At 40.8% G+C, this 140,987-nt stretch overlaps 3 protein-coding genes and 59 non-coding genes across 62 annotated transcripts in view; 3 read left to right on the forward strand and 59 right to left on the reverse strand.

The window, feature by feature from the left end:
- Positions 1-8,538: 8,538 nt before the first annotated feature.
- daam1a (dishevelled associated activator of morphogenesis 1a) lies at positions 8,539-78,682 on the forward strand. The gene is made up of 26 exons (XM_058615269.1): positions 8,539-9,136; positions 19,506-19,716; positions 19,835-19,924; positions 20,036-20,107; positions 20,580-20,674; positions 20,782-21,001; positions 23,274-23,387; positions 24,625-24,735; positions 26,081-26,184; positions 26,298-26,364; positions 28,603-28,720; positions 28,813-28,951; positions 30,741-30,799; positions 65,458-65,645; positions 65,820-66,065; positions 67,028-67,135; positions 67,847-67,944; positions 70,746-70,830; positions 71,454-71,560; positions 73,447-73,535; positions 74,756-74,924; positions 75,103-75,210; positions 75,765-75,825; positions 75,917-76,051; positions 76,930-77,100; positions 77,630-78,682. Exons 2-26 carry the CDS (start codon positions 19,537-19,539, stop codon positions 77,822-77,824), a joined length of 3,129 nt encoding a protein of 1,042 aa, XP_058471252.1. The 5' UTR covers positions 8,539-9,136; positions 19,506-19,536; the 3' UTR covers positions 77,825-78,682.
- On the reverse strand, positions 32,052-32,124 carry trnaf-gaa (transfer RNA phenylalanine (anticodon GAA)). Its single transcript has one exon. It is a non-coding gene; the product is annotated as a tRNA-Phe (tRNA).
- On the reverse strand, positions 32,570-32,642 carry trnaf-gaa (transfer RNA phenylalanine (anticodon GAA)). Its single transcript has one exon. It is a non-coding gene; the product is annotated as a tRNA-Phe (tRNA).
- Positions 33,121-33,193, reverse strand: trnaf-gaa (transfer RNA phenylalanine (anticodon GAA)). Its single transcript has one exon. It is a non-coding gene; the product is annotated as a tRNA-Phe (tRNA).
- trnaf-gaa (transfer RNA phenylalanine (anticodon GAA)) lies at positions 33,666-33,738 on the reverse strand. Its single transcript has one exon. It is a non-coding gene; the product is annotated as a tRNA-Phe (tRNA).
- Positions 34,217-34,289, reverse strand: trnaf-gaa (transfer RNA phenylalanine (anticodon GAA)). The gene has a single exon. It is a non-coding gene; the product is annotated as a tRNA-Phe (tRNA).
- trnaf-gaa (transfer RNA phenylalanine (anticodon GAA)) lies at positions 34,762-34,834 on the reverse strand. The gene has a single exon. It is a non-coding gene; the product is annotated as a tRNA-Phe (tRNA).
- On the reverse strand, positions 35,313-35,385 carry trnaf-gaa (transfer RNA phenylalanine (anticodon GAA)). Its single transcript has one exon. It is a non-coding gene; the product is annotated as a tRNA-Phe (tRNA).
- On the reverse strand, positions 35,858-35,930 carry trnaf-gaa (transfer RNA phenylalanine (anticodon GAA)). Its single transcript has one exon. It is a non-coding gene; the product is annotated as a tRNA-Phe (tRNA).
- On the reverse strand, positions 36,403-36,475 carry trnaf-gaa (transfer RNA phenylalanine (anticodon GAA)). The gene has a single exon. It is a non-coding gene; the product is annotated as a tRNA-Phe (tRNA).
- Positions 36,948-37,020, reverse strand: trnaf-gaa (transfer RNA phenylalanine (anticodon GAA)). The gene has a single exon. It is a non-coding gene; the product is annotated as a tRNA-Phe (tRNA).
- trnaf-gaa (transfer RNA phenylalanine (anticodon GAA)) lies at positions 37,499-37,571 on the reverse strand. The gene has a single exon. It is a non-coding gene; the product is annotated as a tRNA-Phe (tRNA).
- On the reverse strand, positions 38,044-38,116 carry trnaf-gaa (transfer RNA phenylalanine (anticodon GAA)). The gene has a single exon. It is a non-coding gene; the product is annotated as a tRNA-Phe (tRNA).
- trnaf-gaa (transfer RNA phenylalanine (anticodon GAA)) lies at positions 38,595-38,667 on the reverse strand. The gene has a single exon. It is a non-coding gene; the product is annotated as a tRNA-Phe (tRNA).
- Positions 39,140-39,212, reverse strand: trnaf-gaa (transfer RNA phenylalanine (anticodon GAA)). Its single transcript has one exon. It is a non-coding gene; the product is annotated as a tRNA-Phe (tRNA).
- Positions 40,102-40,174, reverse strand: trnaf-gaa (transfer RNA phenylalanine (anticodon GAA)). The gene has a single exon. It is a non-coding gene; the product is annotated as a tRNA-Phe (tRNA).
- Positions 40,647-40,719, reverse strand: trnaf-gaa (transfer RNA phenylalanine (anticodon GAA)). Its single transcript has one exon. It is a non-coding gene; the product is annotated as a tRNA-Phe (tRNA).
- On the reverse strand, positions 41,198-41,270 carry trnaf-gaa (transfer RNA phenylalanine (anticodon GAA)). The gene has a single exon. It is a non-coding gene; the product is annotated as a tRNA-Phe (tRNA).
- trnaf-gaa (transfer RNA phenylalanine (anticodon GAA)) lies at positions 41,749-41,821 on the reverse strand. The gene has a single exon. It is a non-coding gene; the product is annotated as a tRNA-Phe (tRNA).
- Positions 42,304-42,376, reverse strand: trnaf-gaa (transfer RNA phenylalanine (anticodon GAA)). The gene has a single exon. It is a non-coding gene; the product is annotated as a tRNA-Phe (tRNA).
- trnaf-gaa (transfer RNA phenylalanine (anticodon GAA)) lies at positions 42,855-42,927 on the reverse strand. Its single transcript has one exon. It is a non-coding gene; the product is annotated as a tRNA-Phe (tRNA).
- trnaf-gaa (transfer RNA phenylalanine (anticodon GAA)) lies at positions 43,406-43,478 on the reverse strand. Its single transcript has one exon. It is a non-coding gene; the product is annotated as a tRNA-Phe (tRNA).
- trnaf-gaa (transfer RNA phenylalanine (anticodon GAA)) lies at positions 44,029-44,101 on the reverse strand. Its single transcript has one exon. It is a non-coding gene; the product is annotated as a tRNA-Phe (tRNA).
- Positions 44,583-44,655, reverse strand: trnaf-gaa (transfer RNA phenylalanine (anticodon GAA)). The gene has a single exon. It is a non-coding gene; the product is annotated as a tRNA-Phe (tRNA).
- On the reverse strand, positions 45,134-45,206 carry trnaf-gaa (transfer RNA phenylalanine (anticodon GAA)). Its single transcript has one exon. It is a non-coding gene; the product is annotated as a tRNA-Phe (tRNA).
- trnaf-gaa (transfer RNA phenylalanine (anticodon GAA)) lies at positions 45,685-45,757 on the reverse strand. Its single transcript has one exon. It is a non-coding gene; the product is annotated as a tRNA-Phe (tRNA).
- trnaf-gaa (transfer RNA phenylalanine (anticodon GAA)) lies at positions 46,236-46,308 on the reverse strand. The gene has a single exon. It is a non-coding gene; the product is annotated as a tRNA-Phe (tRNA).
- Positions 46,769-46,841, reverse strand: trnaf-gaa (transfer RNA phenylalanine (anticodon GAA)). The gene has a single exon. It is a non-coding gene; the product is annotated as a tRNA-Phe (tRNA).
- trnaf-gaa (transfer RNA phenylalanine (anticodon GAA)) lies at positions 47,309-47,381 on the reverse strand. The gene has a single exon. It is a non-coding gene; the product is annotated as a tRNA-Phe (tRNA).
- Positions 47,863-47,935, reverse strand: trnaf-gaa (transfer RNA phenylalanine (anticodon GAA)). The gene has a single exon. It is a non-coding gene; the product is annotated as a tRNA-Phe (tRNA).
- trnaf-gaa (transfer RNA phenylalanine (anticodon GAA)) lies at positions 48,414-48,486 on the reverse strand. Its single transcript has one exon. It is a non-coding gene; the product is annotated as a tRNA-Phe (tRNA).
- On the reverse strand, positions 48,996-49,068 carry trnaf-gaa (transfer RNA phenylalanine (anticodon GAA)). Its single transcript has one exon. It is a non-coding gene; the product is annotated as a tRNA-Phe (tRNA).
- On the reverse strand, positions 49,547-49,619 carry trnaf-gaa (transfer RNA phenylalanine (anticodon GAA)). Its single transcript has one exon. It is a non-coding gene; the product is annotated as a tRNA-Phe (tRNA).
- trnaf-gaa (transfer RNA phenylalanine (anticodon GAA)) lies at positions 50,093-50,165 on the reverse strand. The gene has a single exon. It is a non-coding gene; the product is annotated as a tRNA-Phe (tRNA).
- On the reverse strand, positions 50,644-50,716 carry trnaf-gaa (transfer RNA phenylalanine (anticodon GAA)). Its single transcript has one exon. It is a non-coding gene; the product is annotated as a tRNA-Phe (tRNA).
- On the reverse strand, positions 51,184-51,256 carry trnaf-gaa (transfer RNA phenylalanine (anticodon GAA)). The gene has a single exon. It is a non-coding gene; the product is annotated as a tRNA-Phe (tRNA).
- trnaf-gaa (transfer RNA phenylalanine (anticodon GAA)) lies at positions 51,724-51,796 on the reverse strand. Its single transcript has one exon. It is a non-coding gene; the product is annotated as a tRNA-Phe (tRNA).
- Positions 52,278-52,350, reverse strand: trnaf-gaa (transfer RNA phenylalanine (anticodon GAA)). Its single transcript has one exon. It is a non-coding gene; the product is annotated as a tRNA-Phe (tRNA).
- On the reverse strand, positions 52,829-52,901 carry trnaf-gaa (transfer RNA phenylalanine (anticodon GAA)). The gene has a single exon. It is a non-coding gene; the product is annotated as a tRNA-Phe (tRNA).
- trnaf-gaa (transfer RNA phenylalanine (anticodon GAA)) lies at positions 53,369-53,441 on the reverse strand. The gene has a single exon. It is a non-coding gene; the product is annotated as a tRNA-Phe (tRNA).
- On the reverse strand, positions 53,909-53,981 carry trnaf-gaa (transfer RNA phenylalanine (anticodon GAA)). The gene has a single exon. It is a non-coding gene; the product is annotated as a tRNA-Phe (tRNA).
- trnaf-gaa (transfer RNA phenylalanine (anticodon GAA)) lies at positions 54,463-54,535 on the reverse strand. The gene has a single exon. It is a non-coding gene; the product is annotated as a tRNA-Phe (tRNA).
- On the reverse strand, positions 55,014-55,086 carry trnaf-gaa (transfer RNA phenylalanine (anticodon GAA)). Its single transcript has one exon. It is a non-coding gene; the product is annotated as a tRNA-Phe (tRNA).
- Positions 55,554-55,626, reverse strand: trnaf-gaa (transfer RNA phenylalanine (anticodon GAA)). Its single transcript has one exon. It is a non-coding gene; the product is annotated as a tRNA-Phe (tRNA).
- Positions 56,173-56,245, reverse strand: trnaf-gaa (transfer RNA phenylalanine (anticodon GAA)). Its single transcript has one exon. It is a non-coding gene; the product is annotated as a tRNA-Phe (tRNA).
- On the reverse strand, positions 56,796-56,868 carry trnaf-gaa (transfer RNA phenylalanine (anticodon GAA)). Its single transcript has one exon. It is a non-coding gene; the product is annotated as a tRNA-Phe (tRNA).
- trnaf-gaa (transfer RNA phenylalanine (anticodon GAA)) lies at positions 57,342-57,414 on the reverse strand. Its single transcript has one exon. It is a non-coding gene; the product is annotated as a tRNA-Phe (tRNA).
- trnaf-gaa (transfer RNA phenylalanine (anticodon GAA)) lies at positions 57,882-57,954 on the reverse strand. Its single transcript has one exon. It is a non-coding gene; the product is annotated as a tRNA-Phe (tRNA).
- Positions 58,433-58,505, reverse strand: trnaf-gaa (transfer RNA phenylalanine (anticodon GAA)). The gene has a single exon. It is a non-coding gene; the product is annotated as a tRNA-Phe (tRNA).
- Positions 58,984-59,056, reverse strand: trnaf-gaa (transfer RNA phenylalanine (anticodon GAA)). The gene has a single exon. It is a non-coding gene; the product is annotated as a tRNA-Phe (tRNA).
- On the reverse strand, positions 59,524-59,596 carry trnaf-gaa (transfer RNA phenylalanine (anticodon GAA)). Its single transcript has one exon. It is a non-coding gene; the product is annotated as a tRNA-Phe (tRNA).
- On the reverse strand, positions 60,075-60,147 carry trnaf-gaa (transfer RNA phenylalanine (anticodon GAA)). The gene has a single exon. It is a non-coding gene; the product is annotated as a tRNA-Phe (tRNA).
- trnaf-gaa (transfer RNA phenylalanine (anticodon GAA)) lies at positions 60,626-60,698 on the reverse strand. The gene has a single exon. It is a non-coding gene; the product is annotated as a tRNA-Phe (tRNA).
- On the reverse strand, positions 61,177-61,249 carry trnaf-gaa (transfer RNA phenylalanine (anticodon GAA)). Its single transcript has one exon. It is a non-coding gene; the product is annotated as a tRNA-Phe (tRNA).
- On the reverse strand, positions 61,732-61,804 carry trnaf-gaa (transfer RNA phenylalanine (anticodon GAA)). Its single transcript has one exon. It is a non-coding gene; the product is annotated as a tRNA-Phe (tRNA).
- trnaf-gaa (transfer RNA phenylalanine (anticodon GAA)) lies at positions 62,283-62,355 on the reverse strand. The gene has a single exon. It is a non-coding gene; the product is annotated as a tRNA-Phe (tRNA).
- On the reverse strand, positions 62,837-62,909 carry trnaf-gaa (transfer RNA phenylalanine (anticodon GAA)). The gene has a single exon. It is a non-coding gene; the product is annotated as a tRNA-Phe (tRNA).
- Positions 63,533-63,605, reverse strand: trnaf-gaa (transfer RNA phenylalanine (anticodon GAA)). The gene has a single exon. It is a non-coding gene; the product is annotated as a tRNA-Phe (tRNA).
- trnaf-gaa (transfer RNA phenylalanine (anticodon GAA)) lies at positions 64,055-64,127 on the reverse strand. Its single transcript has one exon. It is a non-coding gene; the product is annotated as a tRNA-Phe (tRNA).
- A 3,547-nt stretch (positions 78,683-82,229) lies between the features above and the next one.
- LOC131444696 (mitogen-activated protein kinase kinase kinase 7-like) lies at positions 82,230-101,867 on the forward strand. The gene is made up of 14 exons (XM_058615272.1): positions 82,230-82,614; positions 82,895-83,005; positions 86,867-86,932; positions 90,595-90,640; positions 92,110-92,248; positions 92,547-92,671; positions 93,037-93,165; positions 95,447-95,577; positions 95,762-95,846; positions 95,944-96,071; positions 96,157-96,292; positions 97,255-97,316; positions 98,803-98,918; positions 99,548-101,867. The coding sequence occupies exons 1-14, from the start codon at positions 82,549-82,551 to the stop codon at positions 99,717-99,719; spliced, it is 1,512 nt and encodes a 503-aa protein (XP_058471255.1). The 5' UTR covers positions 82,230-82,548; the 3' UTR covers positions 99,720-101,867.
- A 2,935-nt stretch (positions 101,868-104,802) lies between these two features.
- On the reverse strand, positions 104,803-104,875 carry trnaf-gaa (transfer RNA phenylalanine (anticodon GAA)). Its single transcript has one exon. It is a non-coding gene; the product is annotated as a tRNA-Phe (tRNA).
- Positions 104,876-112,271: 7,396 nt separating this feature from the next.
- LOC131444694 (transcription regulator protein BACH2-like) overlaps positions 112,272-140,987 on the forward strand; it is a 37,377-nt gene continuing 8,661 nt past the window's right edge. Inside the window, exons 1-3 of the mRNA XM_058615270.1 lie at positions 112,272-112,416; positions 129,915-130,197; positions 133,629-135,029. Coding sequence (XP_058471253.1) covers positions 129,931-130,197; positions 133,629-135,029 — 1,668 coding nt within the window. The 5' untranslated portion in view covers positions 112,272-112,416; positions 129,915-129,930. The remainder of the gene's footprint in view (positions 112,417-129,914; positions 130,198-133,628; positions 135,030-140,987) is intronic.

The following is a 140,987-nucleotide window of genomic DNA, read 5'->3' on the forward strand; positions in this document are numbered from 1 at the left end:
TGCTAGCCCCCATATCGATATCTAAAGACAAAATTACCATAAAGAATGATTGCCTTGCCCATAACGGTAAATTATTCTCTCTTGTATCTACTCCATTATCTCTGATAAAAAGATCAATTACATTTTGTAATCACTTTTTTGTTTTGTGTGATTTCAAATTTAAATATCTAGATGTATATAATGAAAGGTGTTAATTGAAAAAGACAATCTTTAAATATACTTTGACATATATTTTTTAGTAGTATTTTGTATGTGTATTATTAGTATTTTTTATGTACAATAGATCATTCTAATTTAAGAGATACTTGTATGTGTGTTTTTGTAACATCAAAGCAACCTTAGGTAAGTTGAACATCGAAAGCCAGAAACAACAGTTGTTTGAATTCCTTGTTACTCCACAGGCACCAGCACTCAACAAGTCGCTGTCACTAGCAAGACAAGGGCCGTTTCTCAATATCCATACTTGTGCGTACTTGTGCGTACTTGCGTACTTGCGTACTCCCGTACGAAAACGTCATCAGCCTCAGTGCAAGTGCTGTTCCAATTCTCAAGTTAGCGAACAGCGAGGACGGTTCTCAAACCCGGAAGTGTTCTCGCTCCGCCCATTTTTACCAAGTATGCATCGGAGGTGACTTAAGCGTACTTGGGATGGCCATGTATCCCAGAATACATTTCGGCGATTCACGATGGAACACAGAACGCACAATTGTAAGTAAAAAACCTTAAATAAAACTGTTCTTGTACCGCAGAACGCAGTTTTAAGATCATTACTGGCGAGAAAGTAGTCATTTAGAATTCAAACATGTGGTTTGTGTATTAAAATTTCAAGTATTTATAGTTTGTCAGCGATGTTTTCAGAGGTGAAGAGCTCCACTGTGCAGACGCTCAGTGCTCACAGAGCAGCGCTACCTCGGCCTGAAATGATGAATTATCCGCTTTCTCAGACGCTGGTGTGATCAAGAGATTTGTTGTTGAAGCATTATTCTCCTTCTAAAATGAAGTTATTGATATGAGCCGAACGTTTGGATATATTTACATGTAAATGCAGATTGATATTAATGAATGTACTCTTTTTAATGATTATTCTAAATATAAGCATTTGTTGTATTACTAATACTACCACTGCTGTTACTTTTGCACATACTATTATATCTTACATACATGTATATGTTACACATATATATATATACACACGTGGACAAAATTGTTGGTACCCTTCGGTTAATGAAAGAAAAACTCACAATGGTCACAGAAATAACTTGAATCTGACAATTGAATAATAAATAAAAATTCTATGAAATTTAACCAATGAAAGTCAGACATTGCTTTTCAACCATGCTTCAACAGAATTATTTAAAAAAATAAACTCATGAAACAGGCCTGGACAAAAATGATGGTACCCCTAGAAAAGACTGAAATAGTGTGACTAAAGGGACATGTTAATTCAAGGCGTGTCCACTAATTAGCATCACAGGTGTCTACAATCTTGTAATACTGGGGCTACTGTGCTGTTTGGTGACATGGTGTGTACCACACTCAACATGGACCAAAGAAAGCGAAGGAAAGAGTTGTCTCAGGAGATTAGAAAGAAAATTATAGACAAGCATGTTAAAGGTAAAGGCTCTAAGACCATCTCCAAGCAGCTTGATGTTCCTGTGACTACAGTTGCACATATTATTCAGAAATTTAAGATCCATGGGACTGTAGCCAACCTCCCTGGACGTGGCCGCAGGAGGAAAATTGATGACAAATCAAAGAGACGGATAATGCGAATGGTAACAAAAGAGCCCAGAAAACTTTTAAAGGGATTAAAGGTGAACTTCAAGCTCAAAGAACATCAGTGTCAGATCGTACCATCTGTTGTTGTTGTTTGAGCCAAAGTGGACTTAATGGGAGACGACCAAGGAGGACACCATTGTTGACAACAAATCATAAAAAAGCCAGACTGGAATTTGCCAAACTACATGTTGACAAGCCACAAAGCTTCTAGGAGAATGTCCTATGGACAGATGAGACAAAAATTTAACTTTTTGCCAAGGCACATCAGCTCTATGTTTACAGACGAAAAAATGAAGCATATAAAGAAAAGAACACTGTCCCTACTGTGAAACATGGAGGAGGCTCTGTTATGTTCTGGGGCTGCTTTGCTGCATCTGGCACAGGGTGTCTCGAAATCTGTGCAGGGAACAATGAAATCTCAAGACTATCAAGGGATTCTAGAGAGAAATGTGTTGGCCAGTGTCAGAAAAGCTTGGTCTCAGTCGCAGGTCATAGGTCTTGCAACAGGACAATGACCCAAAACACACAGCTAAAACACCCAAGAATGGCGAGGAAAAGAGGAAAAGAGGAAAACACTGGACTATTCTAAAGGGGCCTTCTATAAGCCCTGACCTAAATCCTATTGAGCATCTTTGGAAGGAGCTGAAACATGTTGTCTGGAAAAGGCACCCTTCAAACCTGAGACAACTGGAGCAGTTTGCTCATGAGGAGTGGGCCAAAATACCTGCTGAGAGGTGCAGAAGTCTCATTGACAGTTACAGGAATCGTTTGATTGCAGTGATTGCCTCAGAAGGTTGTGCAACAAAATATTAAGTTAAGGGTAACCATCATTTTTGTCCAGGCCTGTTTCATGAGTTTATTTTTTTAAATAATTCTGTTGAAGCATGGTTGAAAAGCAATGTCTGACTTTCATTGGTTAAATTTCATAGAATTTTTATTTATTATTGCTTTTGTCAGATTCAAGTTATTTCTGTGACCATTGTGAGTTTTTCTTTCATTAACTGAAGGGTACCAACAATTTTGTCCACGTCTGTGTGTGTATATATATATATATATATATAGAGAGAGAGAGAGAGAGAGAATAGTATATACATGTATAATACTTTACACTGTTGTAATGAACTTATTGTCAACATGGTTCTGTGTATTTTAATTTAGGGACAAATGAAGAAACCCAGGCTCTCATTGAGTGGCGGGTGGCCAATGAGAGCCTGTTCACAGGGAGGCGAAATGCGTCCCAGACTGGATGGGAGTGAGTAATGATCAGTGGTCATGTTATCTGTCTGTGAAAGTGATTGACAATCATTTCGCCATTCAACCTATATATCTTCATGAAAGTAACAGTGCATCACTCTGTGTGCTTATTTTGCTCAGTGTCTTTGTTGCCACTTCTGGCCTGCACATCACTGCGAAGCAGGCCAACAAGAAGTGGAACAATCTAAAAGACAGATACAAGGTAATCTGTTTTACTTTTTTTTCTCTCAAAGGATACTTCTTATTTTTACAGTCTGTATTTATAATAATTCATCACAGACAAGCACTGGTCGTTATCTTCTGGTTTTACTATTTAATAGTTACACACTTTTCAGGAGCTCAGACATCCTCCCACTGGTAAAGGGGTTGATGCTGGTAGTGTGACCCCTGCCACTTGGCAGTGGTACAGTGCCATGGATGCTGCACTCCAGGGGCAGCATCCAATTACTCCACCCCTGGTTGTTGCAGCAAACACCACTCCCACCACGGGTGGTGTGCTGACCACACCACCTGAAACAGGCACGACCAGTGGTGTGGTCAGCGCATCAGCATCTGCTCCCCCTGTGGAGGAAGCTAGAGCCAGTCAGCCATCCAGAAAAAGGTCCAGAGATGGTGAGGACATTCTGGACTTCTTGAAGGACCAGGCAGAGAGGGAGCGAGAGGCACTGGCAAGACAGGAGGAAGCAGAGAGAGCAGCAGCAGCCAGAGCTGACCGCTTCCTCTCTCTATTTGAGAAACTGGTTGAAAAATTGTAAAATAAATTGCATGAAAAAAATTCATTGCAGTCCATTATTTCTATTAAGTGTAATATTAGAACAGATACAACAGAATTTGAGCCAAACATAATATATGTAAACATATTGTTCACTACAACATTAGCTTTTATATATACACACACACAGGTAATGGAAAAACATGATAAAAGACAGCAGTGGAGACAGATACCATTTATATGTTTTGTTTTATTCAATTATAATCATGTTCATGTAAAAAATGTGGCAACTCAGTGGGTGAGGAAACCTGTGCGGCAATCCTTTCCCTGGTGCCATTTCCTGACAGGTCCTCACCAGGGGCTTCATCCTCACTGTTGCCCCCGTCCTCACTGCCATCATCGTCCTCCTCCTCCTCCACGATGTCTCCTACACCCATGCAGATGTTATGGAGGATGCAGCAGGCACCGATCACTTTCGGGGTGAAGAGAGGTCGGACTTCAAGAGCCCGCAGAAAGATATTGCGCCAGCGGGTCTTGAGTATCCCAAAGGTGCGTTCGATTATAATGCGGGCCTTGGCATGGTGGTAATTAAATCTGGATTCAACTCTGGCTGTTAAAACAGAAAAAAAACGAAGAAATATTCACACAAAAAACCCCACAATGAACTACATTTCTAAGTCACCAAAGTATTAACCGACATTCTCTTTTGTGTTATTTGTGTGTTCCATGACTCTTACTGGCTACGGGCTGGCGGTATGGTGTCATGATAGCCACCGGATGCTGCAGACACGGGTACCCTCCATCTCCCAGCAAAAAGTATCCAGCTAGTGGATACAGGGCCTGTCGGAACATGGGGGATCTGCGGAGAACCATCAAGTCATGGACCGATCCTGGATTCCCTATGTAGACATCTAGGAACTTTCCCCCAGCATCACAGACACATTGCAAAATAACTGATGGGAAGAGTTTTCTGTTCATGTAACACCTCTTCTGTGGGTCTTTAGGGGGAAGAACACGGATGTGGCACCCATCAATGGCTCCAACAGCCCGACCAAATGCCTCATGATCAGCCAGACGGGCAAAGCCAGACCCCACCACCTCCAGTTGCCCTGTTTGGGGAAATGGATGACCTGGTGAATGATCGTCATCATGTTGTCTACAGTCTTGTGGACGATCCTGCAAATGGTCGACAAAGGCATATCGAAAATATCCACTGTCCCCCTGTAGGAAGCTCCACAAGCAAGCCAGTACACAGTCACCAGCACCTCAACCTCATGACTCCAGCCATGGGACTTGTTATGGGACAGCCTTTGAAAAAATATATCCAAGCTGTCCCTGGATAGTCTCAGGGCCGGCTTTGTGTCTGCTCCAGACAGAAACATGCTGATGATTGGCACATTTATATTCATCTGTGCATATCTCTGCATGTGTTGTTTCTTCTGTGGAGAAACAAAACATATTTAAAGTGGTTGTAATATAATATGTACACATATATATATGTATATATATATATATTGCTTGCAATGGTTCAGTAAGTGGTTTCTTCAGTTCTGAAGAAGCCTGAGAGGGGTTCCCAAAGTTTTTCATATGGCTGTATATATATGCCATATGAGGCGATAGATGTGATTATTAGTTAAAGTGATGAGTTGTTCTTACCTTGTTCACAAGATATGCTAGAAGGGCAAGCCTCCTCTCCCTCCTCTGCAATCTGGCTCTTCTTTCCCAGATCCTCCTCCTCAGGTCAGCAGCCTCCTCTGCGGCCTGCCGGTAAAGCATCCCGACGGCGAGAACAGCAACACATCTTGCATCCATTTTAGTTAGTATTTATTTTCGTACTCCAGCTCACCTATACTCAACCTAACCTCCTCAACTCCAGTGCCTCTTAATCTAGCCCGGCATTTTATAGCCATTGCCCTGCTACAACACACCTGATTCAAATGAACATATGGCTTCTGCAGAGATTGAAGACAAGCTGACCATTTAATCCAGGTGTGTTAGAGCAGGGTAACATCTAAGTCATGCAGGACAGTGGTCCCTGAGGACCAGATTGTACAACACCATCAACCTCCCACCAATGGTCTGTTATCTCTCTCTCTCTGGTGGTCTGCCGCAAGACAGGTCTGGACCCTCAAAGCATCCTTCCCTCCGCCTGTCTCTTAACTCGCTCGTAGGAGCCCTCCACCCGCTTTACATCGTCGAGAATACCACATCTTCTTCTATCCGGGGGCCTCTTGCCCTCCACTCTTCCTTCGAGCATTAGAACAAGCATATCTCCGTGCCGGAGTGTGTGTCCGAGCCATGCTTTCTGTCTTCTTCGAATAGTATCAACCTGCGATCTTTCTTCCCCAATCCGCCTTAAAACTACTTCATTCGATACTTTGTTGCCCAAAATGTGTTGAATATAAAAAACGACATGAGTTGAGGTTGTTTTTTTATATATTATAGCTTTATTGTAAGTGATTTAATGTTATATATATGATTACATATGTTTATATGTGCATAGCATATATACAGTCTATGCATTAGGTGGCGGTAATGAGGCTGCAGCACTTGGCGCCAGCCACCATTCGAACAGCAGAACAATACATACATACTTGCTTACTTGAGTAGTGACACACGGCCACATACTTGTGTACTCCCGTACTAGGCAAGTATATACTCCCAGCGTACTTCTCAAGTATATACTTCCCAAGTAAGCAAGTAAGTACTTGTTTACTTGAGTATTGAGAAACGGCCAATGTCTTGCCCTCCTCCTCATTGCCAACTTTCTTGCCACAAATCCAGCTCAATGTGAAAGTGATAAACTACTACTTCAGCAGTATGAGTCATGGGCCCTTTCTCAATACTCAAATATACAAGGATGTACTTGCGTACTTGGGAAGTACGTACTTGGGAAGTACGTACTTGAGAAGTACGCCTGGAGTACATACTTGCCAAGTATGGGAGTACACAGGTATGATTCTTCAATTGGAACAGCGTACTTCCTTGTTCTACTGTTTGAATGACGGGTGGCGCCAAGTGCTTAAGCCTCATTACCACCACCTACAGTGTTGATAAATTAACATGAAATACTTTAAATAAATGCATATATTATTAATTTCACATTTTAAATATTTAACTTAATGTATTAATATATTTTTATTGAAATATACAGTACCATGTGGAAAATAGATATATTACAGCAGTGTAGAGTAATATATATATATATATGTATATGTATAAATACATACATATATGTACATATTATATTTAAATACAGATGCAATGACTGTGCGACTAATATAAATCTAAAAGTCAAAGTTAAAATGAATAAAACAATAATAATATACAAACTTTCTAACATCAAACAGGTCAAAACATTTACATTAAATACAAATCACATCAACAACAAATCTATCGATCACACCAAGCATCTAATAACAGGGACATTGAGAAACGGCCATGGACTACTTATGGAAAATAAGTTTTTTATTCCACATCAAATCTTGCCCTCTGGTCAGGATTTTGACAGAGGATTATTTAAAAAGTACACAGTAAAAGTACTTCATATTATGCATGCAGGTAGTCTAGGAAGTACTTAGTTCAGTGGTATATGTATCTTGAACTACTCAACTTCACCACCAGCAGCTCTTCAGTGCGGTGTCATTACGATTACTGTAAATGCTGGTATTCACGCACTAGAAACGCACTGATTTGACCAGGTAAACGCGAACCAAGACTGGCTTGACCGCAGTAGGACAGGCATGGTCCACAATCAAAAGTCAGTCCAGAAATAAATGCTGGAGAGTCTTGCATGGGAGCTCAGAACAACCTGGCGAAGGAGTGAGTGAGGAGTTGGAGTACATAAGGAGAGCTGATGAGTAGATGAGGAGCAGCTGTGATCACAGGTGAGTGGTGTTTGCTTGATGAGTGTGTCTTGGCAGGTAGAGTGGGGTGGAGTCAGGTGAGTGGAAACTGCTGATTGAACTGTGACAAAAGGTGCTTTTGGAGTAAATCAGGAAATGAGGCTGATAATAAACTTGGTTCCTAGTTAAAAACACACTAGGACATCCTCATTACGTCAAAAAATAACAGAGAGTATGGAAGAAATGAATGAAATGTTGCAGCTCCAAAACAGGTTTTGAAGACTCAAGATAAGTGATTTGTACAGATTGTAACAAATCTAAGTACTAACTAAGAACAGTCACAGCATGTCATTCACAAATGTACCTGTGGTATTTGTGGAGGAGAAAAAAAGGCCTGATGGATTGTGATAACACAATCTGTATTGCAAATGATCCAGCTTGTCAAAAAAAAAACGACAACAAAATAAAACCTGTGCATGCAGGCACATACAGTAATTAGTGTCACTGCTGCTGTTACCTAGCAGCAGAGTTCTGACAACTTAATCACCAGGATGTGTCTGCAACTTGTGAAATTATAACCATAAGCAGCAACAATCAGGAAGGTGACAGATGCTTCATGCATTGTCTGCCGATCCTTTCTTCTAATCACTGGCAATGTGCTAATTATAGAGCATGTTTATGTGACTTCAGTTGCTGTAGCACCAATGCTAGTTAGGGAAGTCAAAGTTAGTAAGACTAGTTGTGATGGGCTTTGGAGCGGTGAATAACCTGCTGAATAATCTGCTGATCATCTAATCAGACACAGTGTAGCTACTACCGCATGCACACACACACACGCACACACACACACACACAGTGGGTGGGCGAGGCTTGGGTGTGACTGTCCTCCAGCAGGAATGCAGTCATGTGTGTTTTGAACTTTCTACATACTGTACAGTCTCGCTCAGGCTGATCTGTCAGATATGCACATTCTGCCTGACAGACACTGAAGACACTGATCAACCCTCATGATCTTGGCAGAAAGGAAAACTGATAAACAGAAAAAAATGAAGAAGACTAGAAGAAGAATACAAAAGTAGAGATACCAGATCAGTGTGGAACTATGTGAGGATTGGCATTCCTTTGGACACCTGGCACATTTTTGCTTGACTTTCAGGAAATCCCGCTCTGAATCTCCTTTCTCTCGTGGATTTTCTATTTATCTAGTTTTAACTTCAAACCTCCCGTGGGTTAAGACTGTGGATTTATTCAGGATTCATCAGCTGAAAGTGCCACAAGCTGATTTAACTGTCGCTTGTTTGCTCTTCCAGTTAAATCTGTGTCTCTGGAGTTGGATCATTTCTCGTCTGCTTCTTTCCCTTTCATGTTATATAAAACAGTTAACTGAAACTGGTTCTCATTGATTGCCATCTGGTACAATGTCGGAGTGACGTTGGAGCTGTGGTGACAGCAGAATGAATGATGTTCTTCTGACACCTGACTGATGCTTCACTCCCTGCCGCTCAACATGTAATCTCACTGGATCACATAGACGTGGATCCCAAAGGTAAGAAATCTATGATCCGCTGCACACTCACAGCAACATAACACCTTTCTGTTCTTATTTATACATGCATTTTTGTCATGGGGTGTCATTCACTTGCGAAATGCAGGAAACAGACATACAGTAATAATGATAATTTTCACTTACAACTTGTTCTTTCGTATATGTAACAGTGAGGAAAACCTTATTTTGTTAAAGAAATGTCAAGGGTTAAAATTGAAAACATGTAAAGACATAAAGACATAAATAAATGACCCAGCAATACATTAATAAATGAATAATTAAATTAAATAAATAAATAAATAGAAATAAATACACAAATAAATGAATAGATAATACATAATAAACACAATTTATTATCAATTGATAATGAAATATGCTACTTCTGCATTGCATGTATTTGTACATTCATATATTTTACATGTACTCATTTATTACTACATTATTTTTGCAATTATGTAAAATTATACATACACAGTTACAGTAATAACCAATGCAATAAATAAAATAGAAATCCACAGAAAGAAGAGGAAGAAGAAAAAAGGCAACCCTTCTTGAATTTTCTTACTCCAGACAATCCATACACAAATAAGCTGATTGGGTTTTATTATGTTTTTTATATTTACTTCTGTGTCGATTATCAGGCTTTTATCTCGATTAAATCTAAACTCAGAAAATGTGTAAAAACGGTTGTTCTGTATACACAACATCTATTGCATGTCTGCCCTGGAAGAGCAATCCCTCCTTTGTATCTATTTGTGAAAATGATTAATTTTTTCCCTTTTAATCTTCCTAATTTTTTTTTTTTTTGATCAGACTGAGGAAGCCACTATATGTAGTTACTGTAACTCTGATCTGGGAGTTTTGGCTGCACTTTAACCTGGAGAACAAATACAAGAATGACACTATCTGGCAGCATTCTGGCAAGTCCCCTACACATGATTGTAGGTCTCTTGCTCGACTTAAGTGGCTCATTATTCCCAGATTTGTAGCTTTTATTTCACCCTGCTGTTCTCCAGCATTTGAAGTTACATCTGAAGTCCATGTGAGTGTGCAGATATTTCCCCTACAGCCTCTCTGTGCCACAGTATTTTACCGACCTGTGTTTGGATTCTCAAGAGTCGAATGTTCAGTTTCAGAACATGTATCTAAAACAGTCTTTATGAAAAGGCGGGTTGTGATCCAAATGTATTTAGATTTTGAAGGACATGGATTTTCTTATTCTAACAGCAAAGACAACTGTCATGACCCCTGGATTAATATAGCCCTTTTCAGTTTATTCAGTTTGTACTTTTTGTTTTCTTTACCTGGGGTTTACCTTTTGCTTTGTTTCTGGTACCTTTTGTTTAACTTCCTGTCCTTGTCTGTCCAGTCCTAATGTGATTCACTGGTGCCCTATTTGTCTCACCTGTGTCTGATCATCCTCCCTCATTTTATTCCCCTTGTTCCCAGTGTCCGTGTTTTGTTAATTTCAGTGCACTTGTTCTGTTTCCTGTTCCTCGTTCCTTCATGCTTTTTGATAAGTTTCTATTTATTGAAGACTTCTTGTTTGTTTCCATGTTTGTAGCAACCTTGACAACAGTAGTGTCAGTCATGAGACTGAGTCAAGCATTTGTAAACATGGTACAAGTTTTTGGGGATTTTTTTACAATGAGCACAGCAGAGCCACAGACAAAACCTCATTGTGTGGTGTGCAGTGCAGTGATTGCAAGTCACTGAAGCCATTGAAAATTAAACACCAAAACACTTAGGAGCACAGTTGTTAAACACTATTGTTTACAAAATGTCATAAAATATATGTGGCAGATAACATCTTGGTAATGTGTATTTGTTGAAAATGTCGGTGAACTCTTAAGACTTCTAATGAACAAACAACCATGTCTTCAGACCAGGTACAGTCGTATGTTATGGCATTTTATATTTTATTGTTTTATTTTTATAGACATTATAAAGAAAAACTAACCCCCCAAAAAAACAAAAACGAAATGACAATGCTTTATTTTACGTAGCCTGCGTTTTCAACCCGGTTTATACAGTATAACCTATTGCTCAGTAACAGGACGAGGTCTTCCTTGGTCAAATTTCTCTCCACTAGCAGAATGAGACTTTTTTTACCGAAAGTCTTACACCATTAGACGATATGCAGCGTTGCGTTCAGGTGCAACTCCAAAAAGGAGGACAAGGCATTTAAATTCCGGACTGTCCGGCCTAAAATCGAACGTATGGCCACCATAGTTGCTGGTCTTTCAAACAGGGTTAGCTCATTTCAGGCTAGGCTACATTATGTTCAATGTAGAAAGAGAACAAAACCAACTAACATATTTCTCAGAAACATGCTTTGATAACATTTTTACTAAAGACAGTATTTTTGTTCATCGCAGATGCTCGCGTTTAGCCCATGGAAAGTGGGGCGAGGGGTAGCCATGCGATTCCACTACTTTACGGCGTACAGCCATATGGTACACACATGTTATTAAGTTAAAACGTATTAAAATTTGTATTACAAATTTGAATATAATTTGAATATTAAAAATAACGAGGAATAGATTTCGAATGGGATTATAGTGTTACCATTTACCACTGAGCTAAATAATCAAATTTAATAGAATATAAGATGTAGAATAATATAAAGAAATAAAACAGAGTGTGAGATCAGGTATATGGGTATAGAACACCAGAGTGGCATAGTCCCTAATTTTAAAGAGAATGGAACTGAGGACATGTACTGTACGTGTAGCTATGGTTGTATTGGTTTAAGTGGTGGTCACCCTGTAGCCTGGAGTGCTATATGACAGGACTACTGTTCTGTTGCTAACTCTGACCTTTGACTGCTGTGTGGAAGAGGGTCAAGAGAAACTGCACTTTCCCCTTAGTGATCAATTATATATTGATTCAGCCCTGCAAACTCTGAGCTTAGTGGTTAACCAGAGCATCGGCAGAAATTACAACACTGTCATCAATCTATATACAAACATGCACACAGTGCTGATCATTGGTTCAGTCCTGCAGCAAATGTTATGTAAAACCATGTGCGACTGCTAGGATACAAAATGGCTAGGATATTGGATGGATGGTTGGGGGAAAGATAGGTATGTAGGCAACATAGTTAGCAGTTATTGGATGCAATATTTTTATATAATTATTAAGTACTGTTCCCTCATTTCAAAACATAACCAGACTTAGTTTGTTTGTATCATGTAAGTGTTATCACATTGTCTTTTGAAACCAAGCAATGGATGGATGTCTCATTCAAGATGAAAAGTAAGGAACATTTTGACATCATCTGCACCTGCAGAAAATTACATTCAGATCTACACTACCAGTCAAAGGTTTGGACACACCTTTCCATTTGCTTGAACGAGGAAACTTTTGACTGGTAGTGTACATCCAATTTCCTTCTTCGACCTTCACATAACCATCCATCCAAAAGTTTAATAACTTTTGTGGTTATAAAAACTTAAAAATAGCAAGTATAATAAACTTGATCTTTCTAAGTGGTACCAACATAAGTTAGCAAGTTAGTCAGACTTACGTGAACAGTTGTGTTTACTTAGTGGAATCTAGGAAACCAATTGCACTAAGCAAGCAGAACAAAGAATGATAAGTTTGCAGGCTTATTTTATTGGAACAAAATGTAATTTTGTGCATATTAAGCCAAGGCCACTCAGTTTGTGGAAACAAATCAAATGACACAATAAAACAAATATGTAAGCCTTGTAAAATAATCTTTTATAAGCAAATCTTTCTAAACAAATGTAGGAACATATATTTTTCTCTGACGTTACTTAAGACTTCAACAAGGCTCCTTTTATCACAATACCATTTAATTAAGTTTCAGCCAGCTTTCAAGTTAAATGAAACACAAACAATCCATATGCTTTGAACTGTAACAAACAAAACAAAATGCAAAAATGGGTGGATTTATACAGGCAATCTGGGTATTTGAATTTCCCAAAACTAACAACTTGCAGTAGAAGTATCCCTAAAGATTTTGCAAGCACTATCCAGCATTTAAAACTGGGTGTATTAAAGCTTGGTTATATTAAAGTATGGTCTGCATTCTAAAGAAAAGGCTGCCAAATTATGCTCAAGTTGCCTCTCCAACGCATCAGTATTATCTGCCGTCAAATCCTCTTCTTGAAAATCAGTTGCGTCTTCAACGACACTTTCATTTTCAGTTTGGACAACTCCACCCAAAGTTTCTGTATGTGTTAAAATTTCCGGTTTAAGCTGCAACTGGCTATGTATCTGTCTGCCATCATGGTTCCAGCTTTTGTGGGCATTAAATGTAGTGTAGGCGCAGGTTTCAAAATTACAGTCCTTGTAAGGGCACTGTAGTTTTTGGTGCATCTGGATATGTGTGAAAAAAAATCTTTTTCTACACATGGCTCATTGAAGTCACAAAGCTGACATCGGAACACATATTTTGTCGCATCACAATTATCATCAATCTGGGAGTGTGCTCTTGATAGGACTTGAATGTGCAGGGGCACTCTTTATGAACACATGGTAATGGTGATATTCTTGTGTAACCACCATTTTTCAATCTATAATGTTTAAGTAGTTGCCCTCTCTTTTCACATATGAAGTTGCAAAACGGACACGTCCACTGCATCAGTGTTGGTTGTCTGTGTTCAAGCTGTAAAAAAAAAAAAAGTCACAAAAGTTGCAGCAACTACTTTAAGTGAAGACACTTGAGGTCAATGAATTTGTAATATCGTGTGAATGGCATGATAATGGCGGTTTTAGTTAGCTTGCTTGGCTAATGTTAGCTAAGAATAGCATTAGCCTATCTCCAGAGATATATGCTATGTTCAGAACAAAATTTCCTGCCAAATTGTTAGTTGTACGTTAAGTAATGAAATTATAGCTGACAATTTAAAGACTTTCAATAACTTACCAAGAGACCCAGAAAATGTGGTGTTCTTCCAAAGCTTTTGTCCACGGCTTCTGGAAACTTCCCTTGTGCTGCTCTACTGCGCATGTGCACTGCCGAACCTCTGTGTGAACTCCAGGAACAGAATGTTACAAGTCCAGTTTACTCAGATGAACTTAGTTTTAAACCTCTTTAAGGAAAAATGAGGACATACTTATATTCCATGAGTTAAATCAACAGGATAGGGACAGATAAGTAAAGTACACTATTATGATTCAAGTAAGCATAGTTATTACTTACTGAATAATCTACTAACCAAACATGAGTATCTCAAACTTACATTTTAGAAGTACTGAACAATGTCCGGTCTCCTTTGTGTGGCTCTCAGATGTGGCCACAGTGGACGGGGCTGTGTGGGCAAAGGCTTGTCTGGCTGCGCTTTATTTCTTGTTCATATATTTTATTGAATTTCACTTGCCGAAATGATGTCACACACCTTTTCAGGTGTTTAAAGCAGGGTTCTCCCTGCTGCTCACAGGCACATCCCTCTGCTCTTCAGCAGTCTGATGCAGCCCCACAGTCGCCCGCATGTAATTGGTTTTAATTATGTCACCTGTATTCTGGCAACAAAAGAAAAAAAAAAACATTCACCATATCATATGTATTTTAATGTGCTGAATGTTTAAATGGAGATTGCTTTATTCAACTTTGGATGAAAGTTGAATAAAAATTATGTAATGGTTTCTAAAGGTACAGTTTGTAACATTTAGCAACATTTATTAATGAAGTTGCATGTAACAGCAGAAAATCCCTCACCTCAACCTTCTCTTCCAGGTGTGTTGGAGAACCTACTTAGCCTTCAGTTAGGATCGAAACTCAAAAGATGTTTTGTTTGTCCATTGTGGGCTATTGTAAAAAACGAGATGGTACAAAAGAATAAATCTGGGGTAATTATAATAATAATTCATACAATCGGGTGATTGCACAACAATTAAAAATAATTATTTATCTTCAATTTCTGTAAAATAAAAAAATATTTCACCTAAATTTTACACACTGGGCCTTTAAATGATACAAGCATGTATCCTTATGGATACATTTGTTCAGCAAATAATAAAGTACATATAAACGTTCATTCTCATTTGAAATTATTTATAGGTCTATGTAACCAGTGAAGCGTTAGTTATCATTGGGTATCTATGTTTTTATAACTACAACTTTCCTGCTATAGTGGTGGGTGTGCCCCTGCCTGCCTGTTTCAGCATTCTTCATGCTACACGTGTGCTGCTCTTGAACCACTTGTTGGCCCAGTCTGTCATTTATACTAACCTGTTTTGTAGTGTTTTAATTACTGACACTCATTAATCAGAATAATCTGGACATTTCTAGGCTAGACTGGCATCATTGTCACAAGGAGAAAGCAAAATAAGGTATGTTAGTAAATAGGGGAAGATTTATCATTCTTTACAGACAAGCTTTTATATTAAATGATACTTATACAGTATTCATTTCAGCTTTCTACGTTTTTGTGGAAAACAAAAGACAAAAGTTCCCCTTACATTACATTTCATTTACATTAGTCAATGAGTGGATATGTTTAACAGAAGGAGGCCTTAAACCAAACCAAGTATGGTGTAAACATTACATCGTTGAAATAAACCAAGAAATCAAGTTAGGTATAACCTCAGGAGTTAAGGCAGTAAGTGCTAAAATAGCATGTTAGTGTTAGAAGAGGAAGGGTGTGCTTTCAGAGAGACGAGTCTTCAAAAGGCTGGGGTGTTTCAATTGATACCCAGCCATTGATAGCCATGAGGTGGAACATGTGCCCGTTTGAAAGAATGCCAACCAGAAAGGCATTGCAGTGTTCAATGCAAGAGATGAACATGACAGGAACCTAAAAATCGCTTATATACTGAGTCATTTAAGTCTTTGGTGTTGGGATGAGAGATGAAGAGATTATTTTGATGTCCATGTCATGCTGGAGGTTGATTGGCTGTGGTGACCAAGACTTGAATCTAGAAGAGGTCTAGTGGAGGTACTATAGATGTGGATAAAGCTGAGCAAGACGCCAATATTTATAGTGTTACTGTGGGGTCATTGTGGAGGAATGACAGGTGAAGTTGGATGTCATCTGCATAGCAGTGATATAAGAAGTAATACTGTAAGAGAACTGGATCCAAGGAAGTTGTGCATGTAGCAAAGAGAAGGGGCCACAGCAAAGAGCTTTGTGGGTGTATATAACCTGTTTCATGTCATGAAACATTAGAGGAATGTTTAGTGAGAAAAGATTCAAATTAATAAACCACTTTGCCTAGGATTCCTATATTGGAAGGAGAGCAGACCAAACCTTGATGTTTCATAACCATAAATAGACTCCACATCACTGCAGGAAACAGACAAAATGGCAGATTAAGTTAATGGTACATATGGGATCCTGCAGACAATATCTAAGAATTCCCACTTACATTTAGTTATTTTTGACCATACACTCACAAAGGGACACACCTTTAAAGCCTGTTCTGGACGTGCACAAATAAATACATTATCAATCTTTGAACACCATATATGCTTAGTATGAGGTCAAAGAATTGCTTGACATTCCTCAAACCTAAAGTTCAATGGTGAGTGGACCTCCTCTGCAAGCACTCACTTTGTGGGACAACCAACCTGAGGAAATCTTCATTTAAATTCAAAGACACTTTGTGTAAGAATTGTAGTATTTAAAACATGTATTGCTTTTATAATGTTTGTTTGTTATTGAGATTTTGATCTTTTTTGATCCTTATTGTGTGCTTTAATTGTTTTATTCAGTTTAGTGTCTGTTTAATGTTTGTCTTAAATTGTTTATGTTTCCCTTTTATTATGTGTCCTGTAAAACACTTTGTAATTATCTTTTGTTTGAAAGGTCCTTCACAATATTATGATTATTATTAATACTACTACTAATATTTGACATACTTTTCAGGTTACCAGGTTAGGTGTAGATTGTCACAACACAGAAAGAAAAACACACACAACCCCAAGATACCACAAAACAAATCACATAGTAAATTGTGTAGAAATATACTTGAAAAAACATATTCAGTGACTATGAAATACTATTGGTACCACGACTCAGATCAAATAGCAAGTACTAATATAAAGCTGTTTAGCCAATACAATGAAACTATTATGTAGTGCAACAAGCTAGTGCTGTGCTGTTTCTATCATCAATCTACTTCCTAATTAAATAGCCAAACACAGGGCTGTGTTGTCAGTGCACTGAACCACACCTCATGACTAAGATGTACGAGCAAGGGCTGTTCCAGTTGAGGCTTGTTCATCACACCCAATTGGAGTGGTGTGTCTCTTTGTGTGTGTGGTTTTTCTTTTCTTTCTTGTATTTGTTACCTCAGGACCTTTTCTGGCATAACCACTGACCTTTTCAGAACCAGTAGCCCTAATGGAGACCAAACCTTGTCGTTCTGAGGAACAAGTTTAGGGATATGTCTTAAATTGTGGTTATGTTAAAGTTAAGATTTGGTATTCAGTGGCAATGTTTGAAAGGCCAAGAGAACAAGAGACATGATTATTAGTATTAAATGCTTTGATTTGTTTTTACTTACAAATTAAATTCTTACCAAGTGGAACAACATAAAATATTACATTAACTACACTAATTTGTAATGTTTATTGAAAACTTGAATAACCCAAATTTGTTCTAAGATCAATATATTGTCAATCAGATTCTGATTCTAATCCAGAGTTCATGTTTTAAAATGGCTTTAAAATCTGTCCAATTTCGACTGCCTATATGTTTTCACATACTTGGGTTTTTCAGTTGTGCACTTTGATTAGTTTGTTCTTTTTTTCCTCTGTAGTTTCTTTCCTTGTGTATTGTATTGTTTTTCTTTTCCTTTGTAGTTTCTCACTTCTTGAGTTACTTCCTTGTCTCTCTCTCTATCCTGCCCGTGTATTTAGAGTCTCTTTGTTGAAAGGTCTGTTCTCTGTACTCTGTGTTTGGTGTTTCCTCCAATTTTGTTTCCCCACTGCATTCCCAGTGTTCCTGCATTGATGAATCTTTATCTACCCGCCTTCTTCATTTGGACTGTAATTAAATGATATACTTGCTGTATTTCCTTGTTCCTGGATCTGTATTTGTATCCTGACAGAGGATACCCCATTTCAATGGAAATGTTAAAATGCTCAGTATATTCCACTGTATCATGTGTCAAAGTGAAAATTATAGTCCAATGGCAGTCTGATGATAACAGACTTGATGTAGGGAATCAGTTCAATGGTTTATTCAAAAAGCAGGTGGAAGACTGGAAACCAGTCCAAAGCAACAAGCTAATCCAAAGTTGGCAGGTCAAAAGTCAAAACAGACAATAGTTAAAAGCATTTGAAAAATGCTTAAAATCTATGCACTGAACCATAGGTCTCAAAACTTGCAGCCTGGGGAACACATGTGGCCCCCAATCAAATTAATGCAGACTGCCACTTGCCATGGTTACAGGTTACAAGGTTATCAGGTTACAAGGAGTCATTTATATATGTTTTTGTTATTTCTAGATTCATTTTGCATCAAAAATATATTTTGTGTATGTATTGTTTCTTAGCAAAACAAGCTCTTTTTCACAAATTTTACTGCAATATTTTTGATGGAAGTGTGAGAGTGGGTGGTTGTTTGTCTCTGTATGTGGCCCTTTGATGGACTGGTGAACTGTCCAGGGTGTACCCCACCTATCGCCCTATGTCAGCTGAGATTGGCACAGCTGGAGGATAAAGTGGTAGAAGATGGATGGATGGATTTAAATGGAATATTATAATGTAAATCACACCCACTGAACAGTTGTTTTTTGCCAAACAGTTTGCCTTTTTCACTTGACAGGCCCTCTCCAAATCAGACTAGACACTTATTGGTCCTCAGGCCATTTGAGTTTGAGACCCCATGCAATAAACAAAGAAGATCTGACAAAGAAAGAGGAAGATATACAAAGAGAGAAGGGAAGACAACAAGGCACAGGGGATACACATTAGAGAGGAGGAGACCATCACATAAGCGGGAAACTTCAAAATAAATGATAAGAAACAAATCAAGGGTTTCAAAGAAAGCGCTAATAACAATCAACATGAATTCAGGAAGATTGGTGAGTCATGTCACTAGGAGGGTCAAGCGTTCATCAAAAATACTAACTAATAACTACTAAATAATAACTACTATAGCCTAAAAAAGTCATGAACATATCCATGCCACTTAGAAAAAAACATCCTTCCATTATCTACTGTTTAAACTATGAGGGTTGCAGGCACAGTTTGTGGTAATCCCAGTTTAAAGTGGGTTGTAGGGTTTACCCTGTACAGGTCACCAGCCTATTAAAACAAATGTGCTAAAACTGTTTTCCAGTTAGTTTTGAAACCTAATCACATTTGTGTTATCTTATTTTTCAATTCATGAAAACATAATAATGGATATGATGTGCATCGATAACAGTTCCTGCTTTTAAATCCTAACAGCTAATACTTCTGTGGAGGTCCTCCTGTAACCATGGCGTCCCGAGTGAAGCAGCCACAAGGGCGTGGCCTGTCCTCTTTCTTTCCTTGCTGCTTCAAAGGAGATGATCAACCAGAGATCACCTACTGCCATGATAATGTTGTGTCAGCACTGGAGCCCACCCTGCCCATGCCTCCTCTTCAAGAACTGGACTCTATGTTCACTGAGCTGGTGGTGAGTATAAAACCAAAAGTCAATGGTCCTACTCTCTAGAATTTCATGACTATTTATTGGCTTTCTTCTTCTTTTTCACATCCTTCCTTTCCAACCTCACTGTCTTCTTCTGCCCCAGGATGAACTGGACCTCACAGAGGAGAACAGGGCTGCCATGTTTTCTTTACCAGCAGAGAAGAAATGGAACCTCTACTGCAGTAAGAAAATGGTAAGAAACTGTTTGGGTAACCAAAAGAGATACTGTATATCCCGCCACAGTCAGCAGGTTCATCTTCTTAAGCTCACTGCTCATAGACTTCTGTGTCTATGTTGTTTTCAGGAGGCCGAGGAAAATAAAGGAGCAACCACCTGGCCAGAGTATTATATTGATCAGCTCAGGTCCATGGCTGCGGTGAGTCACACACAATACTGTGTCTTTGTCATGGTGTTGTGATGTCTAACATGAATACTGCCAAGCTTTTTAGTGGGGTTACTAAAGCTTTTAGACAAGCTTCTTGTTTATCTGAAAAGCAAATATTTTCAGTGATCAGTCTTCTTAGCATTAATTTGACATTAATTTGATTGTATTGTACATATATATATATATATTATCATATTTCTGGATAATGGACGTTTTGGTGTTTTATACTAAAATTGGTACCACACTAGCACGACTGGTCCTCAAGGGGACCAAAACCTGTTCCTAATAAGGCGGTCATATTTAGGGCTAAGCGTTAAGGTGTGTTTGGAGGTGTTTCGAGTTAAGCATCAGCTGGTTAGGGCCAATTAAGCCAAACTATTAATTATTAATTAATTATTTAGCCAAATCATTTCTATCACTTGCCCTGAGTGACTATGTAACCTATTTGCAATTCTGTTTCCAGAGGAAATCACTGCTGACACTGGAAAATGAGGATGAGCAGGGAAGACTTAAAATCGTTGATGGTCTTAAAACGGCCCTGAGGACACAACCGATGAGGTACAATGTACAAGTGAATATTTCCTGAAAGCTCTCTTTCATTTTCTCCTGTGCTCAACTGACCTCAGGAATAACTGCCACCTTCCACCCTGACTGATGTTCCTCAGGTTTGTGACACGATTCATCGACTTGGATGGCCTGTCTTGTATCCTGAATTTCCTCAAAACAATGGATTACGAGACTACAGAGTCTCACATCCACACCTCACTGATTGGCTGCATCAAGGCTCTGATGAACAATTCTCAGGGTAGAGCTCACGTCCTGGGTCACTGTGAGAGCATTAACATCATTGCACAAAGTCTTGCCACTGAAAACATCAAGACAAAGGTAGGAATTACATTTTCTGGAACTATGGGAATTAGTAAATGCAGTTTTTGTGTGTGTATGCTTGCTTGAGAATGTTCACTGAATGGACCTATGGGTCAATGGGGCCATGGTGGCCTGTGTTTCAAATGATAGTTCAGGTTTGTGCTGAGAACCAGGCTGAGACCAGTGTTGCCAATTTAGCAACTTTGTTGCTACTTTTTAGACCCTTACCTCTTTTATAGGGGAGGATAAACTCAGTAGAATTAGCATGATCCATGTTCATAGATCAAAGCAGTCAGGAGGTTTGCCTGTTAGTTTGTTTCGAGATGAAAGAAGAACCAGAAACGCCACAATCGACACCTTCTTTGAATGATCATGGTGTTGAGGAAGGAGACCACCCCTGGCCCTACTTAGAGTCTGTGTTTTCATTTGTGGGCGTAAAAGACCATTCATATCGAATGAAATGCCTACTCGGCCTCTCAAAAGATTGTGAAATAATGGCCTTCAAAAATTCACCTTCGAATTTGAAGAAACATATCAAGGTAACTTAAAAAAAAAAACTACATAACACAATACTTCTACTACTAGTACATTTTAAGAGTAGTAGATTTTAAAATGGACTACTTGCAATAAATACAAAAAACATTGAATCCTTTAGTACTTCCACTTAAGTGTGGTGCTTAAAGAACAAAAGAACAACAACAGTCCCTTTTTCTATAAAAGGCTTTTATAGATCTTTAGGTAACCCTTTATTTTACAGTCCACTAATTACCTGGTATTTACTGAGAAACTAGATGGTAACAAAACATAGTTAATAGGAAAGTTCCAAAATCATTTTATGTAATTACTAAGTTAGTACCTATTAAGTACATGGAAACATACTAGATAGATACTAGAAACTAGATTGTAATACAATCTATGTATTAAAAGTACCCATACAGAAAAGATAGTAAGTACTATGTTATTACTTAGTAAGAACATGAAAAACTACCAAGAAACTAGATGTAATACAATCTATTTACTAAGAAAGTACCCATACGGAACGGATGTAAGTACAAAGTTCTAACATACTAAGTACATGGAAACATACTAGAAAAGTAGATGGTATTTCAATATACATATTAACAAAGTACCAGAAAGAAAGATTACAAAGTTATTACCAAATAAGTACATGGAAACGTACTAGGAAATTAGATGGTAATACAATACACATATTAAGAAAGTATCATAGTAAAGGACAGTTAGTACTAAGTTATTACCTAGTAAGTATCTACAATACAATATGACTCCTAACAGGAACCTCTTGACAACGAGTGAGATGTTGTAGCTGTAACTAAACCCCATGTTGCTCCTGATGGCTGTGCTGGCAGCATATAAATGGGTATGAAAGATTGGTAAATGGGTTAATAACAAAACTGTAGTGTCAAGCAACTTTTAGTGGTCATCAAGACCAGAAAGGCACTGTATAAATGCAGACTATTAACCATTGTTCATTAAATTAAAATAGTATCTGTGAAGATAGGTTTTGTTTTCTCATCCCTTTATTTATATCAATCGCTTTACTAAAGGCACTAACTAATTGAAATAAAAAAAACATGCTTATTAGACCATGGTGTGTTCTGATGACATCTTGCAAAATTTCAGCGAGTCCTGTGTCCCAGGAAGCACAGAAGTATTACACAATTTCAGTTTTCAGTAAGAAATGTCCAATGCTGAGATAAAGCAGCAAACATATTCTTAAGATATTGTACACTGGAGCTGGCAAAGATTTTATAAGGTGAGTTTTTTGTTAAATGGCATTAATCTGTTTTCCCTTGTGTTACTGCTGGCAGCCATGTTTTCCGAGTGGGTAATCATTTCTCAAGCTTGTTTTCAGCACTCAGCACTATCGTTTTTTTTGTAACTTCAAAAATGGCCTACACACTTACTCCATTTCCACAAAAGAACATTATGAGTGGACCTGTCTAAGGTGAGAAGGAATGTTCAACAACCAGTAAAACAGGTAGCCTACAATGTTTTGCAAAAAAACAAACGCAAACATAAAACACCACAAAATGGTATGCGAGGTCAGTAGGTATTAAGAGATTCTGAAGTCCGCCAAAATGGCGTCCTTGCCAGAGCAAAATCAATTCACTGGTAGTCTCGGCTGGGTTCACCCACTTAAAACATTCAAACGCCCTATAGGCTTTATCAAAACCTGAATAGATTTACCACCCACTTATGGCAACATTCCTCATCAGTAATCACTGTTGTCATCTTATTATGTGTAACTGAAATTGGTCTCTCTTCACAGGTTGCAGTGTTAGAGATCCTCGGAGCAGTTTGTTTGGTGCCAGGAGGCCATAAGAAAGTACTAGAAGCTATGATACACTACCAGAAGTTTGCCTCTGAGAGAACACGTTTTCAGGTCTGCTGCTGTTTATTTAATATGTGGGCTTCTTTAACATGTTTATGGAGACATAATTACAATAGGACAAAATTTGAATAAGGAAGGATCTGATATCTTGACACGATGGACCCAATGTCCAAACAGAAAGCAATAGATTTCTTGAGAAGTCACTTGAGTTTCCATAAAAATCCTGAACCTGATAAAAATGTTAAGTGCATGTCAAAGCATGGTATTCAAAGCTTTCTTTGGTCATTAATTATTTAAAGAGAAAGTTTCAGACTTATACTGCAGCAATGACGATAAATGTGGTACAGGATTACCACATTAGTCATTTGACCAACGAAAGAAAACAGGATTACATGACATCACTGCTTGGGAAACTTAGTGACTGAGGTTTAAAATGTCACAGTGATGAATTCTAAACTAAAGTGTTGATGTATAGCTGTAACATGTTGCCAGAAGGAGGAAATCAAATGCATTGCATTTTCTTTGGTAAAACATAACTGATCAGAATGTGAATGGCTGTACACACAGTAGATTTCCAAATCCTTTGACAGTCACACTAAGCACTAGTCTACTGTCAGTTAGTTAATGAAATTAAATTATCCTTTATTTTCATTTCAACAAAATTTCTAGGTTCAATAAGTGTCAACTGATTATCTGTTGACATTACTGTATACTGAATACATTGTTGATTACTGCAGGGGTCTCAAAGTGGCGGCCCGGGGGCCACATGTGGCCCTCCAATCGATTTCATGTGGCCCTCCAAACAATATGAAGTTGTAATGAGTCATTTCTATATGTTTTTATTTTTAAATGAATAGATCAATTTTGCATCATAAATATGTTTTTTTAATGGTTGCATATTAAAACAACCACTTATATTTTGAAATTATCCAATCCAATCCAACTTTATTTGTAAAGCACTTTAAAACAAACACAGTGGACCAAAGTGCTGTACAGAATAATGGATAAAAGACAGAAGAAGTAAAAGACGGAAAAGCTCACACGAGGCAATAGAGTACATATATAAAAAAAGGAATTAATATGCAACTGTTGCTTTTCCCAAAAAAGTTGGGCTTTTTTTTTACTTGACTGGCCCCCGACGGACCAGACGAGACCGTCAGTTGGCCACAGGTCATTTGATTTGATTTGGTCGTTTGAGACCCCTGTGGTAGAGAGTCAACAAAGGACTATCAAAATAAAGTGATACTAATTCATTCTAAAACCTTGAGGTTTTCTGGTTTGTGGGCAGACCCTGCTGACAGACTTGGACAGATCCACAGGCCGCTACAGAGATGAAGTCAATCTGAAGACTGCCATCATGTCCTTCATCAATGCTGTGCTCAGCCAGGGAGCAGGAGAGGTAAAAAAACCCAATCCATCTCTTTTTTTCTTTTAAATGGATCTCTGTATTTTCAGAACGATCAGTTTCTCATGTTACTCTGATATCAGTTGGATAGTGATGCAGTGTAAGGATTCTTTTGGTGTCTTCCCTTCCTTTCATGTGCATTCTTCACAAACTCAAAAACCCAACAGAAAACCAGACAGCACTGCTGAAAGTGGCGATCACGAGTGGGATCACAACCCATTCCGCCTTATTTTTGTTCAGTGTCTGTGTCAGACGGAGTCTGTGCTCTGGTCATGCAAGAAATACTGAACGATTCTGTGAAGAAATCAATTTAATTAACTGACTTTAATGATTAGGTACACTGAAAACAACTGCACTAAGTCACTAGTTTGTGTGTGTGACATATAAAACAAGGCAATCAGGCATTCACGCAACAAGCCCTTTTTTAGAATAAAAAAGGGTTATTCTAAATTCTAACAAGCCTTTTTCGGCCTCTGTTGCTCATATTACAAGCAAATGCGGAAGCGCACACACATAAAAACAGACACAGAGCCACCAGAAAGCCAAGCTATGATGACTCCACCCATGTTGAGGAGGTACTATAGCAATGGAAAACCATCCAAAACCGTGTCTGACGTGCCGTGCTGGAACTGTATAGTGGGAAAAAATATATATATATTAAAACTAGTGAGTGATATGAAGTGATCATTACATTTCCATCGCTCCATTTTTCTACATTCGCTTTGAGCTCGTTTTATGGCAATGACCCAAATCTGCTTTGGGGATGGGGTAAGATGCTCCCTCCTTTGCTTGTCTTCAACTGTTGTAATATTTTGGGGCACATCAGCTTTTCATTATATTCACTTGACCTTTTGTAGAAAATGCTCTGTCTGAAATGAGGAACCTGGTACTAAACTAGTTGTATAGTTGATCGTGTTATATGTCTATGTTTTGATTCAAACTGGTATGTAAAAATGAAGGGCTTGACCATTTATATTTGGACTTCTTACATCAGTTTGAAGCAATAGAGTTTATGCCCTTCATCCAGTTCATCAGGCTTTTATAGCACATGACCATGTCCCCAAGGACTTAAAAATAAGAAGAGTCAGCAACTTTTCAAAATTACCATCCCCCTTTCCATACAACACAGAGGAGAAACACAAATGGACTGTATGACACTTTTTTAACATACAGTATATTAACTTGTTTATCGTTATTGTTTTAAATGATAAGCTAAGATAAAATGTTCTACTTGATGTTTATCCTGCTGATGTTTGAGAACGCTATCCTTCCATTTTGTTTTGTTAAACATAAACTATATGTATCGTAACATTGAGTTCGTGTGCGTGTTTTTCCTTAGACCAGTCTGGAGTTCCGTGTCCATTTACGCTACGAGTTCCTGATGTTGGGCATCCAGCCAATCATCGACAAACTACGTTCCCATGAAAATGCCACGCTGGACAGGTATGTCAGCTGCACCGAAAGCTGAAACTCTGAAATATAATTGACAAATAAATTGCAAGACAATTTTATCCGTGTCCTGAGGTCACTTGTTACAGAATATTGTTGTCTTCCAGACACCTGGACTTTTTCGAGATGTTGAGGAATGAAGATGAGCTAATGATCTCCAAACAATTTGATGCTGTAAGTAATCATAACCTTTTTTAGATTTCATGATCTAGTACACACTCTGCCTGGGCCACACAGGATAAATGAGCAGCGAGTCACAGACCAACTTGCTTTTCCTATATCTGAGTATCAGAAAACACTTGCTGCATAATGTAGGCCAATGAAATGTGTTGCTCTTAGATGAAGGTATTTTTGGTAGCAAAACTCCTGCCAATAAATTGTGTACTTGTATACAATTGTCATACATGTGTATCATAAAATTTGAATTTTTTTTCTACCCTGTAAATACAACACAGAAGTCACAAGTTCACAAAAAATTAATTAAAGCTACACAAATCCTGTTCTGTGCATCACAAGTTAAAAAAAGAGTTTTACGCTTACAGTTTTGCTCATACCACCTCAGTATATTTGGAGCAAATCACATTTGCACTCAATTTCTACCTTTTTTTCTGTCTTACGTACAGTACAGTACAGTACAGCATATGAAAGTAAGACACTTTTTGAACATATAAACAGATAGATAAACTAAAAACATTGAAAAAGACAAAGAAAACAATATATATATATATACATATATATATATATGTGTGTGTGTATACAAAAATAACCCAAATGATAATATATATAAAAAAATGATATCCAATCAAAAGGTTTTGCAGTTTCTAACTGCAGTGCTGGAAGTCCATTAACAAGTAGAGTCGACCAAACAACATCTTTAGCTAACTACTTGGTTCTAAAGGTTTATTCCAGCCAAATACATGCAATTATTATTATTACTATTATTGTTATTGTTATTATTATTATCATAAGATTTGCATGTATTTGGCTGGAATACAAGTGTTGCATGTGGGTAATTAGCTTGTTAACAGGTAAAATGTAGAATCATAGGCTATGAAATTTGCAATTACTAGATCTCAACTCGACATTTAAACAGTTGTAGAGAGGAAAGGCGCATGCCTTTTATTTTTTTTTATAGTCACACATAAACAAACATGTAATAGACCCTGGGTCTGGCAATACAACTGAACAGAACTGAAACAAGCAAACAAATGAACAAAGAATGCAACAAAATGCCTTAAACATTGGGTTTCTACAGTGCCTTGAGATAATGTTTATTATGAGTTGGCGCTATACAAATAAAATAAAATTTAATTGAATTGAATGATGTTGCTGCAGCACTGAGCCTAGGCATTCTAGTAAGCACAGCCTATGGGCAACGAAAGGTAAAGATATAATTATTTTGTGGTGTTTCTAATGTGTTGTGTATGAGATGTTAGTCATTTAACATCTCATACAGCTATGTTGCATCAATTCACATGAAGGTTTACAAGTGTACAAAATGTGATTTGCACCAAATATACAGCATTGGTATGAGCAAAAAAAAGTGTATAACTATTTAAACTTTAGGATTTGTGTTGTTGTAACTGCTGTGTTGTACTTTTCTCTCCCCCCACAAGACACAGTTTCCCACTTTCTTATACAGGTGTTTTTCACCAAATATACTGCGATGACAGTAGTAAAACTTTGAACTTTGAAGATTTTCATTTGTGAGGTGTAGCATGGATTTGTGTAGCTATAATAAAGGATTTGTGAAATTGTAACTTTTGTGTTGTATTTCCAGGGCAGAAAAAAAAATTCTGTGACTTCAAATGTTATGATACATATTTATGACTTTTGTATACAAGTACACAGTTTACTGACATGAGTATGCAGGAGTTGTGCTACCAAAATACCTTCATACTCTTATGTTTTGCTCACATTTGATGTGTGTCTCCATAAAAAAAAAAATATGCATGTATTTGTGCATGCATATTATGTCGCATGTAAATAGCCCCTTTTTGTAAAATCTCCCCATTGTTCTCTATGTTTCTGTTGCCTGAATCCATTATTTTTTTCTCAACAGGGCTTTTATAGTGAAGTTGAATACTGATTTAAAAAATCAGTCAGTTTTTAAAGGCAAGCCTATGCAAAACATGGCCGCAGCTTGAGGTGCGTGAGATGCATCAGATCAGTAACATAGCCCTCACACACTGCATAAGCATCCAGTGTGGCCCAGCAGGCATAAGGGGAAACCAAAATTACTAAATAATAAATGTTACATGTTATTGTTGTATCAGTATTATTATAAGTTTCATCTTATTACACAACCAAGGAGTAGAGTTGTTTTCAGTTTCTGAAGCAGCATATTTACATTTCTCACTTGACATTAAATAATAGTATTAACTGTTTTTTGTTTTTGATATATTGCCTCAGGTCCATATAGAAACTAAAAGTGCCAGCCAGATGTTTGAGCTGATCAAGAAGAAGCTGAACCACACTGAAGCTTACCCTCACCTCCTGTCCGCGCTACAGCACTGTCTCATGATTCCATGTGAGACTTCCTTTCTGTCTGTTAGCCTTCTCGTTTACTAAAAGAGCTATGACTGTGACACTGTCTTGATACCCCTGTCTATGTATCTGCAGATAAGCAGAACAACAACACACTTCAGTACTGGGTATTGTTGGACCGGATAATTCAGCAGCTGGTGCTGCAGACGGACAAAGGTGAAAACCCTGATGCTGCTCCATTAGAGGACTTCAATGTTAAGAATATAATTCGCATGTAAGTGTACAGGCTTCCATCAGCCCATTAATGTCTGGTGATGTAATGAATGAATGAATGACTTAATGGAGTAATACTCTATACTAGACGGGCCTGGAAATTACAACCTGACCCGACCTGGCCCGCAGGTCTTTAAGCCCAAACTTTACAGACCACCGGTGACTTTTCTTTCTTCGAAAAAGCGAATAATGACAAATCTATTAACTTTCTTTCATAAACCTAAATACCATTCTGCTGCGCAAGTGAGATCCATCTAACTGTATTTACTGCAGGCAGAGAGTTGGACATACATAACCACCCAGAGAAGCGCTGTGTAAACCCTGTTAGCCCATTATAAAACTCTTAAATATTGTATTCAGCATGTCCACATTCTGCAACCCCTGGGCCAATAAATTAGCCTTGGCCCAAGAACTTCTAATTACAGTTTATTATTAGGATTGTTGTACTTGATTTTCAATTTAAAAAACGCTCAGCTCAGTATGGGCTTTACAAGGTACCAGTATTCTATCGCGGTCTGAAATAAAAGGATCAGTCAATAACCGCCATATACGGCCGTGTATGTGGAGCCGACACAAGCACTTCCGTATGATGGTGACATCACGGACCAATCCTTGGGCTGATGCCTACAACAGAGATTAGCTTGAGTTACGTTTTACTTGATGGAAAGATAGCAGAGGGTGAGGAGGACGAATGAATCAGCTTCTTGGTAATTGCCTATGAAAGCACAATGTTAAATGACATGAGAAAGGCTATAGTAGCCATAAACAAACAGATACAAACGTTGAACTTGATTCCCAAAAGCCTTACATATACTGTAAGTATAAAAACATGTCATGATTTAATTAAGCTGATGAGAGTTGATCCAGTGTCATAGGCATAGTTCAAAAATAAATATAAAAGAGCAGTTTGGAGCAGGTCTTTATTCTTTTGATACTGTGGTTTGAGTTAAGTTATTGAGTTAAATTGCAGTTTGTCCTGCAAATGTGCCCAAGTTATTGAGCATACCCATGAAAATACAGGTGTGTGCATGCACACAGACACACACACAAAGTTTGCGGCTACACGTTGCAGCTTCTTCTTCCATAGTATTTCCATAGCATAGTAGAAGTGAGATCAGCTTCGGCATTACCAGTAGCATCTGTCTTTGTTAAGAAGTACAGCCAAAGATCGGCACTGTAACAGCCACGATTCAGTTCTCCTGTAAAGCGTTTTTCCTTGTCCATCTTCATTCAACTGAGAAAACACACGCAGTGTCTCGAAATAGCAGTAGCAGTAATGAGCCTTTGCAGGGGTGGCTGCATATTAAGTAGCCATGTGTTATGTCTTTGACGTGCAGCTGATTGGCCAAAAAAACAACAAAAGCACTGGAATGTGATATCACCACACCCCAACTAGGAATTGGTTTACAGCAATCAAACAACCCAAATTAAAATACAAAGTCTATGGTTTTAAGACCCCCAATGAAAATGGTCTCCCAACCTACAAACAACAAATCTTCATAATGTCCAAATGTCTTCTGACTGAAGATTATGCTTTAATATTATGAATAATTTCCATGTTGTTTCTATTAGGCCAAAAAGCATATAGTCTAGCTTTAACCAATGGGTTAACATATTGAAAAAATGAAGGCCGAGTGAGATGCACAGGTTCTTTTAATGCCCAGGGGTAGATGGATTAAGTCAGCACAGATATTATGTTCTTTATTAATGAAACACTTCATAGTTGTGAGATAAAGTCAATTGTGTTGCTAATCTAATATTGCACTGTTTGTGTGTAACTTTGCTTTTAGGCTCATCAAGGAGAATGAGGTCAAACAATGGAAAGATCAAGCAGATAAAATGAGAAAAGGTAAACACACACCCATGACAAGCATGAACATAGACAAATTTAATCTAAGCTATAACTAGCCTTACTTTAGGTAATATAATTTATGTGATGTTTCCTAATTCAACTGGCATTGAAGTAGTGAAAAAGGTGTGTGAACCATAAAACACATTATATCAACAGAAGATGACTCGAGTCAGCAATGTGTGATGCTGGAGACCAATATGATCAGAGCTACTTTGATTCATAAGAGGGCTTGACGGCAGTTCAGTGGCTAGCATTGTTGCCTCACAGCAACTGAATGCCGGTTCAGCCAGATCTTTCTGTGAAGAGTTTGCATGTTCTCCCCATGTGCGTGTATGAGCTCTCTTCCGGTACTTTGGTTTCCTCCCATAGTCCAAAATATGCAGAAGGTTAACTGGACACTCTAAATTGACCATAGATGAGAGTGAATGCTTGTTCATCACTGTGTGTTGGCCCTGCGCAGGACTGGTGATCTGTCCAGGGTGTGACCCCACCTTTTCCACATGTGGAGGATAAAGTAGTAGATGGATGGATGGTTGAGTCATAACATCCATCCATCCAACTTGCCACAGAATATGGGGAAAGAGCGGCAGACTGCTGACGTGATTGAAGCCTGACCTGAAATCTTCAGGTGTGAGGATTTGCTGCTGTACCTCATTCCTGAAATGTGGGCTTCACTACTGTCATTCTGGCTCCACTCTGTTCTGCACCTCGGATGGGCCTTGATCGTTCCACCTTGTTGACAGCACCAGGTGTGGATGCCATTCTTCTGCTTCACTCATGGTGCTGTATGAATGTAGCCCATCTCTGACCACTATGCTCCACCTCACAAGGCAGTGCAATGTGACGTATTATGGAATGGGGTGGATTGTTGATCGGTATCTTGAGGCCAATGGCTGACAAAAACCAGGTGACAGTCAATGGCACCATATTTTCATGCTAGTTTAAAAGGTGCATGTACTCTCTGCCTGTAACCCAGGAAAAAGCTCCAGGAGTCCTCCTCCTAAAGCATGTTTACAGTCCTCCTAAATGGTGTTGACAATGGGGCGCACATCACCCACATCAACCATTGTTAGGCAGCAGACGAATGAAACGTTTTACTGTTATTTTACATCAACCGCTATACAGATGACCGTAGTAATGGTTGTGAGTATGCAGAGCGAAACCAAGATCCGCCATAGGTAGACTGTCGATGATTGAGATGTTTCACTGTGACTTTAGGTCAACAGGGGCCAAGATAAACCCTTGTAAATGCCGAAACCCCGGATTGAACCAGGGACCTTCAGATCTTCAGTCTGACGCTCTCCCAACTGAGCTATTTCGGCACTTTAATGAGCACCTGTGAGCTTGTGGGTGGAAAAAGCACAGCATTATCACCCAAAAAGGCTGTATTTCAATTTTTCATCCTATTAGGACAATAAGAAAAAAGCCTGCAACCCTCTGTACCCGATGATCACGTTTGGCAAATGCAAACATGTTCAACTTTGACTATGTGAGATAGGGAAGTCTTGGGCTAATGGCCAAGGCTCTCTTTTGACATATGGGGCTTTATGTTGCTCCCAGACCAAAAAGTGCACTGTGCAGCACAGATAGTTTCCAAACAACACACATGTCTTGTTTGTGTTGAGTGCCCAACTGGTGTACAGATGACCGTAGTAATGGTTGTGAGTGTGCAGAGCGAAACCAAGATCCACCATAGGTAGACTGTCGATGACTGAGATGTTTCTCTGTGACGTTAGGTCAACAGGGGTCACGATAAACCCTTGTAAATGCCGAAACCCGGGATTGAACCAGGGACCTTCAGATCTTCAGTCTGACGCTCTCCCAACTGAGCTATTTCGGCACTTTTGTGAGCACCCCGTGAGCTTGTGGGTGGAAAAAGCACAGCATTATCACCCTGTGCTGTATGGGCTGTATTTCAATTTTCATCCTATTAGGACAATAAGAAAAAAGCCTGCAACCCTCTGTACCCGATGATCACGTTTGGCAAATGCAAACAACATGTTCAACTTTGACTATGTGAGATAGGGAAGTCTTGGGCTAATGGCCAAGGCAAGTCTTGGGCTGATGGCCAAGGCTCTCTTTTGACATATGGGGCTTTATGTTGCTCCCAGACCAAAAAGTGCACTGTGCAGCACAGATAGTTTCCAAACAACACACTTGTCATGTTTGTGTTGAGTGCCCAACTGGTGTACAGATGACCGTAGTAATAGTTGTAAGTGTGCAGAGCGAAACCAAGATCCACCATACGTAAACTGTCGATTAATGAGATGTTTCTCTGTGACGTTAGGTCAACAGGGGTCACGATAAACCCTTGTAAATGCCGAAACCCGGGATTGAACCAGGGACCTTCAGATCTTCAGTCTGACGCTCTCCCAACTGAGCTATTTCGGCACTTTTGTGAGCACCCCGTGAGCTTGTGGGTGGAAAAAGCACAGCATTATCACCCAAAAAGGCTGTATTTCAATTTTCATCCTATTAGGACAATAAGAACAAAGGCTGCAAACCTCTGTACCCGATGATAACGTTTGGCAAATGCAAACAACATGTTCAACTTTGACTATGTGAGATAGGGAAGTCTTGGGCTAATGGCCAAGGCAAATCTTGGGCTGATGGCCAAGGCTCTCTTTTGACATATGGGGCTTTATGTTGCTCCCAGACCAAAAAGTGCACTGTGCAGCACAGATAGTTTCCAAACAACACACTTGTCTTGTTTGTGTTGAGTGCCCAACTGGTGTACAGATGACCGTAGTAATGGTTGTGAGTGTGCAGAGCGAAACCAAGATCCACCATAGGTAGACTGTCGATGACTGAGATGTTTCTCTGTGACGTTAGGTCAACAGGGGTCACGATAAACCCTTGTAAATGCCGAAACCCGGGATTGAACCAGGGACCTTCAGATCTTCAGTCTGACGCTCTCCCAACTGAGCTATTTCGGCACTTTTGTGAGCACCCCGTGAGCTTGTGGGTGGAAAAAGCACAGCATTATCACCCTGTGCTGTATGGGCTGTATTTCAATTTTCATCCTATTAGGACAATAAGAAAAAAGCCTGCAACCCTCTGTACCCGATGATCACGTTTGGCAAATGCAAACAACATGTTCAACTTTGACTATGTGAGATAGGGAAGTCTTGGGCTAATGGCCAAGGCAAGTCTTGGGCTGATGGCCAAGGCTCTCTTTTGACATATGGGGCTTTATGTTGCTCCCAGACCAAAAAGTGCACTGTGCAGCACAGATAGTTTCCAAACAACACACTTGTCATGTTTGTGTTGAGTGCCCAACTGGTGTACAGATGACCGTAGTAATAGTTGTAAGTGTGCAGAGCGAAACCAAGATCCACCATACGTAAACTGTCGATTAATGAGATGTTTCTCTGTGACTTTAGGTCAACAGGGGTCACGATAAACCCTTGTAAATGCCGAAACCCGGGATTGAACCAGGGACCTTCAGATCTTCAGTCTGACGCTCTCCCAACTGAGCTATTTCGGCACTTTTGTGAGCACCCCGTGAGCTTGTGGGTGGAAAAAGCACAGCATTATCACCCAAAAAGGCTGTATTTCAATTTTCATCCTATTAGGACAATAAGAACAAAGGCTGCAAACCTCTGTACCCGATGATAACGTTTGGCAAATGCAAACAACATGTTCAACTTTGACTATGTGAGATAGGGAAGTCTTGGGCTAATGGCCAAGGCAAGTCTTGGGCTGATGGCCAAGGCTCTCTTTTGACATATGGGGCTTTATGTTGCTCCCAGACCAAAAAGTGCACTGTGCAGCACAGATAGTTTCCAAACAACACACTTGTCTTGTTTGTGTTGAGTGCCCAACTGGTGTACAGATGACCGTAGTAATGGTTGTGAGTGTGCAGAGCGAAACCAAGATCCACCATAGGTAGACTGTCGATGACTGAGATGTTTCTCTGTGACGTTAGGTCAACAGGGGTCACGATAAACCCTTGTAAATGCCGAAACCCGGGATTGAACCAGGGACCTTCAGATCTTCAGTCTGACGCTCTCCCAACTGAGCTATTTCGGCACTTTTGTGAGCACCCCGTGAGCTTGTGGGTGGAAAAAGCACAGCATTATCACCCTGTGCTGTATGGGCTGTATTTCAATTTTCATCCTATTAGGACAATAAGAAAAAAGCCTGCAACCCTCTGTACCCGATGATCACGTTTGGCAAATGCAAACAACATGTTCAACTTTGACTATGTGAGATAGGGAAGTCTTGGGCTAATGGCCAAGGCAAGTCTTGGGCTGATGGCCAAGGCTCTCTTTTGACATATGGGGCTTTATGTTGCTCCCAGACCAAAAAGTGCACTGTGCAGCACAGATAGTTTCCAAACAACACACTTGTCATGTTTGTGTTGAGTGCCCAACTGGTGTACAGATGACCGTAGTAATAGTTGTAAGTGTGCAGAGCGAAACCAAGATCCACCATACGTAAACTGTCGATTAATGAGATGTTTCTCTGTGACGTTAGGTCAACAGGGGTCACGATAAACCCTTGTAAATGCCGAAACCCGGGATTGAACCAGGGACCTTCAGATCTTCAGTCTGACGCTCTCCCAACTGAGCTATTTCGGCACTTTTGTGAGCACCCCGTGAGCTTGTGGGTGGAAAAAGCACAGCATTATCACCCAAAAAGGCTGTATTTCAATTTTCATCCTATTAGGACAATAAGAACAAAGGCTGCAAACCTCTGTACCCGATGATAACGTTTGGCAAATGCAAACAACATGTTCAACTTTGACTATGTGAGATAGGGAAGTCTTGGGCTAATGGCCAAGGCAAGTCTTGGGCTGATGGCCAAGGCTCTCTTTTGACATATGGGGCTTTATGTTGCTCCCAGACCAAAAAGTGCACTGTGCAGCACAGATAGTTTCCAAACAACACACTTGTCATGTTTGTGTTGAGTGCCCAACTGGTGTACAGATGACCGTAGTAATAGTTGTAAGTGTGCAGAGCGAAACCAAGATCCACCATACGTAAACTGTCGATGACTGAGATGTTTCTCTGTGACGTTAGGTCAACAGGGGTCACGATAAACCCTTGTAAATGCCGAAACCCGGGATTGAACCAGGGACCTTCAGATCTTCAGTCTGACGCTCTCCCAACTGAGCTATTTCGGCACTTTTGTGAGCACCCCGTGAGCTTGTGGGTGGAAAAAGCACAGCATTATCACCCAAAAAGGCTGTATTTCAATTTTCATCCTATTAGGACAATAAGAACAAAGGCTGCAAACCTCTGTACCCGATGATAACGTTTGGCAAATGCAAACAACATGTTCAACTTTGACTATGTGAGATAGGGAAGTCTTGGGCTAATGGCCAAGGCAAGTCTTGGGCTGATGGCCAAGGCTCTCTTTTGACATATGGGGCTTTATGTTGCTCCCAGACCAAAAAGTGCACTGTGCAGCACAGATAGTTTCCAAACAACACACTTGTCATGTTTGTGTTGAGTGCCCAACTGGTGTACAGATGACTGTAGTAATAGTTGTAAGTGTGCAGAGCGAAACCAAGATCCACCATACGTAAACTGTCGATTAATGAGATGTTTCTCTGTGACGTTAGGTCAACTGGGGTCACGATAAACCCTTGTAAAGGCCAAAACCCGGGATTGAACCAGGGACCTTCAGATCTTCAGTCTGACGCTCTCCCAACTGAGCTATTTCGGCACTTTTGTGAGCACCCCGTGAGCTTGTGGGTGGAAAAAGCACAGCATTATCACCCAAAAAGGCTGTATTTCAATTTTCATCCTATTAGGACAATAAGAACAAAGGCTGCAAACCTCTATACCCGATGATAACGTTTGGCAAATGCAAACAACATGTTCAACTTTGACTATGTGAGATAGGGAAGTCTTGGGCTAATGGCCAAGGCAAGTCTTGGGCTGATGGCCAAGGCTCTCTTTTGACATATGGGGCTTTATGTTGCTCCCAGACCAAAAAGTGCACTGTGCAGCACAGATAGTTTCCAAACAACACACTTGTCTTGTTTGTGTTGAGTGCCCAACTGGTGTACAGATGACCGTAGTAATGGTTGTGAGTGTGCAGAGCGAAACCAAGATCCACCATAGGTAGACTGTCGATGACTGAGATGTTTCTCTGTGACGTTAGGTCAACAGGGGTCACGATAAACCCTTGTAAATGCCAAAACCCGGGATTGAACCAGGGACCTTCAGATCTTCAGTCTGACGCTCTCCCAACTGAGCTATTTCGGCACTTTTGTGAGCACCCCGTGAGCTTGTGGGTGGAAAAAGCACAGCATTATCACCCTGTGCTGTATGGGCTGTATTTCAATTTTCATCCTATTAGGACAATAAGAAAAAAGCCTGCAACCCTCTGTACCCGATGATCACGTTTGGCAAATGCAAACAACATGTTCAACTTTGACTATGTGAGATAGGGAAGTCTTGGGCTAATGGCCAAGGCAAGTCTTGGGCTGATGGCCAAGGCTCTCTTTTGACATATGGGGCTTTATGTTGCTCCCAGACCAAAAAGTGCACTGTGCAGCACAGATAGTTTCCAAACAACACACTTGTCATGTTTGTGTTGAGTGCCCAACTGGTGTACAGATGACCGTAGTAATAGTTGTAAGTGTGCAGAGCGAAACCAAGATCCACCATACGTAAACTGTCGATTAATGAGATGTTTCTCTGTGACGTTAGGTCAACAGGGGTCACGATAAACCCTTGTAAATGCCGAAACCCGGGATTGAACCAGGGACCTTCAGATCTTCAGTCTGACGCTCTCCCAACTGAGCTATTTCGGCACTTTTGTGAGCACCCCGTGAGCTTGTGGGTGGAAAAAGCACAGCATTATCACCCAAAAAGGCTGTATTTCAATTTTCATCCTATTAGGACAATAAGAACAAAGGCTGCAAACCTCTGTACCCGATGATAACGTTTGGCAAATGCAAACAACATGTTCAACTTTGACTATGTGAGATAGGGAAGTCTTGGGCTAATGGCCAAGGCAAGTCTTGGGCTGATGGCCAAGGCTCTCTTTTGACATATGGGGCTTTATGTTGCTCCCAGACCAAAAAGTGCACTGTGCAGCACAGATAGTTTCCAAACAACACACTTGTCTTGTTTGTGTTGAGTGCCCAACTGGTGTACAGATGACCGTAGTAATGGTTGTGAGTGTGCAGAGCGAAACCAAGATCCACCATAGGTAGACTGTCGATGACTGAGATGTTTCTCTGTGACGTTAGGTCAACAGGGGTCACGATAAACCCTTGTAAATGCCGAAACCCGGGATTGAACCAGGGACCTTCAGATCTTCAGTCTGACGCTCTCCCAACTGAGCTATTTCGGCACTTTTGTGAGCACCCCGTGAGCTTGTGGGTGGAAAAAGCACAGCATTATCACCCTGTGCTGTATGGGCTGTATTTCAATTTTCATCCTATTAGGACAATAAGAAAAAAGCCTGCAACCCTCTGTACCCGATGATCACGTTTGGCAAATGCAAACAACATGTTCAACTTTGACTATGTGAGATAGGGAAGTCTTGGGCTAATGGCCAAGGCAAGTCTTGGGCTGATGGCCAAGGCTCTCTTTTGACATATGGGGCTTTATGTTGCTCCCAGAACAAAAAGTGCACTGTGCAGCACAGATAGTTTCCAAACAACACACTTGTCATGTTTGTGTTGAGTGCCCAACTAGTGTACAGATGACCGTAGTAATAGTTGTAAGTGTGCAGAGCGAAACCAAGATCCACCATACGTAAACTGTCGATTAATGAGATGTTTCTCTGTGACGTTAGATCAACAGGGGTCACGATAAACCCTTGTAAATGCCGAAACCCGGGATTGAACCAGGGACCTTCAGATCTTCAGTCTGACGCTCTCCCAACTGAGCTATTTCGGCACTTTTGTGAGCACCCCGTGAGCTTGTGGGTGGAAAAGGCACAGCATTATCACCCAAAAAGGCTGTATTTCAATTTTCATCCTATTAGGACAATAAGAACAAAGGCTGCAAACCTCTGTACCCGATGATAACGTTTGGCAAATGCAAACAACATGTTCAACTTTGACTATGTGAGATAGGGAAGTCTTGGGCTAATGGCCAAGGCAAGTCTTGGGCTGATGGCCAAGGCTCTCTTTTGACATATGGGGCTTTATGTTGCTCCCAGACCAAAAAGTGCACTCGGAAGCACAGATAGTTTCCAAGCAACACACTTGTCATGTTTGTGTTGAGTGCCCAACTGGTGTACAGATGACCGTAGTAATGGTTGTGAGTGTGCAGAGCGAAACCAAGATCCACCATAGGTAGACTGTCGATGACTGAGATGTTTCTCTGTGACGCTAGGTCAACATGGGTCACGATAAACCGTTGTAAATGCCGAAACCCGGGATTGAACCAGGGACCTTCAGATCTTCAGTCTGACGCTCTCCCAACTGAGCTATTTCGGCACTTTTGTGAGCACCCCGTGAGCTTGTGGGTGGAAAAAGCACAGCATTATCACCCTGTGCTGTATGGGCTGTATTTCAATTTTCATCCTATTAGGACAATAAGAAAAAAGCCTGCAACCCTCTGTACCCGATGATCACGTTTGGCAAATGCAAACAACATGTTCAACTTTGACTATGTGAGATAGGGAAGTCTTGGGCTGATGGCCAAGGCTCTCTTTTGACATATGGGGCTTTATGTTGCTCCCAGACCAAAAAGTGCACTGTGCAGCACAGATAGTTTCCAAACAACACACTTGTCATGTTTGTGTTGAGTGCCCAACTGGTGTACAGATGACTGTAGTAATAGTTGTAAGTGTGCAGAGCGACCTTCAGATCTTCAGTCTGACGCTCTCCCAACTGAGCTATTTCGGCACTTTTGTGAGCACCCCGTGAGCTTGTGGGTGGAAAAAGCACAGCATTATCACCCTGTGCTGTATGGGCTGTATTTCAATTTTCATCCTATTAGGACAATAAGAAAAAAGCCTGCAACCCTCTGTACCCGATGATCACGTTTGGCAAATGCAAACAACATGTTCAACTTTGACTATGTGAGATAGGGAAGTCTTGGGCTAATGGCCAAGGCAAGTCTTGGGCTGATGGCCAAGGCTCTCTTTTGACATATGGGGCTTTATGTTGCTCCCAGACCAAAAAGTGCACTGTGCAGCACAGATAGTTTCCAAACAACACACTTGTCATGTTTGTGTTGAGTGCCCAACTGGTGTACAGATGACTGTAGTAATAGTTGTAAGTGTGCAGAGCGAAACCAAGATCCACCATACGTAAACTGTCGATTAATGAGATGTTTCTCTGTGACGTTAGGTCAACAGGGGTCACGATAAACCCTTGTAAATGCCAAAACCCGGGATTGAACCAGGGACCTTCAGATCTTCAGTCTGACGCTCTCCCAACTGAGCTATTTCGGCACTTTTGTGAGCACCCCGTGAGCTTGTGGGTGGAAAAAGCACAGCATTATCACCCAAAAAGGCTGTATTTCAATTTTCATCCTATTAGGACAATAAGAACAAAGGCTGCAAACCTCTATACCCGATGATAACGTTTGGCAAATGCAAACAACATGTTCAACTTTGACTATGTGAGATAGGGAAGTCTTGGGCTAATGGCCAAGGCAAGTCTTGGGCTGATGGCCAAGGCTCTCTTTTGACATATGGGGCTTTATGTTGCTCCCAGACCAAAAAGTGCACTGTGCAGCACAGATAGTTTCCAAACAACACACTTGTCTTGTTTGTGTTGAGTGCCCAACTGGTGTACAGATGACCGTAGTAATGGTTGTGAGTGTGCAGAGCGAAACCAAGATCCACCATAGGTAGACTGTCGATGACTGAGATGTTTCTCTGTGACGTTAGGTCAACAGGGGTCACGATAAACCCTTGTAAATGCCGAAACCCGGGATTGAACCAGGGACCTTCAGATCTTCAGTCTGACGCTCTCCCAACTGAGCTATTTCGGCACTTTTGTGAGCACCCCGTGAGCTTGTGGGTGGAAAAAGCACAGCATTATCACCCTGTGCTGTATGGGCTGTATTTCAATTTTCATCCTATTAGGACAATAAGAAAAAAGCCTGCAACCCTCTGTACCCGATGATCACGTTTGGCAAATGCAAACAACATGTTCAACTTTGACTATGTGAGATAGGGAAGTCTTGGGCTAATGGCCAAGGCAAGTCTTGGGCTGATGGCCAAGGCTCTCTTTTGACATATGGGGCTTTATGTTGCTCCCAGACCAAAAAGTGCACTGTGCAGCACAGATAGTTTCCAAACAACACACTTGTCATGTTTGTGTTGAGTGCCCAACTGGTGTACAGATGACCGTAGTAGTAGTTGTAAGTGTGTAGAGCGAAACCAAGATCCACCATACGTAGACTGTCGATTATTGAGATGTTTCTCTGTGGCGTTAGGTCGACAGGGGCCACGATAAACCCTTGTAAATGCCGAAACCCGGGATTGAACCAGGGACCTTCAGATCTTCAGTCTGACGCTCTCCCAACTGAGCTATTTCGGCACTTTTGTGAGCACCCCGTGAGCTTGTGGGTGGAAAAAGCACAGCATTATCACCCAAAAAGGCTGTATTTCAATTTTCATCCTATTAGGACAATAAGAACAAAGGCTGCAAAACTCTGTACCTGATGTACCTGATGATAACGTTTGGCAAATGCAAACAACATGTTCAACTTTGACTATGTGAGAGAGGGAAGTCTTGGGCTAATGGCCAAGGCAAGTCTTGGGCTGATGGCCAAGGCTCTCTTTTGACATATGGGGCTTTATGTTGCTCCCAGACCAAAAAGGTCTGGGAGCACAGATAGTTTCCAAGCAACACACTTGTCATGTTTGTGTTGAGTGCCCAACTGGTGTACAGATGACCGTAGTAATAGTTGTAAGTGTGCAGAGCGAAACCAAGATCCACCATACGTAAACTGTCGATTATTGAGATGTTTCTCTGTGAGGTTAGGTCAACAGGGGTAACGATAAACCCTTGCAAATGCCGAAACCCGGGATTGAACCAGGGACCTTCAGATCTTCAGTCTGACGCTCTCCCAACTGAGCTATTTCGGCACTTTTGTGAGCACCCCGTGAGCTTGTGGGTGGAAAAAGCACAGCATTATCACCTAAAAAAGGCTGTATTTCAATTTTCATCCTATTAGGACAATAAGAACAAAGGCTGCAAAACTCTGTACCTGATGTACCTGATGATAACGTTTGGCAAATGCAAACAACATGTTCAACTTTGACTATGTGAGAGAGGGAAGTCTTGGGCTAATGGCCAAGGCAAGTCTTGGGCTGATGGCCAAGGCTCTCTTTTGACATATGGGGCTTTATGTTGCTCCCAGACCAAAAAGTGCACTCTGCAGCACAGACAGTTCCCAAGCAACACACTTGTCATGTTTGTGTTGAGTGCCCAACTGGTGTACAGATGACCGTAGTAATGGTTGTGAGTGTGCAGAGTGAAACCAAGATCCACCATAGGTAGACTGTCGATGACTGAGATGTTTCTCTGTGACGTTAGGTCAACAGGGGTCACGATAAACCCTTGTAAATGCCGAAACCCGGGATTGAACAAGGGACCTTAAGATCTTCAGTCTGACGCTCTCCCAACTGAGCTATTTCGGCACTTTTGTGAGCACCCCGTGAGCTTGTGGGTGGAAAAAGCACAGCATTATCACCCTGTGCTGTATGGGCTGTATTTCAATTTTCATCCTATTAGGACAGTAAGAAAAAAGCCTGCAACCCTCTGTACCCGATGATCATGTTTGGCAAATGCAAACAACATGTTCAACTTTGACTATGTGAGATAGGGAAGTCTTGGGCTAATGGCCAAGGCAAGTCTTGGGCTGATGGCCAAGGCTCTCTTTTGACATATGGGGCTTTATGTTGCTCCCAGACCAAAAAGTGCACTGTGCAGCACAGATAGTTTCCAAACAACACACTTGTCATGTTTGTGTTGAGTGCCCAACTGGTGTACAGATGACCGTAGTAATAGTTGTGAGTGTGCAGAGCGAAACCAAGATCCACCATAGGTAGACTGTCGATGACTGAGATGTTTCTCTGTGACGTTAGGTCAACAGGGGTCACGATAAACCCTTGTAAATGCCGAAACCCGGGATTGAACCAGGGACCTTCAGATCTTCAGTCTGACGCTCTCCCAACTGAGCTATTTCGGCACTCTTGTGAGCGTCCCGTGAGCTTGTGGGTGCAAAAAGCACAGCATTATCACCCTGTGCTGTATGGGCTGTATTTCAATTTTCATCCTATTAGGACAATAAGAAAAAAGGCTGCAACCCTCTGTACCCGATGATAACGTTTGGCAAATGCAAACAACATGTTCAACTTTGACTATGTGAGAGAGGGAAGTCTTGGGCTAATGGCCAAGGCAAGTCTTGGGCTGATGGCCAAGGCTCTCTTTTGACATATGGGGCTTTATGTTGCTCCCAGACCAAAAAGTGCACTCGGAAGCACAGATAGTTTCCAAGCAACACACTTGTCATGTTTGTGTTGAGTGCCCAACTGGTGTACAGATGACCGTAGTAATGGTTGTGAGTGTGCAGAGTGAAACCAAGATCCACCATAGGTAGACTGTCGATGACTGAGATGTTTCTCTGTGACGTTAGGTCAACAGGGGTCACGATAAACCCTTGTAAATGCCGAAACCCGGGATTGAACCAGGGACCTTCAGATCTTCAGTCTGACGCTCTCCCAACTGAGCTATTTCGGCACTCTTGTGAGCGTCCCGTGAGCTTGTGGGTGCAAAAAGCACAGCATTATCACCCTGTGCTGTATGGGCTGTATTTCAATTTTCATCCTATTAGGACAATAAGAAAAAAGGCTGCAACCCTCTGTACCCGATGATAACGTTTGGCAAATGCAAACAACATGTTCAACTTTGACTATGTGAGAGAGGGAAGTCTTGGGCTAATGGCCAAGGCAAGTCTTGGGCTGATGGCCAAGGCTCTCTTTTGACATATGGGGCTTTATGTTGCTCCCAGACCAAAAAGTGCACTGTGCAGCACAGATAGTTTCCAAGCAACACACTTGTCTTGTTTGTGTTGAGTGCCCAACTGGTGTGCAGCACAGTGCAGCACAGATAGTTTCCAAACAACACACTTGTCATGTTTGTGTTGAGTGCCCAACTGGTGTACAGATGACCGTAGTAATAGTTGTGAGTGTGCAGAGCGAAACCAAGATCCACCATACGTAAACTGTCGATTATTGAGATGTTTCTCTGTGACGTTAGGTCAACAGGGGTCACGATAAACCCTTGTAAATGCCGAAACCCGGGATTGAACCAGGGACCTTCAGATCTTCAGTCTGACGCTCTCCCAACTGAGCTATTTCGGCACTTTTGTGAGCACCCCGTGAGCTTGTGGGTGGAAAAAGCACAGCATTATCACCCAAAAAGGCTGTATTTCAATTTTCATCCTATTAGGACAATAAGAACAAAGGCTCCAAAACTCTGTACCTGATGTACCTGATGATAACGTTTGGCAAATGCAAACAACATGTTCAACTTTGACTATGTGAGAGAGGGAAGTCTTGGGCTAATGGCCAAGGCAAGTCTTGGGCTGATGGCCAAGGCTCTCTTTTGACATATGGGGCTTTATGTTGCTCCCAGACCAAAAAGTGCACTCGGAAGCACAGATAGTTTCCAAGCAACACACTTGTCATGTTTGTGTTGAGTGCCCAACTGGTGTACAGATGACCGTAGTAATGGTTGTGAGTGTGCAGAGTGAAACCAAGATCCACCATAGGTAGACTGTCGATGACTGAGATGTTTCTCTGTGACGTTAGGTCAACAGGGGTCACGATAAACCCTTGTAAATGCCGAAACCCGGGATTGAACCAGGGACCTTCAGATCTTCAGTCTGACGCTCTCCCAACTGAGCTATTTCGGCACTTTTGTGAGCACCCCGTGAGCTTGTGGGTGGAAAAAGCACAGCATTATCACCCAAAAAGGCTGTATTTCAATTTTCATCCTATTAGGACAATAAGAAAAAAGTCTGCAAACCTCTGTACCTGATGTACCTGATGATAACGTTTGGCAAATGCAAACAACATGTTCAACTTTGACTATGTGAGAGAGGGAAGTCTTGGGCTAATGGCCAAGGCAAGTCTTGGGCTGATGGCCAAGGCTCTCTTTTGACATATGGGGCTTTATGTTTCTCCCAGACCAAAAAGGTCTGGGAGCACAGATAGTTTCCAAGCAACACACTTGTCATGTTTGTGTTGAGTGCCCAACTGGTGTACAGATGACCGTAGTAATGGTTGTGAGTGTGCAGAGTGAAACCAAGATCCACCATAGGTAGACTGTCGATGACTGATATGTTTCTCTGTGACGTTAGGTCAACATGGGTCACGATAAACCCTTGTAAATGCCGAAACCCGGGATTGAACCAGGGACCTTCAGATCTTCAGTCTGACGCTCTCCCAACTGAGCTATTTCGGCACTTTTGTGAGCACCCCGTGAGCTTGTAGGTGGAAAAAGCAAAGCATTATCACCCTGTGCTGTATGGGCTGTTTTTCAATTTTCATCCTATTAGGACAATAAGAAAAAAGGCTGCAACCCTCTGTACCCGATGATAACGTTTGGCAAATGCAAACAACATGTTCAACTTTGACTATGTGAGAGAGGGAAGTCTTGGGCTAATGGCCAAGGCAAGTCTTGGGCTGATGGCCAAGGCTCTCTTTTGACATATGGGGCTTAATGTTGCTCCCAGACCAAAAAGTGCACTCGGAAGCACAGATAGTTTCCAAGCAACACACTTGTCATGTTTGTGTTGAGTGCCCAACTGGTGTACAGATGACCGTAGTAATGGTTGTGAGTGTGCAGAGTGAAACCAAGATCCACCATAGGTAGACTGTCGATGACTGAGATGTTTCTCTGTGACGTTAGGTCAACAGGGGTCACGATAAACCCTTGTAAATGCCGAAACCCGGGATTGAACAAGGGACCTTCAGATCTTCAGTCTGACGCTCTCCCAACTGAGCTATTTCGGCACTTTTGTGAGCACCCCGTGAGCTTGTGGGTGGAAAAAGCACAGCATTATCACCCTGTGCTGTATGGGCTGTATTTCAATTTTCATCCTATTAAGACAATAAGAAAAAAGCCTGCAACCCTCTGTACCCGATGATCACGTTTGGCAAATGCAAACAACATGTTCAACTTTGACTATGTGAGATAGGGAAGTCTTGGGCTAATGGCCAAGGCAAGTCTTGGGCTGATGGCCAAGGCTCTCTTTTGACATATGGGGCTTTATGTTGCTCCCAGACCAAAAAGTGCACTGTGCAGCACAGATAGTTTCCAAACAACACACTTGTCATGTTTGTGTTGAGTGCACAACTGGTGTACAGATGACCGTAGTAATAGTTGAAAGTGTGCAGAGCGAAACCAAGATCCACCATACGTAAACTGTCGATTATTGAGATGTTTCTCTGTGAGGTTAGGTCAACAGGGGTAACGATAAACCCTTGCAAATGCCGAAACCCGGGATTGAACCAGGGACCTTCAGATCTTCAGTCTGACGCTCTCCCAACTGAGCTATTTCGGCACTTTTGTGAGCACCCCGTGAGCTTGTGGGTGGAAAAAGCACAGCATTATCACCCAAAAAGGCTGTATTTCAATTTTCATCCTATTAGGACAATAAGAACAAAGGCTGCAAAACTCTGTACCTGATGTACCTGATGATAACGTTTGGCAAATGCAAACAACATGTTCAACTTTGACTATGTGAGAGAGGGAAGTCTTGGGCTAATGGCCAAGGCAAGTCTTGGGCTGATGGCCAAGGCTCTCTTTTGACATATGGGGCTTTATGTTGCTCCCAGACCTTTTTGGTCTGGGATAGTTTCCAAGCAACACACTTGTCATGTTTGTGTTGAGTGCCCAACTGACCGTAGTAATGGTTGTGAGTGTGCAGAGTGAAACCAAGATCCACCATAGGTAGACTGTCGATGACTGATATGTTTCTCTGTGACGTTAGGTCAACATGGGTCACGATAAACCCTTGTAAATGCCGAAACCCGGGATTGAACCAGGGACCTTCAGATCTTCAGTCTGACGCTCTCCCAACTGAGCTATTTCGGCACTTTTGTGAGCACCCCGTGAGCTTGTGGGTGGAAAAAGCACAGCATTATCACCCAAAAAGGCTGTATTTCAATTTTCATCCTATTAGGACAATAAGAAAAAAGGCTGCAAACCTCTGTACCTGATGTACCTGATGATAACGTTTGGCAAATGCAAACAACATGTTCAACTTTGACTATGTGAGAGAGGGAAGTCTTGGGCTAATGGCCAAGGCAAGTCTTGGGCTGATGGCCAAGGCTCTCTTTTGACATATGGGGCTTTATGTTGCTCCCAGACCAAAAAGGTCTGGGAGCACAGATAGTTTCCAAGCAACACACTTGTCATGTTTGTGTTGAGTGCCCAACTGACCGTAGTAATGGTTGTGAGTGTGCAGAGTGAAACCAAGATCCACCATAGGTAGACTGTCGATGACTGATATGTTTCTCTGTGACGTTAGGTCAACATGGGTCACGATAAACCCTTGTAAATGCCGAAACCCGGGATTGAACCAGGGACCTTCAGATCTTCAGTCTGACGCTCTCCCAACTGAGCTATTTCGGCACTTTTGTGAGCACCCCGTGAGCTTGTGGGTGGAAAAAGCACAGCATTATCACCCAAAAAGGCTGTATTTCAATTTTCATCCTATTAGGACAATAAGAAAAAAGGCTGCAAACCTCTGTACCTGATGTACCTGATGATAACGTTTGGCAAATGCAAACAACATGTTCAACTTTGACTATGTGAGAGAGGGAAGTCTTGGGCTAATGGCCAAGGCAAGTCTTGGGCTGATGGCCAAGGCTCTCTTTTGACATATGGGGCTTTATGTTGCTCCCAGACCAAAAAGTGCACTCGGAAGCACAGATAGTTTCCAAGCAACACACTTGTCATGTTTGTGTTGAGTGCCCAACTGGTGTACAGATGACCGTAGTAATGGTTGTGAGTGTGCAGAGTGAAACCAAGATCCACCATAGGTAGACTGTCGATGACTGAGATGTTTCTCTGTGACGTTAGGTCAACAGGGGTCACGATAAACCCTTGTAAATGCCGAAACCCGGGATTGAACAAGGGACCTTCAGATCTTCAGTCTGACGCTCTCCCAACTGAGCTATTTCGGCACTTTTGTGAGCACCCCGTGAGCTTGTGGGTGGAAAAAGCACAGCATTATCACCCTGTGCTGTATGGGCTGTATTTCAATTTTCATCCTATTAAGACAATAAGAAAAAAGCCTGCAACCCTCTGTACCCGATGATCACGTTTGGCAAATGCAAACAACATGTTCAACTTTGACTATGTGAGATAGGGAAGTCTTGGGCTAATGGCCAAGGCAAGTCTTGGGCTGATGGCCAAGGCTCTCTTTTGACATATGGGGCTTTATGTTGCTCCCAGACCAAAAAGTGCACTGTGCAGCACAGATAGTTTCCAAACAACACACTTGTCATGTTTGTGTTGAGTGCCCAACTGGTGTACAGATGACCGTAGTAATAGTTGTGAGTGTGCAGAGCGAAACCAAGATCCACCATACGTAAACTGTCGATTATTGAGATGTTTCTCTGTGACGTTAGGTCAACAGGGGTCACGATAAACCCTTGTAAATGCCGAAACCCGGGATTGAACCAGGGACCTTCAGATCTTCAGTCTGACGCTCTCCCAACTGAGCTATTTCGGCACTTTTGTGAGCACCCCGTGAGCTTGTGGGTGGAAAAAGCACAGCATTATCACCCAAAAAGGCTGTATTTCAATTTTCATCCTATTAGGACAATAAGAAAAAAGTCTGCAAACCTCTGTACCTGATGTACCTGATGATAACGTTTGGCAAATGCAAACAACATGTTCAACTTTGACTATGTGAGAGAGGGAAGTCTTGGGCTAATGGCCAAGGCAAGTCTTGGGCTGATGGCCAAGGCTCTCTTTTGACATATGGGGCTTTATGTTGCTCCCAGGCTCCCAGATGGGGCTTTATGTTGCTCCCAGACCAAAAAGGTCTGGGAGCACAGATAGTTTCCAAGCAACACACTTGTCATGTTTGTGTTGAGTGCCCAACTGGTGTACAGATGACCGTAGTAATGGTTGTGAGTGTGCAGAGTGAAACCAAGATCCACCATAGGTAGACTGTCGATGACTGATATGTTTCTCTGTGACGTTAGGTCAACATGGGTCACGATAAACCCTTGTAAATGCCGAAACCCGGGATTGAACCAGGGACCTTCAGATCTTCAGTCTGACGCTCTCCCAACTGAGCTATTTCGGCACTTTTGTGAGCACCCCGTGAGCTTGTGGGTGGAAAAAGCAAAGCATTATCACCCTGTGCTGTATGGGCTGTTTTTCAATTTTCATCCTATTAGGACAATAAGAAAAAAGGCTGCAACCCTCTGTACCCGATGATAACGTTTGGCAAATGCAAACAACATGTTCAACTTTGACTATGTGAGATAGGGAAGTCTTGGGCTAATGGCCAAGGCAAGTCTTGGGCTGATGGCCAAGGCTCTCTTTTGACATATGGGGCTTTATGTTGCTCCCAGACCAAAAAGTGCACTGTGCAGCACAGATAGTTTCCAAACAACACACTTGTCATGTTTGTGTTGAGTGCACAACTGGTGTACAGATGACCGTAGTAATAGTTGTAAGTGTGCAGAGCGAAACCAAGATCCACCATACGTAAACTGTCGATTATTGAGATGTTTCTCTGTGACGTTAGGTCAACAGGGGTAACGATAAACCCTTGCAAATGCCGAAACCCGGGATTGAACCAGGGACCTTCAGATCTTCAGTCTGACGCTCTCCCAACTGAGCTATTTCGGCACTTTTGTGAGCACCCCGTGAGCTTGTGGGTGGAAAAAGCATAGCATTATCACCTAAAAAAGGCTGTATTTCAATTTTCATCCTATTAGGACAATAAGAACAAAGGCTGCAAACCTCTGTACCCGATGATAACGTTTGGCAAATGCAAACAACATGTTCAACTTTGACTATGTGAGAGAGGGAAGTCTTGGGCTAATGGCCAAGGCAAGTCTTGGGCTGATGGCCAAGGCTCTCTTTTGACATATGGGGCTTTATGTTGCTCCCAGACCAAAAAGTGGACTCTGCAGCACAGATAGTTTCCAAGCAACACACTTGTCATGTTTGTGTTGAGTGCCCAACTGGTGTACAGATGACCGTAGTAATGGTTGTGAGTGTGCAGAGTGAAACCAAGATCCACCATAGGCAGACTGTCGATGACTGAGATGTTTCTCTGTGACGTTAGGTCAACAGGGGTCACGATAAACCCTTGTAAATGCCGAAACCCGGGATTGAACAAGTGACCTTAAGATCTTCAGTCTGACGCTCTCCCAACTGAGCTATTTCGGCACTTTTGTGAGCACCCCGTGAGCTTGTGGGTGGAAAAAGCACAGCATTATCACCCTGTGCTGTATGGGCTGTATTTCAATTTTCATCCTATTAGGACAATAAGAAAAAAGCCTGCAACCCTCTGTACCCGATGATCATGTTTGGCAAATGCAAACAACATGTTCAACTTTGACTATGTGAGATAGGGAAGTCTTGGGCTAATGGCCAAGGCAAGTCTTGGGCTGATGGCCAAGGCTCTCTTTTGACATATGGGGCTTTATGTTGCTCCCAGACCAAAAAGTGCACTGTGCAGCACAGATAGTTTCCAAACAACACACTTGTCATGTTTGTGTTGAGTGCCCAACTGGTGTACAGATGACCGTAGTAATAGTTGTGAGTGTGCAGAGCGAAACCAAGATCCACCATACGTAAACTGTCGATTATTGAGATGTTTCTCTGTGACGTTAGGTCAACAGGGGTCACGATAAACCCTTGTAAATGCCGAAACCCGGGATTGAACCAGGGACCTTCAGATCTTCAGTCTGACGCTCTCCCAACTGAGCTATTTCGGCACTTTTGTGAGCACCCCGTGAGCTTGTGGGTGGAAAAAGCACAGCATTATCACCCAAAAAGGCTGTATTTCAATTTTCATCCTATTAGGACAATAAGAAAAAAGGCTGCAAACCTCTGTACCTGATGTACCTGATGATAACGTTTGGCAAATGCAAGCAACATGTTCAACTTTGACTATGTGAGAGAGGGAAGTCTTGGGCTAATGGCCAAGGCAAGTCTTGGGCTGATGGCCAAGGCTCTCTTTTGACATATGGGGCTTTATGTTGCTCCCAGACCAAAAAGGTCTGGGAGCACAGATAGTTTCCAAGCAACACACTTGTCATGTTTGTGTTGAGTGCCCAACTGACCGTAGTAATGGTTGTGAGTGTGCAGAGTGAAACCAAGATCCACCATAGGTAGACTGTCGATGACTGATATGTTTCTCTGTGACGTTAGGTCAACATGGGTCACGATAAACCCTTGTAAATGCCGAAACCCGGGATTGAACCAGGGACCTTCAGATCTTCAGTCTGACGCTCTCCCAACTGAGCTATTTCGGCACTTTTGTGAGCACCCCGTGAGCTTGTGGGTGGAAAAAGCACAGCATTATCACCCAAAAAGGCTGTATTTCAATTTTCATCCTATTAGGACAATAAGAAAAAAGGCTGCAAACCTCTGTACCTGATGTACCTGATGATAACGTTTGGCAAATGCAAACAACATGTTCAACTTTGACTATGTGAGAGAGGGAAGTCTTGGGCTAATGGCCAAGGCAAGTCTTGGGCTGATGGCCAAGGCTCTCTTTTGACATATGGGGCTTTATGTTGCTCCCAGACCAAAAAGGTCTGGGAGCACAGATAGTTTCCAAGCAACACACTTGTCATGTTTGTGTTGAGTGCCCAACTGACCGTAGTAATGGTTGTGAGTGTGCAGAGTGAAACCAAGATCCACCATAGGTAGACTGTCGATGACTGATATGTTTCTCTGTGACGTTAGGTCAACATGGGTCACGATAAACCCTTGTAAATGCCGAAACCCGGGATTGAACCAGGGACCTTCAGATCTTCAGTCTGACGCTCTCCCAACTGAGCTATTTCGGCACTTTTGTGAGCACCCCGTGAGCTTGTGCGTGGAAAAAGCACAGCATTATCACCCAAAAAGGCTGTATTTCAATTTTCATCCTATTAGGACAATAAGAAAAAAGGCTGCAAACCTCTGTACCTGATGTACCTGATGATAACGTTTGGCAAATGCAAACAACATGTTCAACTTTGACTATGTGAGAGAGGGAAGTCTTGGGCTAATGGCCAAGGCAAGTCTTGGGCTGATGGCCAAGGCTCTCTTTTGACATATGGGGCTTTATGTTGCTCCCAGACCAAAAAGTGCACTCGGAAGCACAGATAGTTTCCAAGCAACACACTTGTCATGTTTGTGTTGAGTGCCCAACTGGTGTACAGATGACCGTAGTAATGGTTGTGAGTGTGCAGAGTGAAACCAAGATCCACCATAGGTAGACTGTCGATGACTGAGATGTTTCTCTGTGACGTTAGGTCAACAGGGGTCACGATAAACCCTTGTAAATGCCGAAACCCGGGATTGAACAAGGGACCTTCAGATCTTCAGTCTGACGCTCTCCCAACTGAGCTATTTCGGCACTTTTGTGAGCACCCCGTGAGCTTGTGGGTGGAAAAAGCACAGCATTATCACCCTGTGCTGTATGGGCTGTATTTCAATTTTCATCCTATTAAGACAATAAGAAAAAAGCCTGCAACCCTCTGTACCCGATGATCACGTTTGGCAAATGCAAACAACATGTTCAACTTTGACTATGTGAGATAGGGAAGTCTTGGGCTAATGGCCAAGGCAAGTCTTGGGCTGATGGCCAAGGCTCTCTTTTGCCATATGGGGCTTTATGTTGCTCCCAGACCAAAAAGTGCACTGTGCAGCACAGATAGTTTCCAAACAACACACTTGTCATGTTTGTGTTGAGTGCCCAACTGGTGTACAGATGACCGTAGTAATAGTTGTGAGTGTGCAGAGCGAAACCAAGATCCACCATACGTAAACTGTCGATTATTGAGATGTTTCTCTGTGACGTTAGGTCAACAGGGGTCACGATAAACCCTTGTAAATGCCGAAACCCGGGATTGAACCAGGGACCTTCAGATCTTCAGTCTGACGCTCTCCCAACTGAGCTATTTCGGCACTTTTGTGAGCACCCCGTGAGCTTGTGGGTGGAAAAAGCACAGCATTATCACCCAAAAAGGCTGTATTTCAATTTTCATCCTATTAGGACAATAAGAAAAAAGTCTGCAAACCTCTGTACCTGATGTACCTGATGATAACGTTTGGCAAATGCAAACAACATGTTCAACTTTGACTATGTGAGAGAGGGAAGTCTTGGGCTAATGGCCAAGGCAAGTCTTGGGCTGATGGCCAAGGCTCTCTTTTGACATATGGGGCTTTATGTTGCTCCCAGACCAAAAAGGTCTGGGAGCACAGATAGTTTCCAAGCAACACACTTGTCATGTTTGTGTTGAGTGCCCAACTGACCGTAGTAATGGTTGTGAGTGTGCAGAGTGAAACCAAGATCCACCATAGGTAGACTGTCGATGACTGATATGTTTCTCTGTGACGTTAGGTCAACATGGGTCACGATAAACCCTTGTAAATGCCGAAACCCGGGATTGAACCAGGGACCTTCAGATCTTCAGTCTGACGCTCTCCCAACTGAGCTATTTCGGCACTTTTGTGAGCACCCCGTGAGCTTGTGGGTGGAAAAAGCACAGCATTATCACCCAAAAAGGCTGTATTTCAATTTTCATCCTATTAGGACAATAAGAAAAAAGGCTGCAAACCTCTGTACCTGATGTACCTGATGATAACGTTTGGCAAATGCAAACAACATGTTCAACTTTGACTATGTGAGAGAGGGAAGTCTTGGGCTAATGGCCAAGGCAAGTCTTGGGCTGATGGCCAAGGCTCTCTTTTGACATATGGGGCTTTATGTTGCTCCCAGACCAAAAAGGTCTGGGAGCACAGATAGTTTCCAAGCAACACACTTGTCATGTTTGTGTTGAGTGCCCAACTGACCGTAGTAATGGTTGTGAGTGTGCAGAGTGAAACCAAGATCCACCATAGGTAGACTGTCGATGACTGATATGTTTCTCTGTGACGTTAGGTCAACATGGGTCACGATAAACCCTTGTAAATGCCGAAACCCGGGATTGAACCAGGGACCTTCAGATCTTCAGTCTGACGCTCTCCCAACTGAGCTATTTCGGCACTTTTGTGAGCACCCCGTGAGCTTGTGCGTGGAAAAAGCACAGCATTATCACCCAAAAAGGCTGTATTTCAATTTTCATCCTATTAGGACAATAAGAAAAAAGGCTGCAAACCTCTGTACCTGATGTACCTGATGATAACGTTTGGCAAATGCAAACAACATGTTCAACTTTGACTATGTGAGAGAGGGAAGTCTTGGGCTAATGGCCAAGGCAAGTCTTGGGCTGATGGCCAAGGCTCTCTTTTGACATATGGGGCTTTATGTTGCTCCCAGACCAAAAAGTGCACTCGGAAGCACAGATAGTTTCCAAGCAACACACTTGTCATGTTTGTGTTGAGTGCCCAACTGGTGTACAGATGACCGTAGTAATGGTTGTGAGTGTGCAGAGTGAAACCAAGATCCACCATAGGTAGACTGTCGATGACTGAGATGTTTCTCTGTGACGTTAGGTCAACAGGGGTCACGATAAACCCTTGTAAATGCCGAAACCCGGGATTGAACAAGGGACCTTCAGATCTTCAGTCTGACGCTCTCCCAACTGAGCTATTTCGGCACTTTTGTGAGCACCCCGTGAGCTTGTGGGTGGAAAAAGCACAGCATTATCACCCTGTGCTGTATGGGCTGTATTTCAATTTTCATCCTATTAAGACAATAAGAAAAAAGCCTGCAACCCTCTGTACCCGATGATCACGTTTGGCAAATGCAAACAACATGTTCAACTTTGACTATGTGAGATAGGGAAGTCTTGGGCTAATGGCCAAGGCAAGTCTTGGGCTGATGGCCAAGGCTCTCTTTTGACATATGGGGCTTTATGTTGCTCCCAGACCAAAAAGTGCACTGTGCAGCACAGATAGTTTCCAAACAACACACTTGTCATGTTTGTGTTGAGTGCCCAACTGGTGTACAGATGACCGTAGTAATAGTTGTGAGTGTGCAGAGCGAAACCAAGATCCACCATACGTAAACTGTCGATTATTGAGATGTTTCTCTGTGACGTTAGGTCAACAGGGGTCACGATAAACCCTTGTAAATGCCGAAACCCGGGATTGAACCAGGGACCTTCAGATCTTCAGTCTGACGCTCTCCCAACTGAGCTATTTCGGCACTTTTGTGAGCACCCCGTGAGCTTGTGGGTGGAAAAAGCACAGCATTATCACCCAAAAAGGCTGTATTTCAATTTTCATCCTATTAGGACAATAAGAAAAAAGTCTGCAAACCTCTGTACCTGATGTACCTGATGATAACGTTTGGCAAATGCAAACAACATGTTCAACTTTGACTATGTGAGAGAGGGAAGTCTTGGGCTAATGGCCAAGGCAAGTCTTGGGCTGATGGCCAAGGCTCTCTTTTGACATATGGGGCTTTATGTTGCTCCCAGACCAAAAAGGTCTGGGAGCACAGATAGTTTCCAAGCAACACACTTGTCATGTTTGTGTTGAGTGCCCAACTGACCGTAGTAATGGTTGTGAGTGTGCAGAGTGAAACCAAGATCCACCATAGGTAGACTGTCGATGACTGATATGTTTCTCTGTGACGTTAGGTCAACATGGGTCACGATAAACCCTTGTAAATGCCGAAACCCGGGATTGAACCAGGGACCTTCAGATCTTCAGTCTGACGCTCTCCCAACTGAGCTATTTCGGCACTTTTGTGAGCACCCCGTGAGCTTGTGGGTGGAAAAAGCACAGCATTATCACCCTGTGCTGTATGGGCTGTTTTTCAATTTTCATCCTATTAGGACAATAAGAAAAAAGGCTGCAACCCTCTGTACCCGATGATAACGTTTGGCAAATGCAAACAACATGTTCAACTTTGACTATGTGAGAGAGGGAAGTCTTGGGCTAATGGCCAAGGCAAGTCTTGGGCTGATGGCCAAGGCTCTCTTTTGACATATGGGGCTTTATGTTGCTCCCAGACCAAAAAGTGCACTGTGCAGCACAGATAGTTTCCAAGCAACACACTTGTCTTGTTTGTGTTGAGTGCCCAACTGGTGTACAGATGACCGTAGTAATGGTTGTGAGTGTGCAGAGCGAAACCAAGATCCACCATAGGTAGACTGTCGATGACTGAGATGTTTCTCTGTGACGTTAGGTCAACAGGGGTCACGATAAACCCCCTGTAATTTCCCCGAGGGAACCTCCCAAAGGGATTAATAAAGTCGTCTGTCTGTCTGTCTGTCTGTCTTGTAAATGCCGAAACCCAGGATTGAACCAGGGACCTTCAGATCTTCAGTCTGACGCTCTCCCAACTGAGCTATTTCGGCACTTTTGTGAGCACCCCGTGAGCTTGTGGGTGGAAAAAGCACAGCATTATCACCCTGTGCTGTATGGGCTGTATTTCAATTTTCATCCTATTAGGACAATAAGAAAAAAGACTGCAACCCTCTGTACCCGATGATAACGTTTGGCAAATGCAAACAACATGTTCAACTTTGACTATGTGAGAGAGGGAAGTCTTGGGCTAATGGCCAAGGCAAGTCTTGGGCTGACGGCCAAGGCTCTCTTTTGACATATGGGGCTTTATGTTGCTCCCAGACCAAAAAGTGCACTGTGCAGCACAGATAGTTTCCAAGCAACACACTTGTCTTGTTTGTGTTGAGTGCCCAACTGGTGTGCAGCACAGTGCAGCACAGATAGTTTCCAAACAACACACTTGTCATGTTTGTGTTGAGTGCCCAACTGGTGTACAGATGACCGTAGTAATAGTTGTAAGTGTGCAGAGCGAAACCAAGATCCACCATAGGTAGACTGTCGATGACTGAGATGTTTCTCTGTGACGTTAGGTCAACAGGGGTCACGATAAACCCTTGTAAATGCCGAAACCCGGGATTGAACCAGGGACCTTCAGATCTTCTGTCTGACGCTCTCCCAACTGAGCTATTTCGGCACTTTTGTGAGCACCCCGTGAGCTTGTGGGTGGAAAAAGCACAGCATTATCACCTAAAAAAGGCTGTATTTCAATTTTCATCCTATTAGGACAATAAGAACAAAGGCTGCAAACCTCTGTACCCGATGATAACGTTTGGCAAATGCAAACAACATGTTCAACTTTGACTATGTGAGAGAGGGAAGTCTTCGGCTAATGGCCAAGGCAAGTCTTGGGCTGATGGCCAAGGCTCTCTTTTGACATATGGGGCTTTATGTTGCTCCCAGACCAAAAAGTGCACTCTGCAGCACAGATAGTTTCCAAGCAACACACTTGTCATGTTTGTGTTGAGTGCCCAACTGGTGTACAGGTGACCGTAGTAATGGTTGTGAGTGTGCAGAGTGAAACCAAGATCCACCATAGGTAGACTGTCGATGACTGAGATGTTTCTCTGTGACGTTAGGTCAACAGGGGTCACGATAAACCCTTGTAAATGCCGAAACCCGGGATTGAACAAGGGACCTTCAGATCTTCAGTCTGACGCTCTCCCAACTGAGCTATTTCGGCACTTTTGTGAGCACCCCGTGAGCTTGTGGGTGGAAAAAGCACAGCATTATCACCCAAAAAGGCTGTATTTCAATTTTCATCCTATTAGGACAATAAGAAAAAAGTCTGCAAACCTCTGTACCTGATGTACCTGATGATAACGTTTGGCAAATGCAAACAACATGTTCAACTTTGACTATGTGAGAGAGGGAAGTCTTGGGCTAATGGCCAAGGCAAGTCTTGGGCTGATGGCCAAGGCTCTCTTTTGACATATGGGGCTTTATGTTGCTCCCAGACCAAAAAGGTCTGGGAGCACAGATAGTTTCCAAGCAACACACTTGTCATGTTTGTGTTGAGTGCCCAACTGACCGTAGTAATGGTTGTGAGTGTGCAGAGTGAAACCAAGATCCACCATAGGTAGACTGTCGATGACTGATATGTTTCTCTGTGACGTTAGGTCAACATTGGTCACGATAAACCCTTGTAAATGCCGAAACCCGGGATTGAACCAGGGACCTTCAGATCTTCAGTCTGACGCTCTCCCAAATGAGCTATTTCGGCACTTTTGTGAGCACCCCGTGAGCTTGTGGGTGGAAAAAGCACAGCATTATCACCCTGTGCTGTATGGGCTGTATTTCAATTTTCATCCTATTAGGACAATAAGAAAAAAGGCTGCAACCCTCTGTACCCGTTGATAACGTTTGGCAAATGCAAACAACATGTTCAACTTTGACTATGTGAGAGAGGGAAGTCTTGGGCTAATGGCCAAGGCAAGTCTTGGGCTGACGGCGAAGGCTCTCTTTTGACATATGGGGCTTTATGTTGCTCCCAGACCAAAAAGTGCACTGTGCAGCACAGATAGTTTCCAAGCAACACACTTGTCTTGTTTGTGTTGAGTGCCCAACTGGTGTACAGATGACCGTAGTAATGGTTGTGAGTGTGCAGAGCGAAACCAAGATCCACCATAGGTAGACTGTCGATGACTGAGATGTTTCTCTGTGACGTTAGGTCAACAGGGGTCACGATAAACCCTTGTAAATGCCGAAACCCGGGATTGAACCAGGGACCTTCAGATCTTCAGTCTGACGCTCTCCCAACTGAGCTATTTCGGCACTTCTGTGAGCACCCCGTGAGCTTGTGGGTGGAAAAAGCACAGCATTATCACCCTGTGCTGTATGGGCTGTATTTCAATTTTCATCCTATTAGGACAATAAGAAAAAAGGCTGCAACCCTCTGTACCCGATGATAACGTTTGGCAAATGCAAACAACATGTTCAACTTTGACTATGTGAGAGAGGGAAGTCTTGGGCTAATGGCCAAGGCAAGTCTTGGGCTGATGGCCAAGGCTCTCTTTTGACATATGGGGCTTTATGTTGCTCCCAGACCAAAAAGTGCACTGTGCAGCACAGATAGTTTCCAAGCAACACACTTGTCTTGTTTGTGTTGAGTGCCCAACTGGTGTACAGATGACTGTAGTAATGGTTGTGAGTGTGCAGAGTGAAACCAAGATCCACCATAGGTAGACTGTCGATGACTGAGATGTTTCTCTGTGACGTTAGGTCAACAGGGGTCACGATAAACCCTTGTAAATGCCGAAACCCGGGATTGAACAAGGGACCTTCAGATCTTCAGTCTGACGCTCTCCCAACTGAGCTATTTCGGCACTTTTGTGAGCACCCCGTGAGCTTGTGGGTGGAAAAAGCACAGCATTATCACCCAAAAAGGCTGTATTTCAATTTTCATCCTATTAGGACAATAAGAAAAAAGTCTGCAAACCTCTGTACCTGATGTACCTGATGATAACGTTTGGCAAATGCAAACAACATGTTCAACTTTGACTATGTGAGAGAGGGAAGTCTTGGGCTAATGGCCAAGGCAAGTCTTGGGCTGATGGCCAAGGCTCTCTTTTGACATATGGGGCTTTATGTTGCTCCCAGACCAAAAAGGTCTGGGAGCACAGATAGTTTCCAAGCAACACACTTGTCATGTTTGTGTTGAGTGCCCAACTGACCGTAGTAATGGTTGTGAGTGTGCAGAGTGAAACCAAGATCCACCATAGGTAGACTGTCGATGACTGATATGTTTCTCTGTGACGTTAGGTCAACATGGGTCACGATAAACCCTTGTAAATGCCGAAACCCGGGATTGAACCAGGGACCTTCAGATCTTCAGTCTGACGCTCTCCCAAATGAGCTATTTCGGCACTTTTGTGAGCACCCCGTGAGCTTGTGGGTGGAAAAAGCACAGCATTATCACCCTGTGCTGTATGGGCTGTATTTCAATTTTCATCCTATTAGGACAATAAGAAAAAAGGCTGCAACCCTCTGTACCCGTTGATAACGTTTGGCAAATGCAAACAACATGTTCAACTTTGACTATGTGAGAGAGGGAAGTCTTGGGCTAATGGCCAAGGCAAGTCTTGGGCTGACGGCGAAGGCTCTCTTTTGACATATGGGGCTTTATGTTGCTCCCAGACCAAAAAGTGCACTGTGCAGCACAGATAGTTTCCAAGCAACACACTTGTCTTGTTTGTGTTGAGTGCCCAACTGGTGTACAGATGACCGTAGTAATGGTTGTGAGTGTGCAGAGCGAAACCAAGATCCACCATAGGTAGACTGTCGATGACTGAGATGTTTCTCTGTGACGTTAGGTCAACAGGGGTCACGATAAACCCTTGTAAATGCCGAAACCCGGGATTGAACCAGGGACCTTCAGATCTTCAGTCTGACGCTCTCCCAAATGAGCTATTTCGGCACTTTTGTGAGCACCCCGTGAGCTTGTGGGTGGAAAAAGCACAGCATTATCACCCTGTGCTGTATGGGCTGTATTTCAATTTTCATCCTATTAGGACAATAAGAAAAAAGGCTGCAACCCTCTGTACCCGTTGATAACGTTTGGCAAATGCAAACAACATGTTCAACTTTGACTATGTGAGAGAGGGAAGTCTTGGGCTAATGGCCAAGGCAAGTCTTGGGCTGACGGCGAAGGCTCTCTTTTGACATATGGGGCTTTATGTTGCTCCCAGACCAAAAAGTGCACTGTGCAGCACAGATAGTTTCCAAGCAACACACTTGTCTTGTTTGTGTTGAGTGCCCAACTGGTGTACAGATGACCGTAGTAGTAGTTGTAAGTGTGTAGAGCGAAACCAAGATCCACCATACGTAGACTGTCGATTATTGAGATGTTTCTCTGTGACGTTAGGTCGACAGGGGCCACGATAAACCCTTGTAAATGCCGAAACCCGGGATTGAACTAGGGACCTTCAGATCTTCAGTCTGACGCTCTCCCAACTGAGCTATTTCGGCACTTTTGTGAGCACCCCGTGAGCTTGTGGGTGGAAAAAGCACAGCATTATCACCCTGTGCTATATGGGCTGTATTTCAATTTTCATCCTATTAAGACAATAAGAAAAAAGCCTGCAACCCTCTGTACCCGATGATCACGTTTGGCAAATGCAAACAACATGTTCAACTTTGACTATGTGAGATAGGGAAGTCTTGGGCTAATGGCCAAGGCAAGTCTTGGGCTGATGGCCAAGGCTCTCTTTTGACATATGGGGCTTTATGTTGCTCCCAGACCAAAAAGTGCACTGTGCAGCACAGATAGTTTCCAAACAACACACTTGTCATGTTTGTGTTGAGTGCCCAACTGGTGTACAGATGACCGTAGTAATAGTTGTAAGTGTGCAGAGCGAAACCAAGATCCACCATACGTAAACTGTCGATTATTGAGATGTTTCTCTGTGACGTTAGGTCAACAGGGGTAACGATAAACCCTTGTAAATGCCGAAACCCGGGATTGAACCAGGGACCTTCAGATCTTCAGTCTGACGCTCTCCCAACTGAGCTATTTCGGCACTTTTGTGAGCACCCCGTGAGCTTGTGGGTGGAAAAAGCACAGCATTATCACCTAAAAAAGGCTGTATTTCAATTTTCATCCTATTAGGACAATAAGAACAAAGGCTGCAAACCTCTGTACCTGATGTACCTGATGATAACGTTTGGCAAATGCAAACAACATGTTCAACTTTGACTATGTGAGAGAGGGAAGTCTTGGGCTAATGGCCAAGGCAAGTCTTGGGCTGATGGCCAAGGCTCTCTTTTGACATATGGGGCTTTATGTTGCTCCCAGACCAAAAAGTGCACTCGGAAGCACAGATAGTTTCCAAGCAACACACTTGTCATGTTTGTGTTGAGTGCCCAACTGGTGTACAGATGACCGTAGTAATGGTTGTGAGTGTGCAGAGTGAAACCAAGATCCACCATAGGTAGACTGTCGATGACTGAGATGTTTCTCTGTGACGTTAGGTCAACAGGGATCACGATAAACCCTTGTAAATGCCGAAACCCGGGATTGAACAAGGGACCTTCAGATATTCAGTCTGACGCTCTCCCAACTGAGCTATTTCGGCACTTTTGTGAGCACCCCGTGAGCTTGTGGGTGGAAAAAGCACAGCATTATCACCCTGTGCTGTATGGGCTGTATTTCAATTTTCATCCTATTAAGACAATAAGAAAAAAGCCTGCAACCCTCTGTACCCGATGATCACGTTTGGCAAATGCAAACAACATGTTCAACTTTGACTATGTGAGATAGGGAAGTCTTGGGCTAATGGCCAAGGCAAGTCTTGGGCTGATGGCCAAGGCTCTCTTTTGACATATGGGGCTTTATGTTGCTCCCAGACCAAAAAGTGCACTGTGCAGCACAGATAGTTTCCAAACAACACACTTGTCATGTTTGTGTTGAGTGCCCAACTGGTGTGCAGATGACCGTAGTAGTAGTTGTAAGTGTGTAGAGCGAAACCAAGATCCACCATACGTAGACTGTCGATTATTGAGATGTTTCTCTGTGACGTTAGGTCGACAGGGGCCACGATAAACCCTTGTAAATGCCGAAACCCGGGATTGAACCAGGGACCTTCAGATCTTCAGTCTGACGCTCTCCCAACTGAGCTATTTCGGCACTTTTGTGAGCACCCCGTGAGCTTGTGGGTGGAAAAAGCACAGCATTATCACCCAAAAAGGCTGTATTTCAATTTTCCTCCTATTAGGACAATAAGAAAAAAGGCTGCAAACCTCTGTACCTGATGTACCTGATGATAACGTTTGGCAAATGCAAACAACATGTTCAACTTTGACTATGTGAGAGAGGGAAGTCTTGGGCTAATGGCCAAGGCAAGTCTTGGGCTGATGGCCAAGGCTCTCTTTTGACATATGGGGCTTTATGTTGCTCCCAGACCAAAAAGTGCACTCGGAAGCACAGATAGTTTCCAAGCAACACACTTGTCATGTTTGTGTTGAGTGCCCAACTGGTGTACAGATGACCGTAGTAATGGTTGTGAGTGTGCAGAGTGAAACCAAGATCCACCATAGGTAGACTGTCGATGACTGAGATGTTTCTCTGTGACGTTAGGTCAACAGGGGTCACGATAAACCCTTGTAAATGCCGAAACCCGGGATTGAACAAGGGACCTTCAGATCTTCAGTCTGACGCTCTCCCAACTGAGCTATTTGGGCACTTTTGTGAGCACCCCGTGAGCTTGTGGGTGGAAAAAGCACAGCATTATCACCCTGTGCTGTATGGGCTGTATTTCAATTTTCATCCTATTAAGACAATAAGAAAAAAGCCTGCAACCCTCTGTACCCGATGATCACGTTTGGCAAATGCAAACAACATGTTCAACTTTGACTATGTGAGATAGGGTAGTCTTGGGCTAATGGCCAAGGGAAGTCTTGGGCTGATGGCCAAGGCTCTCTTTTGACATATGGGGCTTTATGTTGCTCCCAGACCAAAAAGTGCACTGTGCAGCACAGATAGTTTCCAAACAACACACTTGTCATGTTTGTGTTGAGTGCCCAACTGGTGTGCAGCACAGTGCAGCACAGATAGTTTCCAAACAACACACTTGTCATGTTTGTGTTGATTGCCCAACTGGTGTACAGATGACCGTAGTAGTAGTTGTAAGTGTGTAGAGCGAAACCAAGATCCACCATACGTAGACTGTCGATTATTGAGATGTTTCTCTGTGACGTTAGGTCGACAGGGGCCACGATAAAGATCCACCATAGGTAGACTGTCGATGACTGAGATGTTTCTCTGTGACGTTAGGTCAACAGGGGTCACGATAAACCCTTGTAAATGCCGAAACCCGGGATTGAACCAGGGACCTTCAGATCTTCAGTCTGACGCTCTCCCAACTGAGCTATTTCGGCACTTTTGTGAGCACCCCGTGAGCTTGTGGGTGGAAAAAGCACAGCATTATCACCCAAAAAGGCTGTATTTCAATTTTCATCCTATTAGGACAATAAGAAAAAAGGCTGCAAACCTCTGTACCCGATGATAACGTTTGGCAAATGCAAACAACATGTTCAACTTTGCCTTATGTGAGATAGGGAAGTCTTGGGCTAATGGCCAAGGCTCTCTTTTGACATATGGGGCTTTATGTTGCTCCCAGACCAAAAAGGTCAATGTGCAGCACAGATAGTTTCCAAGCAACACACTTGTCATGTTTGTGTTGAGTGCCCAACTGGTGTACAGATGACCGTAGTAATGGTTGTGAGTGTGCAGAGCGAAACCAAGATCCACCATAGGTAGACTGTCGATGATTGAGATGTTTCTCTGTGACGTTAGGTCGACAGGGGCCACGATAAACCCTTGTAAATGCCGAAACCCGGGATTGAACCAGGGACCTTCAGATCTTCAGTCTGACGCTCTCCCAACTGAGCTATTTCGGCACTTTTGTGAGCACCCCGTGAGCTTGTGGGTGGAAAAAGCACAGCATTATCACCCTGTGCTGTATGGGCTGTATTTCAATTTTCATCCTATTAGGACAATAAGAAAAAAGGCTGCAACCCTCTGTACCCGATGATAACGTTTGGCAAATGCAAACAACATGTTCAACTTTGACTATGTGAGAGAGAGGGAAGTCTTGGGCTAATGGCCAAGGCAAGTCTTGGGCTGATGGCCAAGGCTCTCTTTTGACATATGGGGCTTTATGTTGCTCCCAGACCAAAAAGTGCACTGTGCAGCACAGATAGTTTCCAAGCAACACACTTGTCATGTTTGTGTTGAGTGCCCAACTGGTGTACAGATGACTGTAGTAATGGTTGTGAGTGTGCAGAGCGAAACCAAGATCCACCATAGGTAGACTGTCGATGATTGAGATGTTTCTCTGTGACGTTAGGTCAACAGGGGCAGGTCAATAGTGAGTACATATTTGAGAATTGCACAATTTCTGGGTATTTGCTTCGTGGTATTAGCAAATCCACTTGCGCCCACTATTGTGCTCATGGGTGTGTTGGCCCTAAAATGAAGAATTAGCGGCACATTTCTCTCTTGAGACCAATGGCTAACAAAAACCAGGTCACAGTCAATGGTACCATATTTTCATGCTTGTTTAAAAAGTGCATTGCGACTTACAATAAGTGCATTTAAACATTTGGGTACAAACAAGCGCTAGAAGTAAGTAAGTGCTTCAAGTAAGCCAAACTTTAAAGTACTAGTCAAAAATGCTTTTTTTTTTTTTTTGTAAGTAGGAGGTAGATGCAGATAGCTGCACGGAACAGATTATATATACAAGGTAAAGGGTGTTGACAACTGGGAGCAGAGTACCACCTACATTAACCGTTGTTTCACTGTTATTTTACATCAATAGCTGTACAGACGACCCTAGTAATGGTCATGAGTATGCAGAGCTCTACCAAGATCAACCATTGGTAGACTATAAACAAATTAGTTTAGCTCAACAGCCATAAAGATTACCAGTAAATGGCACCGTATTTTAGTGCTTGTTTAAAAGGTGCATTACATTGGTTTGCATGAGGAAACAGTTACTTACTTTGGTGGTCCTTTGCCAACAATAAATGCTTTGCTCACATAGTTCAAGCACCTGATGCATCTCATATCCGAAGATGGACAATATGTCAATATGCAGAAAGACTGCTGATTTGTTGTCTTATACTATCTGTTCTCATCTGTTGTAGGAACTCATCATCTGTTGCAGGAACTCTGTCTTAAAAGTTTTTACTTCACAAAATGTACACTAAACTTTTTTTTTACCTGCAGATCACCAGAACTTACAGCAGCGTTTGGAAAAGAAAGAGAGGGAGTGTGATGCCAAAAATAAGGAGAAAGAAGACATGATGGCAATGCTGAACAAGATGAAAGACAAACTGGAGCGAGAGACCAATGACCACAAGCAAGCCAAACTTCAAGTGGCAGAATTGTCAGCTCGGCTGCAGCATGGAAGCTCTGTACGATCACCAACACAAAGCAAACAAATGCCATCACTTTTAGATTTTGTATTCTGACTATTTTTAAAATGTTCTATCATGCTTTTGCGTGATCCATCATAGCAATGATATTTCCTCAAAAATAATAATACTCATTATTCATATATGTGTTTTTTGCTTGTGCTGTCCTCATAGACTTCTAGTGTTCCAGGGGGACCTCCTGACACTTCTGGTATTATAGCTCCATCCATTTCCTTTCCTCCTCCTCCTCCACCACCACCACCTCCTCCTCCTCCTCCTCCACCAGATGGTCCACCTGCTTTTGGCAAAGTTCCTTTAGCTCCTCCTCCTCCAGGAGCACCACTGGTTACTGCACACAAGAGGAACATTCCTCAGCCATCTAATCCAATGAAGTCATTCAACTGGAGCAAACTGCCTCAGGTAACCGTCACTTTTACTGCCAGGTCTATTGGTACTAGTCATGCTGTGGCTTTACAACTACTGCTGCTCCTACTCTTACTGCTACGTCTTCTATAGAACATTCCCTTTACTTACAACAGTTTGCTCGTAGTGATGGCTATCTAGAATGGCAGAAACTGCTAGATGTCACTTCTCTGTTGTCACTTCATTAAGCCTGCTTCTAGCATGCCTGGGGTTTATGATTGGTTTCCTTTTTTAGGAGATTCTGTAGATGTCCAAAACGGCTCCTTTGCCAGATCCCTGGCAGGCTCGGCTGTTTGGTACAAGTGAATGAGACCAAAAATTCTGTATGAATATGTTTCCTGATGAGCAGCAGAAATTTTTACATGAGAGATAAGATATGGTGATGAAAATGGACTGCAACAACCATAAGTATCCCTGTACGACATTTTCACCAAGGGGATGAGTGGCAGTCTTCTTTCAGTTGGAAGGTTGTGGTTTGTGGGTTTGATTCCCGGCTCTGCTAGACTACGTGTGTAATTGTAAACTTTACCCAATGTCGCTCCTGGTAGTGTGTGAATGGGTATAAATGTGTGATAGGAAATGCACTGTATGAATTTGTGAGTGAAAAAAAAAACCTGTAGTGTAAAGCAGCTTTGAGTGCTCATCAACACTAAATATAAATCTGATGACAGTTTGTGGTCATTATATGACTGAATATAACACATATGTGTACTTTTCTTTCGTAATTTACCTTAACAATAACTCGATTGATCAGCATTAACATAAATAATATTTAGCTAAATGTATCTAAAGAGAAGCTCTTGTACTATCAAGTCAAAAATAAAAAAATAATAAGTAAATTAGAACAGCCAGCAGCATGGAACGTGCAGCTGACAGAACCTGAATTGATGTTTGATGCAGTTTAAATCTAAGGTTATTGAGATGAATTCAAATGATCTCCACACACTGTCTTGTTTCAGAGCAAGACAGATGGAACCATATGGACAGAGATGGATGATCTGAAAGTGTTTAAAAATCTAGATCTAGAGGAGTTCCAGAGGACCTTCTCAGCTTACCAAAGGCCACAGGTAAAGTGTAATGTTTTTTATTATTATTATTTGTATCATTAGCACAGACATGCAGTCATATACAGTATATTACTGTTTATGTTTGTTTGACTTTACCAGTCAAAGTCTTGTAACAATGTTTTATTATTTAATAGTCAAGAGCAGTGATTCCCAAAGTGTACTGCAGGTGGGCCATGAAAGGAAAAACATTTTTTTATTTGAAGTTTGATTTGATTTGAAGTTTTGTAATTACGTTTTGAATTTCAGTGAAATATGTATGATAGATCTTAATGAATACTTAGAAGGAATAAAGCAAAGCCATGGTGTTTATAAATGATATAGCTATAGACTATAGCAGATAGCTCTTCTTTGTGTAAGTATCAGTGTCAGCTGATCTGCATACAGGCCTAACATTTCAGTATTTGAACTCAATGTTATAACCACATGCATGTGTTGAAAGATATGCAAGTTCAGAAAGTTAAGTGGACTGATTATTTATGTGCAATTAATTTTTGTATCCAATGCGCACATAAAAACAATAACATATATATAGGAATTATTGAACCTAGTCTTGTGTGTTGATCAGAGTCATGATTTAATGTTTGGGTGGAACTCAGAGGATGTGGGCCTCGGCACTTTGGGAGTTTGGGAATGGCTGGTCTAGAGTATGATATTTTCATGATTTACCTGCCAAGTGTTGTTGGATTGTGACTCTTTGCTTTGTTTAAATAGAAAGATACTGAAGATGATCGTACTGTTGCTAAGAAGGTGAAGGAGCTGTCAGTAATCGATGGACGGCGGGCACAGAACTGCAATATCCTGCTCTCGAGGTCAGTGTGTGTTCGGATTGCAGAATGAGAGAAAACTCAAACTATAAATATAATGGAAATCACGGTACTCAGATTTTAACTACAGGGATACCTTGAACATTAACCTAGCATTTTATTGTAAAACATTATACCATTTGTAAATTTGTGAAAAGTCAGCTTTTCTCAGGTCCTGTTCAATCGCAGTACAAAGTTTAAGCATTAGCAGCACATTATAAACATGAATTGTATGTAAAGAATAAAAAACACTAATAATAGCCTAATAAAACATCAATTCGGGCCAATAGCCTTGTTGCCTCACAGCATGAAGGTCACCAGTTCAGATTAGGTTGATTGATGATCATTGATGATGTAACACATGATGGCAGCAGCAGAATGAACTCGACTGAAACATTTTGTCTGCCAATTTAAAGAAAAATGCAACCAAACTGATTCAGAGATCCTGATCATGCAGCAAGATAACGACCCCGAACGCACAAAGGAGTTTTGCAACTAAATACTTTTGCTCACATGAAAAATGGGTGGGTTCAAACAAAAGGTGCTATCCCATATGTTTTGTATCAGATCCAGATGTAAATACCTGGAAGTAAAAGCTGAAATGTTCATCTTTTGATATATATTTTTTAAATGTTTACAGTCTATGGCAAAAATAAAGGAATTGGCCTCCCTGTTCCAATACTTTTGGAGGGCATTATACATGTGCTTTACTGTGTGCAGCTTTACAGAAAAATAAGTGTTTACAAATTTGTAATAATAATGAGAATAAATATTAAGACAATGTTTGAATCAGTCAAAGGTACAGAACAATGTTTGAATCTTTGACTGATTCAAACATTGTCTTATTATTTATTCTCATTAAGAAAATGTTGGCAGCATTTCCTGATTTCCTGAAGGTATGATTATCCCATATTGGACTATATTGTGATAGAGAATATGGCTCTTTTGAAGATATCAAACCATATGTGTGAAAAAAGAGTCATTTTAGACCATGTCCTTGCATTTTAGTCCAAAGAGGATGATTATGACAGACCTCAGTTAGACAGCCTAATTGTTTATAAAAGCTCTGGATGATTTAAACCCCCATTTATTAAATGTTACATAAAGTAGAGATATATGTATTTAAGGTCTCTCCCTCCTGTTGTTCCATACAACTTCCAAACAAATCTGCAGATGGTGGGAGAAGAATATTTTGGAAATATATATTGTATTTTGCTGTAGTACATTATCTGAGTTACAAATATTACTAGACATAATCATTAGTGATGTGACGTTCCGTTTCGAGGCTTCGAAGCGTGTGCCGAGTAGGGGAGGGGGCGTTTCCGCGATGCGCGTATCAAGGCTTGCTTCATTTAGGGGAGGAGCCAAAAATGATGACGTCCGAAGCCTCGCTGCCCGGCTGTACCACGTGATTACTTCGTGAAGTGGTTCAGATTTAGCGCGAGGTTTTACAGCTATATAGACCCCTATATAGGCTCCATTCAAAATGTGGGTTTTTGAAGGAGAGTTGCGGTCAGTTGAGAGTTTGGATAGTTTGGAGAGTTTGGATACTAGAGTTTGGACAGCGTTTATATAGTTTGGAGATAGTTTGGAGAGTTTAGGGAGAGATAGAGATTTAGGAGAGGGAGGAGAGTAGGATAGGTGATATAGGATGGAGCCAGCGAGGCTCATCATTGTCCAAGTTTCACAAGCATCATCTGTGCCCTTTTCCTAGTTCCACAAGCACTTTCACTGTCCTCTGCCTGATTACACCCATGCCATTTTCAGAAAAACATTGCACAACCTGCCATATTATGATATTACCATTTTGGGAAGACTTACACACACAGAATACATTCAAAAAATTTATTAAACACATATGTACAGAAATTATTTGGTCATACATTTTTTGTAATTCATAGTCATTTCTAACAGACACAAAAATTCAATTCATCACACATTATGTGGTTCAGATACAGCTGCCTGTGATTATACACTTGGCCAGTAGGTGGTTTCGTGTGCACATGAAGCTTCGAGAAATGAACCCTTTCTCGAACCAATTGGCTCAAGTGGTTCAATGCCTCATGAGGCTTCATCTCACCATCACTAATAATCATATATCCATAGACTCAATTTACAGCAATACAGGCTCATAAATATGTCATTAACTATGGCAAAGCAGAAGGGACTCAAAATGCAGGATTCTGGACACGATTCAGTCAGTAACAGAGTTTTATTCCAGGCAGAGGTTCGGTACACGGAAGGTCAAAGAGATCAAGCAGAGGTACAAAAATGTCAGGCAAAAAGGCAAGGTCGAAAAAGGCAGGCAAGGTTCAAAAACACGAGAAGACTAAACTATGGCTGTGAAACAAGAGTGCTGGAACGTGAGCTATGAACTACAACAAACTGGCAACGAGACAAGCCCCAGAGGGGAATATAAGCAGTGCTTGATTAGGGAGTGATTGGATGCAGGTGTGGTAGACACAATCAGGGATCAGGTGCACACAGACGAGGAAGTGGGTGGACAGGAACCTGAAACAGAGACAAGGGTGAGTGATTTCAAAATAAAACAGGAAGACAAGACATGGAACATGAAGGGAGAAACAAAACAAGATACTTAGAAGTGACAGATCATGACAAAATAGCTATAACAATATTTTAGGAGTAGAACTAGAACTTAAACTAGAAATCTTGACAAAACACCCTTTCTTTCTTTCTTTTACCAAAGATATAGTTTTCATTAGGACCAAGTCATCAATTGCATCCATATCAGCTTGTACTTTAAAAAATAATGTGTAAAACATAACTGACAGTTGTTTGTGTGACAGGCTGAAGCTGACCAATGAGGAGATCCGCCATGCCATCCTGAACATGGATGAACAGGAGGATTTACCTAAAGACATGCTGGAGCAGGTACCATTAAAATTCACACTTGCTGGAAATCTTTCTTTGTCACCATATTGATATGATAATATGAAGTTACATAAAACTAAATATGACTTTAGGAGCTTTTTTTTATTACTTTAGTTAGACAACACACTGAGCAATTATGACACATTTCAGCTCATGTCTGATAATAAGATAATGATCTGACATTCATTAATGAAAATAACAACATCTCACATCTCGACTGTTTTTATATCTGATGTGTCATTTTTATGGGACAAATATTTTCAGTCAGTGGCCAAGTAGGCCAAGTAGAAAGTAATTGGGCTTGCAACCAAAGGGTCACTGGTTCAAATCTGGGGACTGGTCTAGGGCTTGGATGCTCCTGAACAAGGTACCCAAGCCCTATTCATGTGTGTTTACTACATGAATGGGATGGATTAAAAGCAGCTATATCTGGCTGTGTAAGGAAATATTTAACCTGAAAACATGGTAGAGACAGGAGGCTTCTGCTCTAAGGGACCACCAAGCCTGGTTTTACTTCAAATTTAAAAACTACAAAGACAGATAAGATCATTCAGGAAGTCAGTAGTTACTGATCATTTATTAGAGGCAAATTGATTTACACATGTGTGCCTTTGCTTTTGAAGCTTTTAAAGTATGTTCCTGAGAAGAGTGACATTGAACTGTTGGAAGAACACAAGCATGAGCTGGACCGTATGGCCAGATCTGACCGCTTCCTGTATGACATGAGCAGGTAAGTACCAATTGAGCTTGGTTCACACTGCATGATTTTCCACTGACAAGTTTTTCAGCTAATTCCAACAAGCTGCAGACACCTGACACAGTATGCTGAAAATATGATCTGAGTCTTTGATGACTCAAGCCATCCTCTACAACAGAGAGAATAGACAGAGACAAAGATAACACAGCACCGCTAAAGATGCTAAAGATCAAAATTTTACCTGGTTTCACACATCATTCTGTGTCACTTCTCAAGTGTGTTTTTGTGACAAAGCATAGTTGGGCCTACGTCTTGTGAAAAATGGTGCTGTGTGTGACATCCTGTGACAACAGCAAAAACGTGTTTAAGAAGCTGGAAACAGAAGATGTTTGATGTCTAGCTGGTCGGGTTGAAGTTATTTAACGCTTACTCTCCCTATCGCTCTCCCTCCCTCTTTCTCTCAACGAGGCTCCTCCAGCATTTCCGTGTGCTTTGGTGTCTCATGCAATTTAAAGGGGACATATTATACCCTATTTCCCAAGTTAAAATAGTTCCCTGGTGTCCTAATGAACATGTCTGTGACATGCTTTGGTCAAAATACCATAAGGATGAAGCACCATAGCAGTTCAATAACCCTGCCAAAACCGCCCCTTTCAGAACGCTCGGTTTTGTGCATGGTCCCTTTATATGCAAATGAGACACGTGCAAACACACACCCACTTCTTCCAGGGGGTTTCTGATTTGTCCTTTATACGGTGCTCACTCAGCTCCTGTTCCCTCCGCTCCATTCCTCTCCCCCTCCCTCCACTAGTTCTCTGACAATATCAACAACGGCGAGAGTGCCGTCACATGAAGAGACGTCCGACACAAGGATCAAGGATTCGACACAAGGATCAAGCCGAACACTGCTGAACTGTAAATCAGTTAAAAACACTTAGGGACAGCACCGCTGATCGCCACTGCTGATCGCCAGCAGCGAGCTGCATAAGCTGCCGCTGTATGTGACTGTATCAGACTGAGTCTGTGCTCCGGTCATGGAGGACGTATTGAACAAATATTATTAAATAGGACGTGTCAGAATGGTCAGTTATGAGCTCTATTTGACCTTTTCTTAAAAATGTGTGTGTTTGTACGTCAGTGAAATACGGTCGCTGACTAAATACGGCGACCGCGGTGTGAACACACAAACACACGTTTGCTGACTTTATCCGGCACATTAGCTTCATATATAAAATCCTCTGAGGCTGGAAGTTTGTGTAAAACACTGTGCTCCACTGTGCAGCCACCAACAGCACACTTGTCCCTCCGCGTTGACATAATACCGCTCTTCCTCCTTGCCTGCACTCTTGCATTTTATAGGGACAAGGTGGAGCTAAGGTGGAGCTCTCAAAGTAAACTTACTGGTGGGGTGGTAACATTCGCGGTGAAATGCGCATGCTGCCGTCATAAGCGCAGGGAATTCAACATCGAGTGTTTTATCGCCTTAACTTAAACTAAGGGGGACCACGAAAAAAGGACTGAGTATACTTTTTCCACACTTTGGCGACTGGTAGTGCCTCCAGAGTCCCAAATATAAGTATTAAAATGATTAAAAAGTTGATTTTGCATAATATGTCCCCTTTAACATAAAAATGGTTTGGTGCACAGGAAATAAATACACTGTGAATTCCTAACTCTATGATCGCCCCACAGAGAAAGTCCATCACCTCTCAGCAACTTCAGACAGTGTAGAACATCTGAAATCTACTACTCTGCTTAACAATATGTCATCATAAAACTCCATTGCATAATATTGTATGATGTTCTGAATTGACACTTGACAATTCTCAAACACTGACCTGCACGAATACAACAACAGCAGCAACATCTAAAAGAGTTTTTGATTTTTTTGTGTGTGTTTTTGTGTCTGTTGTGTCCAGAATCAACCACTATCAGCAGAGACTGCATACTCTCTACTTCAAGAAGAAGTTTGCAGAAAGAGTGGCTGAGGTCAAGCCAAAAATAAAAGGTAACTTCTTCCACTCTGAAGGTTATCACTTTATATTGAAGACTGTTTGACAACAGGGCTACATTTGAACCCATAAGGTCTGACACACTGATGTGTTTGAAGACATCTGTTTTCTCTTATACTGTATCTTCAAAGCTGTTGTCAGAGACGTCTTTTTTCCAACTTTAGGGGGGACATTTATTCACCAACAAACTTCCCTACCTCACTAGCAGAGATGACCACCTCCTCGTGGAATACTGGTGGATGAACTGTTGTGGGATTAGGACTAGTTATTGATTCAATATTCTTTATACCGACTAAGTCATGCTCAATCTAATTTGTATCACGAATAAAATGCACAGCAGGTACAAAACATACAGGACCACAGCTCTATCCATCTTACTGTCCCTCTCATCGTTCACTGTTTATATTTCTGTAACGTAAAGGTCAAAAAGGAAACTGATTCAATACACACTAGCCAATAAATTGATTTTCTCCTCCACGTCTTTGGCAAGTTGTCTGAATGCCTGTTGTAGTCGGACTGTTGCTGTAGTTCAATTAAAGTGTGCAAGAAAATGTCCAGAATGGGAAAATCTCAAAACACCACATTTTGGTTTTTGTGGATACAACCACGATGCTACTTTGGGAAAATGCCATTTCTGCCAGTACAGTCAATAGTTAGGTTAGCTTTAACAACGTAACATAACAATATGCAATGTTACTTAATAAAACTGACCAAGTTCCTTGTGAGTGCGGTCACACTGAAAGTGACCAATCATATGAGGGCCGGTGCCCTCCTTGGTCTCCACCCCCAAACTGTCAAAAGTCTGGTCGACCAAAGAACTCCTCTTAAATAGATGCCCTCTGGAAGGCAAACACATTTCGTTCAACAATAAAGGCTATTCTATTCCTGTGCATGCAGATTTCAACTTTGAGAGCAGACTTCGCTTGCATAAGCAGAAGCAGTGCACTATGCACGCACACACATTCACTAAAAACATGGCTGCCAGTGGAAATGTAAGAAAAAAAACTGGTCTTAGCCACTTAACAAAAGACTCACCAAGTTAAATCTGTGTCTGCTTAAGTTTGCGATATTTTAAGAATACGTTCACTGCTTTATGTCATTGTTTTCAACAGGAAACTGCTCTAGTGAATCATAGTCATTGTTGATCGGCATCAGACTATTAACACAAATGACTGTCTTGATTAGTGAGCCTCTCGTTCTTCCTCTACTGTTTCAGCTCTGTGCCTGGCATCCAGAGAGGTGTTGCAGAGTGAGCGACTACGTCAACTCCTCGAGGTGGTTCTGGCCTTTGGGAACTACATGAACAAAGGACAACGAGGAAATGCCTATGGATTTAAAGTCTCCAGTCTGAACAAATTAGCTGACACCAAGTCAAGCATAGACAGGTAGAGAAACAATGCATTGTCTTTGTGTGACTGGCCTTTTTCATAAAGGACATACACGTATATGCTGACTTACATTCACATAGTCATGTCCAAATTGTCTCCTGGAGTAAAGAAAATGGCTTAAAAGTGCAAAGTGATGAATGACGGACTTTTAACTGTGTGCTGTGTGTCTTTGTAGAAACGTCAGTCTGCTTCACTACATGATCTCCGTACTGGAGAAGAAGTTTCCAAAGCTAGTGACCTTCAGTGACGAGCTACAGAATGTGCCAGAAGCTGCTAAAGTCAAGTAGGAATGAAGTGGCAAACATACACACACACACAGAACCTGGTTTCCATAACTTCACAGGACATAACATCGACATATATTATTATAATTTCATTGAGACTCACTCTAACATTAACCTTAACTACTAGTAACCTTACCATACAACACGTTTTCACCTTAAAATGTAATAATTTATGTTACGGGGACTTGATTTTTGTCTCCATAAGGAAGACCTCGGAATTAGTAAGTATTGTGAAAGGGTTGTTAAATGTGAAATAAAGTGGCAAACATGCTATTAAAAAACAAACAAAAACTGAACTATCCTTTAAGTACAAAGAGTTAATATCCTCTGTGCACACGAAAGGCCTGTTTCTCTCAAATGTTGTCCCCAAATCTATTATTATGCTAAAAGTAGAGCTTGGTTATTTCACAAATGTGTATTTATTGGTCACATTAAACAGCATCAAAGGTCAAATATCAGTATCTAGTAAAACCAGTGAGTGCCAGAGTTTAAAAATGTTTAAAAGCTTATTTATTCTGACTACCATGTGTTTTGTGTAACTTTGTCTTCCCAGTATGACAGAGTTGGAGAAGGACATTGGAAATCTGAGGTCTGGCCTAAAGAGTATTGAGGCAGTAAGTGACATAATACATTTAAAAAGTTTTCAGTTTTCAGTGTCCATATGTCTTGTCTTGTGTGTGTGTGACATCTTGCTGCCATCTCCAGGAGCTGCAGTTCCAGCAGGCTCAGTCCTCTCACTCTCCTGCTGATAGGTTTGTCCCTGTGGTCAGTCAGTTCATCACTGTGGCCTCATTCAGCTTCTCTGAGGTAGAGGAGTCACTCACTGAGGCCAAGGAATTGGTAAGTGGGCAACAGTATCTGTTCTTTGTGTGTGTGTATGTGTGTTCTTGTAGTTTTAGCTCTTTAGGAGCTAAATCTGAACAAAGGATTTCAAAAGCCAAAGTCACAAAATAACACATTTGGACTTAGCTTGCACATAGCATTGCTTTTTATTTAGAAAACGACGAGGAAGATGTCATTTTGTTGTATGTTTGTGCGGCAACGGATGAGCTGCATACATATTTTACATCACTTCCTGTGTCTACAGAGTCACAGTATTGACATGTACGTACAGTAGGTGTCTTCAGGCCAGGATTCTGTTCCAACATGCAAAGTTTGGGGCAGACCGGACAATTTATACTCCCTGTCCCATGACCAAACACTGCTGTCAAGGCAATGCTGTTTGGTGAAAACCCAGTTTTCAAAATATACGAGATAGCACTATCAAGTTCTAAAGCATAGGTTACTAATAGGGTGGAATGCAGTCCGGATCCGGAGTGTGTGTGTGTGTTTTATTTTTCAGCATTTTTTTTATTACATAACGATATTAAAGTTTTGGCTAATCTCTATTAACTGATATGCATATGGATACAGATAATTAAAAAGCAGAATGGCATTGTATTTCTGTAAATTCATCCCAGCTCTTTTGCTCTTTACACAGAGCATTTACCAGTTAGCTCAAATGTGATTAGTCAAGCCAGAAATGGCTTAACTTGCCGGCAGATTCTGTATATTCACATTTAGTATCGATTTATGAAGATGAATGGGTTGCTGATTAATACTCCAATTTGCCCTAAACATTATGTTTCTCCCATGTGATGAGAGCCGTGTTTTCTCCTTATGTAGAACAAAACCAACTTTACAACTTAAATGTGTATCTTTTGTGTCTCCTGTTGAAGTTTGGGAAAGCACTGAGACACTTCGGAGAGGACTCCTCCAAGCTGCTGCCAGACGAGTTCTTTAGGATCTTCGACACTTTCCTTACAGCTTTCTCCGAGGCCAAACATGACAACCAGAACATGGCCAGGTCCAAGGAGGAGGAGGAGAAAAGGGCACTCATGGAGGCACAGGTTAGCAAACCTTAACAGATAAGAGAGGGCCATACACTAGGTATGCATTAGTGGGTGTGTGGAATACACTTGTGTTGTATTTGAATTATGCTGCATTCCATTTATATCAAAACTCAGAGGTCAGAAGTGCGAATTTTCACCGCATTCCAGTTGAACATTTTCGGAAATAAACGCAAATGTATCTCAGGCTAGCCATTGTTAGCAATACCAGTCGCTCTTTGTGGTATTTTGCCCACAAAAACAGTAGCAACATGTCTACTGTTGAAAATGAAACAGTACTACTGAGGTTGCTCCATTTCCAAACCCAAGGTCAGCGGGCAGTCCCTCTTCAGAAATGCTCCATGACCATGAGTTCCAACTACAAATGTAATGCAGCATTACCCTACCAATCGTGGTGATGCACTTTGGATGTGTTCATTTAAAAAAAAAAAAAAAAAAAACATAATGAAACCTGTTCTACTTATAACATCCACCTCATTAATTCACTGATAAAATGTAAAACATCCACTCTTTCTCTTGCATGTTCTAGCTGAAGAGAGACAGAGAGCAGAAGGCCAAGAAATCTGAAGCAAACAAAGAAGAGGGCGAGTTTGACGACTTGGTGTCAGCTCTGCGCTCTGGAGAGGTGTTTGACAGGGACATGTCCAAAATGAACCGCAGGAAACAGCGCACGCACAACTTGTTCGAAAACAGCCGGGAGAGGCCTATCGGCAAACTGAACTAATACCAGGAAACAATTGTTTTAACTTCAAACGTATGAGGCACTGACTATGCTGAGCATAGTCGCTGTTCAGCTTCAGACACAGAGGCTCACACTCAGTGAAAACATGGCTACTAGTGGTGACACAAAGAAAAACAGATTTTAACCTCTTAAAAAAAGAGGCCTAGCCTAGCTTAAGGGGCTGTACGCACAAAAACAAGTTAAGGTTAACCCACTTAAGTTGTTTTTATTGTATCAGCATTTTATCCATTTGAAAACTGGTCAGAGAGTGGGAAAATCTCTACAATAACAAACACACAGCATGCATGCGTGCTTTATGCACACGCTCCACATAACATGTTCTCTGTTTTTGGTGTAGCGGTGTTACGCCACATAGAGGCCTGGCATATGTACTATACATATACTATGAACTAACCACTACACCAACTGTGTGTTCCCACAGATATAATAACTTATACCATAACAGAAACGGAGACAGACAAAACAATCACTGATCTGTTTTGTTTATTCAAGTAAAAATGTTTGTTTTTTGTTTCTGTTTTCTCCTCTTTTTATGTTACGATTCAACACATTTTTCACCCCCGTTTGTGAAATCTCTAAAGACAGACGTGTTCTAGTGATATCTTGCGTCTTCTCAGGCTGACTTTTGTTTTCATTGACAGTAGTTGGTAAAACTGTCAAAGTAAGTGAAAGTAAGTAGTAGTGTGATGTTGTTTTCAACATTCATTTTGGTATCTCACCATAGTGAGATGCCTCACTCATGTTTCACAAAAGTGGGGTAAAGTCCTGAACCTAAAGTTCAATGTCTCACATTACTAGTATAGCTGTAAAGCTGCACGGTAAGTTAACATATAAAGTCAATGCACAGACGGTAGTTGATGAGCATTTGAGACTAGGATGCTCATTCTTGCTCAAAACATGGCTGTCAGCAGGGGCACAAGGTAAAACAGATTTTATTGAATTGAATTGAATTGAATTGAACTTTATTCCTCCCCCAGGGGGAAACACACATTCACAACAGCTCAGTTAAGAAATGAGAATAGAATAAAAATAAAATAAAAATAAAAAATAAAAAAAAATAAAAAAATAAAAAAATTAAAATTAAAATTAAAATTAAAATTAAAAATAAAATAAAATAAAATAAAATAAAATAAAATAAAATAAAATAAAATGAAATAAAATAAATTAAAATACAAAGTCACTTAACAAAGGCTCACCAGTTGTGTTTTTGCAGCATTCACTCCATTTATTTGAGTTGAAAATGTTCAACTTTGACAGAAAGTGTGCATATGATATGATCTGTGCTGAGATTCTCTTACTGATGTCAAATCTCTGACATGATTTCACGTCCATATCCGGCGCCAGCCAGCCAGACATGGGTGGTTCATAATGGAGGGAAAACTTATCATCTCTTTGTATACACCTAGAGCTCTATTACATGAAAGGTTTTATCTACAGAGACCATTTAAAAAAGAAAAGGCTTGGAATAATCAGCAAAGTAGTAATCAGTAAGTAAACTTGCTGCTTTAAAAGTTACATACTACATCTTAAATCTATGATAACTTGCACACCTCCCTGCACCAGTACAGTCTGAACTATTATTTTAAATCCACACCAGTGGTACATGGTTCTTGATTGTATATACAGTATGTAAAGTATGCATATGTTCAAGCATTTTACACTACCATACAAGCACTGAGGCTAAGGCCCTGTTCAAACCTGGTATTTTTCTGTCCTGACAGTTGACTGTGATCACTTAGATTTTCCCTGTAACTATGCAAACACACACCTGATTTCTGTTTTACCGTTCATTCTACACTTTGGCATTCAACTTTTATTTCTGCATAATAGTATCCTGCAATATTTATATGCATACTTCTTGTTTTTAGTTGAAGATATTTAAAAAAAAAAAAAAAAAGTTTGGGGTATATTGCATTGATTAGATGGATAATAATTATTGTATCTAATAATCAGGTGTTTAAAATAATAACAGCCTTGCAAAAAAGGCTTATTTATCAGCTGCTATAGTTTGTCAATGTTTTCACGGATGTGTTACAGCAATATTTGCAAGTTTTTGTTATTATTTAAAGGTCTATTTTGTAGGATATGGGGAGCTCTCTTCATGTAAATGGCATATAATTGTAATAATATGTTTATAAGTGTAAAGAGTAGGCCCTCCATCTTTTTATGCCATTTAGGGAAACAATAGTCTCCTACATGCTAAGGAGGATGATGTGAAGGGTCATTTACAAGCTGACCACTAGTAGCGACTATAGCCTCCACACTGAACCTTTAAGTTACTGTTTAGTGTTAGATATGTTGAAGGGAGTCCCCTGGACCAGTATTAATCTGGCTGTGTTTGTACTTCCATCGTTAATAATGTTTAGTAATCTGTCACCGTTTACATAACAACATGGCTTCTCTGTTCCATTAGGATGCTTGTTTCTGATGAGTCATTTTTGTAGGGACTTAAGAGTTCATTGATTTTTGTTAAAATGTAAATATATATATATGTATATATACATATATATATTAATAATAATTTATCCTTTGTGTGTATGTCTGTAGAGAGGCCTCTGCTGTTGCCATTGGGTAAAATAAAAAAAGTGTGCATTTTAATGTGTCAGTTTCTTTTGTTTTTCAAGCATTTAAGGTACAATACGCAAAATGTATCATCATTTATTGAGATTCAGTTACCATCAAAAGATGTTTAGTTTGTAAATTGTGGTCTGTTGTAAAAACATGGTGGTCCAAAATGGCTGCATTCATAGAGCTGACCAGGCTAATTTTGGATTAATGGATAACTACAATTCATAACAATCCGGGGAGTGCACTATTATGGTTAAGGTTAGAAAAAAATGTTGTTTAGGGCTGTCTAAATGTGTGGTAGTCAATGAGAGTCCTTAAAAAAACCTCTGTGTGTGTGTGTCAGAAGATCTATAAAAGGGTCGTATTGAGAAGGCCTTTCATCTGAGAAGTTTCTAGCTGCTCCAAATTAACCTGCTCCAGAGGACTCCAGAAGATTCCTGACATTCTCCTCAAGGATCTTCTCTGGGTTGGAGGTGAGTTTTAGCAGGTTTTGAAAGTGTTGGCATTTACATTCCTCAACCAGCTCTACAGGCTACTTTCAGTGTATTATGGTGGTGGACGAAGCAGCCAGTTCCCTCTGTTTGATGGAAAACATCACCACCATCTACATGTTAGGTTTTTTATGATTTGTCAGATTTTTATGGATGATGAATCTTTTAGCACCACCAATGCCACTATCTGGATGACATGCAAATTTGGATAAGGTCATCTTTATATATATCGATTAAGTTCTTATTCTGAGATGCTGGGACATCCATGTTTTCTGCCATGTTGACGCCACATCATTGTTAAAAGTGTATGTAGACTGGGAGATAACAATATCACACGTGGGAACGAGAAACTTCACTCATGGCCATGCATAATAATGTGTGTTATTGTTAGGATTTTTCCTGCTAAAGTGAGGCAGAAAATCAGCTACAACCTCATTTTCATCTACAAAGTGGACCACCTACATCTTTAATTATTTTATTGGCACTACGTCGTATGGAAGTGAATTTAGCTAATATATTCTGAATAAAAATTCCCAGAAATGATTAAATGTATGTTTTTTGTCTCCCAAATAGATGTCATAGTATAATGTCCAGAAAATATGTCTTGAGTGATTTTATAGGTACTAAATGGTATAATAGTAATGATATTAATTAATGTTCTGAATAAAAATGGCCAAAAATTATGCAAAAGTGTGTTTTTTCGTGAGTAGTATAAGAAAGTGTATAGTGTATAGTAATTCACTACAATGAATTACGATGAAGATATTGAACGTTTGCTTTGTCAGTATTGCAATTTGAAGACAGGCCTTGCGTGATGTCATCACAGCAAGCTATACTATACTAAAAAAAAAAACAATAACATTAGCAAACATAAGTCATTAATATGTGGCGAAGAGATATTTTTTTCCCACAGACGTCACCTCCTGGACTCCATAGAAATATGTTGTAACAATGTAAACACATCTAGTATTTTATGTCATACTGATTTATTTTTATATTTTCATGTCATGAAAGCAACATGCTTTCGTAACCCTGTGCCTCATACTATTGTCAATTTATAGAGATAGTAAAAATATACTACATAACTCCATAGCTACACAAGAATAAGGAATAAAATATTGAAATACAACATGAAATAATCCAGCCGAATTTCAGGGGTTATCGTGAAATACTGAACAACAAAGAAAGTCCTGCATTCTATAAAAAAAATAGTGACTCTTTATGGCCCACAAGAGGGCTGTGGCCCATTATTGAAGAACATTATTTCATACTATGGAAGCTCAGTGCTTTGTCGCCCCTAGTGGAGACTCTGGTGCGTGCAGAAACAAAACAAAGCTGCATTCAAGATCACGAATCAGTCAGCGCGGTGTGCTTGTGACATTGTTATCAAACAAATAACTTACTTCACCATCGCCAAACAACATTAAATTAGATCGTTGTTACGTCTCTTCCGGTTTACTTCCTGCTGTGTAGTGAGACGTTCGCAAGCCGTGATTAGCCAACAACCACAGCGTCGTGGCTACGGCTGCTACTGCTGCTACCGCTGCTGCTTTTTTTACTTCCTGAATCCACAACAACAGTGTAAAAAGCGTCTGTTTGTAGGAGCCGTAGCTCATACACTTTTTGTCGTCGCCCTGTGCTGCTGTGATGGTGGAGGCTTCGGCTGCCTGCCTGTTCGAGGACATCCAGTATGAGGACATTGAAGTGGAAGCGGTAAAGTTAGAGTGAAGCTGGAACCGTTAGCTCTGCAGTTGTTCATGATCAACATCTGTTTAACTGTCATGTAGTGTGAAAAACACAAAGAGCTAAAAACGCCGATGTTCTAACACACAATTAAACTCAACAGCGTAACAACCAGTGTAGAAGGAGTCTACGCATTGTTGACTGTTATGGAAGTGCAGTGTCCTGTATGGTTTACCTGTTGGTGCTGGATAGTTAGTCCAGCCGTCCTCTGTCCTTCTCTGGACACTCATGTTGTGTTGTCTGTCCGCAGGCTGTGGGCAGAGGGACATTTGGAGTCGTATTCAAGGCCGTGTGGAAAGGAAAGGATGTAGCAATCAAGACCATAGAGAGTGAGAATGAGAGGAACGCTTTCCTTGTTGAGGTAAGGCCATCATCAAACCCACTTTCAACTAGTTGTTGAAACTCAAGTTGTTGTTAGGGCCCATGAAAGTGGGATTAAGGCTACTAATTACCTTTCTTCTGATTATTTCCATAAAGAATGGCCTTTGTTGAAGCTTGATTAAGCACACAACTTTCCCAGAATTAAGCAAAATCATTTGTACACCTTATTCAACTGCAACTATTTTCTAACTTATTTTCTTGAGTAATCGTTTGGTTCATAAATTGTCATGTTATTGTTATGGGAAAGGTTAAAAAATGTTGGTTTTCAAACCACAAGATGAGACATTTTCATGTTCTCAAATGCCTCCCACCCTACAGACTTATGCTGTGTTTTATCGAAACACCCGCAAGTTCACTACGTTCCAGTTGAGAAATCAGGAACACAAATTTATCTTGGGGTAGCCGTTGCTGATGACAATGCTCAACATTGTATTGTGTGCACACAAACAGCAGCATCAGGTCTAAGGTTGAAAATGAAACCCTACTATGTGTACGACTGACTTACTATAATTAACAAGTACAACAGAAGTGCTATTAATGATTAAGTAAGATAATAAAATGTTTTTTATTTATTTAACCTTTATTAAACCAGATAAAAGACCCATTGCGATTAAGAGCTCTTGAGAATGCAGCATTAGCCCACACATTAGGTGGTCCTGCAGTGCTTTATGAAAGGACGACTAGCTCCATATTCTACCACACTCATATTTCAGAGAACTGGGGTTAATTCCTCAGCCAAAAGTTCTTTTTCAACTTTTTTTCTCCACCTACCAGGTGTAATTCCTTTACCTAAAGTTTGTAGCCGTCTCATTTTAGGAAAGGCAGAAGATCCATAACAGCTACTACTTCCCTCTTTCAGTAAAATGCATTCCTCTGTGTCTCCACAGACACAACACAAAACACTGCTACGCTGACAAAACATGGTTGTATGGGGCTGATGGATTTAATTATCATTGTGTAAACACATTTGAATTTAACAGATATGAATTAATGTTATAAAGTTACACACTACGAAAATAAATATGGATGTTTTCACGTTCTTATAATCTCGATTCAAATGGGAATTCATAGGTATTTTTGTCTTGTTTAGTTTGCGACAGAAGTTACAGCACAGGCTGGTATAGGGGACGACATAATTATTAATGGATTCAAAGAGTGTTTGTTTACCAAGAGATTTTCCCAAATACGAAAGCATAAAACAAAATCAGCAACAACAAAAAAAATGTGGGTTTCAAAATAAAACACCAGCATGATGAAAAACTAGTATACTCTCCAAGCTCCACAGCTTCAACTAAAGTCTCTCAACAGGCACAGGCAGCATGATAATTATCCAACCACTCAGCAGCTTGCGCTGGCTCCAATCGATAATAAACAAATGAAGTGTCAAGCTGTCAGAAATACCTTGCATCAGCAACTTAAACTAGTCATAATACATTCAAAATTAAAATCATTTCACAAATGGCTCCAACAGGCATGGTTCACACTGGATGCGTGTGAGGAGACGTTCCTATTCTTGAGCTCAGGAGTGCAATATTTCATAAAATCAGTATTTTACTGTCTAGGCTAAATCAGAATACATGAAAAACGTATGCGACAAAGTGATGCTTTCTGTCAGAGATAAATCAGAAAATGAATTAGGGAGACAAGTGAAATGCCACCGACACACTGCCAATGTGAAAACACACATCCGAGCTAGACGTAGCACCGCAACAATGTACAGGCTCACAATGTGAACTATCTTATCAGTCTGATAATCACTGGGGTGGGTGGTGGGCAGATAAAAAGGTAAAATCCTTAACAATCCAAAATTCCTGTATATGGCATACTTCACTATGTGTGTAAAATTGTAAACAGAAATCAGCAGCAGCATTTTTTCTGTGTCATGTTGGCTGTGTATTTCTTCTTATTTGTTACACAGTTGGAAAACTATGTCTTTGAAATAGCTTGGCTGTCAGTGGTAAATGCATCACTACACATGTGTTGTTAAAACCTTCATAGTTTAAAAGGTCTATAAACTGTCTAAAAAACATAAAACATGGTGTAAAGAGTTACAAGTAAAATTACTTATTTAAAATAAAATACCAGTTTGGTGACAACAAAGGCGGGCAAAACCACAACAGAAAGGACCAATGGGTGCTGTCAAATAAAACAAAAGTCTACACCAAAGAAAAATTTAACTAACCAAATGAGAATAGTTCTCGACAACATTACAAAGTAACACAAAGCGTGAGCGACAGTGGAAGAAGCCTCCTTCCAGTCGGTGCGTTCTGATTGGTCCAGGGAGTCTTCAGGCCAAGTCTCGAATCAGCATTGATGGTCAGGTGGACACAGCTGATGTCTAATGCCTGAGGCAGTAACATATGGTTATTTCCATTTTTAAAGCATCCATCAAAAAGTAAAATGAAACTTGCAGCTTTATCAATGAATTCGATATGGTCAACTATTTTCTACTATTATAATAATAATATCTCTAAAGAAATCCTTTATGTAGTAGGTACATAACCCCTTTCACTGGAAAAGGTCGTCAGTTTATTAATGATATCCTTAATTTCCTACTGTGAAATATTCAATAAAATCCCTGTAAGGTGACAAAGAACGTTCAGTGGAGTTCTGTTCCTGACCTTCACCCTATTATTCATGTGAAAATAGTTTAATGTAAAATTAGAAAAAGTTGAGGATTTTTCTTGAACTATAAAAAATCATGTCCCTGGCTTCAATCACATTGTTTATGTCAAGTTTCAAGCAAATATGCTTTAGAATGTATGTAAGTTAAAATATCCATGTTTCCGCCATAAAATATTAAATAAAACATGGCAAATTCTAAGTGATTCGACTGTAGGACTTTTGAGGGAAAATGAAGGTGAAGACTGCCCAAATTTTCATGAACAATGTGTTTCTGTAAATGTTTATGAAAGTCTTACTGTGGAATTTGTTGAGACCATTAAATTTAAAGCCAGCTCATTGATCATTAATAATGTTCTATTATGATATACCTTCAGAAGTAATGTAGAACTTTCTATAGGTGTATTTCTATTTAGTGTATTTAAGTTAAAAGTGTTCGTAGTTATTCATAATTCTCAAAACTTCAATTGAAGAAATATTTGAAAGGTGAAAAACAACACTTGGCTGGATTCTGTTTTTGTCCTCCCCACATTCCTTGTGTTAAAGACAAAGTATGCTAAATTATTTTACTGGTAGATCATTGTTCAAATTAACTCTTTTGGAAATTTTCATGGATATATAGGGAATACAATACTATAGGACAAAACATATATAGGACTGTGCAAAGTTTTTATAGTGAGAAATAAGGCTGCAACTAATGATCATTTTCATAATTGATTAACCTGTCGATTCATCAATTAGTTCTCAAAATATCAGACAATGTTGAGTAGTGTTTCTCAATAATGTTCTCAACTGTCTTGTTTAGTTCACAAACTCAAATTATTAATTTTAAAGTCTTTGTCATGAGCATGGAGCAAAGACACTAGAAATTATTCACATTTTAGAAGCTGAAAAATTAGATAGCTTGTTTTAATTATTCAAAACAGCTCAAATCCATTAACTAGATCACTTAAAATAGTTGATGATTAGTTTTGTAATTCAGTCAGTCATCAGTCATCATCTACCGCTTTATCCTCAACCAGAGGGTCGCGGGGGTGCTGTGCCAATCTCAGCTACATCGGGCGATAGGCGGGGTACACCCTGGACAGTTAGTTTTGTAATTGATGAATAAAAATCTGAACACCTTAGGTACCTGTATGTTTTTCCTGGTGCTGTACATATGCTGCAGACTGACTGTAAATCATACTCTCTAACGGCTGTTTTTTCCATCTGTGTACAGCTCCGCCAACTCTCCCGGGTGAATCACCCCAACATTGTTAAGCTGTATGGCTCTTGTGATAATCCAGTAAGTAAACCAGCACTCAACACGGGTCAGTAGCTCTTGTACACACACCTATTCCTATGCCTTATGGTACCGTGCCTAAATTATGGGTGCAAGTTCTGGCGCATCCTGTCACTGAAACTAGGAATGGGACGATAAAAACTTCTTTGTGTCCAATACCGATACTGTTCAAAAACTCAAGTATCTACTGATATCGATATTATTCCGATACATTCATTTTAGACCATTTATGAACTATGAAGCTGTTAACAACACATTTGTGCTGAGTCATTTCAAAGATATAATTCTCCAACTGTGTAACAAATAAACAGCCCAAAACATGACTCAGCTAAAATGGTTTTGCTGATTTTAATTTACATTTTTACAGTCAGTGCATAGTGAAGCATGCGATAGATAGGATTTTTGGATTGTATCGGATTCTACATTTTTATCTGTCCAATGCAGTGTTTTTGACCAATATCCCAGATTCCCACCCCTATCTGAAATAGAACCAGTGTCATCCATGGTAAGGCAATGAAATAATGAATTGAAACATTATACGTCTTATACCTCAAAATGGATGATGGGCTCATACCTGTTGATGTCATGTTCTGGTGCAGAGCGCATAAAGCATGTGTGGCTTGTTGTTATCTTTGGCTGTGGAGAGTAAGAATAAAGGAGACTTCAAGTTGGGTAGAAAACATTCATTGATTATGTACAGTAACTTTGTCATATTCTCCACAGTCAATTTTAAAAAATGTCAATTTACCACAATTTCTGATCAGGATTTGTGTTCAATTTAACTTTAAGTGTTAAATATAAAGGCTTAAATAGACTCTTTTATTGTTACGTTAACACTGCTAGACTGCATATGCTATGTATATAAATCATGTTAGAACTAGGGATGGTCATGCCTATTCAATTATTCCATTATTCACTTGGTTATAAAAAGTCAATGCATTATTTTTTTCTACCACTCATGCACTGGAGTTTAGAATATTCAAATTGAAATCATTTCAACAGTTACACTTCCTGTTGGTGGATTAAGATTAGGATGGATAGCCAATGTATATAGGTGCTCTTATTTTCTCATGTGTGTGGTAAAAGATACACACCTGAACAAACTCAGACTTCAACCCTGTGGTTTGAGATAATAGTTTAGTATTTTTGTAACATTACAATTATTCATTTATACCTTGTAATATAAAGATATGTTTCTCCATCAGTATCTATCCAAGCACTGTCATATGCATCACCTTTAAGTCAGATGTATATACTTTTAATGATTACAGCCAACATATTCTCAACAAAGACAAAGGCCAGTTTGCAAAGGTCCACCGTTTGCACTAGACTTTTTAGCTGTCCCTCATTTTGACAATTTTATTTTAAATGATGATGACACATTGTCTTTCTAATAGTATTTCATGTTCAAAAATAACCACCTGACCATAAAGCCATTTACAGGGCTCACCGTTTTCAGGCACAGAATGTTATTGAATGCTTTAATTTTTTCCACTGATACAACGGAGGGAGATCACTAAAACACCAGGCCACAAACGACTCCACTCCTCCACACTTTGTTTACATCTGTCAACCCCATGGCTCAGGTCACGGAGGAGGTTTTGCGATAATTCCCAATGAGAAGTGGAAAGTCCTGCCATGTCCGTGCCTGCCCTCAGCTCACTGGAATGCATACAAACTGTCTGGACCCTCTCCCACCATCGTCGCTACAGTTTACCGTCCCCCAAAACCACACAGTGACTTCATCAATGACATTTCTGCCCTGCTCTCTCATTTGTCCACACTCTCACCTAATGAAGTCTCAACACACACATAGTCATCTTCCTCTCACCAGAGACTTCTCATACTGCCTCGAGAGTTTCGGTTTCCATCACATCTCCAATTTTTCCACTCATAAAAATGGACACCCTCTGGATTTAATCTGCTGCCCTGGTCTCTCCGTCTCTCCTCAACCAGGCCACCCGGACTATTCTTCCACCCCAGATGAACATGTTGCTCAATATAACAACAATTTGAACATCATTCTCAACTCTCTTGCTCCAGTGAAAACCTTGTCTGTTTCCTTCACTCACACTGCCCCCTGGTTTACCCCTGAGCTCCGCTCAATGGAAGCCAAAAGTCAACAGCTTGAGCGTCTGCAAAAGAAAACCGGTCTCTTCAATCTTACACTATATGGACTCAATTTCACAAACCAAATCCAACATCTCCAGTCCAGTGGACACCACCACCATCCCCTGACCATCTTCACCTTCCTCCACACAACTCAACACCAGCCCACCAGAGCTCCCCATTCCCTCCTGCTATCCACCTCTGATCCCCCCCCCCCCCCCTCACCCCCAGTTGTGGAAAGATAAAAGTAATGTCATCACAATGTGCAATGACGCAAAATAGAGAACAGTCAGATCTACAGATCAGTGATGATGAATGAATGGTGAACCGGTTCCGACTTCGACACACTGTCCTGTCCACTGTAAGGAACACTCGTACAGTGGCTAACGCCTCTAACCATTCACTAACCTTCAGGTGACCGTGGATACCTATATAAACAGTGGATAGCCTATATATACCCCAAGCCCACATCACTTCCAATCAATGAATATTAATCTGCTGCATTTTCATGACTATTTTATGGTCAATTATGGGCGTTGCCTGAAGCCCACAAAAGCTGTGCCACATTACGAGTTGGTTGTGATTTATAAAGAGAAACTGGCGTGTGGTGTGGGTGCCCATGGTTTTATTGATATTTTTTTACCTAGGCAAATCCTGTGTTTCCTACGTATGCCAACGTTTCAGGTGCACCTATGCACAGTTTTATAAATGAGGCCCCTGGTGAGGAGGGAACTCAGGGACTGTGCTGACCAGCTCTGTGAGGTGGTCATGTACATTTTCAACCTGAGCCTCTCTCTGGAGAAGGTCCCTGTCCTGTGGAAGACCTCCTGTCTGGTCTGGGTTCCTAAGGCTACGTACGCCTGCAGGCCAAACATTGGGGGGGACTGGCTGCACCGCCACTGACTCACCTGAAGACTGCTGGAAGCACTGCGAGAGTCATGTTTTTTAACTTCTCAAGCACCAGCACCATTCAGCCGTCTCTACTACGAGGGAACTGGCTGCATGTATGATTGACTACCACACCAATAGGCCACAGCATGTGATGTAATACAACGTTTATGTAATGTGAGAGTGAATGGTTGTTCGTCTCTGTGTGTTGGCCCTGCGATGGACAGGGTGTGCAACGTCCTTTCAATCTGTGTCAGCTGGGATTGTCTCCAGTGACCCGCGACCATCATGTGGAGGATAAAGTGGTAGACGATAGATGGATGGATGGATATGCCCCTCCCTCTCTACCAATGTGTCCCTCTGCTCTTAACATGAATGGATCTACCCATCCTCTCTGGAGGACTCATGGCTCCTGCTGTGATGTCATGTGAAACTGTAAAACTAGTTTTGATTCAGACGTATTTGCAGTCTCTGTGATTTCACACTAGATGAGTCACACACTACAGGGTCTTTCAGCAGCGGGAGCCTCACGAGCATGACTCACCACAAAAACACACTAGTGGTCACAGAAACACATGAAAGGAGGGACAAGGGGAATGAATCAGGAAACTGAACTATGATTAATGTTCTCAGGTTTATGTGTTTACTCACATGGTTTGTGTTCTCAGGTGTGTTTGGTCATGGAATATGCAGAATGTGGCTCTCTATATAACGGTAAGTCACATGATGTGAGAAACAGACTTGAATATCATCTGCAAAGGAAAGTAATTTTTATTGTTAAAAAAAAGTACATTAATGTTACATAGTTGACACACATACACATTTTAAGAGCCATGTTTTAATGGTAGCCAGAATGTTTTCTGTCATTAAAAAAATAAATATGAGTCTAGAACTAATCAACAGATAAAAAACCACACAGGACTCAAGTCATTTCCTCCTTTCTGCTCACTATCTGTGGATTTCTACATATCTTTCATCTTTTTATCAGTGTCAGTTTTTGCTCTATTTGTGTATTATTAACACATCATGTTGTCTGTTCATAGTTATATTATCATTTTCTATCTGTTACATCTTTAAATACTTTTAAAACACCCATTTTCTTCTGCCTTCTATTAAGTCACACCTAAGAACATACAGTATATTCATTTCCTGCTCTGAAATATATATTCTCATTTGTTTTTATGTCTCATTCAACTGTAGTTAAGTTTGTACATTTTCTCATAAACTCATTTTAATGGAACCCCAATATTCCTTTATATGTTTATATGCAGTATGTGAAATGATGAAGATGATGCATGACCTATGACACATGACATATTCTGGTCCGATCTGTCTAATCCATCCATCTGTCATAATTCATTCTTGGATTCTCTGTCAGAATATGCCCCCTCCTGGAGAAAAATACACCTACATATGCTGCTGTTGCACTCTTCTCGCTGTATTCAGCATGAGCATCGGTTAAACTACTTTTCACAATGAATGATGTGATAGTATGTAGTACGCTTCCAACAAATTTTATTATCAATTAATCTGTTGATTATTTTCTCTAGGGAGGAATGATATTGGACTCTGCCGTTATCCAATAAGCCGATATTTTGGCTTATAAATTATATCTGGATAATTTTAGGCTATATCGGGATATAAAGCAGCACACAGGTTGTTGTGGATGGAAAGAATATTGTGTATCCCTAATTTTCTCACTTATTTCATTAGTTGTCTGGTTCCATAAAATGACAGAAAATGTTGAAAAATGTTGCATGGTGTTTCCCAAAACTGAAAATGATTATGTTATTAATTAAATGTCTTTTTAAACCAGAAATCATTCAGTTTTAATTGTTATATGGAGCAAAGAAAAAGACAATATCCTTATTTAGGAAGCTGAAAAATCATGTAGCTTATTTAATTATTATAAACACTTTAACCAATTACTTGATTATGATAATAGTTGAAGAATAATATAATATCGATTAATAATTAACTAATCCTTGCAGCCCTACTAAATAGGGTGTAAAACAAAACAGTACTACTAAATGCCAATAACTTTATAGTCCAACATACACTATAGTGACTGTTTATAGGGAGTGATTAAATTATAATTGTCGTAAAATGACAGCAAACCACAGTCATGTGTACATATGGTGTTAACTCATTATATGCTTGTCTTTCTGCCTCAATTCCCAAAGTCCTTCACAGCACAGACCCACAGCCCCACTACACAGCAGCTCATGCCATGAGCTGGTGTCTGCAGTGTGCCAAAGGAGTTGCCTACCTTCATGCTATGAAGCCAAAGGCCTTAATTCATCGGGACCTCAAACCACCAAAGTAAGACACAACCATCACACATACGCAAGTTCTCAGTTGCTGTGAGGAAGTGGAAGCTTATCACTAGCAGATGCCTGCTAGTGATAGGCATCTGTGAATGGCTTTGTCTATGACTAGTCATGAAATGAAGTCCCTAGAGGGACTGATTTAAATTAACTCCTATTAAAGTTAGCACACATGTTTATGGTCACAAGAATATGAACTGTAATAACTTTGACATAGTGCCATCATAAGGTCAAAATATAATGCTTTATTCAGTTTATAACCAAGTCTGTACTTTGTGTCCACTCTCTTTCAGTCTTCTCCTTGTTGCTCGGGGGACTGTGTTGAAGATATGTGACTTTGGCACAGCCTGTGATATTCAAACATACATGACCAACAATAAAGGCAGCGCAGCGTGGATGGCACCAGAGGTTTTTGAAGGTGAGCCTCAGGCACTACTCTCACTTTTTTTTGGAGAGCCTTTTGTTAAATTTACCGGGGTCCTTGAATGCATCTTGTTAACTCCTGCTCTTAGCACAACACACTGGTGTTTAGAATATTTGAGAAATAGTGCAAGCGAATATTCCAATAGCATTTTGCTCAGAAGACCCATCTCTACTGTACTCCATACAACCCCAGTTTTAAAAATCTAGAGCTATTCCTTTAAGATTCAGGCATTTTGATCCATCTGGGCTACATTCTGATCAGCATATAATGTGGCTGCAGTGTTGCCAGCTAACACTTACCTACATTTTGCTGGCCGATACCGAATAGTAATTACACTTATGCTGGTTTGTGTTCCTCAGGGAGTAACTACAGTGAAAAGTGTGATGTGTTCAGTTGGGGCATCATCCTGTGGGAGGTCATCACACGCAAGAAACCCTTTGATGAGATCGGTGGCTCAGCGTTTTGTATAATGTGGGCTGTTCACAGAGGTGAGTGAGGTCCTTGTATTTTTTTTTATGGTAACACTGAATCATAAACACAAAGTGTTGGACTCATGGAGGACAAATAAAAATTAATCCGTCCATTTTTCTTAAAATTTCCTATGCTCATCTTATATGGCTCGTACCTTTGTCTTTTCACGTGGGGCATCTGCTGTTTGCCCGCTCGCTCCCTCTTCGGCATCTTAGTATGATTTTCTGTTGTTAGATGCTCCGAGTCTTCATTTTCCTCATTTCCAACTAGAGCTGCAGCTAACGATTATTTTCATAATCGATTAAGCTGTCGATTATTTTCTCGATTAATCGATTAATCGTTTGGTCCATAAAATATCAGCAAACCTTAAAAAAGATTGATCAGTTTTTGTCAAACCTGGAAAGGATGATGTTCTCAAATGTCTTGTTTTAATCATGAAAAAAGCTTTAAACCGATTAATCGATTATCAAAATAGTTGTCGATTAATTTAGTAATCAATTAATAATCGATTAATTGATTAATCGTTTCAGCTCTATTTCCAACCACACTTTCTGTCCATCTAGTTTGTGACTTTGTTTGATAAGAAATGTGGTGTACCGTCGCTGACTAGTGGGCTATAATGAAACAGCCTGTACGGGGTTGCCAGTTTTTGCCAGTTTCCCCCTTTTAGCAATATAAGTTAATTTTAGTAAAATCCTGAATACCATGTGGAAAAAATGCATGCATATGGTTAATTTTTAAACCCCCACGAAATCATCATATACCAGCCCACTGTTTATTTATGTGTCTCCTGACCAGAATTGACCAGATTTGCCCTTTTGCCTTTGTAGCGGCAAAAGGGCAAATCTGGTCCATTCTGGTCAGTTTTTCACCTTTTCTCTATGGAGTTCCCTCTTGTGCCACTTTAATAACCTTAATAACCTTTGATAACCACTTTATCCTCACTGTTGTAAAGCCTCACTGCTAACGCACCCTCCCTTTCCCGCTCATGTGCATTTGTTTATCACGGAAAAAAAACCAGCAACAGACATTGTACATGAAAATGGTCGAGCAAATGCATTTACAAGTGCAAATACACATAAATAGATCGATAACAGATAGTTTATCCCAAAGATAATTACAAGTGCAACGGCAAGAAAGCCTGGTCGGCATCTGTTTTGCACACTTCTGTGTTTTTCAATTATTGCCATTTGGAAAAAGACGTCATAAGGACCTTATGACTGCCAGGGCAAGTAGAGCACCGAAGCAAGAACAGAAAAACAGTCGAGAAGAAATCTAATAGTAATAAAAATAATCAAATTAAAAAATAGATAAAAATAAAAATACAGGCCTGGAGGAGAAAGAGAATAAATCAAGGTAAATTAGGAATTGAAAAATCAATAGTTAGAGCGGGGTGGGAGTTATATCAATAAGACTTTATGGAGCTCCACTGTCTGAGACCACATTTGAAAAGTACCTTTGAAAAAAGAAAAACAACATCTATAAAGGTGAGTAGACACTGTCATCGAGATTGTGTATGGGGAGGTTTTCCACCAAGTAGTACTTTAGTCACACACATTCATGTACAAAAACACAGTTACGGAGCAGTGATTGAAAAGGCACAGACAGAGTCATATCTGTCCTACATTATCTCCAAAAATATGCTTCCTTGCTGAAGAAGAGAAGTAAAAAATAAAAATATACATGCACACATATCCATGTAGTATAGTACACATAAACACAGCCTGTACGTGCACATGCAAATTCTTCAAATTGTTCCTCAAAACTGGCACTACAAAGAATTAATTTAAAAATCTCAACTGAGGTGCACATTGCTGATCTGGAGCCACAGATTTGCTGGTCCTGCAAATATTTCACAATAAAAGCCAAATCTGCAGAGGTCAGCTATGGTCCACCTGACATGTCATCATCAGCCCATGGCATACACAGACCTACTGCAGAATACTCTGTTTCCCCACTAAGTTCAAGAAAGGATGGTTTACATTTATTTTCCAGCTCTTTGATTACTATTTTTTTCATTCTTCTTCTTTTCTATGCAGAGAAGCATTCATCATAGCAATCATCCCAATCTTGAAAGATTACGTTTTATAGAATAGACCTATTCAGTTAATCTAATAAAATTACCTGCATGTATTCTAAGACTCGTATGATTTAATCGAATCGGATTTATTGAAGCAGGAAATTCCAACAACTGGTCCACAGTATTTCATTGTGATATTATGATGTCCTCTCAAATAACGTTAGGAACCAGCACGGTCAAATGTCTGACTGACTGACTGGCTTCATCCTGTGATTCAGGTACACGCCCTCCTCTGATAAAACACCTGCCAGAGCCCATAGAGACTCTCATGACCTGTTGCTGGGACAAAGAGCCCAGCCAGAGACCATCTATGGAGGATGTGGAGAACACCATGAACCATCTCATGAAGGTATTGTTCCAAAGTAGAGTGCTGTTGCTTACAGTAGTATAGTATGTCAGGACACCAGGGTATGGGCTTTGATGGAGACAGGAATCCCCAGGACTTTTTTCCCATGTTGGTCCTAACAGACATTATGACAACACTGACCAAATAACTATTTGACTTATTGAACTATATAACTTGGATCTTTCAGTACTTCCCAGGATCTGATGAACCACTCAAGCTCCCTCACCACTCTTCACCCAACAGGTCTGGCTCTTCATCATCTACAAGCACAGGTATCCATCATCTCTGCCGCTTTCATCTATGTTTAACAACAAACTGTGGTCTTACTGTGGGCAGTGTTTTCACAAACGTCTGTTTGGCTGGCCACAGGTTCATGTGCTGACTACACCAACAGCAATAGAAGTGACAACAGCTCAGAACGCAGGAACTCGGTGGGCAGAGAGGAGACCCTGAAAAGTTTTGAGAACAAATTTCCTCTTCAGTTCAAACCCATAAAGGTAATACAGCAACACCCTGCTCTTTGTCAGGAGTCTTTTCCTTACATTTTACATTACTAACATTTTTTTATACTCCCCCACTCAGACAGCCACATTGCGAACTGGGTTGACTAAGATGTCCAGCACAGACAGTCAACCAGGATTATCCCAGAGCCCCACCCACTGCACAAGCCCTGTTGCCACTGGCCAATCAGAGCTGAGGATGACGATAAGTCCCACAGGTAGGGAGTGTCACAAAAAAGACAACAGCTTATGCTGAAGCTACAGGCTGCCAAGCTAATAGCAGTCGACAAGATTTCGGCAACAGCTTTCCTGGAGCCGAAGACAGGGATTTCAAAAACTACATGTACAGCAGCATAATTATTTATCACAATCTCTCAGCAACTGTAGCTAATAATTCTTTTTTTCTTATGTCCGTACCTCACACAAATACATGATTAAAAAAACTTTTCTAAACTTCTGATCTCTCTAAAAAGAATATTGATCAGTACTGCACGTCCCTGAACTGGCTCTGTGTGAGCTTTAGAATTAAATGTTCTTTTAATTACTTTTTTGTTTTTTTTTGGGGGGGGGTGTGAGCCGCTCACTCACATCAGTCTGTCAGAGCAGAAGCTGCACTCACTTAATGTCTGTATTTACGTCATAATATCACAATGATGAAAGATAAAACAGCCTTGGGGACTGATCAAAGTTGCGAAAAACCTGCGGTGATTGGGCAGATATTCAAGGATTACTCCATTAATCTAGAAAATAATCGACAGATTAATCGATTATGAAATTATTATTGTAATGATTATTGTTTTCTTTATCAGATCTATCCATCTTTATCTAATTTTGTTGTTATGGCTGGGACTGTGTGTACTTACGTCACTAAAGTCAAGGCATTGCAGGTATAGTATTTTATATTATATGATAAATATGTAGATTAATATTAGGGCCTTCGGTCGTTTTGAGAATTATATCTTTCAGCTCCCATTCCTCGTCTATGAAATGTGCGGTCACTGTCACATATGCCTCCATGGCAACTGTCGCTAAGTGGGAATAGACAGGCACGTGCTGGCTGCAGTTTTTGCATTCGTCATTACAACATCCTGTTTTGACCAATATGTTTGGGTCGAATTTTCGATGCATCGCTATTGATTGATCGATTGATTGACGCTAGTGTGTGTGTGTGTGTTTTAAGCTACCAATGGTGTAGATGGCTCCATTCCTATGGCCTACCTGAAACTGGACCACCAATTACAGGTAAGTGAAATATACATTGACTTATACTGTAATGATGTAATAATGATAAAATGATACAAAATATTTAAGGGATACTTCAGGGTTTTTTTTAAGTCTGATTGTATGAGTTCCTGACACATGTTCAGAGGTGAGTTTCAAGTCCATTTACGCAGTCATGCACAAATAGTCATAATAAGATATCTGTTATTGCAAGATACAATTTTAAATAAATGCTGTCTTTTTTAAATACTTCTGTAGTATGAGAGACATTCTCACTTCAGCTGAGAAGATTGGAGTGAATTTACCATAAATAATGATATTGTGCTTCTAATGTTTGTGAGTTTAATTGGTGGCATGCACAGACACAGCGGCATTTGTGTGTAAATGTTTGTCAGCGACTGTGTCAAAGCCTGTCAGACGAGCTGTCGAAACAAACTTCAGCTACAGCCGAGGAACACTTCTAGCTCTGGGCACAAAAGGAAAATACAAGTCAACAATGCCCATACCGCGATCAAAGAAGCTATGTACAGTTGGGTGTAGCAACTATGTACAGTACCATTAAGCTGGATGCCGACCACGGAGAGGGAGAGAGAGACTTCCCCAACATTCCCTTTTTTTCTTTACATTGATTCGGCTGCTACAAAATACAAAACCATTTGGTTTATTAAATAACATGCTTTTTTCCCCTTTTATCTGATTGATAATTGATTAATCGGAAAAAAAAAATCGACATATTAATCAATTATCAAAATAACCGTCAGTTGCAGCCTTAGTGCAGACCAGCTGGCAGGTGTCCTCACAGACATCTTAAACACCTCCCTGGACCACAGCAGACACCATCTCCCATTGCCCTGTCACACCTGGAAAATAAGGACATTTACATCAGAATGCTGTTCCTTGACTTCCTTTCAGCATTTAACAAAATTGTCCCCCAGCAGCTGGTAAAAAAAAACTCTCTGATGGGCCTCAGCACCTGCAACTGGTTTCTGGACGTACCATCAGAAACCATGGTGCAGGCGCCCCTGGTTCTTTGATGGTACCGACCGAATTGCTTTCGATACTACCCGGTATCGAAATATGCCTTGTTTTTCGGTCCCAAGTTTCGATACCTAGGAGTCAATCACGTGGTCAAGATCTGATAATGCTGCCGGTGATTGGCTGTAACGTTACACGTGGTTGCAGCGTGCAGGAAGAATACCAAGCTGTTACACCCACAGACCAGGTTCACGTGTATGTGTTGTTAACTACACGTAAGTGTGTTGTGACTAAGGGGTTGAAAATGACTTATATGACTTATAACTATATAAATATATTTGTAAGGTACCTCATATAATCCCACTTAAAAAAAAACTGATTTATCCCTTTAATATCTGTTTTTTATGTTACATTACTCTTTCTTAAGTTCATTTACCATATTCCTCTTGAATGAGTGAAACCTGTGTTCTACCCTTTTTTTATTAGATAATGTGTTGATGTATGAATCTGTGTGTTGACTCTGTGCTTTCAGCCTCTCGCCCCATGTCCAAACTCCAAAGAGTCCATGGCTGTGTTTGAGCAGCACATCAGAATGGCTCAGGAGTTCCTTCGAGTCCAGTCGGAGATTGCCCACCTTGTTCGGAGGAAGTAAGTCAAGTCACATGTGTTGTCTTATAATCTTCATTGGAGCTGAACTGCATATATAGTATATTAAGAGGGATTTTGAAGTGAAGGAAACGCATCAAATAATCTTTTTGAGTATTGTTATATTCATGCTAATCGACCACAGCTGCAAGACGCTGGGAAATTGCTTGAATTTGATCTTGGAAAGTTTGTCTGAACCATGCAACTAATTCATGCTGCATTCATTAACTGTACATTAGGAGTGATATCACCTCCAAATTCAACATGTTCCAGTTTATCTTGGGTTAGCTGTTGTTAGCAATACCAGTGGATAATAACAGCGCTCTATGTGGTGTTTTTTACACACTAACAGCATATTATATTAACGGTCAAAATAGCAGTTACCCACAAAAGTCCAAGTCTCCTAGTTCCAGAGGGTGGAAAATATTCTAGACTGTACTGCATTTCTGCTGTTGTTGTAAAAGAAAAGAGAAAAAAAAAAAAAGGCAGACAATTCTACAAAAATTCAACACGGTGACCTCGACAATCAACTCTCAAAATGCCCTGTCGTTCCATCCCTAATGTAAAGAGCGGCTTCAGTGCCCTGACAGTAATGGATGAAATAGATGCTTTATGCTGCTGCCTCTGTTCAGACAGGAGCTTCAGTCTGAGCTGGAGCAGGACCAGGGCGAGCAGCACACCTCATCCCGACTCATCCAGGAGCACAGGAAACTGCTGGAGGACAACGGCCACCTGTCGGCCTACCACCAGGGCCTGAAGAGCAAACTGAGCCTGATCAAGGGTCAGAGCCAGCAGCACAGCTAAAGAGAGGAAGCTGGACCACAACCAATCAGCAACACCCTCACAGATGATTGGCGTTTTTACTCTGCGCATGTCTGGAGTGACTCTCTCCTTGGAGGATGAAAGGACATCACTTCTCCTGACAGTTAAGTAGAGAGCCCTTTATCCCGAATAAAGAGGATATTAAAGACATGGATGAGATTTTTATATGCATATACGTGGAAGTGCGGTTGTATGAGGTACTGACATATAGTCAGTGAGTAGTCATTGAATGCACTGTGTAGTGCCAGGAACCAGCCTGAGACATGGACACTCGCTGTCTCTGAAAACATGCTTTGATGTATGATATTTTAAGAATAAATCTGACGCTTTATCTCACCATTAAAGAGCCTGTTTCTGATTGGAAACTATAATTTGTACCCCTCACTCTGATCATTGACATCATTGATTTTGTCACTGCAATCCAATCCAATCTGCATCCTTGGTCTGATTAGTTGTAGGTCTGTCCACTTGTGTACAGAGTGGATCTACGTCCATTGGCCACGCCTCTTGGAAGTGGGAGGTGACTACACCCTTTCAAGACTCATACTCAGTCTCAAATGAGATCGAGATGCAGTCCGGACAAAATAACAACTTAGAAGTTAATGCTTGTGGACGAACAGCTCTTGTTTGGTTTGCCAGAGCGACGCCCACTTGAGTTTCCAATCAGAAACAGGCTCTTTAATGGTGAGATAAAGCAGCAAACATATTATTAAGATATTGTAGAAGTAAGCAGGTGTAGATTTTATTGTTTGTTGTTTCCTTGTGTCCCTGCTTGGCAGCCATGTTTTGAGTATGTGTGAGCCTTTTGCATCTCAGGGTGGTTCTTGGCTCAGTTGGCAAACACAGCACAGTCAGCGCTGACTATCTGTCAGTAATTTGAACAACCACACAAAAAACCGATCACTTTCAACCCACCACCAATGCAGTATTTTAAAATAACATTAGGATTAAACCATTGCTCAGTATGAGATTGCAATCGTCAAATCTGATTGAAAGTGGTTATTGTTTTGTTTGGGGGTTTTTTGGTCAGGATTTCAAGAGTTCAGATCAGGAGTTTTATTGTGAAATAGAAACTCTGATGCAAAGGCAGCTGCCATAACTAAAAGTGTTTTAAGACTCTTGGACTGGGACTCTCATAATGTCCTCCATTCCTACAGTGTATCACCTTTACAGTCACCGTCATTTCTTTAGTTTAGGCAAAATAATGAGCATAATAAGTAAAAAATAAAGGGGAAGTGAGGGGGTACAGACCTGGAAATGACTTAGAATGTTATATATATATGTATATATACATACAGTATATATACATATTAAGATATATTAAGCATAGTTAAAACATAATTCAACCTTAACCTCTGTACAGAACCCACAGAAGTCAACACTTACTGTATTTTCAACCATCTAAAAGGGACAAAGACCACAAGTATGAGTAAAACTAACTAATGTGCAGAGTTAGGTCCAGTTTGATAAATAATACAGTAAGTATCATTTCTCTTATTCTCTTAGGGCCTTCATATGGGATTTAACATAATAAATATGAAACTATCACTTTTCACTGTAGGAATGGACGCTCTGATGAACTTTGATTAAAGATAGTTTTACATTTCACTTCCCGGATGGCCTTTGAGCCAACGAGTTTTACTTAGCTACCCCCCTATTTAACAAATAAATAAATAAATAAAATAAAAAAATCTCAAAGTGACTACAGTTATGAAATCCTTACTTTTTTACATTCAGGTCATTGCAGCATTTGTGCTGCGTTTTATAAAAAAAAAAAAAAAAGGTTTTGCTTGATGTGAATGTAACCTAATGAACGACTCTGCTAAAGGTCGCAGATTTTCTTATCTGTTACATTTCAGTTTTTTCTTGAGTTACTTTTGACACATTTCACAGAGTTATATGAACTTAATTCTCTACTGCACTGTTTGGGTCAAAGGGATTTTCAGCATGCGTTGTACTCTCACTTTACGATGGTGACTTACTTTGCCAATGATTGTTGTTTAAATGCTGCCTTGGGTTGTCCTTTTACATTTTATTTTCACACATGAATTTGTTATACTTTCTGTTTTAACATGTACAGACTGTATGTATGTATATGCTTTCATAAAGTAAAGAAAGTGTACTCTGGTTGTCACTGGTTGTTTATTGTGCTGCTCTGATCTCTGACCTTTGTGAGTCTATGATACAGTATCTTAAGAATATGCTGCTTTATCTCGATGATATCATTTTCTAAAATTTGGTCTACTGCTGCTTTGTTTTGTACGGTTGTATAAGGTAAAGCTGAATTAAAGCTTTTCAAAGACCAATGTCACAAAATAACACATTTTAACTTAACGATGGAGGCAGCAATGGATTAAAAACTACTGTGTGCTGTGATGCAAAATTGCTCATTTTCTCTATTGGCTTTGGTGTGGGAGTATGAGCAATTTCCAGTCAGATTAGGCTATCTAATAGTGAGAAAAGGCAGCGAAATTAATACTTTTTCATATTTATATAGTACCTTAATGACCACTCAAAGCTGCACTACAGTTTTGCCATTCATGTGCCAAGTGTCCTGCCCAAGGATCAGCGTGTAGGGAAGCTGCAGTGTTTTGGTATTAGAAGTATATTTTATAACATTGCTCAAATCTGTTTTTCCTGGTATACCCACAAGCAGCCAAGTTTTTGATGGGATGAGGTCTGTGCCTCAGACTCGATTCCGCCACCCCTGGGCGCTGTGGTTAAGACCATGTGACCACACTTCAAAAAACGTGAACTATTCCTTTTCTTTCCTAACTTCATGTTCAATTTAATATGCACTTAAAAAACTATTTAAAGAGAACTTTGGTAAGTTGAAGACCAGTCGAGCTGCTGCATTCTGGATGAGCTGCAGAGGTCGTATGGAACATGCAGGGAGACCAGCCTGGAGGGAGTTGCAGTAGTCCAAGCATGGTATGACAAGAGCCTGGACCAGAACCTGTGCTACCTTCTGGGTTAGAAGAGGACGTATCCTTCTAATGTTGTGCAACGTGTATCTGCAAGATCGAGCTGTTGCAGCAATGTTGGCAGTGAGGGAGAGATGGTCATCAAGTGTCACACCCAGGTTCCTTGCAGAATGAGAAGGAGCTACTGCAGACTTGTCGAGGCTGATGGTTAGATCTGTTGTGGGAGAGCCCTTTCCTGGGAGAAAAACAAACTCAGTCTTGTCGAGATTGAGTTTTAAGTGATGGTCAGACATCCACTGAGACATGTCAGTTGGACAAGCGGAGATCTATTCTGCTACGTCTGTTTCGGAGCTCGGAAAAGACCGAATGAGTTGGGTGTCGTCAGCGTAGCTGTGATAGGAAAAACCATGAGAGTGAATAACAGAACCAAGAGAGTTGGTGGACAGAGAGAAGAGGAGAGGGCCCAGGACAGAACCCTGAGGGACCCCAGTAGATCCTCTCCAGGTTACTCTGTCTGTTCGGTTTCGAAGATAGGATGATTCATACATCATTTACCTCATGACACTTAATTCAATTCAATTTGATTTGAATACCACCAAATCACGACAACGCGCTGTACATAGTAAGAGAGAAACCTTTACAATATTATAGAGAGAAGAGAAACCCAACAGTTCACACAATGAACGCTAGGAATCAGTGGAGCAACTTTAATAATAGCATGATAATAATAAAAATATTAGCCTCAAAACTGGATCTGTATCCTGCAGACTGCAAGATGAGGACACAGAGAGAGAGAGGACAGGAAGGAAAGACAAACTAGGGAAAGAACAAGGTTTATGGCATATAATAAAGTCATATTCATACGCTGAGTGTGAGGGAGTGAATGTGAGTGCACCACATAATTTCCCCAGCAGTCTAGCTCTATAGCAGCCTCACTAAGATATGACCTAACTATAAGCTTTATGAAAAATGAAGGTTTTAAATACAGAGAGGGTACCCGCCCCGCAGAGGTGCCTCTGCACCCAGCCGGGAGGTCTGCCAGCCCCAGAGGGACTCTTTAGGCTTAAGTACATAACAAAAGTACATTTGTGCACAGTAATGAGCAGGGGAAATGTCTGTCTAGCTTACATATGAAGTATCTCAAGCTTTAAGAAAATACCCTTTTATTTAACACAATAACATATAATCTTTTATTGACAATAATTATAAAAATCACATAAAACAAATACAAGAAAAGGTCTGTGCCTCCAACCCATGCATCTTCCCACTCACTCCCCTGTCGCCATCACAATCCTCCCCTCCCAACATTTCTTGGATAATCCTATCCAAATATTATGTAGGCTAACGTATCTCTGTGAAGTAATCTGTTATGGCTCATTTCCACTGGCTCTACTCGCCTCGTCACGGCACGGTTTAGGTAGCGTTTTCACTAGCATAGTACCTGGTACCAGGTATTTTTAATACCTGCTCCGGTGAGGTTCCAAGCGTGCTAAGTAGGTACTATGCAATGATTGGTCAGACTGCCGACCGCTGACTGGCCAGAGTCCCGTCACAGGAAGAGACGTCCCACACAAGCCGAACAGCACCGAACTGTAGGTAAGTTAAAACTACTTAACAATCCTAAAAATGTGGGATAATCTCCAACAACTACAGAAGTCTGGTGTGAAGTCACTCGTGTGTGTGTGTGTCGTGTATAAAACGAAGTCACAGCAGTTTCACTCAGCTGTAGTACGTACTTTTTTGTAGTGGAGATGCAACATAATCGTGTTGTGCCGAGGCGAGGCGAGTAGAGCCGGTGAAAATATGCCATATGTGATGTGATATGCGCCATCATTGTGCTCGTGGGTGTGTTCTTAAAATGAAGAATTAGCGGTTTTTCATTTCATTTTCATGCTTGTTTAAAAGGTGCATTGCATAGCCCTTCATGCATGTACTCCAAGAGTCCTCCACTTAAAGCGTGTTGACAATTGGGAGCAGAGTTCCACCTACATCAGCCATTGTTAGGCTGTTATTTTACATCAACAGCTGTACAGATAACCATAGTACTGGTTGGGAGTAACCAATGGTTTGGAAGACTGTCAAGGATTGAGTTGTTTCACTGTTATTTTAGGTCAACAAGAGCCAAGATAAACCATTGTAAATGCCGAAACCCGGGATTGAACCAGGGACCTTCAGATCTTCAGTCTGACGCTCTCCCAACTGAGCTATTTCGGCGCTTTTGTGACAGCCCCGTGAGCTTGTCGGTCAATTATCACCCAAAAAGGCTGTATTTCAATTTTCACCCTATTTGGACAATAAGAAAACGGCCTGCAACACTCTCTACCTGATGTACCTCAGGTCATTTATTTTATACATATATATATATATATATATATATATATATATTTATATTAAAAACTAATAATAATAATACTTATTGTTTATTGATTGTTTTTTACCTGATGTAAGGCAACCTTGAGTGCCATGAAAGGCGCCATCAAATAAAATTTATTATCATCATTTTCTTGCATTATAATTTGACGGCTTCACTTCTTTTTGTCATGTAGTATGAGAAAAAGATAAATAACACTTCAATATTTTCAATATTTTCCATTTTGACTATATGATTGATTCATTATATATATTTTACACGTTACATGTTAAAATCAATTTTGCAACCTGTACATATTTAATAAAACCACATGAATACATTATTGTTGACAGATTGAAGTTCATAATAAAACAAATTGGTTATTCCAGTGTAAATGGTTTTTGATGTATTGCTGAAAATTGCAAAAAGTTTTACAACTGTCCCTGGTCTCCCCTACATATTCAACTTTCACTATTTTCACCGGCTCTACTCACCTCACCACACCACGGTTTTAGTAACGTTTTACCTGGTACCAGGTACTATTTTTAGTAACTGCTCCGGCCAACTGTAGATCACTTAAAACTACTTAACAAGCCTAAAAATGTGGGCTAATCTCCAACAACTACCAGGGAAACCTCTATATTTAACAGGAGTCTTTTGAAGTGAGTGGTGTATTTAGGGACAGCACCGGTGATCGCGAGCGGCATCACAGACCGCTGCCGCTGTAGTCTGTGGAGTAGGAGGCTGTACTCCGGAGACGTGTGGATACAAATCAAGCCGAACAGTGCCGAATTGTAGATAATTTAACTACTTAACAATCCTAAAAACGTGGGTTAATCTCCAACAACTACAGAAGTCTGGTGTGAAGTCACTAGTCACTTGTGTGTGTGTGTGTGTGTCGCGTTACCTCCGTTTCGGTGTATGCCGACAGACAGCGCAGCATCGCGCAGCACTGCACGGAATGACGGAGTTTAGCGTGCTGCATCACCTGCATGGACCGGTAAGTATATCTGGATGATATGTACAGTAGCGAAGGTTCGTCTGATGGCCACTCGGAACAGTGAAGGAAGAGTCTTCATGTTCAATGCCCAGAATAAAAGGGCATTCTGTCCTTCTGCTATGTCAAGGTAGTGCTGGAGTGGTCCCAACATCCTTCTTCTGCCTCTTCTGGTATGCAGCATACAGCCCTTCTCCAAGGTCCTCTTGCTCTTCTTCCTGAACAAGAGGCACAGGTCGCTCAGTCTCTGCAGCATCGTGCAGGATCAATTCTGGCAAAATATGTAAAAACCATAGCAGAAACATAAGAGTCCTTGTTACTATTGGTGTTGGTGATGCAGCGTGTTAGACTGAAATACTTAATTATTGTTGCAGTCAATTAGATCAGATTATGAGGAAAAAAGTTACATTAGACTCTCTAACATTTACCTTTATCTTGCTTTGTCACCTCTACTTTGATGTCACAATTAACCAGCACATGGGGCTCCACCCACAACAGAGAAAAGGCTGCTGCTTTGAGGTAGACTGGATCTGAAAAGGGGGCAGTGATCCCATCTTGTGTGCTGGCCATTTTCACGCTGATGAAGATTCCAAGAAATCTATTGTTCAGGGATGCCTGGAGACCTCTCAGGAGGCCGCTCAGGAAACAGACTTGAGGCTTCAGCTTCTGAAGGTGGTGCTTGAGGGACAAGACGGACGGAACAACAGCACTGATTGGGATGACCTTCTCCCCCTGTGTCAAATCAGTTGCTTCTCGAAATGCCTTCACGATGTCCACCAACTCCTTCGACAGATTCCACTCCCGTGATGTGAATGACAACTCCCTGTGCCCAGCCTTTTCTAGAACAGCACAGAGCTTTAGATGATTGCACTGGAGAGCTGCCTTCACTTGCCTCAATGTTGAGTTCCATCTTGTGTGGACTGCAGTAGGGATGCCTTTCGGGTTCCCCAAATTCAGAGTTTTGATAACTTTGAAAGACAAGGAGATGCCACTTTTGTTTCTTTCAAACCGTCTCCCAGCTGAAGAGTGTGCGCAAAACACTGCAAGCACTGTTTCTTTGCCATAGCGACATCTACTGTGATCTTCCAGGAATAAGTCACACCACAGCTCAGGGTCATCAAGATGATCTCCGTCATCATCATCCTCTTGTTCACTGGGGAAGCACACAGTGAATGCTCTTCGCATGTTAGCTGCATTGTCACTAATGTTGTCCAGTTTATCTTTAATGTTGTACTCATCACATATTGCCTCTAATTGGTCACAGATTCTTTCAGCTGTGTGTGAGCCTTTAAAGCGCTCACAAGCCAAGAGATTGGACTTTAGCTGTATCCTCTCTGCCTCTTTCTCTATCCAGTGACACCAAGGAATCCCCTCATCTTTCGGTCAAACCAAATGTCCACAGTGACTGAAACATAGTCAGTGTTGCTCAATTGAGTATTTAATTTTGAACAGATCTCTTCAGCGAGGTCCTCTGTTTTTGATTTCAGTGTTCTGCGACACACTGGGCTGTACTTGCTGTCAAGTACTGTTAGAAAGTGCCAACAACTCTTGTTTTCCACAATAGACGGGGGCAAGTTGCAATCAATAATCAAGTCAGACAGTATTGCATTGGTGATAGCTTTCTGCCGTGGACTCATGCAGTAATGCCCTACACGATTGTCCAGGAATTGTGAGATTGAAGGCTGTTGTGGTTCATTTGCAATACTTTTGTTCATCTGGTATTCTTCAAATCTGCAAGGGGTGAGCATATTGAACTGATGTTAGAAAATCCCTTATAGCCTTATAGAATTGTATTGAAACTACTCTTTACTACTTATTATTAATATCAATCTTAACATTGTAATAATATTGATTGTAGTGTGTGTTTGTGTGTGTTTGATACAGTTGCCGGTCTAGTCTCTTTACTTGTCCTGTTAGATCTTAGTGCTGCATTTAACACCATTGATCATAATATTCTATTGCAGAGACTGGAGCATACTCTTGGGATCACATGTGCTGCCCTCTGCTGGTTTAAATCATACTTATCTGATAGATTCCAGTTTGTTCATGTTAATGATAAAGCCTCACTACAAATAAAAGTTAATTGTGGAGTTCCACAAGGCTCAGTGCTTGGGCCTATACTCTTTACCTTATATATGCTTCCTTTAGGGAACATTATTAGAAAGTACAACATACACTTTCATTGTTATGCAGATGACACATAGCTTTATTTATCAATGAGGCCGGATGAAATAAATCAGGTTGTTCAACTCCAGGAATGTCTCAGAGACATTAAGTCCTGGATGACCTGTAACTTTCTACTTTTAAACTCTGAAAAAACTGAGGTCATTATAATCGGCCCTAAACACCTCAGAGAAAAACTTTCTGATCACATTGTCACTTTAGATGACATCACCACAGCTTCCAGTTCTACTGTGAGGAACCTTGGAGTTATTTTTGACCAGGAAATGTCATTTAATTCACACATAAAACTGATTTCCAGAACAGCCTTCTTCCACCTGCGGAACATTATAGAGAATTCAATTTAAAATCCTCCTCCTCACGTACAAAGCACTTAATGGTCAGGCCCCTTCATACCTGAAAGACCTAGTCTTAACTTATCACCTTAACAGATCAATTAGGTCCTAAAATACAGGCTTACTTGTGGTTCCCAGAGTCTGTAAGAGCAGAATGGGAGGCAGAGCCTTCAGTTACCAGGCTCCTCTCCTGTGGAACCAGCTTCCAATGACAGTTCGGGAGGCGGAGCCTCTCTCTGTATTTAAAGGAGACATTTTATTCCCTATTTCCCAAGTTAAAATAGTTCCCTGGTGTCCTAATGAACATGTCTGGGACATGCTTTGGTCAAAATACCATAAGGATGAAGCACCATAGCAGTTTAATAACCTTGCTAAACCCGGCCCTTTCAGAACGCTCGGTTTTGTGCATGGTCCCTTTATATGCAAAAGAGACATAGGCAAACACACACCCACTTCTTCCAGGGGGTTTCTGATTTGTCCTTGTTACTGCACTCACTCGCTCAGCTCATGTTCCCTCCGCTCCATTCCTCTCCCCCTCCCTCCACTAGTTCTCTGACAATATCAACATGGCATTGCGGAAAACAGCGAGAGTGCCACTGTTCTTGCAAGCCGAACAGTGCCGAACTGTAAATCAGTTAAAAACACTTAGGGACAGCACCGCTGATCGCCACTGCTGATGGCCACTGCCGATCACCACGGCCGGTCGCCACCGCTGATCGCCAGTGGCGAGCTGCATAAACTGCTTAATTAGGAAGTGTCGGAATGGTCAGTTATGAGCTCTATGTGACCTTTTCTTAAAATGTGTGTGTTTGTACGTCAGTGAAATACGGTCGCTGACTAAATACGGCGACCGCTGGCCGCAGTCTGATGCGAAGTGGTGTGAACACACGAACACGTTTGCTATAAAATCCTCTGAGGCTGGAAGTTTGTGTAAAACACTGTGCTCCACTGTGCAGCCACGAACAGCACACTTGTCCCTCCGCGTTGACATAATACCACTCTTCCTGCCTCACCTGCACTCTCGCATTTTATAGGGACAAGGTGGAGCTAAGGTGGAGCTCTCGAAGTAAACTTACTGGTGGGGTGATAACATTCGCGGTGAAATGCGCATGCTGCCGTCATAAGCGCAGGGAATTCAACATCGCATGTTTTATCGCCTATACTTACACTAAGGGGGACCAGTATTCTTTTTCCACACTTTGGCGACTGGTAGGGCCTCCAGAGTCCCAAATATAAGTATTAAAATGATTAAAAAGTTGATTTTGCATAATATGTCCCCTTTAAAGTTAGACCATTATGCTGCTATAGACCTAGACTGCTGGGGGAATTTCCTGTGGTGCACGCACACTCACTCTTTCACCCTCAGGGTATGAATATGACTTTTTATATGTCATTAACCTTGTTCTTTCTCTCCCCAGTTTGGGTCTTTCCTTCCTTTCCTCCCTCTTTTTCTCTCTCTCTCTCTGTGTCCTCGTCTTGCAGGTTGCAGGATCCAGATCCAGTTTTTGAGGCTATTACTACATATCATCACCATTATTATTGTGCTATAATTAAAAGTCGATATCAGTATATTTTTTATCAACAGTCTCTGCTGCTGCTTATATAAATGACATTGTAGTTCTATCAATATGTCATCACTGACTCAGAACTGTCCTTTATAAACGTGTAACTTGATACAATTGTTGAATATCTGCCCCTGGTCTCACTCTTCTGTCTCTACCTCATCTCCCTCTTGTCCTTTCTGTCCCCCACCTCTCCTCTGTCCCCCATTTTCCTTTCACCCCAACCGGTCGAGGCAGATGGCTTTACATCTCTGAGTCTGGTTCTGTCAGAGATTTCTTCCTGTTAAAAGGGAGTTCTTTCTCTCCACTGATGCCTAGTGCTTACTCATTGTGTGAAGTGTTGGGTTTCTCTGCTCTCCTTGATGTTGTCTATGAACAGTGCCTCGAGATTATGTATGTTATGATTTAATTTCAAATTTGATCAATAAGCTTGGTTGATTTTACATTATTTGACTCAATCTGGCACTCGACTTGGAAAGATTTTTAATCTGACTCCCTGTGTGATTGAGTTTGACTCCCCTGATTTACAGTCTCATTAACCTAATATGCATGTTTTTGGACCCCAGAAAGACCCTCGGTCGGACCAGGTCTCGAACCCAGACTTTCTGATAGCCACTACTCCGCTGTGTGGCCCCTCCTGTTTTAATTGTTTTTATTAATTACTGTACATTACACCATGAGTGAGTTATTATGGATTTTTATTTATTTATTTATTAGAGTGAAGACAAGTGCAAAAAATAAGGGAAAATGTGAATTACAATCTCAATATGCTTTGCATAGTATGGACTTTATAAGGTGGTAGTATCACAAGAATAGTAATTCTCCCTTCATAACACCTAATGAATATGGTCTGTTCTTACATAACAAAACACAAACCTGCAAGTGTTAATAGTGTCCAAATAACTGTTACTTAGAATGTGTTCCCCATACTAAAGTGACATCTTGATCACTACTAATTCACTAGTAGTTGAACACCAATACATGTTCCCTAATCTTAAGTTGCCTCCGTTTCCTATTCTTGTGATACTACCACCTTATAAAGTCCACACTAAGCAAAGCATATTGAGATCGTAACTTATATACAACAACTTCCTTACGTACTACTAATAAGCAATAATTCTGAGGTTATTGAGGGAAAACTCATAGTTAATGGCTTACTGGTTGTATAATAAGGCCGTGCAGAATAAGGCATTAATTTGCACTTAATCATGACTAATTAAGAGCCAATATGTTACTAATGTGCATGCTAATTAGACTCAGACAGGATCACATCCTTCTGCTTAGGTGATCACTTGTAACAGTTTATAATGATTTGACATTGAGAATGTGGGCTGGATCCAGCAGCTCAGAATGAGGCCAGAGAGGTGCCTGTCTTGTGGCAAACTGATCAAATCCAACAGAGAGGTGCAGTGTCCTCACCAGTCTCGTAACCAAACCTACGGCCTTGCTTACAATTACAATCCGAGCCATTTATTGGTGGAAAGAAGCACCTTTTTATGGAGATAACTCAGAATGGCTGTTGCCCCTCAAGATTACACTGCAGCCATTGCTGCCTGTCACGGCTGCGATCTACTGGACCAATTCTGAAACTTTTTTCAGTACTATTCACATACACACCCGCATTTACAAACAAAGAGCCCAGGTCGAACAAAATGCCAGAATTCCCCTGTAAGTCTTGATTATTTAGTGCTACTACACTTTAGTGTCACTGAAGGGAAACACATTTTCAACTTTACAGACACAGAAACCTTTAATAAATATGAACTAAAGAAAGACATTTACAGTTACTTGAAGCTTGTAATGTCACTTAACAGCTATTACTGCGATTGGGGTGACGGTGGCTCAGCGGTAGAGTAAACTGGAAGGTTGGAGGTTCAATTTCTGGATCTACTTGTCTCAACGGTGCTCGCACTATTGGAAAGCTAGCGTTTAATGTCATTTAATCTAATCTATTTTCTTGGTTCCAGTGTTGCTGAAGGGCTCAGGGAAATTGAATCAAAACATGTTTTCTGATCAGAGTAAGATTTCATTTAAAAATGCACGTGTGTTTGACAGATTAAACCATCTCAGCAGCAGGGGGGGTGGTTTGGGGCTTTGCCATTGTTGTGAATGAGGGCCAGCATGACGTCATGAAGCCAATGTCAACAATGCAGCTCCTGGAGGAGAAAAGGCGTTCCATCCTCTCACACACGCTGACACACACAGACTGATGCCTAAGATCCACGAGCAGCAGCTGCAGTTGTGGCAGTGGGAAAACTGCGCGCAGGAAAACATCATGTGGACTCCGTGTTCTTTTTTGTGAGGAACACAGACACGAGCGGGAAGAACAAGTAAGTGATGATGATGTTTTTCTTTTTTCTTTTTTTTTTTTACTACGCGTGGTTAAACGGGAGTAAAGGAGGGAACCTCCTGTCAGCGGTAGCAGCAGCAGCGGCGGCGGCGGCTTCACTGTCACATTCTCTGCCTGTGTTTGTTTGTGTTGTCGTCACTACACACGCTGGAGTTGTTTTAACTCTTCTTCACATTGTATTTATTTACTTTTTGAAGCTGAAAGGCCAACTCAGCCCCCATTCACTCACAGCCACTGTCGGGGGCGTGAGTGTTGTCGCAGAGGTTAGCAGTAATGCTGTTGGATGTGTTAGCTTGTTGTTACCCCTGAATGCATTTCCTTCTAAAAACAAACTAATAAGCGTTTCACTCGGTGCCAATGTTACCTCGTTGACGTACGTCCCTGAGCAACGTGTGTTTTTGAAGAATAGATATTAATGGTAAAGGACCGTAATCTCTGTATTTGCGCTGCTTTGTGCTGTTGTGACACACATTGAACGTGGAAGTTGTCGCTGAATCTCCGTCGTTTATCATCAAATAGCTACGTCCGTGCTCTGGAATGATTGATGCTAACATAGTTTTGTATGTAGGAATATGCAGGACGCACATGCCTTTCACTGTTGCCACAGTCAGTCAGTCAGTCAGGGTTCGCAGCTTACTGTCATGTCTGGGGGAAGGAAGCAGCGGGAGCTGCAGCAGGACAAAGGAGCCTGCCTCACACCCCCTTATCCCCGCCCCCCTCAGACGCCGCTCAACGGTGCTCTCACCAAACACCCACATCGGAATACAGCTCAATATACAGCACAGAGAATGCAGCATAGTGCATATACCATAGTATACACTACGCTGTGCATTCGCACACATACTCAGGTTTACATAGCTATTGTTCTCGGGACTCTGCGTTGACTTCGATTCTAGACATTCTATACAAAGCATTATTATCCCCATAACCAGTAATATCTAACCCTAACCTTAACCTAATCATAATTCAAATCTTAGCCCTAAACCCAGTTCCTCGGAAATGAGGAACCTTAGGACCAGGTTTTGGTCTTCATGTAGACTACTGGACACTGCTAACAAATATTAACAAATACAACACACACATTATCACATGACAACATCTTAATAGTTACTACTATATATTGGATTGGATTGGAAGTTAAAGTAATTTCATTCATTGCAACATTTTAGTGAACATTTCATTATAGAAAATGTACAAAATAAAATACATTGAAAAAAATAGAAGAATAAGAAATAGAGTGAATCAATACATTGCAGCTTTGCACACTTTATATTTACAAAGTGTTTTCCTTTACAATTTACTAATTGTACACACACAAGCATTTATAACATATATACAAAAGATAATAACACGATTAGAGAATGTTGAAAACTGTTGCTTCAGACTAATATGAAATTTAACATGACATGTAAACATGAAAGATAATATGTGCTTTGGGTTGTACGTTGTTTGTGTGTGCAAAATGCCATGTAGAGGTTGTTATCAACTGGTGTTGCTAACCATAGCTAGCCCCTGATACCTTTGCGTCCATTGTTTTTTCCGACTTCTCTCTGGAACATGGTGGTGATGTCACTCGCAGCTCCGAGTTCCGATGTAAATGGAAAGCAGCATTTACATTGGGTTTACATGCATGTTAAGTCCGATTTTAGTCGGACTAAGACAACAAAACATTAGCCCAACTAAAATCGAGCTAGTCTCAGTTGGATTAACATACCTGGATAATGCGATTCATACTCCTATTACTCCTGCATGTATACACATTTAATACAAAATGAACATATTTCACTGTAAACAAAGGAAAATAACAAAAATGTAAATCCATTGCAACAAAAATAGCAACAGAGTTTATGCTTCGTGTTTTCTTAGTGTTGTGGATGATTCATCATCACTTCTGTGACGGTCATGGAGCGACTACCCAGAGAAGCTCTCCAATCAGATAGTTCTACACACACTCCCACACACACGCTTTGACACGTTCACCATTCACGTTCACATAGAATGTTATTGGAGCTAATACTGGACTAGTGCTTAAGAAAATGCAACGTACATGTTATGAAAAAGAAACACACACGACTATATGTTTGCTTGTCTAGTCTGTCTTATGTTGTGTGTGAGCTCTGAGGCTCTGTGTAATGGTTGCCAATTGTCCTCTGCATTTTAGAGGCTAGCAGAATTTAGCAGTGTTTTGTAAATGTAGCTGACTTGAATTTTTCTGAATTTTGACTTTTGCATAATTTACCGAACTGTTCGATACGCCCTGTTCGGTTCAATACACAACGGCAAAAAATGGTATATCAATATGTCTCGGCCCATCACTTTATCAAAACTTTGTTCAGCCGCGCATGCTGTGCGATTTGATCCACTCAGGAGCAGAGACATGAGAGCAGTGCTGCACTGTTCAGGCTCATTGCTCATGTTTACTTCAGAGCTAATCCAAACGTCGCTGAATTTCCACGGAGCCAATCAGCCATTGTTTCTGCCTGAACAGTGCAGAAACAATAGTAGTAGTTGCGTAGTTATATATTATATAGATATCGTAACCGTACCATTACCGTAACCTAAAAACCGTTTTGCATACCGTACCGTGGGAAAACTGTACCCTAGTTGCTGATGTATTTCACTTTGGTAAAAGTAAAGTGTACATTTTGTGAGGCTTTTGTCCAGCTCGCTTCTTCCCCACACACTTTTCCACACGTCAGCTTTTGAACCATATTTTGCTGGTTGGATTTTATAATTTAGCGATAGCCCTCACTCAGCCATCTTTGATAAAGCTTTCGTTTACGCGTTTACATTTACGCTATGTGTTGTTTAACCAATTTAACTAGGGCTGCAACAACTAATCGATTAAATCGTTATTACACGTACAGTTGCTACCCCCTAATGTGGGGCAGTAAGCCAACCCAAGCCGTGGCAGTAAGCACCATTAAGCTGGATGCCGACCGCTGGAAAAAAAGAAGAAGAGAACCAATGACACGCCTTGTGTAGCTTACGTGATGTGATTCTGGAAGAAGCTTTTAAAAAGTGGTGGAGGCGGACTAAGCAGAGAACAACATTACAGAGAGAAAAATGTACGACCCAAGTCGTCAAAAGTATGGGAGCACTTTCCATTAACGCCTGCAAAGAACAGGTGCAAAAGGTGCAAAATGTGCACAGCTGATCTTGCATGGCACGGCAGCACAACATCACTGCATAAGCACCTGAAGAGGAAGCATGTTGGAGCCATGGGTGAAGGAGATTCACAGTAAATTTGTAGTAAGTTAATTTTATCCAATTAATAATCGATTATCAAAATAAACCTTAGATGCAGCCCTAAATTTAACAGTTAAGGGTTATTGAAAGTTTTACTTCATTTATTTTTCCAATTATGGATTTTTCATAATTGATTCATAATTGTATAAGAGAGAAGCATGATGCATCTGAAAATAGATCTCTTCCACCTTTAATTCTGACCTAGTCATAGAGAATGACTACCACTAACTCACACCACTAAATCCTGATAGCACCTAACAGGAATAAAAAAAAGAGGAACACATAGCTTTAAAGAGATGACTGATAATTCTTGTTAATTATTATATTGAGGAGTGTTATGTGTGCTAGTATAGGTGTCAGTGGGAAAGCAAGTCAAGGAGTGCTAGATGTGTTGGAGCTAAAAATAGAAATCCATCAGATAATATCGGCCCGATATTAGCCTATTAATGTAATATCTGTCCGTATCGGTATCAGTTTTTCTGCCGATAATGAAAACGCGATACAGTAATGCCTGGATTTCGCCAAAATGTCAAAGCAAATTCTTGCCATGTATTGTGACGAGCTTGAGTTGCAGTAAGCAATAATGAGTAGAGGAAATACAATTGAAGAAGACAACGACACCACCTTCAGTGAAAACACAGAGGGTCATTAACTGCAAAACACAAAAGTAATCCAGTAAAACAGTACAACAATGATTACTGCACCATGCCTGCATAAACATACCACATTTGGAACACATTTATTCTTAACAAACTCAAGACGTGCATGTAAGCTCCGCCCACCTACCCTCCCAACATGCTACAATATGGGCCTTTTACGTTTACCAGTGCGCAAATGATGACCTCATCAAACCGCAGCGTGAGGCAAAACCGTGGCTAGCCGTGGCGAACAAGCATGCTCACTCGGTGCCAGTCTAAATGACTGCAACGCGTTGGTTATGTGAGGAGGAACCAAGACGTCTTCATTTAATACCTCCAATCACACACCTGAGGAATAATCACTCGGAGGTACACGCAGCATTTGTGCAGCAAAGTAATGGAAAAAAGCAACAAGCAACTTGCTGGCCACTGACTGGCCAGAGTGCCGTCACAGGAAGTGACATCCGACACAAAGCTGAACAATGCTGAACTGTAGATCAGTTAAAACTACTACCATCCTAAAAACTTGGGTTTATCTCCAACAATTACCAGGGAAATGTCTAAAATCTCAATATTTAACAGAGGAGTCTGGTGTATTTACCGTGCCGTGACTTCGTTTTACACTTCCTGCATGACCGGAGCACAGACTCCGTCTGCCACATTCACTCGACTGAAAAACAGCGGCAGAGTTTTTGATGCGGCTTGCTGGTCGCGATCGCTGCTTTTAGCAGTGCTATCGCTAAATACCAGACTCATTTGTTAAATATTGAGATTTTAGACATTTTCCTTGGTAATTGTTAACCCAAGTTTTTAGGATTGTTAAGTCTTTTTAACTGATCTATAGTTCGGCATTGTTCGACTTGATTCTTGTGTTGGACGTCTTGCTCATGCCTCTTCCTGTGATGGCACTCTGGCCAATCAATGATCGGCAGTCTGACGAAGTCATGCATAGTATCAGCTCAGCTTGCTTGGAACCTCGCCAGAACACGTACTAAAAAAGTACCAGGTACTATCGCTAATGGGAACGCAAAATAACCGTGCTGTGTCAAAGAGAGGCTTGCCGTGCTAGTGGGAAAGGGGCTATAGTCCCACCTCTCGCTTACGCTAATCTTGGTCATATTCGTCATCTTCGTTTTCTTGTGTTTGGAGATTGTTTGGTTTGTTGGCTCTGAAAAACACAAAGAAGCGTCCATGAAATGTGTAGAGATTAGAGTTTATTTATTTAAAATAGGGGCAATACATATTAATGGACATATACATGTAAATATGCAAGATTATAGCCTACGGCTAATTTCCATCTTTAGTCCCTTCGGCAGGTTGATGTTTACATAGGATTAATAAGACAACATTGACAAGTAGAACAATTAGTCTTAAAAGGTAAAAGTAATAAAAGGTACCCCAACAGTTAGCTAATATTAAACAAATATACACGTTTAGGCATGATTGTGGCAGCAGTATTGTTCTTCCAATAGCAAATTCTATCCAAATTAACCATAGACTGTATGAAATTAACACGGCAAAAATTCGAGCAGAATTTGAGTCAAACCAGAACGTATCGACTGATTAATAGACCAGTCGACCGGGAATTTACAGTCCTAAACAACTCACTGCTCTCTTTCTACCCTCAGCAGTGTTGGCAATTCTGGTTTATCTGGTGTATAATCTTGCTACAGATCTGGCAGATGGACTGGTTAACTGTCCAGGGTGTACCCCGCCTATCGCCCTATGTAGCTGAGATTGGCACAGCACCCCCTGCGACCCTCTGGTGGAGGATAAAGCGGTAGATGATGGATGGATGGATGGATGGATGTTAGTTCTACCCCCTGCAGGAAATATTTGATAGCACGAGTTCTGATCCATAGCTGGTGTTTTCCTGCAGTGTCAGACTGTGAAGTTATATAGGAGGGTGCAGCTTAAATCATGGCCCTACTAAAACACTCAGTTATAGGAACTTCTCAATAACAGTTAATGAAAGGATCACATAAAATCATGGTTTTATAATATATAATTTTTCTAATTACAATACAACCTAAATGTGATAAAAACATACATATATCTAGACGAGGTGAAATCAAAGAGTAAGGACACATCTAGTGAAAATCCTTTAATTTAGGAGAGACAGCTGTGATAAAGAGTCTTTGATAGAGAGTCTTTGGCGCTTGAGGGAAAGATATTGAGATTGAAAGCAAAATTCTCACTTTGTTCAACTGCAAACTTCAGTTTGTGTCCCTTTATAAACCACCAAGTCTGTGACTCACAAAATGATATGTGATTTTAAAATCACATCACATCACATCACATCACAGCACACAGGATTTGTTGATCCACTGCTGCCCCCATTAGGATTTTAAAATGTTATTTTGTCACTTTGTCAAATGTACATTATACAAACTTACCAAAGGGGGCAGCCAGGTAGACCAGTAACTCGTGTCCCTCAGCACAATCAGGACTGTATGTATATATATTTATATTCCAAGTGTAGTTTTTTCCCCTGTGAAATTAAACTATGGATAAATATATACAGCACCCTTACTGGCTAGCTAGCTGAGCACTTGGGTCTGAGTAAGCCATTAAAGCTGTTTGTGGGCTGATGTAATAGTTCCAGTGGAGCTGCAAAGGCTGCTTGATGCTGTGGAGATTCCAGCCGTCGAGACAGATTAACATGCTCACTTTTACCTCCTGTCTGCTGCTGAGGAAAGACATGGCTGTTACTTTGATGTGATGCAATTAGGGTTCCTCGGTAATGAACGATTACAGCGATAAGGGTGATAAACCAGACCTCTGTCATGCCTTGCATGTGAAACCTGAAACCTGAAAAAGAGATAGTTCAGGTTATTTGAAGAATGGTTAAGTAATGGTGAAGAAAGGTACTGACTGCACTGAGAACTAAATTAAGACATGGAGGCTTGCTCTCCTTGAAAACTTGGTTGCCAGCAGGGACATTGGTAAAACTGATTTTATCCATAAGGGCAAACCTAATAAAATCGTTGCCACTGAAGTCAGTGATGTTTTTGTTTTTTTTCAGAGGCCGTTTCATATGCAACCCTCCAATTTCTCCGGCCTTTGAACTGGCACTAGAGTACACTGGATGTGGCCCCCATGGCTGGGGTCAATTTAGATGTCCAATTATTAATCAATACAATACAATGAGTACTTCGCTTGGAGGTTACAAGCTCAGTTCTCTTTCATTATAGGTCATGAGCTGTCCTTATCTAGAGCTGCAACTAACAATTATTTTTAATATATTTAATATATTTTTAATTAATCTACAGATTATTTTCTCATTAATTGATTAGTTGTTTGGTCCATAAATTGTTGGTAAATGTTGATAAAGATTGATCTGTGTTTTCCAAGTCTTGGAAACAAACACACATTGATCAATCGTAATGATATCTTTGTTATATGGAGCAAAGAAACTAGAAAATATTCACATTTAAGAACCTGAAAAATCTAAGAATTTTCGTTATCGGTCAAAATAGAATATCAAAATATACAATTAATTTAGTTCTTGATGAATCAATTAATTGTTGCATCCCTAGCTTGATCTCTTCGTTAGATATACTTTTATGACTGGAAATTAAAGTTTGCGTTGCAGGAGAGTGAGTGGTTTACAAACTTCAGTTTCAGTCAGAAGAAGCTGTCTAACTGTGAGGCGAAGGGGCAAACACCTTTAAAAGAATAATCTGAACAATCCCTCTAAATTATACATTTGTGTAATATAATTTATTTATTTATTAAGTATTGTAGAGTATTAGATATATGTGTGGCTCAGGAGTTAAAGTAGGCCAGCCCCTAATCAGATCAGTTGCCACCTCCAGTCCTTATGTACTTGGGAAAGATACTGAGCTCCAGACCACCTTCAATAATGACCATGGATGTGTTAAAATGGGTCATTGGGACTTGTAGTGGTTTAAGCAACTAAATGCAGTCATTGTATTCTTTTTTGTTTAGATCCTTTTGCTTCATCTCTGTTTGATAGGTGTGTGGGGACTTTAAATTTATCAGCCATTCTTTCCTGAGTATGACTCATACAGCAAAAACCTAACTTCACTCTACCTGAAACCCAACAAGCCTGATTCAGTTTACTCTTTCCGGGCCTGGTAGCCTTAAGCAAAGGCTGATGTCAGCTCAATCTCTCAGCTGAAAGGAGGGAACGGAAGTGTCAAGAAACACAGGTGACCACAGAGGAGCTCCCTGGGGAGGGGAGGTCCTTCTCTGCTGCTGCATCCATAGCCTTCATGCAGGTGAAATAAAATCCAGTGTAGTGGGACTGACTTCTCATATTTTCATGGATTAATAACAGCAGTGTCGTCACTACAGTGTTCCGTGTGACAACAGGGAGCAACGTCAGGAGAGTGATATCCTGCAGAGTGAACATGAGAAAATATTAGGGACAGTGATGAGATCAACATCTGAGTCACTGAAGCTTCTATAGTGGGACTCCATGTTGTGATTTAATTCCTATAGCATGAAGCTCCTAGTGGTTTTCCTGCCAGTGTTTGAAATTGTGAGCATTAGTCTGTCCTCTATGGAAACTAAGGGTGTTCTGCCCACGTGTATTTTCATTTTCACGCCTACAATGTTGCCTCGTGAAGGAGATGAAATAATCCTGTGCTCAACATCCACGGGTTTATGACTCATTTGGTGTCTGAGAGCTTGTGTAACCTCTCACAAATGATTTGCTCATTGCACAGTTTTTGGCGGTGCACCAGATATAAAAATTTGACTGATTATATACTGTATATTCACACTGGTCCAGGAGGAAAATTACTTTTTGATATTTGATAAATACTGTAAAATCCAGCAGTCTTCAGTGGAGTGAAACACGTGCCAAACAAGAGTGAAAGCCCTGTGATTTACATTTACACCTTATCCACAAGGGAAAAGTACTTTCCCTATACAGTTTTATCTTTTTTATTCTTAAAAAGATTTCTGTGAACATGTCATCACTTCAAGAATTGTCTTTATACACAAAACCCCCCACAATGGCTCTAATAGCACTTTCCTATTGTACAGTCCTAGCAGGGCTTGGCTCTACTCGACTCGTTTTATACATGACACAAACACACAAACTAGTGACGAGCAAAGCAGTTCTTCTCAGTGTATTGAAACATTATTATGATTAAAATGATAAGTTCAGTACTTCCTGCAGCGCTAGTCTCCCCTATATATGCCAGGCCTGTATGTGGTGCTGTAACACAGCCACAGAAATACACCAAAAACTGAAAAGAAGACTTGGAGCATGTGCACAAGTAGCAAATACAAGAGCAAGAGAGAGAAAGGGCTATGACATCATGATTTTCCCTTAAGTTGAATTTGTTTGTGAACTTGAAAAACAAAGGGTGCCATTTTGAGATATTTTTTTTTACCAGTTTTTCAAAACGAGTGTTTTAGATCTCCCAAAATGCTAGTTCAGTGTACAAAACATTTGTGGTTTCTCCATAACTGGTTCTTATGTGTACAGACCCTTTGACAAGTATGTTTTTTGTTTGTTGTTTTTTACTGCAAAACAAAATGCAATTGTGTGCATGTGCACTTGTTGGCCAACAGGAAAAAAGACTCTAAAAGCTGACATGTTTTCACTTGAGTCTTTTTCAGCCACCAATGTAGCGCTGGTACAGAATTGGTGGAGGCTGGAGAACACAGAGGGGTTATGGGTTTTATTTTGAAGGGTAACTAACATTATACAAACGGAGTGAGCAAATGGTAAAAGAGCTAGGAGATGCATCCGGGGAACCCTGTAACTCTCACTTCCGCATACTTGCATGTAATCCCTCAACCAAGAGCCTGCTGTGGCTGTGGCTGTTGCTGTTGCCACCTTGTGGTAATAGTTATTACAGATTTCCACGAGAATGTCATCACAATATAATTTTACTGGTGGGCTGTGAAGGTACTGCAGGCTGGATATGAGAGGTCATAAATCACACATTATGCCCCATCCCCTAACATTATATTTTTCTATTTTTTAATGGCATTCACATTCATAGTGGAAGGCAATGCAGGAATTTCATTGTACAGGGAACTTGTTTATTTTATGTGCATGTAACAAATGCTCTGAATCATGAATCTTAAGTCATAAACAAACAAATATAACAGAGATTTTAGTTTTCAGTTTTGTAATAAGGCTTCAATTTGCAATACAATATTCATGATTTTTTAAAGAAGCTGCATATTATTACCTGCATGTACATTGATATTTTGGGAAATGCATGGATCACTCTTGGTTTTGCAAAATAACCCAGTAGCGTTGCTTTTTTCTTGGGGTGGGGTGGAGGGGACTTAAATGCAATTAAATGTCTTAGTGCATTTAAGGAGGGAAAGTGCTCCTCTCAGGTTTATAAATGGTGTCCTGATGGACGTAGATTAGAGTGCTCTGCATTAGTGTTGAATGAACCACATACAGGATCTGTGTGTGTGTGTGTGTGAGAGAGAGAGAGAGAGAGAGAGTGTATGAGCATGTGCAAGTGTGTGCTCTTACAGGATTAAAGGTGATATTATTGATGGAAAGGTCAAAGGCATGAGATACAAAGTACCTGGGTCAGCTAGTCAAGATCTATAGATTGTAACTAAATCACTGGATGAACACACACACACACACACACACACACACACACGCGCGCGCATGCACACTTGTCTAGAATGTCAATATTGTCATTCAATATTGTTATATATCACAATATAAATGAAATCAATATTTCTGGAAAGGCTGGGCAATATGCCTTACAAATATAGCAATATTTTTGTTAGGGTATATCCTGATATATATATATATATATATATATATATATATGTGGATATAAAGCTGCACACAGATTGTTTCTCTGGAAAAGTTTTCTTTTGAGATGTTTTAGGAGAGTGACACTGTGCTGTAAATACACTCTAAAATAAAATAGCTGCTGTTTATGTTTTGTATTATATGATCTTAAAAAGACCATATCTTGTCTCATGCCACAATATAGATATATCTATATATTGCCCAGCCCAATACAGTGGGAGTTTCCACCTGACAATGGCAACAAACACTGTTGGAAGTGACTTCAGAGGTCATTTATCAGGATCTCAATAACCACCGTGCAAGTGAGAGCTTCCCCAGAGCTGCTCTCTTAACAAAAGCTCATTGTTAAAAAGGAGATGCTGATGTCATGGCGATGTATTTCTGGAACTCAGGAAGTCTGTATTGTAGTTTGAGACTGAGTACTATCTGTAGCCGTGGATGTTTTCACGAAATTTCTTCCTCTGGCAAATTTGCTTTGCCATGAGTTGACATGAGAGATGACCAACATGTGACAATTTGTATTATTGGCAAATTATGTAGAAATGAGAGGAGACACAGAAATTATGAAGCAGGCTCACTTGTAAACTTACAAACAAGAGTGCACAAACCAAGGAACCCTTTTCCATCCTTTTCCAACAAAATATATAATTTAAGACTGAGTTATCTGATTTTAAATTTGTTTTATTAACAGATAACAAGAAACATTTACAGAATGAGGCAAAACATTTCACAGCAATTTTGTGTTACTACATCCATCAGCAACTAAAATGTGTTATTGTGTGACTTCAGTGAAATACTTTGTTGGATAGGGACATGAATTTACCAAATGAAGCAGCAATAGAACTGATTTTCTTTCTATGAACTTTGGTGTGGGAGAGTGAGCAGTTTACAAACCTATTTTTTAAGATATTGCTGACTTAAATTAGACAAAGATTTTATTAGGTAAGCCTTTTATCAATTGACAATAAAATCTGTTTGACCTTGTATTCCTGCTGGCAACAATGTTTTCACTGAGATCAGTCATCTCAGTTGGCTCTTGGCCTGATGGGCCAGCAGGGGGCGTACAGAGGTCACCACTTGAAAATTCCTGAACTCAAATCTCTGAAAGTTAGAAGTGATAAATGATGTATTTAAACTTAAGAAGATAGTTGTGTTGGAGAGAAGATAAACTTTGGTGAACAGGCGTGTTGTACAGAAGTGGGCTGTACTCAGAATACCCCACAGACACTGTCAGATGAAAATTAGACATAATTAGGACAGGAAAGATGTCAGGAGAGGGTGGAGGAAAGTAGGGCATCAAGATGTACTGAAATACTGTACACACTGACTGTACACACATGCGTGTGCACACACACACACAGGCCGTAGACATAGACTGAAAACTGGTGAATCATGAGTGTTTGTAAAGGAATATTTGTGTGATTAGGAGCAACTCTCGGTGAGGAGGCCTGTCTGGCCTCGGGCTCTGCTGCTCCTGTGATGAATAATTCACTCCTCTATGTTTCGATTCTGCCTGCTGGAATACACTGTGTCTACATAAGTGTGTGTACCTGTATTTGTTATCTTTTTAGGACCTTTTTCTGTCATAAAAGCTGACCTTATCAGGACCAGTAGTCCTCACCATCGTCAAGTGTCCACAGTGTTCTGTGTGAGAATGTGAGTGTGTCGTCTCTGGCTGTCTCGTTGGCTCGAGTGGCCGTAGACATGCTGGTTTCATTGATGTCTCTGCCAGGTTGAATGAAGGCTAACGAAGAGAAAGTGCTCACAGCCAGAGTGGTCAGAGCTAAGCTGCATTATGGGAAAGTGCTGGCTCTGCCACTTCGGCTGTAGGAGCATCCTGCTGCTCTGCTCCGCTCATCTGGTGTCTTGATTATCAGGTGCACTTTTGAGATGTGTTTTTATTATCGCTGTGCTGTCAAATTAACAAATTTATCACAATCAGTCGCATTTTTTGTTCTTAAACACTTAAATTTGGGGTGGTGGTGGTGGAATTATGGATATTAGTTAGCTGTAAGCTGTCAGCTCAGCATGCTGAAATCTCCCCTCCGCACACACGTATGAAAGCACAGGCCAGACAAGATGATGAAACCACAGGCAATGTCTTGTTTACCAGAGCTCGGAGCTCCTCGACTGTCTGTGAACAGTTTAACCACAATGGAGAAAAAGAAAAAAACGCATCATAGCTTTATATGCCAGAATATGGTTATTCAAAACCAAACATTGGGATCTATGAAAAATGTAGGATAATTGATGTATTTTCCCAAAAGCAGTTCCAATATATCAATGGCCCATAATGGCTGAAAACTTTATTTTCTTTGTTAAATGTTTGTACATTTGTACAAAAAAGTATACTATTAGCTGGTCTAACAGTGGAAACATCTGGCTCCTCTATGTCCACTTCCAAAAGCTTAGTGGCCTCACATATATATCATGATGTAGTTGGTATGGAACTTTCAGTGTCTAGAATGCTTGATGCTAAAGAAAGCACTATCTCATCCGGGTCGAGAGCCTTAAAGTGGAACTTTGCAACTCTGGTCGCTTTTTGGCATTGATCTCTACAGAGCTCCCCCTACAGTTTTGGAGTACATATTTTTACGACACCTTTACATCCATCAATTCATTGTCTTACCACTTTTCACTTACTGTTGTAAAAAATCACCGCTGACACTCCCTCTCCCATTTATTTCCTATCAATATTCAAGAGTGTGGTATTTCAGTTTAAAAACAGGATTTATTGATTTCACGTTCAGATTTTGTGACGCTTTCGTTCAACCACTTTCTCTCAAACATGCTCGTGTTCAAATTTGTTTTGCTTGAGCTCAAACCAATTGCAGCGCTCCTCTTCCCACCCGCTTCTCTGAACACCAGCACATCTGCTCTCAGATTTCTCCTCTCCTTGTGGATGGTTTTTCTGATTATTTTTTGCAAAAACTCTGTCAAAATTCTCCAATCAATAGAATGCTAGGTCTTGTGTCCAATGAAATGATCCCTGCCTCGCTACAGGTGTGTTAGGTGTGTCTTATATGCATGTCCCACGCAAGCTGTTACCCTTTATCAACACCAATCCACTCTCCAGCCCTCTACGGCTTTATTTTAAGTACTTCCCTTGATCAGTTAACAGTTTTGGAATAAAATGACAATTATTATATACCAGTGTCTGTACTTTGTTACTATTATAGCTATACAGTAATGATTGCAGCATAGCACCAACCGGCAGCGCTGTTGTTTACCTTTGATCACATGCATGTGCAAACACGTTAGCTCTACACTACACTTTTTTCCCCCTGATTTAAGTATTTGTTTATTTATTTTAAACATAGATAAAAATATGAAAGATATAAAAATGTATATATATATATATATATATATTTAGTTTTTCAATATATGCCACAAAATCACCCCATAAATTGATACACAAATGCTGAGAGAACAGCGATGTTTTAACACGTTTTGCGTTATGAATTCCACCAGATCCCAGAATTTCACCGCATGTGACTTAAAAACAAATCATCGGTGTCAAATCGATTCACTAAATTATTTACAATTGTTATTGCCCTTTTTTTGCAGTGTGCATATTGGTCTCAGAGTTTGTAAGTGTTTAAATATGGAAGTAGAGAACATTATGTGTCATTAATGTTTTGTGATCCATGTGTCGGACTTTTCCCAGAACTCCAATACTCTTTGCCAACTATATGTTATATGCGTGTACATATGTTATATGTGATTTCCGGCAGACTTTTGTGTTTCAGGCTAATTTCCAAATAGCATAATCTCATCACCAAATCAAAAAAACTATAGAATCTAAATATATGTCATAACAGCATCCTAACGATGTTTTTAAGTATTTTACTTTTTTACAATAGTAGTGGTTAGCACTCTCGCCTTGCAGCGAGAAGACCCGGGTTCGAGCCCCGGTTGGAACAAGGGCCTTTCTGCATGGAGTTTGCATGTTCTCCCCGTGTGTGCGTGGGTTCTCTCCGGGTACTCCGGCTTCCTCCCACAGTCCAAAAACATGCAATGTGGGGATAGGTAGATTGGACACTCCAAATTGACCATAGGAGTGAGTGTGAGAGTGAATGGTTGTTTGTCTCTATCTGTGTGTGGCCCTGCGATGGACTGGCGAACTGTCCAGGGTGTACCCCGCCCATCGCCCGATGTAGCTGAGATTGGCACAGCCCCCCCGCGACCCTCTGGCAGAGGATAAAGCGGTAGATGATGACTGACTGACTTTTTTACAATAAAAGATTACAAATTTTACTATTTTGCAAGTGAACAGTGAGACCAAAGGACTTCCCTATGTAAAAACAAGCCCTAGAATAAAATAAAAATATAATTGAGCATTTAGGCTAAAGAACATAAAATAGTTTGTGCAATTTTGCCAACTTGTGCCAAATTCAATGTTTTGCTTAACTCAAAAAAGCAAGGTGAGGTAATCGGTAACTGCTTCAACCACTTTTCATCGCTTGTCGCTAGTCTTTATCTTTATAAATCCCTGTGTTAAGGTGGTTTGTTTGGGTCTTAAGTTACTTGTTGTCTCTGCGGGCTGTGGCGTTCAGGACGCCGTCTCTTTAGGTGGTTGGTGGTAGTCGTGTTGCCATCTGATGTGCAAATCTTGTCTGTGGAAACTTTGCAAATAACTGTTGTTTGTGTGTTGTCATTTGGGGAAAAGGCAAACCAGTACCATATAACTCCTGGTGGAATTTTTTAGGGACCAACTCCTTCATTTTCTTTTCATTGTCAGCCATGGCTTCACCTGCTACACTCTGAATCAAACAGGGTGGGGAATGAGAAATCCATGGCACTGCCCATAGTTCGCTATAATTGCTTGGTCACTATTTAATAGTGTGATTTGGCTGAGGAAAAAAATAACTGATGCATCCTTGCAAGTGCATAGAACAGCAATGCATAGATTGTACCTTATATAGACCATATTACCATCTCTCTGCTTTGGCAGATAAACATGTTCTAGTCCTTGATGGTCTAATATCATCATATCGCCCACCCCTATTTTAAAATAACTCTCAGTAAATTGAATTTATATTATACAAATTCTATTTTGTTTTGTAAACTCAGACAATATACATGTTTCCATTTTGAATGCTGTGCCTGGCAGAAAGCTTTGTTTTTAATGGCAGTGTGAGTGTTTGTGCATATTTGAATGACCCTTGTGTAAAGCAGGCTTTTTTTTCAGTGAGAGAACAATATTGGTCATAGTAAATCTGACATCAGATTAATAGATACAAAGAGCAGTAATATTGAATCAATTTCCAGTCTTTTTTCCTAGCAAAATCTGCAAGCGTCATAAGGCAAAGAGGAGAGAAAGTCTGAAGTTTTCCCGAGGGAAAGCATGAGATGATGATTGGCCTGTGGGCGACAGGGAGAAAAGCCACAACACAAGCCCCCAGTTTGGGGCGCTGCCAATTTGAAAGGCATGACTCAGCATAAAGCAGCCCCATCTCCACCTGCTGACACACACACACACACACACACACACACACACACACACACACACACACACACACACACACACACACAGTTCATGGCTGATGAGACAGACAGACTGCATGCTCAGCTGTCTGTGTTGGGGCTTTATGTACTGCGGCCTTGAAATGAAGCACAATGAAAATCCTCTGGGTGAAGCTGATTGAAGTCAGTGTGGAGGCCTACGTTATATCTACTATTGATCATCTACACTGCATAAACTCATTTTCAAGAAAGAAAAATTAAGCTTTGTTACAGGGAAGATCATTATTATTATTATTATTATTATTATTATTATTATCATTATAATAATTGTTATTATTATTATTGGTATTGCCATTGCCTAAAAAGTAACATAATCTTGGCAAGCAAGTTTTGCTTTAAGCTTATCAATTTCAGAAGATTTGGCTTGGTTCTCCTAGGGCTGTTTTTGCAGTGTTTCCACTACTTATTTTCATCTGTAATATTTACATTGCAAAAACAGCCAAACTAGAATCAAGACAAATATGATTAAATTGGTTAGAATATTCTTGCTTTCAGTAAACATGATCTGCCAATGGTGTAAGAACCTTTTGCTTGGCTAGAATACTAGAATACGGTCAAAATTGAAGAAATGTTTACTTAAAATGAGTCTTCCTTTGCTTTATGAAGCTGACTTTTAGAATGTATACCATATAATTTCTTGTATTTACACACACACAAATCTGTGACAGTGAATTGTACTTCTCTATTTAACACGTAAACACACAAACCAGGAGCAGGAACAGGGATTTCATGCAAACCATTGTTTTAACTTGTTAGTGGTAATTAAAGCATTAAGTAGTCTCATCTAACTCACTCACTGGGAAATGCTGCATTTGTCCAATCTCAACAGACATTGAACGTTAACGTGAACTCTTAACCACATTTACAAAGTGACATTATTTTCAAGTATTTGAAGCAGACCACAGCAGACCAGTTCAGTGTGTTGTTGGCATCTTTTTATGGATTCTGTAGTAAATTGAGGTCACTCTGGTGTGTGTTTTATGGCTAGGATGTTTACCCTGTGAGGGAACCATGATTTTTATTTTCTAGCACTAACACAGTCTTTTCTTTGTGCCTAAATTTCATCCAAAAGCACCAAACTAATACAAAAAAAACAGTTGATGTGTCCATCTGAAGTCATATAATAATTTTCATTCAGAAACATGAGCTCACAAATATCTATGCTTTGTAGAAACATACAATTACAACATGTGATACCAGAGACAGTTGGAAATTGGAATATTGTGTAATGTGACATTTCAAGACAGCCACCACCTGACATTGTTTCTTTCTGTCTTATTTTCTGTGCAGAGGCCTAGAGGAAGTGATGTCAGCAGGTGAGGACCAGGACGGTGAGGCGACGTCGCCCATGTATGTGTACGAATCGAAGGTCCACTGTGCCAACGTGCTGTTAAGCCTGGAGGAGCAGCGGCAGCAGGGCATCCTCTGCGATGTGACTGTGCTTGTGGAGGGCAGGGAGGTGCGCGCACACAGAGCTGTCCTTGCTGCCAGTAGCCGCTACTTCCTGCAAGCCTTTGTAGGGCACGGCACATCGCCAGGCGAGGCAGAGCCCATCATTGACCTGCCAGACAAGGTAAAGAATTAAAACAGGCAACAAAAAAATTCTGTTGCCTGTGGTTGTAAAATATACATCTTACTAGGGCTGTGATGATTAATCCACTCATTGATTATTAATCAGTTACTAAACTATTTCTTCTCATGGGAGAAAAAATAGTTTGCACTATTTGCTATGTGTATTGCACCCGGGGTCTTCATGGAACAGCATTTCTATTGGAGCAGAATGACAATAACGCTAGCTTAACTTAACTTAACTTAACTTAACTTAACTTAAAACTATTCAAATGGAAATAGCAGGTCAGTTCCACATCAATGTAATATCACAGAGTGAGAGTTTTATTATTTTCTGCCGTCGCTCTGTGTGGATGGTTGAATGAATAAATAAAATAAAATAATGAGCTAATAAGAATAGGCAATACACTGTAATACCATCTGTTACTTGGGACACCAAGTGTGACACCTCACACGCTGACAACAATGAATCATAATTAGTTGTGGTTTTATCTGCGGCTGCTGGTAATGGACACACTTTCACACTTTCAGCCACATCGCGTTTCCTTGTTCCTCGGAGGACAAAAAGTTTGTATAGTCCACATTCCCATCTGTGATCACCATGGGGCCTGCGATCAATTTCTTGCTGCCCATGAAAATAATACTTTTTATTCTGAAATTCTATCAATATAAATAATATTATTTTGACTTTTTTTTTACTTTACTGGCCCTCTGCTGACCAAACTGGACACTCAGTGGCCCCCATGTGATTTGAGTTTGAGACCCATAGTTTTCACTGTCTATTTTAAATGTATTTTTTTGATTTTTGGGGCTGTACCAGTGTGAGTGAGCAGCATAATAAGGATATAAAGCAGGAGAGGGGGGATGCCAAAGCCACTGAGCTAACATGACCTTCCTTGAGGTGAAAACAGAGCAGTCGTAACAGCAGCAGCGGTTGACACAAATTGATCTGTTTATGAAAATTCTTTTGGGGACTAATATTCATGCCTCTCCCCTGATAGTTGTTGCCTCTTCTCTTTACCACTGGGGTTAATCAGTGAACTGCTTCTGAGCCAAGTGGCTGGCATTACCTCATAATGCCCCAGATCTGTCATCATGATTAATGTGACTCTACCTTATACACCAGTGAAGCACACTGGTCTGCACCACTTTACAAATCAAATTCTATTCCTTAATGACTGCAAGCATGGCTTCAGTTTTCCTCTCTGCTTTCCACTCACTCCCCTCTCATACATTACTGAAACTTAGATTAGCTCAGAGCCCAACAAATGTGGAATCTGGAATTTTCAAGACATTGTATTTTATTGTGTTCTTGGTTATTGGTAAATAACAAATTTTAGGTTTTTGTTTTAAATTGCGATTCAAGGAATAGTTTGTAAACTTCAATAGTTTGTATGAAGTTTGTACTTCATACAAACTGTATTTGTATGAAGTCCAGACATATAGGCTAGGTCTATTGTTCACACAGAGGGTGTCAGCAAGAAGGGTGTCAGCAAGAAGACCTGGGTTCAAACCCCGGTCAGAACAAGGGCCTTTCTGCATGGAGTTTGCATGTTCTCCCCGTGTGTGTGTGTGTGTGTAGCTTCTCCGGCTTCCCCCCACAGTCCAAAAACTTGCAATATGGGACTTAGGTAAATTGGACACTCTAAATTGACCAAACTGTCCAGGGTGTACCCCGCCTATCGCTCTATGTCAGCTGATTGGCACAGCGCCCCCTGTGACCCTCACGTGGAAGATATAGTGGTATGAAATGGTTGGATGGATTTTTACTCAGTTTTACTTTGTTTTATTTATTTTTTAAATTGCCCAAATGTTTGCACATTATACTTTTTTTTCTTAAAACTATGTTAATTAAATGTTAACAATAGATTGTTTCTTAATTAATCATATGTGATAATGTTTTGTACTTTTTTGCTGATAAAACACTTACATCCACATAATATAATATAATATAATATACATAGTATATATTATATTTATCTCTCTCTCTCTCTCTATATATATATATATATATATATATATATATATATATATACGTATATAATAGAATAAAATAGGTTTGACTCATCGTGGAGTATTTTTTCTTTGTTCTTTCTCTCTCCTTCCTTGTTTCCTCTCTCCTCACCCCTTCTGTCTCCTCTTCTCCATGTGAAAGTTTTTAATATACATTTTAAGCATTCAACAACTTAGCAAGTGTGCTAATAATCTATATTTTATAGACTTTATTAACTAGATCAGTGGTGGTGCCTTTGCTTTTTATGTGCTCAAATGCTGCTCTTCTTGATATTCTGAACAGATACTCACGGGTTTGTGAAATAGAGCTGCTGAGTTATTCTACTGACTGATATTTGTTCTGGTCCCAAAAGGGACTTTGCTCGGAACAATGATAAATTCACCAACGTTGCTGCTTTGCATATTGAGTGGAGCGTCTTCTTTTTATGTCACTGAAGACAGCAGCTGCTGATGCTAGCTGAAATTATAATCCACACTAATATACACACCCACACTCACTTTCACACATTTTCATGTAGCTACATGAGCACTTTAGTGTAAACCTACATACTGTACATTAACCCATATTAATATGAAACCCACATGCTGTACCTATACAAACAATAAGACTAGTAGCAAATACAATGACGGTAGAAGGGTGACTGAAAAGAACGAACAAGCAAAAACATCCTATCAAAAAGCTGTAAATGATGAAAACACCTAAAATGTATTGAAGCATATTACACTCATCTGAAAAAAGCTAACAAGATTAACAAAAAATTTTTCCCCGAAACATAATCTTCTGCTCTGTTTTCATAAATAAATACATCTGTGCTCTGTTAATTAATAATTAATTAGATTTAGATGTTTTAATTCCCTTCTCAAGAGCACAGTTTAATGGAAGCAAACATGTCCAACCTCACCTTATTTTGGGTTTCAGACACTGAAAGGTATAAAGAAATTCACAAATTCAACCTTACAAAATCTATACCTGCTTAAGTCTATGGTATCTTTAGAATATGTTCACCACTTTATCTCATTGTTAGACAGACTTTTCTAAGGGGAAATTGAAGTTTGTGTGTCTTTGTAAACTGCTCACTCTTACGCACAAAGTCCATTGAGAAAATTTGTGATCCACTTCTGCCTCCATCAGTCAGTTCAAAGTGTTATTTTGTGACTTCGATGTTTGGAATCTTGTGTTTCAAATGATGATTTTCTCTATGGACTCTGGTGCAGAAGAGTAAATGGATTACAAACCAGTTTTCCAGGAAAGTGCTGTAAGTGCTATCTCATGGCAAGATAAAGTGTAACACATATTGCACATATTTCATAGTCGTAAGCTAGAGTCGGCAGCATGTCTGAACTATCATGTTTAGACACTGACAATAAAACAATTTTTTCTCTTAGTTATAACTAAAACCTGTCCTCTGTTCTTCTCTACAGGTGACAGTGAAGGGTTTTGCTCCACTTCTCCAGTTTGCCTACACAGCCAAGCTGGTTTTAAGTTGTGAGAACATCCATGAGGTCATCCTGTGTGCCGACTTCCTTGGGGTTTACAATTTGGAGGATTCGTGCTTCCGTTTCCTTCAAGAACAGCTACAGAACGACAGCCAACGTGCCAGTAATGGCAAGGTGAAATATGATGACCACGCTGTGGCCAAGGACACAGTGATTTCCGAGCCATTATCCTTGGATGATTCTGCAGACACCAAACATCATGTAGCACTCACTATGCCACTCTCCAGTGATCTTCCACAAAGTCCCAAATACAGAAAATATCCCTACCAGATCTGTGACAAGATCAATGGAGAAATCCACCCTGGTAGTGACGATGTTCTTTTGCCCACTCATACCTCAGTCAGCTCACAGCTCATAGACAGCAGTGATGCTCAACAAACTCTACTTACGCCTTCTAGAATCAAAGAGGAACCCTTTGCGTTCGAGGAAGGAGATGAAAGCAACGGTTGCAACACCGAGCTGTGTTCTGAAGAGGTTCTGGAGATGGAGCTAGAGGTGGAAGGGGTTCCAGTAGCAGCTGAGCACTCGCCAAGCCAAAGCTCACCTTCTTCCTGTCTGCGCTCCTACCTCCAGAGAGGTGGCCTGGATCTGAGCAGCGTGCCCACTACTACCATCCAGCAGCTACTGACCAACAGACTGTCCCTCAACCACTATAGGGAACTGGTCAAGAGGGATAAGATGGAATCTCTAGGTCATGAGGACTTCAAAACTGGAATAGCAGATGTGCTGCCTGCTGCTCTGACTGGTACTGGTGAGAACATGGATGGAGCAGTGTCGAAAGCCTCCTGCTCTAAACATGAGAGGGAGTTAGACAGACGCAGTGTCATTTTCTCTTCAGCTGCTGGAGAGCAACAGATACTTGCACATTCTTACATGGACGATAAATTCAGAGACAAAGTCTCAACCTTAATGCAGGTAGAGCCTCTCTCCTCTGGTCGGCCATGCCTCAACACCAGCTGCCCTGTTCCCATTAAGACATCAGCCCACTCTCCTCCTCCCTTTGAGCCCCAAATGCAGACGTCTAGCTCACGGTCCTCATGCTCTTACCTGGAGGATGCAGGCAGTAGTAGTTCGTCCTCCAGCCTGCCCCAGTTTGACTTCTCCTCATCCCCCATCTCAGGATCCATCTCTGGACTGTCTCACTGCCTGGCAGGGGTGGTAGATCAGAGGGCCCTCCACAGCGGGGAGATGGTCTTCTCTCAGGGTTGTACCACGATCAAAAGTGAGCAGGGATTTGGTGCCAGTGGTGGCAACTCCAGTGATGAATCGGGCTCTTTCTCAGAGGGAGACAGTGAAAGTGGCATCTCAAGAATCTCTGGGCCTGAGGTCAGTATTGTCTTGCATTATATTTTCTTGACCATAGAAAAATATCTAATTGGGATTTTTCCGAACAGATATTTGAACCTTCACGGTAACAGATTTTAAGTCGCTGTTAAGTAAGTCTCTGAGTCTGAGTCTGCTGGAGTTCTGTCCTCTCCTCCTAATGCACTGCCCTACATTCTGGTCTACTCACTTAACTGGGGACCAGAGTCTGCAAACATCACTGTTTGTCCAGAATATACTGTAAAGTAAACGCTGCAGTAGGAAACCACAACATTTTCACCATTTTAATCACAGTTTACCATCATACTATACAAATACACTAAGCTGGTTCAGCTACAGTCGTGCTTTCTGTCTCCTTCTTTCTTTCTAAGTGGTACTGCAGCCTCACAGCAGGAGTCTGTTCTTCTTTCTATTCTTCTCTACTTCATTTGCTCATACATTCACTCGGCACATTTTTAGGACAAAGACATCAAGAAATCTAATTCCCCATTTAAACCTGCTGTGTATCTTTCAGTTAATGCACCTTGATTGATTCCCTTCGTAAGAGTCTGTTCCACCCCATACCAGTTTAGTTATCATTGTTATGATAAACCATTTGATGATTTAGCTCATAGAGTTAATAGAATGTCTTTTAACCCTTCCAGAATGACTACAGTGACGAAGGATCAGAATTTACTATACTATACTATATACAATTTATAGAATTAAGTTTCCCATGCATACATTCACTTTTTTCTTGTCTTTTGTGCTTTTAAGTGGCAGCATTTAAGTTCACCTTAGCAATAATTGAGCCTCTTTGAATGTAAAATCTAAAAGCACATATTGCTGTAGCTGCAGCCTCTATCAGTGGGTGCAATGTAGGCGTAAGTTACAATTTGTACTATTCTTAGATAATTTTTCTCTCTGGAGAAATGTTGCAAACACTTTGGTCCTTTGAATTAAAAGAGCTGTATGGTTGCCATGGTGACCTCTAAGCACAACAACTCTCTCTCTCTATCTCCTCTTACTCTCTCACACACAGGATATGGATATTTCCTTTATTAAATTTGAGTATTTGAGATTCGAGTTGTAGCCTCTGTCCTGTGGATGAGTCAGTGAGGATGAGAAACATTTTACATTTTAGACTCAGCTTTTTTATCTGGGTCACATATACCAGATCCTCTACCTTGCTGCACTACTAACAATATATGTCTATATTGTAATATGTAGAACAACTGTTTTTTGTTCACCAAGGCTAAGACCACAATACTAAATTACATACTGATTCTACTATGTTAAATATTCCTGTCATGTACAGAAGCATAGAACTGCCACATGTGAGACTAAAAAATTGAGCCGATCTCGTTATAAGATTTTTTTTTTCTCATTATGATAAGATAATTTATTTCCCTTGAAGTCGGCTTTATTGATTGATTGTTGTAGGATCTTTACACCAAAGAACATGAAGTCTCTCGCTACTCCGTCCTTTTGTAGGTGAAGCACAAATGCTGTGTTTTTCCATCATGGTTCAGTTTTGTACAGTATGGCACGGTTTGGAATGGTTTGCGTTTTGACTGAAAACACGTGGTAGGTGGGGTGTGGGCTGTGCCTGATAGTTGCGTTGCAACGACAACAAATGACAAAATTGAATGCAACACAACAGACAACAGGACCGCTCGGTTGGTGTAGTGGTAAGCACTCTTGCCTTTGCAGCAAGAAGACACGGGTTTGAGCCCCAGTTGGAACAAGGGCCTTTCTGCATGGAGTTTGCATGTTCTCACCGTGTGTGCGTGGGTTTTCTATGGGTTCTCTGGGTTCCTCGCTCAGTCCAAAAACATGCAATATAGGGATTAGGTAAATTGTTGACTCTAAATTGACCATAGGTGTGAATGTCTCTATGCATCCCTACATTTGACTGGTGAACTGTCCAGGGTGTACTCCCCTTATCGCTCTATGTCAGCTGAGATTGGCACAGTGACCCCAGCCCTCCTGTGAGGCAGTAGAAAATGGATGGATACACAAGATGTTTGTGTAGGAAGACCAGAAGATTTCTTAAAGCACAGATGAAAGACTGCACAGATGTGTCTGTTGTCAGGGTGTTGGCTACAGATACTGATATTGTGCTCAAACACCTCCCATGCAGAAGCACAAATGGTCTACAACCATCTCAACTTTTTTGCTGATACTTTAATATTTTCAACCACTTTATCCTACATGTTAGAGTCATGAGAGGCTGAAGCCAATCGCAGCTGACATGAACAGTGGAGTACACACTGGACAGGTCGCCAGTCCGTCACAAACATCAGCAACAATCACATCCAGCCATGAACAACCGTTGTTGTGCAATTAACCTAATCACCTAACTGCATGCAGCGGACAGTGGCTAGCAACAATGCTACCTGTGAACTGTGCTGGCTTATGCTCCCTACTGTAATACTGTAGTATTTCATTCCAATATAGTATGTACACAGTGTGTGTGTGTATATATATACACACATCATATATCATTTTGATCTGTCCCACTTCTTTTGCCTTGACCTAATTGTTTCACCCATATTTGGACACACACACACACATACCCACGGTGGCCTGCAGGTGGAAGTTGTCCTTTCCGTGTTCGCTCCACCATCTGCTGCTCCTGACCTCAGATCAGCCTACTCCCATTATTAGATCGGCCTCTTGAGATCCTATTCTCCACTCAACTTTTTTTTTTTGTTTGTTTTTTTTTTTTTTTTTTTTTAAATATAAATGGTTATTATTTTGGGGTTGTAATTCTAGAATATTTTCCAAATTAAGTGGGAACTGTAAATGGATTCCAGCTGGGAAGTAATTCCATTAGCTCATTGCAGCACAGGGAAACTGGAATGTATTTCTTATCATGAACCTTTTCAGTTTTCATGGCATCCTTTGATTACCGTACTAAATGGATGTATCACATTTCTCACGACTGCAGCTTTAATGGAAAATTATGAATACTAGAACTTAGCATATACAATGTAATATTTGGCAGAGATTTGAAAGATAATGAAGCCAAAATGGACAAAGGCACAAAACTTAAAAAGGCATACAATTTAAAGCAAATTTAAAAATGACACTACTTAACGAACCCTGCCCTCTAATGTCTAACAAGTCTGTGATCTGTGATTGTTAGCTGTATTATTATAATAAATAATGATAATAATAATAATACATTTTATTTGTAACCTGGTGGGGACTTGAACCAGTAACCCTTCAGTCATAAACCTCATCCCGCTTGGCTATGGGCTGCCAGTTAAGCTGTGTATACTGTACTATTCATGGTAGACTGACAAATCTGGACTGAGACTGTGAAGATGCCACTCTGTCTGAGTGACATCAGGCATGTTATAGAAAACATTAGCAAAACTATGGCTTGAAGGGATAACTGAGGTTTTCTGAAGCTTGGTTGAATGAGGCCCTGGGTTAACCCTAACCCTGGCACTGAAAAATATGACCACTGCTTTAACTCATTGCTTGATGGCCTTTTATGACAAAAACAAAAGACATTTTTAAACCACCAAAGTCCAGAAGATGGTTGGATGGATACACACTAGAGCTGTTCTACTGCTGCCTTTATTTGTCAAGTTTGTGTAAGTTTCATAAATCTATACAGGATTTCAAACACAAATGGCGACAGCAGTGTATGCATAAATCCTGTGTGCTGTGATTTAAAATTACTGATTTTCTCTTTGGATTTTGGTGCAAGAATGCTTAAGATTGTCTAACAGCTAGATAAAACAATGACAATTTTAAGACTGTACACTTACTTTTAGAAGGATTTTGCCAACCCACCCAAGAATGTTTGCTCAAGGGTACCATCACTTTTAAATAAATAAAAATTAAATAAAATTTGTGCCTTAAGCTAGTTCCTCATATTTGGGGCATTACCCCAAAGTCAGCTCTGACTATGTGTTCGCACCTCGTACAACGACACTTCCAATGATCTGTCTCTGTTTTAAAACCAGCAAAAATGATAGAATTGTGGACACACACAATGTTAAAAATGGAAACCAGAACACCCGAGAGACAGACGATGGGTTGGGGGATTTATGACCATCCAAGACTCACTTTGTCATTTCAACCTTATTATGTGACTGCTGAGAGTCATTGAGCTATAAATATATGTCTGTAGAGTAAAGGACAGACTGCAACACACCCACACAGATTTGCACAGCTATTCTTCTTAGGACACTGCATTGTCTTGACAATTTAATTCGACAGGCTAGACGAGAGTTTCTCAATCCTGGTCCTTGGGGACCCCTGCCCTGCATAGATCTTGATGGCGACCATTTGAATCAGGTGTGTTAAAAACATGCAGGGTACAATTCAAATCTTAGCCCTGAATGTTAGGTCCTACACAGTGTTCAAATCACACTGTAACATATGGGGAAGCCCCTATTTTTAGGTGGCGCCTCTATCAAACAGGTCACATGCATGCACACATGGGAATGTGTGGCAGTACTACAAAAAAAACATGTCTCTTACATATCACTTCACTTTCCTTTCATTTCCATACAGTCTTACAACCACGACAGGCAAATGTTACCACTGGCAGTGCAGCCTATATAAGTGCAGGGCCGCTATGCATGGGTGGCAACAGCAGGAATTGCATTAAGGCCAATAATGGAGAGATTGACACAGGTTTGGAAATTGGTAGGCTTTCAAGCAAACTTGTGCCCTATTCAGGGGAGCCGAGCTCCCCAGCACTCCCTCGGAGTTCAAACCATGGTCCTACAAATAAAAACCCTAGTTGCCCGATGCTTTGGTCCTTTGCACATCAACAGTGATGCCACTGAACAGCACAACATTGCAAATCATTTGGTAGGTGAATTTTGATGCATCCTCCCACTCTGTACATTAAGCACAATGAATGTGATTAAGTGAATAAACTGTAGGACCAAAAGAATGATGAGAAACAGATTGTGTCAATATCTAGTGTTGATGAGAGTGCACTGGAGCTTTAGTGGTAGAGTTCATCCATCCATCCATTATCTACCGCTTTATCCTCCACCAGAGGGTCGCGGGGGGTGCTGTGCCAATCTCAGTGTGGTAGAGTTCACTCCCTGCTTATTTTCCTTATTAAAAAGAAAATAATTGAAAAGCAGTAAAAGTAAACTCTACCACTAATGCTCCAGTCTACTCTGGTCAGTCCAAACAAGTGAACATGACTCAGGGAAAAAACTGCTCATGTCACCGGTCCGTCACAGGCCTTCACTTCTGTGGAGTCCATTGGTTTAAACAAAAGGGCCTGCCCTCTGGTGGTGAGGGGAGAATGATAAACTCTTTTCCCTCACACCTCTTCATCACCATAACTTGACATTGTGGTGTCTTCAGGCCAAAATCAAAAATAGTATCAATAAGAGTATCAATATCAATAAGCAGTACTGGTATCAGTATCACTATCAGTATTAATGAAATCCTAACTGTTTTCACTCTTGGTCTCTTCTTGGTTTACATTATGCTTAGAGGTAACTGTGGAATATTGAGCAATATTGCCAACCAGATTCTGCCTAAACTTTAACTTCATATTGCTCTTGGCACTCTACTAACTACTACTACTAACTACTAATCTACTACAACTAATGTGTAAATGATGTAGGACAGAGAAAGCACTGTATATAGATGCACTGTGTAGGTGCTTGGAGTGTGAATGGTCAAACACAAAGGTACTAGAAATACAGACCAAGTACTATTGTTTATACACACATGTTCTCACATACTTACACATGAATAACCCGAAACCTTTGAACAAACCTTATATTATATCACACAGATGATAAGTAAACAGAAAATACAAATAACAGTCTTTTAAACTAGCACAACATTCATATGTACGCATATCAATAGACTTAAAGTAGATTAAAGTATAAAGAAACCCATGCAAGTAACACATTTCATGTGTACCACTGAAGAAAAAAAATGACCCACTAACTGAAAAACAAAGGGCTCATGCTGCGTTCCTTT

This window comes from Solea solea, chromosome 18, assembly GCF_958295425.1.
Source record: "Solea solea chromosome 18, fSolSol10.1, whole genome shotgun sequence".
Classification (NCBI taxonomy): domain Eukaryota; kingdom Metazoa; phylum Chordata; class Actinopteri; order Pleuronectiformes; family Soleidae; genus Solea; species Solea solea.

Coding starts and splice junctions, on each gene's coding strand:
- daam1a (XM_058615269.1), top strand. CDS start 19,537: ATGGCGTCCCGAGTGAAGCAGCCACAAGGGCGTGGCCTGTCCTCTTTC. Junction 24,736..26,080: donor TCAGCCAGGGAGCAGGAGAG/GTAAAAAAACCC, acceptor GTTTTTCCTTAG/ACCAGTCTGGAGTTCCGTGT. Junction 76,052..76,929: donor TCACTGAGGCCAAGGAATTG/GTAAGTGGGCAA, acceptor CTCCTGTTGAAG/TTTGGGAAAGCACTGAGACA.
- LOC131444696 (XM_058615272.1), top strand. CDS start 82,549: ATGGTGGAGGCTTCGGCTGCCTGCCTGTTCGAGGACATCCAGTATGAG. Junction 92,672..93,036: donor GGCACCAGAGGTTTTTGAAG/GTGAGCCTCAGG, acceptor TGTGTTCCTCAG/GGAGTAACTACAGTGAAAAG. Junction 98,919..99,547: donor GCCCACCTTGTTCGGAGGAA/GTAAGTCAAGTC, acceptor GCCTCTGTTCAG/ACAGGAGCTTCAGTCTGAGC.